The following is a 144,179-nucleotide window of genomic DNA, read 5'->3' as shown; positions in this document are numbered from 1 at the left end:
AAACACGCAACAGTTTAAATTAAAATATATGCATTTTAAAACAATTGACATTTAATATTCGTTGTTTCAAATTCACAATTTTAAAATAATCTTGATAAGCCTGATGGAAGAGACCGGTCTTCAATGCTATTTTAAATCCAGACAGCATATATATATATATCCAGACAGCAATATATTATATTATATTATATTCAAGTCATTGCACAGTCCTCGGGCGGCTGAAGAAAAAAGTCATCTGGTTGACAGTTGCCAACCTAGTCCTAGTCCTGGAGTAAAAGTCCACCAGAAGACCTGAGTATACAAGTCGGTTTACATGGGAGAAGGCAACTCTATAGGTAACCTTGGACTACTAGCTTCTTGTGCTAGATTCTGGACCAGCTAAGGCTTTGCCACTGCGTCTCTTTTCATTTTTCTATCAAGAACATCCAGGAAAGAGTGCGACTTGAACCTTGGTCTCCGGAGTCAGAGTCCGACACTCAAACCACTATGCCATGCTGACTCTCAGAAGAGTTCTAGATGCAACATTTTAAATGTCTCCCTCTCTGTAATGCTAGAAATTTGAAGACTGAAGGAAAATTTCAGCAGGGAGTAGAATTATTATTTGGTGATAAGTCCTTATCTCCCCATCTTCCATAGTTTACATCCCTTGTTCATGCTGGCTGGAGGACGCTGGGAGTCACAGTCCAGGAAAGTAACTTTTCCAAGCGTTATCCAAAGACAGAAACGGCTGGAGAAGGGATCCCTCAACAAAGCCCTTAACCGAGGCGCATTTTGATATGAGAGCAGGTTGCTCTTCAGCTCTCTTGTTCCTATACTACTGAGGCCTTTTATAGGTCAAACCCAGCACTTTGAATTCTGTCTGGGAGCCACTGCGGATCTGTAAAAGTGCAAAGGGCTCTGGCCTTTAAAACTGACCCTTTATGTTTGAGTGCATCGGATGCTTTCATCCAGTGCTCCTTTACGGCAACATCTGCTTCCTCCATAAAATCCCATCACAGAACCTCTTCTTCAGCTGGGGAGTTTTTGGGCTCATCCGTGAAGATGATTCCCTTTGACAAGGCGCTTGTTTTAATGCGAGCAAATGTCGGGTCTCATTGTTCCCCTGCCTTTGAGTCAGCTGCCCGGGACTGAGTTGCGGATCCCCTGGCGTCTGCTTTCTCCTGATTAAAACCCAAGCAGATCATGATTCACAATTGGGCTGACATGAGTTTGGGATGCAGCCGTAATGGGGCAAGGGCGGGGGGATCAAAGGACCTAAAGAGTGATTTCGGTGATGTACTTAATATTCATAAAATGGTTCTTGCTATAGCGCCTTGCCTAAGAAAGTCCTGTGAAATTCATGAGGTTGCCATAAGTTGACGGGGGGCTTGAAGGCACATACACACAACTAAGATCTCTTATTTAACTTCCTGAGCTTCTTCTGCTGCAGATTAGAGGTGCCATGTTGATGACACAGGGCTCTAAATCTATAGGGCAGTACAGTCACACTCTCTCAGCCTCAGAGGATGGCAATGGCAAACCCCCTCTGAAGAAACATGCCAAGAAAACCCCGACTATAGGTTTACCTTAGGGTCACTATAAGTTGGAAATGACTTGAAGGCACACAATACAGAGGGAGAGAGTGTGTGTCATAGGACCTAAATACCCTAAAGGCACAAGATCCTGTCTGATCTTGGAAGCTAAGAAGAGCTAGTTCAAATCCATGCATAAAAATTCACTGGGTGACATTGGGCAAGTCACACTGTCTCAGCCTGACAGGGAGGCAATGACAGCCCCATTCCCAAATGTTGCCAAGAAAACTTCACAAAAAGTTTGCCTTGGGGTCACCATAACCTAGAAACAACGTGAAGGCCCACAACAACAACATGAGAGTTAAGACTATGACAACACCCTGGAGACACTCTAGGGATATGCCTGGGATTTATGTGCCTCCTTCCCAACTGATTCATGTCTGCGTTGTAAAAATTCCACCCAACAATAGGCACAGTGTGCTACAGAGATATTTGGAAGAGCGTTCAGAATAGGTGTTTCATCCGCTGCAGGATGCAAATCTAACTTGGTAATTATTTAACATATCCTCCTTATTTTGTTGTCTTGCTTATTCCAGCAACGTGCTCCTTTAAGATCATCTTCTCTGGCAACCAGAACAAAATGAAAGACCGGCACTGAGTAACCAAAAGCACAACAAACAGCCGTTCCTTCTCACACAAACATAATGGCCTCTTGCATTATGCAGAAGAAGGCATTAAGCCAATGCCTGCAGCGATGGAATTAAACAGCGGAAGGTGTTGTGAAGGTTTCTCCTTAGCAGTTTCTAAGGACATGCTCAGAAACATCCCGCATGGTTTCTTTTTTAATATGCTTTTTAGACCGGCAAGAGAAGAATTTGGATTGTATCCCAGTGTCAACAGTCTGAGTGCATGGGTTGCCTGCAGAAGGTCCGATGTTCAGTCTACAGCTAATAGACTCTCAAGGCATGAAGAATAGCAATGTTCTTTCACTGCTTGAGTTTCTGCTAGTTTTGGAGAAAACAGCTGTTGATTAGATGGTTTAATAAGCTGATTCAGTAAAGAGAGTTTCACGCCATGTACAAGCACACTCAGTTATCACAACCATACATAGAAATGGGAAATACAATGGCATGGACAACCCCAACTGTGGCATTTAGTGATATATCTTTACATTTCAGGATCTTGTCTAGTTCTTGCATGGTTGCCCTTCCAAGTCCTAGACTTGTTCTGATTTCTTGGCTGCAGTCTTCCCTCTGATTGATCTGAAACATGGAAAATATTGGACTATTTCAATCTCTACATCGACTACTTTAAAATGTTGTAGATCGTCTGTGTCAGATGTTCAGCTGTAAACCTGCCTTTGCACTTTCTGCCTTGACCATCTTCAATAGTCTTTCCACGTCTGTGATATTTTCTGCTGGCATTAGAGTGTCATCTGTATATCTTAGGCTGCTGATGTTCCTTTCTTTAATTTTCACATCTCCATCTTCTGAATCCAATCCTGCTTTTCATATGAAAAGGCCAGTATTGATACACAATCTTATCTTTTTTCCAGAGTCACCAATAGGATCACATAACCCATCATCCAGTACTAACATACATATGTCCAAATAACGCAATTGAGCATGGCATCTATTAAGCATACCAGGACCATGTCTAGACTGTTACATTCTTGTTCTGTGTTGGTCTCATGTTGTGATGTATTGAACTCTCCTAAGAAATTTATCTGGGCTGTGATCCTACGTCAGGTCTGCAAAACATAAATATCCACATGCAGAGTTATGTATTGCAATGCAAACCCTTGTGCTAAATGGCAACATTGTGTAATTGAACCAAGACACCAAACATGTTGTGTGCATCTGAGCACAATTACAATGCACACTCATGTGCGAAAGCACCACATGTGCAATTCTGTTTCTGCAGCCTTGTTACAAAGCTGAGCTGAATGTGGTTGTTCTTTATTTGGACAAAACCCCCAAAACATGTCTAATGATGTCTGTAGGGGAAATCACATGCGGAAAACACCAATAGGATCCCAGTCTTTGAAATCCAATTCTTCTTCCATTGAAACTCTTTAGATCTCCCCATCTCCATGAAGCAAGAGCTTCCAACCTTACCTTGAAAATGTAACTTTAGGCCAAATTGGGTGTAGCTATTTTTTGCAGAAAGTCCCATCAGACTTGGTAGAAGTTGTTGTGTGCCTTCAAGTTGTTTCTGATTTAGGGCTAGCCTAACACAAACCTACCATGGAGTTTTCTTGGCAAGACTTGAGGCTTGCCATTGCCTTCCTCTGAGGCTGAAAGAATGTGTCTCATACTGGTTTGCATGGCCAAGCAGGGCTTTGAACCCTGATCTCCAAAGTCATAGTCCAATGCTCAAATCACTACACCATGCTGGCTCTTAATGGGGTTTACATCTGGATAAACATGCCTAGGATCAAGCTGGATCTCCCTGTTGGTCTGTTTGGCCAGAGCTGGTTATTTATTTGGCTGTTTCTGCCATGAATAATTCAGCCAATTTATAAATACAGGCCCCTTAGGATTGTGTAATTATCTGGAAATGTCAGGGACAGGGAAGGCGCAGCAGGCCAGGGCAAAGCCAAAAGATCAAGGCCAAGCCTGAACAAGGGGAAGCGCTGTTCTCAAAATGAGGAAGGTATGGTTTGAACATTTAATTGAGAGCCATGGCTCATTTGTCAATTTGTATGCTGCTCATGGACCCAGGGACAAATGCAGGAAACATATGAAGGTGCTTGGCTTGTGTCATCTCTTTTAGCACGGCTGGTGTAGCCACCGCCTTTTCTTCATGCCGCTTAATAACCAACTTTCCATTTTATTTGCAATAGGAATGAGAAAGGGGAAGGGAAGGCTTGAAACTTACCGTCGTCTCGTCTCCTTCCTATATGGGTGATTCTTAAACGTAGCAATTAACTAAAATGCAAAGATATCAGATCTTTAAAAATAAATAAATAAATAAGTTCTACTCTAACATTTTGTGTTCCTCTTCCTATAAGGAAAGGAAAAAGTGAAGGAGGGGGGATGTAATCTAGTAGCATCTTAATCATCTTTAAGACTACATATGTACTAACATTTCACAGATGAAAATCGGAGCACGTGGAGCCAAGTAACATCAGAGGGTGGTCAAAATGGCAAAGGTTATAAATGAGGAAAAGTGCATAAGGCAAGAGAGGTGGTGGCAGTTTGCTTTTGCATGAACCTACTGGGAAGAGCAAGGTTCTCCTCTCCCCCCCCTCTGCTGAGTTAACTGAGTAGGAACTACTTTTACACTCCTCCCATCCCAGGGCCATACAGTGTGTGTGTGTGTGTGTGTGTGTGTGTGTGTGTGTGTGTGTGTGTGTACACCCCACACTCTTCCATGCCAGCATTCTCTGATGCCAGCCACAGATGCCAGTGAAACTCTCCTAGAACATGTCCACATAGCCCTAAAAACACACAAAAAACTACTTTTACACTAAGTGCCATGGTTTCATCTAAGTGCCATGGGTTTGTATTTTGGGGAGGCACTAGAGCTCTCTGGCTAAGAAACCTCCCCTAAACTGCAAATCTCAGGATTTCATGCAATGAAACCATGGAAATGAAGTGAAATGTAGTGTGACTAGACTAACTGTGGAGGGCACTGTTTTAGTTTCTCCAGGAAGGGAGTTCCAGAATCTGAGACCAGCCACCAAGAATGCCCTGTCACACATTTCCACCAGATGTGCCTGTGGACATGGAAGCACGTTTGATATCAATGTGTACGTATTTGGCCCTTTCTACTTCCCAAGCACCATGTTTCATTTGTGTCACTTTTGTTTGACTTGTGGGTTTTAAACTGTGCTTTGTTCCGCAGCTCCCAGGCTGCTTTCAGGCCTCCCCTGGGTCCCTATCTGAACAGGAGTGCCAAAGAGGGAGGTGGATAGGCAGCGGGAGCTTCAGTTTAAATTGGTTGTACTTTTATTGATTCATTCCAGTCATTGAATGCATCGGCTGAGACTTTTCTCTCTCTCTGTTTCAGTCTTTGTCGCTGTCTCTCGACCTTCCCTAAGGAAATGGTTTGTCTGCCCAGCCTAGAATGGAGATGGAAATACTTGTGTGTCTATTTTTATTGTGCTCATCTTCCCCTCCTCTCCCCAAAAGGGAGACACCTTTGCAGACTGAACTCTGAATAGTCTCCAGGTATCTGTGTAGGTTGTTAAATCTAGATGACGAAGAAATAGAAAGAGTGAAAGATTTCCCATACCTTGGATCCGTCATTGACTAGAATGGAGACTGCAGTCAAGACATCAGACGAGTTCTAGGAATGGGAAGGGCAACTATGAAAGAACTAGCCAAAATCTTAAAGAGCATAGATATAAAATTAAACCGTAACATAAGGATGGCCCAAGTCGTTGTATTCCCCATCACCATGTACAGATGTGAGAGTTGGACAGTGAAGAAAGCAGACAGAAAATGCACTTATTCAAGATGTGGTGCTGGAGAATAATGCTGAGGATACCATGGATGGCCAAGAAAATAGACACATGATCCTTGAACAAATAAAGCCTGAGCTCTTTCTGGAAGCCAAGATGACCAAACTGAGGCTGTCATACAGTGGGCCCTTGGTATCTGCTAGGTTTTGGTTCCTGGATAGCAAAATCGATGGATACTCAAGTCCAATTAAATACAACGGCATAGTAAAAGGATGTCCCTTATATAAAATGGCAAAATCATGGTTTACTTTTAAAAATATTTTCAAACCATGGGTGCTTGAAACCATGGATAAAAAACCTATGGCTATGGAGGGTCGACTATACTTTGGCCATATCATGCAAAGATGTGACTCACTGGGAATGTTAGGAAAGATGGAGGTGGTAGATAGAGAGGAAGGCCAAACATTAGATGCATACATTCAGTCAAAGAGGCCATGGATCTGAGCTTACAAGACCTGAGCAGAGCAGTTGAGGATGGGGTGCTTGCAGGTATCTCATTCATGGGGTCGCCATCAGGGACGTAGCCAGGATTTTAGGAGGGGGGGGGTCCAGACTAAATGCCACCATTATAACAGGGCTTGGGTGTGGCAGCGCAACAGCGTGCACCATTCATTGTATCTAATGGAAGGGGGTCCGGACATCCCTGTCGCCATGAGTCAAAGTTGACTCGAAGGCAGTTAACAACAACAGAGGGGTTTTGCTTGTTCTGCAAGAGAGGCAATGTGTTTCTCGATGACTTGTTGAAGATGTGAATCGACTGCCTTTTTATGACTTGGTGCAGCTTGAACCAAGGAGATGAAATTGCAGCTGGACAGGTGAGGAGGTTGCAGGACGCTCCTTGTCTGAGAACTTTCTGAGATCATAAGAAGCAGCCTCAAGACGCCGGGGACCAAACAGAAGTGGGCCAACCTATTGTCCTCAAAGCATGATTGTTCATTCCCACAGGGAAGAAAATAAAAGCTGGAAGTAGAGGAAGGTCTCTAAATCTGCAGCTCATCTCTCTTTTTAAAAAACCTTAGCCCAAAATAAATTTAGAGCATGGTCGTCTATCTAGATTACCCTTGGTAGTATGACAGGAGGCAGGGGAAGCTCTGAGCCCTTCTCCTCTCACTTAAAGGACACTTACAAGGACAAAGTTTTAGGAAATTAATTGGAGTGCCCAAGGAGAAGCCATTTATCATAGCCACAGACAGTGAGGAGGAAAAGACTATTATGGATGCATTTGTACAGTTACAATTAGGGCTGGATAAAAAAAGAGGAGTCTTTTTCTTCCCATGATCTTTTGGGGAGAGGGCAAAAAGTGCCCCCATTTCAGCGCTTGGAGAGAGATGTGTCAGGAGAGGTGACAAAAGTGCTGGCCCATTATGGAGGAAGCATTGCCGTCACTCTAAATTGTCTTTGTGATGCCAACAGAGCCACATTTTATAGCATCGTGGCATTATAATCTTTATATAATCCCCAGTTGGCTGGATCTAATTTATTTTTAATACCATTGTTGTGGCAGCCGGCTGGACAATGAAGAGAGAATGAAAAGGCAAGGAAGAATGGGAGCGAGCGATGAAGAAAATTCACCAGCCCCCTGAAAATGCCCCTTCGATCAACTAGAGATGAAAACCTGGCACACCTTTATCTAATGTCAAATACAGTGGGCTTAGGGACACAGAACCCCTGTGAAAATAGAAAAACCACAAATTAAAAAAACAAAACACTATTCTTTTTAACCTAAGAGAACCCCTCTCTAGGAATCTCTAGCCCTCCAGCAGAACTATAGGGTCAACATCCACCAGACGCTGGAGGACCTACAAATGTCTAGAGAAGTCTTCTCTCTAGGAATGTCTAGGTCCTCCAGAGCAACATCTGGTGAAAGTTGACCATAGAGTTGCATTGGATGAACTAGAGATTCCTAGAGAGAACAGCATAATCAAATTTGCAAATAGTCAGATCTGCAAAAGTCAAAGCCGCAAATGTGGAGGGCATAAAAAACAGAATATCAAGTTGCTTATTAATATGGATGCTCTATAAAGGGCAGCAGGAAAAGCAGCTCCATGTTTCAGGTCCCAGATCATGGGATCATGACTCTGTAGATCAAGAGTGATCAACTGCATAGGGCCAATTCCACCGACTTCACCCCACAAAGTGAACCCAAAAGTCTATCTACTTTCCTATTTCTGATGGATTTGTTGCAACAGTAAATGTAACTTTTACTTTTTAACCTTACTAGAGCATCATTCATAGTTCTATATTCTTGCACCAGAATCTTATGTTGCATTGGGCCATGCTGCGTTGTGTTTAATATAAATACCAATATTTCCTAGACATGGAGCAGGAGGTAGAACAAGCTGGGTGGTGTAAATGGCATTTTCATATTTCAAGTGTGAGAAAGCAAACACAGGAACACCACTGAAGCCCAGATGGAGAGCAAAGCACATTGCCATTTCTCTACCTTTCTGCATGCAAGTGAAGCAGTTTTCAAATGGAATGACCCAAAACAACCGACAAGTGTGAGAAACACCTTGAAGGCACACAACCACAACAAACATGGCAGTCAGGTACAATGCAATTCACGCTGGGAATACCTATATACCCTTTTATTATGATGATGGAAGATTTTGTTGGTGAGAATAATAGCAGTATATTCTTTCCTAAACTTGATTGAACGAACCCAAAAGTTTGGTGCGGAATCATGCAACAAAAGGAACAAGATATGCCCATTTCTAGGTTATGCAACCTGCCCATCAAAGCCATTGCATGGTGTTCAGGGCATGCTTTTTATGAAACTCTGGGTGCGATGGAATGAAAAAGGTCTTAACGCATGGGCTGGCTTATGCCTGGCATTTAACTTCCAAGGTAATGAACCTTTGAAATGTTATTGCTGCAGTGCGATATGATTAGTGCAGTAGCGTTGTGTGCAATGGGAAGGAGAGCACAATTTGCTCTGTCACCAGGAGTCCTGGGAGACCTATCAGAAGAGAGCAAAGGACACTATTCAACACAATTTAATTCTCAGCTTCTTACCAACATAGAGAGGATCATAATTTCTTCATCCCCAATATCTAGCTATGTACCAAGGGATGGAGTGTGCCCCACTCTATGTATCTGGATTCCAAGTCCCATTATCCCCAACCAGTAATACTCATTGCCAGGGGTGATAGGAGCCATACTCTAACAAGGTGAAGAGGATCACCATTTCTCCAGCCTTGGTGGTGTCCCTTCAAGTCATTTCAGACTTAGGGCAACCCTATCATGAGGTTTTCTTGGCAGGATTTGTTCAGAGCAGGTTTGCCATTGCCATCCTCTGAGGCTGAGAGAGTGTGACCTGCCCAAAGTCACCAAATGGGTTTCATGGGCAAGTCAAGTCACCGAGTGGGTTTCGTTTTTGACTTATGGTGACCCTAAGACAAACCTATCATAGGATTTTCCTGGCACGTTTCTTCAGAGGAGGTTTGCCATTGCTATCCTCTGAGGCTGAGAGATGGTGACTTGCCCAGAGTTTCCAATGGGTTTGTAAAGAATCCGCCAGGATCATCTCCTTTCAGTGTTTCCTACTGAACACTCTTTAGATGAAACACAATGTCTGCCTATGAGAGAAGAAAAGTGCTTTTGGGTCTGAATAGCTAATGCTAATTATCAAAATGAAGAGGTAGGCATAATTACAGCTGATCTATTGCAAACGGTTTCCTTATCAAACAAAGACCATTTCCAGACCTGCCGCATGATGGGATTTTTGCATTGGTTAATTAACGTTCAGATCTGCCTATTAGAATAGGGATAGCCAATGCTCCGACTTGAGGTCCCAGTGCAAGTGGGCATTCGTCAAGTGAGCGCCTCTGGAATTATTAATCCAGCCACTTGCTAAAAATGGATGCTTTGGATCCTTTGCTAGGCTAGACTGAGAATGAAGAAGATAACAAGAGATCATGGCTTGATTCTGTGCAGCTGTCATTGCTACATGCAGACAAATTACCCAGGACCAGGTTTATTGTTAAACGTTGAAAATGAGATGCTAGAAGATAGGTCCCTGCATCTTGGTGTGTGGGGTATTGCCTGTCTATAAACACATTTGTATTTTAGCTGATTTTACATAGGTGTACCGGCATACTTGTAAGTTTGTTTTTACTGGTTAATACTAATATATTTTTGAGATACGTTGGCCGAAGACCATAAATAAAACCTTTGGCACCACTACACAATGGAGGTAGTCACATTTGGGGGGGTTGAAGTAGCATTCCATGTACAATACTGTTGCACACGGATGCACAACTGCTTCATAACTCTGTGGGCATAATGTTACATCTGCCTGTGTTTTCATTTTCATTCCAGTCCCTATAAGGGGTACCAGATACCTCTTTATATCAAGTACAGCCACTGGCGTAACCTGGAGTTATGTAATGCCCCATCTGGCCTCTGTCCAGCATTATATAACAATCCATATCCTGGAAGCTGCTTAAAGTCTGCACAATAGTATAGACAGATCTGCAGAATGTAAGCAAACCACAGAGATCTGGCTGCTTTAATGTTGGCATTAGGTTACCTTTTTAAAGCACTCGGATTTTTAAGTGGGGGGAAACTGCAGATTGCATACGGTCGATTATGTCCATTGGAACATGCTACCTTGTAAAGGGGCCTAAATACCCCTAAAGGGACCAGATGGAAGCTAAGCAGGGTCAGCCTTGGTAGTGCTTGGATGGGAGACCGCCAATGAATACCAAGTGCTGTAGGCTATATTTTAAAGGAAGAAACTGGCTAAACCACCTCTGAGTATTCCTCGCCTGAGAAAACCCTATGAAGTCCATGGGGCTGTCATAAATCAACAGGCAACTTGAAGGCACATGCACATATACAATGGATTGTGGCCATAGCTTTGGGTTTTGCCCCAACCCTTCAGGAACACTGTAAATAAACTTAAGCAATTTACCTTTCTTCCTTCTTTCCTTCCCATACTTAAATTTCATTAAAGCTGGCACTGCGTTACAACTTATTGCTTTATATTCTGCAGAGGTTTTGGCTAGGTTGGTAAAGACTGCAGTTTTCTTTTTTCTCTTTTGGCTTGATGCCTCTTCTTGAAAGTTACATGCAGGGGATAAAAATGAATTCTTTCCCTCAACACTCTTGTAGGACCAGAAAAACAAAATTTTAAGTATTCCTCATCACCAGCGGTTTGCAAAAATCGCATCGTAATATTGGCACAGAATACACACCGGTTCTAGTTCAATTGTAATAAAGGAACACTTTTGAGAAAGCTATTGGAGATCACATATGATGACCTGGGAACCTGCTAGGGATAGAAATAATATGCAAAAATATTCAAAGTATGGCTGTTTTGAACCTAAAAGCAGCATTTTATGTTCAGGAAACCACATTATTTTGTGCATTAAATAATACCTCTGCAGAGAAATATCACTTTCTGTGCAGAAAAAATGCTGGGTTTTTTGAGCAATGCAAAACAACTGCACATGAAATTTTGCGCAGAATAAGTCCTGAATTGGGACTAGGTTTTGAAGAACCGTGTGGTTTTCGAATCCTTTCTCCCAGCGGGAAGGAAATTGCTAAGATTACCTTGTGAAGAAGAAACTTCGTGAAGAATTAGAACCTGCTGACTTCCACGGAGCAAATGAGCTTTGAGCCACTTGGTTGGAGAAGGCGCTCCCCTGCAATTCATTTACATGCTAATGCTTCTCGTTGTTGCAATTTTCGTCTCTGTTTTGCCCACCCCGCTGTGCGGAAAGCTGCCACCTTCCTGGTTCTCTTCTCATGCCCGCTGCATCCTTTACAGATAGGTGGTCTGCAACAAACACCATATGGATGCTAATGTCCCACAGCTGCCCCCAGAATGGAGGAAGCCATGGGTGAAGGAAGTCTGTGTGCTTAGTCAATGCGCCGTGTCACAAGCGGCACTGAAATAAGCTTTATCTTCAGGAGGTCCATGTGGATTGAGCACATATTAAGTCTTTAAAAGTTTAAGAAGTCTGAAGGAGTGTCAAAAAGCCATACTATGGAAAAGTGCTAACACCTGGAGAGGGACACAGAGTCCTCTTGAGAAACTGTGAAGGACTGATGTAGCAGATGAACAGAAGAAGAACCATGTTGGATCACAACAATGGTCTATCTCAGTGATGGCGAACCTATGGCACGCGTGCCAGAGGTGGCAGTCAGAGCCCTCTCTGTGGGCACACATGCTGTCGCCCTAGCACAAAGTTTGCCAGAGTTTCTTACTAGAAAGTCAGAGGGACGTGGCATTTTGCAATAAATAAGTGGGGTCTGGGTTGCAGTTTGGGCACTTGGTCTATAAAAGGTTCACCATCACTGGTCTCTCTAGTTTAGGGTTGTGTCCCTACAATGACCAACCAGATCATTTCGGCCAGTCAGATGATTCTGAGAAGCCCACAAACAGAATATGATGGCAACCATACCCTCCCACTCATGTTCTCCTGGAAGCAGTGTTATTGAGAAGCATTTTTTGCATGAATAAAACCTGCATTTGTTTTTCTTTGCAGGATAGATCCTTCACAGCCCTTCTGGATTATTCTCCTTTGGGAAGCCTTCAAACTGATGCTTTCTTTAGAGTTGGAGATAAGGCCCCGTCAGAAAGAAAGCCGACAGTAGTAGCAAAATCCAGGAGGAAATTCTCCAGATTATGTTCTATTCCAGGATGAATTAAGCCAGAAGATGCCATCCGAAAGAGAGCACAGCGGCACATCTTTTTATCCCCCTCCCCTTTGCTCCTATTATACTCAGAAGATTGTTTGGTTTATCAGTTGTTTGGAAAAAGAAATACTGCTCTACAAGGTTGGAGAAGGGAATGGAGAAGGGGCTTCGTAGAGGTAGGTGGAACACGCAAGCAGACAGCAAACATCCAGGAGAGTCTCAGCAAAAGGAATAGAAATCAGAAACTGGAACAGATCCCCGAAGGCTGTGAAGCAGTGAGGAAAATGGCAAACACAGGGCCAAGTCAATAAACTGCGGAACAAGCTCTTTTATGGCGGGTTGATGGAAGTTTGGGGAAATAAACTTTGAAGGTGGGTCAGCTAGCGGTTAGACAAACTTAAGATTGTCTCAAGAGGTGAAAAAGACTCAGCTTCCAAGCTTCCATCTTTGAAACTCCCTGGTTGCAACAGCTCCATCGGCTGCAATAGCTGAGGGTTTGTCTCTGGGCACAATTCAAAGTGAAGGGCCATCTCTCCAGATGACATTGTGTTTTGACGTCTTCTAAGGAGACTATTCCATCCTTCCTTGGGATGGGGATTCTGGGCGTAACTTTTCCAGGCTATAGTTGGTAGGGGCAGAGTAATGGTGAAGCAGGATAACAGTGTAAAAAAGCAAACGATGTGTGTATGCATGCGTGGAAACTTTAATAGAAACAAAATCCAAAACTTGGTTTTGGGATTCAGAGAATGCACGTCGAAGGCCATTTATCCTACAGGGAAGATTGTTCTGAGTTTATGCAATCAGTATCTTCATTTTGTCCACTTAGTCTTCCTTTGGATGGGGATGATTTATTCATGAAGGCAAGGATGGAGGCTCCCACCCAGCCAGCCCTGAACCTCTCCTTAGCTTTCTTATGAAAATAACGGCTTCTATTTATAACCCTCTGAGGAGAAGGGGAAAAAAGCGGCATGATTTATCAAAATTATAAGCTGAGTGTATAAAATATTCCCTAATTGTAACCAGTGGAATCAGATGGGTTGTTTATCTTCAAAGCAAGAGATTTTCAATGCGCTGGAAGTCCATCATCATCGCCATTCTTCAGAGCTAAGTAGGGTCAGCCCGCTCTTGGGCTTTCCAGCTGCATATTTTCTTCCCATTTCAAATCCAGCTCTTCTCCATCTGGGTTCCAGCAGCATGGGAAGCATACTGTGCATGTTGACTAGCAACCACAGGGAAAGAAAATGATGGAGGAGCATGTCAGGAGGCAATGTTTATGCATCCACAGCAAGGAACCTCCAGCCCTGGGGCACTTGTCTGTCTTGAGATTCCTTCTGCCTCTCAGATGTTTCCAAGACTTCCATGTGCTCCTTGGCATGACAACATCATTTGATGGTTTCCAAGCTTTTCTTTCTTTTTTTTTTTTTTGCATGTTTTCCTTCCCTTTCAAAAAGGCTGAAATGCCTCTCTCCGAAGGCTAAATGATTGGCTGCAAGAAATTTAAACTAAGATAGGCTCAGATTTTTGGCCACATCCTTTTTGGCCTTTGGCTGCACCTGCTACTGGGAATTTGGAGAACTTCTCTGAACTTGAGAGAGATCCTCATGCTTAGTCAACACCAGTGATTCCTAGACTTTGGTCCTCCAAAGTTGTTTTGGACTTCAGCTCCCAGAAGCTCCAGCCAGTTTGGCCATCAGCCAGGAATTCTGGGAGCTGATGTTCAAAACATCGGTAGTGCCAAAGTCAACAGCAATGCATGGCACTGGTTCATTGGTATCTCTGGCACAACTCTCTCCCAGTTTGACGTGAAAATGCCAGGGACTAGAATATGGCTCCTTCTAGATTATATCAGGTGTTCTCCCATCCGAGGAGAGCTTCCAAACACTAGCAAGCTCCCCAAATTTGAACATAGAGCTCTTGAGAAGAGCTTTTCTGCTTGCACAGCCCTAAAGGATATAAATTACCAAGGCTCTTGCTGCATTCTTGAGAGATGAAAACAAATTGTAACGAGTTTCAACTTCAAACCCTTCTGTTTGGCTTCATGCATGCAGTTTTGAGTGGATCTGTCAAGTGCACACTTATCCATTGCATTTGGTTCAACCATGGAGGCCTTTTTCCACTGAGTAAAGTGTGTCTGTGAGCATTTTAGAAATGTGGGCAGTATTTGGATGGGGAGTGTGTGCATGTATGTGTGTGTGTGTGTGTGTGTGTGTGGAGGGGAGGTTGAAATATGTTGCTGAATACATTTTCCCCTCTCATTTGTATCACGTATTACAATCCTGGAAATGTACACATTTTTAATTGCAGGTGGCATCTGTTTCCATCTTCACCTGGGAATGTGAATCAAGTTACTGCATTTAAAAAAACAACTTGTCAGAATGAATTTCTCACATACCCTTTCTCTGGCCTCTATTTTGGGAAATGGGGAGGGATGCCAGAATATCCTTCTTCCCAGATCTGGCAATTCCTGCCTGTATTTGGGTAGATCAGAGTTAGACTTTGGAAAAGTTACTGTTTTGAACTGAAACTCAAAATGTAACTTACTGTCTGTTGTTTTTGCTTTCCAACTCTGCTGATGCAGTGTCTTAACATAATAATTATAAGTGGGAGCAAGCAACCAATTCTTTGCTTGTGGTTTGTGCGAACCCCTTGATCATAGCTTGGCAAAGGCCTAAGGCATTGCAAGTGCCCTTGTGCCACCCAGCTCTTAAGCTTCCACCCACGTTTCTCCTAAAGATGCCATGGCAAGCCATGGCTCTCCTTCCCCGTTCTTCCTTACAAAAATGCCATTTTCTGCATTATGCTTTAATTGGAGGCCTGGAGGCAAAATGCAATTAAATTGCTGCCTCCGTGAATGGGGCTCATAATATTTTTAAGCGTTTCACCTTCGCCTGAAGTCTAGTTTGGAAGCAGTGATAGTTTCATGTTTCACAGCTTACGGGCAGAAAAAGAAAGAAAGAAAGAAAGAAAGAAAGAAAGAAAGAAAGAAAGAAAAGAGAAACAACACTCTGCCTATGCAAAACAAAAACCAGAAAAAGACTTGGGACCAGATCCCAGAAGTATAATTGCCCTGATTGAGTTTGGAGCTGGCAAGACACTGTGATTCAATCAAAAAATGTGAAATTGACCCAGTAATTCAAGGAGAAACAGTTTTGTGAAATGCTTCCCCTCCACTTTGTTTCACTGATTTCATTTGCTGATGCTGCAGCGTGTTCGTTTGGGAGTATGTCACCCTAATGGGACTTATCTCTAATTAGGTATGCATAGGATTTCACTGTTAAGCTCTTAATTCCTCCCCAACTTGCCCCCTGCAGGGATATAGCGGGGGAGGGATGAAGTCCAAAATAACAATTCTGGCCCCCAGAAAAATTTTCCATCAGTCCCCAAATTAGTATTGCAGTAACTTAAAACGTTTAATTGAGCATTTAGAAATCCTGTTTAGGCATCGTGGGACAGACAGAGTGACCAAAGGAATGTGAACACAGCAAATGTCAGCATTTTGTATGATGCTCAATGGATGCATCTACCTTGAAATAATGCAGCGTGGCACCACTTTAAGTGCTGTAGCTCCATCCTGGGATTTGCAGTTTCACAAGGTATTTTGCCTTCTCTGCCAAAGTGCATTGGTGCCTCACCAAACTGCAAATCCCAGGATTCTGTAGGATGGCGCCATGGCAGTTAAAATGATATCAAACAGCATTATTTGTACAGAGTAGGTGCGCCCAGTGCCTTACTCTGAGCAGTGCTAGAAATCTGAGATCAATGTGTGCCTCCAAAAGCCATGCCGAACTTTGTCAGGGCTGGATCTTAGCACAAGTCTATCAAATAAATACACACACTGAGATTTCTGACATGTTTGCTGACTTCTAGAGCAATAGCTCACTCATCCACAAAACACTGGAACGTCTTTTTGTCCTTTCCCTAACAAAACAACATCAAAGCCCATGTTGCTTTTGAAGAAGCCCTCCCTTTATTTTTACTCTGAGAACATAAGGCTGTATTTTGCCACTCCATAATGAAGGCACTTACGCACAATGCTCTTGTGCTGTTAGTTGCACTCCAGAAGTCTATTAACTAACCAGATCAATGTGGGGGGAAAAACCCAAATAAGATAATCTGAGCAACATTGAAAGAGATTTCTCAGCAAAGGCCACCTAAGCTGCAGTCAAGGAATTGTGCTTTAAAACTAAATAGCGATGCAATGATCTAACGAATGCAGTTTGGCCTTTTAGAACGATGCTTTTCATGTCATTGTAATTGGGTGAATATAAGGTTGGGTCTATTGGGGTTTTACTTCCTTTGCATGTAATTTCTACATCCAGCAAGAGCAGAGCTTGGAACAGTTACTGTCTGGGCTACAAATCCCCAAATCCCTCTCTAAATAAGTCTGGGATTTAGAGTCCAAGAAAGTAACTTTCTCTGAGTAATAGGGTTTCCAGGTTTCAGGATGTGACCTGAATTTCAGAGATTGATCTTTGCAGGATCACCAGGAGGGCAAAGAATTAGACTTGAACATGGAAAACCTAGATGCCAAGGGGGTCAAACATGTGCCTTTGGCAGCAGCTCACAGATAAAAATTGAGCAGGTAAAGCACCGACTGACTAGGAGAAAAGCTTCACCTAGTTTATTTTCTGAACATCAGACAACAGGATCACTGGCTCCTATGCAGTAGGAAATATGCTTTTATTAGGGAATGTGAGAGATAGTAGTGAAATCTCTATCGGAGAGAAAGCAGTTCCAAGCAGAAGGTGAATAAGGACAGTCCCACCAGGTCTAGCAGAGAAATAAAGCAACTGGACATCTACTCCAAGGTTGCTACCTCTAACATATGTGGCTTTCTTGCAAAGCATTTCTTCCTGAATTTTGCCAGTTTTCTGTACTTCTTTCATGAGGTTCCAAAGTACTGGGCATTTCTTTTTGTTCACAGAAGGAAAGGAGAAAAGAGGAGGGCTGCAGCTGTGCAAAAGCAACCTGCTGCAGCCTCTCATCACTTGTGTGATCTTCCCCATTAACCAATTTTGCTGCCTTGATCACACTCTTTGCTTGGCCCCATGCATTCCAGTTTTCATCTGCAAAATGTTGGAACGCATGGTATTCATGTTGATCGGTGAGGTTTATGCCCAGGTAAGTGACACTGAGAAAACGGAAGCCTTAATGAACTGATCCTCGGCAATTCCCCCTCCTGCTGATGTTTTTATTGTCCTGCTTCCCCAGACCTCCAGCATAACCTTTCCAGAATTGCCGGATAATGGGCCTGAGCCCTGTCTCTTTCCCTCCAGCACCTGAGTTATTGCACAAATATCATTAGTTTAATTTACTGCGGGAGGTAATTCGGGGAAAAGGAGCTTTGCCTGCTTGGCAGGATAAATCGTCTCGGCAAACCACCCTGACATCTAATGATGCTCTGAGGCATTTGCTCTAATCTGGCCCAAGGTGAAACCAGCCCTTGCAAACCTGTAGCTAAAAAAGAAGGAGAGGGAAGAAATTGGACAGCCTGGAAGCGGATAGTTATTTCTGGGCCCAAGTGTGGAGGATAAACAAGAGTCTGTAGCTAAGCCAAGAAAGCCAGGCATTGCTTCTGTATAGTAAAGCAGACGATGTGGCAAAGAGGCACCCTTTATTCGTTTCATTAGACCTTGGTTTGTATAGCCTCCAACTATCCCAGTCTGGCAGGGACAGTCCCAATTAATCTTCTGTCATTCCACGTCTCCAGTTGCTTTTAAACTGTCCCAGTTTCTCCCTCTTCCTCCCACCTTCCCCTTTGTCCTTGGCAGACTTCAGTTGCTACAAACTGAGTTGAAAATGCAAAAGTAGTTTGCACTATTACCCTCAGCAGAGGAAAAAGAAGAAAAGGAGGTGGGATCTTGCTCCTTCCAATAGACTCTGGCAAAAGCAAACAGCTGCAGCCTCCCCTAGCTTTTGACTTCTTCTTCATTAATAAAGTTTGCTTTCTTGACCACACTGTGATGTCGGTTTTCATGTGTGAAATGTTGGAGGGTGGGGTATTGATCTTGATCCATCCTGCTGAATTTTGTAAGATGTACTCCCAGGTATGGGACTGTAAGGACTGCAGAAGAGAAAGGATCTTGCCCTTCCCATTTGGCCCAGGCAAAAGAAAACTGCTGCATCCTCTCTTAGCTTCTATGTTCTTGCTCCTAAATAGCTCTGGCCATCTTGACCATAGTCTGATGTTGCTTTTCATCAGTGAAATGTGAGAGGGTACGTCATATGATGTTTAAAGGTGAGACTTAGTTCGCTTCTCAATCCACCGTACCGTATGATGTACATAGGATCATAGAGTTGGAAGAGACCTCAAGGGCCATCCAGTTCAACTCTATTCTGCCATGCAGGAAGACACAATCAAAGCACTCCTGCCAGATGGCCATCTAGACTCTGTTTAAAAACCTCCAAAGAAGGAGACTGCACCACTCTTCAAGGGAGTGTATTCCATGGTTGAAGTTCTCTTAGTGTCAGGAAGCTCCTCCTAATGTTGAAGTGGAATCTCTTTTCCTGTAGCTTGCATCCATTGCTCCGTGTCCTATTCTTTGGAGAAGCAGAAAACAAGTTTGCTCCATCCTCAGTATGACATCCCTTCAAATATTTAACCAGGGCTATCATATCACCTCTTAACCTTCTCTTCTCTAGGCTAAACATTTCCAGCTCTGTCTTCATGAGTATGGTTTCCAAACCTTTCAGCATTTTGGCCACCTTCTGCTGGACATACTCCACCTTGTCCACCTTTTTCAATTGTGAATTCAGAACTGGATGCGTAACTATGCAATTATGCTTATGTAAATCACCAACAGGATTCCAGTCAATGTCTCCAGGCTTTTGGCATTTGCTGATATGTACAGTCTCTTCTCCTGATGGGAAATCGCAGAGTTTCTTGCCTGCAGTTTGCAACAGGCACTGCTTTGAAACAGTCTTCTCATGGGGTCTTCAATCTGCCACAAATTATTAGCCGGTGACAAGGGTTACCTCCATGCCAAGGAAAGTTTCACCGTGTGCCAAAAACAGCAACTGTTAAAAGACACAACAAAAGACCAGGCCATTTTTAATTGGGCCAGTTGGCAACTATAAGCAGCTAGTGATGCTTTTCAGAGTGCAGAGATAAACCTCATGGCTACAAACCAAGCTGCTCTAAAAAGCAAAGCTGCAGAGGACAGCCGAAAAGTTAGCAACTTTCCCCACAAATGCCAAGACAGAAAACCCGACCTTCATATTTTATTGTCATGAGATTGTGTTGCTTGGATAGCTGGAAAGCGGTGTTCAGCTGCCCAAGGCTGCTAGAATAGTCTTGTTCAAATATGATGTTGCTCACTCAAAATAATTTGTGCCATTCTAAAACAAAGATGGAAAGGCTAGGTTCCATTGTGGCTTGGTTTCTGCTTCCGAAATTGGAAGGGCTGGCAACTCTGGAGAGCCAAGGTGCGGATGTGCAAGCCATGGGCCGAGGGCAGCCCCTGAGTCCTACCTCTGTTGAAAAGGACCCTTGGAAGCAAGAGAAACCTGCAATGGGAAACTGGAACTATTGAAGGGTAGCTGCTCCTTGTGACATTTCCCCCAAGTGCACCCAAAGATGAGTCCAAAAAGACAGGGAGCTGCATGGCTCCATATCAACAAGCCAGTTCTTGCACTTTCCATCTCCATCATGAGCAGGTCTTTTTTAGATGTGATGTACCCCAATTGCTCATTAAAGACCAAGCCACCCTTGAATGCTGCGAATTAAAACAGGTATAATTCATAACAATACATTCCTGCTGGGAGCATATGCAGCCTCTTTAAATGCACAGATTCCTTAAAAGTTCCCTTGTTGCTGGCAAAGGCCCCCTCTCCATTTCACTCCTTCCTCCAGACCAATTTGTTCTGGCTCCTTTGTTAACCTCCTTCTCAAATGTTCTTGTCATTTAGTTTGATTGGAGGTTTTTAAATACCTGCATGACTATCTATAACAAGAAGGTAGGTATTGATTGGGTAATAAAAAACAATCCCATTTACTGCCCTATAATTGAATTAATGTATTTTCCATAAGTGAAATGTCAGGCGCACAAATCCATTTTATAACCACTGTCAGGCCAAGGCATCACAGCCAGGCACCACACCGAGTGAAATGCCAATGCCCTCCTTTCCACTCCCTTTGCCATATCTGCCCCAGTCAAGACTCTGGCCAAGATTTCACATCAGGGTTGCAGACTGTAATTTTGCACAGGTGAAGTTGAGCATTCATAGTGCTACACTACCCATGTGTTGAATGGTAATGCTGTGCAACTGAGGGAAGACCTCAAATGCTCAACCAATCAGCATCCATGCTCAATGTGCAACTGTGTGCAAATGGCACTGCTTGTGCAACTCTGCTTCCTTGATCTGAATGCAGATGGCCTATTAGATGTTGTCATGGCAGCTAAAGTGGAACCATAGTGCTACAGGCCACAGGGATGTGCAGAAGCACAGCCAGTTCTACCATATATTCAATTCCCTGAGGACAAAGGTCTTCTGGAGGGGTCCCCTCTGTCTCCCACTTATACAAAGTGGGAGGAGATGGAACATGGGTTTCTCTGCTATGGCATCCTATTTGCAGAATGTCCACTGCTAGGAAACCCAGCTAGTGCTGATTTCATTATGCCAACAAGCAAAAGCATGGCCTTGTGACCTAATAGCTCTTAGGTCCAAATGGACAGGGAAGTTCTAAAGTTGTCCTCAATCATCTCTGATATGTGTGTCTTTTCATTGCATCCTTTCTTTCAAGGACCCAAAGGATCTTGTTCCACAGAAGAAGCTAGAAGAAGAGCAAAGTCGAGTGAATGTATCTCTCAGACTAGTGTGCCTGGCTGCATAATTCATTTCCCCCAAAGGCGGTCGATGCGGATGCCTCTTGCCTGGAAATGCCACTGGTTGTTTTCCCAATGTTTATTATTTAGCGAGTGCGAGAGAAATGCACCCTGGTGGATCTTTTTAATGAAGGCAAAAGCCACTGTGCATCATTCTTAAGTTGTTGTAAATATTCCTTAACAACACATTTAATTAAATGAGACCCTAGTGTTTTGCATTAAAATCACACCAAGAAATTATTAAAAAACATATATCGAGGGCTTTTCTGTAATGTGCTGTGACTCCCACTAAACCTCTGAGAGCATCAGCTGGAGAATTCTGGGAATCAAGTGACTGTGGCTCATCACAGCAATGAGAGAAATGTGGAATTAATGGGTGGTAACAATCACACTTGCCCTCCCTGGTTTGTGACCCTTCAGTCAAATGGGACTAAAAGAAGATTGTAAGTGATCTATGAAGCTTTAGTTTAGATACATTTTTAGCAACCCAAAATCCATTTGTGGTGGGGTGGCAAAGAGAGAGGGGAAGAGAGGCTAGCATCCTTTCAGGGACATAGGAAGGTAATTAATTATATTGAAATTGCACATTTCTGAATACTATACCACCCACACAATAACCCAGCTCCTCTCAGTGTAGCAAGGAGATGTACATTGGCAATCATCCCCAAAGCAGTTGCCCACCCCAGTGTAGAAGGACACACTACCCACCATGTTTTGATAACTGAATGCAATATTGGCATGATTACAGATTTCAAAGGCTGCAAAATTAGGCCATTTCTGTATTTTTAAAAGGTTCCAGCTCAAAGTTGATGAGCAATTATGCAACTAAATCAAAGCAATTAGCTGTTTGACATTATTAGCGAAGTCTCTAGAAGGTGACAGTCTTTTCCAAATCTCTTGTCAGTGCAGCTGCGTTTTCTCATAGTCTTGTTGCAATCGAAATGGCCTGGAGAATGATAACTGCGACCAGCACTTGCTTCAGTTTCCTCCTCTGAGATGGTGGCTGCCCACATGTTATGGTCAATTGCTGAAAAGCTCTCCCCATTGGGCATGCTGGTTCTTGACTACTGGAGAAGGCTGGATTCCCCCCACTCCTTGGGTAAAAAGAGATTTAGCGAGACACCCAACATCTGCCTTTGGCTTTGACAACATTGCAGTGCCAGCACCATTAAGATGCAAATTAAAGCTTCACGCAATTGATTAAAAACATATTAGACAAAAGCTATTGGCAAAAATCTATGGCCTTGTTACAAAGCTTGATTAGGAAGCAGCAGCCTGTGCAAAAGGAGTACAACTACCATGCTTGCTATTCTAGTTCTTCTGCTGGATGATGTGCCAAAGCGTATCTGGGGCAATGACACCCTGCCACCTGAATACCAAGGGTCTATGGGTCAAACTAGATGTAGATGTCCCTACAATTATGTTCCCACAATGAGATTTCCTCAGACACATCTGCCTCGATAGTAAGGCTTACAAATTCAGTCCATGTTTACCTATAAATGACTAACCACAAAACAATGCATGCCAAATATAAGCTGCGTAGGTAAGGCCAATCATGCGTTATGACAAACAAACATCTTTCACCACTTAGGAGAACACCTTTTCAAAACAAAAGAGCTGTCAAACTAGGAAAAGCAGGGATCCTTCTAGAAACCAAATACATATATTGCATGTATTAAACCTATATATGTGAATTTGGCTTGCCTCTTTCATCAGCAGACTGGATGTGGGTCTACAGGGCCAGGTTCAGGTGGTCTTCTGGGGTTCCATGCTTGCAGTGTGAGGACTGCTGGTCTCAGGTCTAATCTGCACTGCAGAAATAATGCAGTTTGACACCACTTTAACCACCATGGGTCAATGCGATGAAATTCTGGGATTTGTAGTTTTGTGAGATATTTAGCCTTATGTGTCAGGGAGCTCTGGTGCCTCACTAAATTACAAATCCCAGGATTCTATACGATGGAGCCATGCAGTTAAAGTGGTGCCAAACTACATTGTTTCTACAGTGTAGATGCACCCAGGGAGAATTGCAAACAACACTGTTGCCCTTCCTAAGTGACACTGCCAAGATAACACTGGACGGTACCAAGAAAGGCTTTCCCCGTGAATTCATACCAATCCTTTGTGGATTTTTGTTCGCTGTCCTATGCGTCTGACTCATTTGGATCCTACAAAGCAACCGTCATCCCACCTTCTCCTAGGGAAATCTGATAGGACTAGTAAGAGATGGCCTAGAAGAGGGGATTTTGCTGCCAGGACCCCTGAGTGTGATCAGCCAATTCACGCTGGGCCCAGACCATTACCAGGGATCGCCAGGAGGGGAGATCAAACTTGATTTCCACATTCATCATTTGAATTTTATGGAATGTGCTTTTTAAAAGGTCAGAAGTTGCTCATTAAGCGGATGGAGCAGGAAAGTGACAGAGATGAACTGCTTAAAATAGTCACTGAAGAGAAATTAATCATTGAAGGGGAGCAACTTCATAACGGAGCACAGAGCAGAGTTACTTTCATCTACTCCGGCCGCGGAGTTCTCTCGTCTTCCTCGCGGCAATATGTTGGTGGCTAATAAGAGAGGTTGTTATTTTCTGCCAATTTGTGCAGTGGCAACAGCTTCTCCATGGAAGTTCGCAGCCTTGTTTACCTGCCAGGCATCCCAAATGAGGAGGCAGACTTCAGGGTGGCCACCGGTTCTGTATCAGAGAGAAGGTTCTCCGCTTGAAGTAGCTGCCCAATCCAGATTGGGTTTAAAGATCAAGAGCCCTAAGAAGGGAGAAAAAAAGATCTGGAAGTCATCTATTAACAGTTGTCACCTGGATAGCAGGATCTATGGCCACTCAGGTCAGGGACAGCTTTACCATAAGGCCAGGTGGCATGGCATCCTCAAGAAGCAGATGTTGACTGTCATGGAAGGGTAATGAATGTTATTTCTTTTAGGAATAATGTGCCGGTTGAGTCTCCCTTATCCAAAATGCTCAGGACAAGAAGTGTTTGGGATTTTGGATCCCCCCTCCCCCGATTTTGGAATAGTTGCATATATATAATGAAATATCTTGGAGATGGCCTGAAGTTAATTTTATACACAATATTTTTAATAATTTTGTGTACAAAACAAAGTGTATGTACATTCAGTCATCAGAAAGCAAAGCTGTCACTCTCTGTTATCCATGTGGACAATTCTGGATTTTGGAGTATTTTGGATCTTTGGAATTCTGGATAAGGAAAACTCAATCTGTATTATTTTGTATTCTTTGCCAGGGATGAGAGGAGAGGCTTATGGGACATTTTGTGCTTCTGCACCAGGTTTGGTTAGCACTGGATATTCAGCAGAAACAAGAGACCCATCTCAAGATGCTCAAAAGATGGTTGACCAAGACCCTGCATGGTCAGATGTAGCTATGGAGATGCAACCATGTCTCATAGCTGTGTCTCCCAGTGCTACCCTATAAAAACCTGGGCTGACGTTCCCATAAGTGGGCTTCCCAAGATGCTCAAAACATGGTTGGCCAAGACCCTGCATGGTGAGATGTAGCTAGGGAGATGCACCATGTCTCACAGCTGTGAGGCTGTCATTTGGTAGGGGACTTACATTTTCATAAGTGGACTTATGTGTGTGGGAAATAGAATTGAGTCACTTCTTAAGGTCCATATTCACCTAGGAGCTGCCACGATGTTAGCACATATGGGCATCTATTGTGTAACTGAATTGCTTCTGCTCTCCCTCCCTTCGCTGTCAGTAATGACAGCGCCTGTAATGTGTTACTTTTCCAAAAAGTAATACACCAGCTGGTAATGTACTTTCCTCCCCCTTTGTAATGAGTACCGTTATTCCTAAAGGCTACTTTGGGAGGGCACTTTGGTGGCTTTGGGGCCATTTTCTTAATTTTAAGTGTACTTTTTAATATTAATGGCAAAACAACTCGTTTCAAACAAGCTTCCAACAGGCAAATGTGTCTCCCTCCCCAGGGCAAAGCAACAAGCAATGAGAGTAACAAATTACTTTGAGACACCGGCTGAGAGAAAGGGGTATAAATTGCGCTTGTCTTATGTGTGAGAGAGGGGAAGCGTGATTCCCCTCCGCTCCCTGTGTCTGAGATGATGAAATATTTTTCTGTCGGTCTCAAGAGAGTCTTTACGTTTACAGGAACCATCTTGTGCAAGTTGCATAAATCGCCCAGCGAGACAAACTAAGACAACGACTGCCGTGTTGCCTGGACTTTTTAAAACATTAGAAGCATCACATAGATTATTGGAATCTTTTTAATCCACCATTTGGTCCTTCTGCGCTTGTTGAGTGTCAGGAAACCCCAATGGAAGAATCCTAGGTGGGTGAAATCTCAATTTTCAGGCTTATTCTGCATTTAGATCTGGTGGTGTTTTAAAGTGGACAGGCCATCCCCTCCCGTCACCACTGACTTGGTTGGAGAGGACTCATGCTCGCTTTTACCATAGGAGTAAATCAATAGGGAGTAAAGAGACTATAGTAGAAAAGGGTCCCTCCCAAAGATCACTCCAAAGGCTTGTGGTGTGGTGTTTAGTTGTTGCTTCACCAGCCAGCTGTGGATGTTTCGGCTCACTGAACTTGTTGCTGCTAATGGTTGCGGTGGATTGATCCATTAGGACTACGGAGCTGGAAAGGAAGTGGGCCAAGCGAAAGACGGAAAGCACAATCTGTTCCCTGGTACATTCTTGCATGCGAAGTTCTATGTTTCTCCATGACTCAGCCAGTTTAATGCACCATGGTCTATTTCCCACTTGGACCCTGCTCTGTAAAGGCGTTAAGCTCTGAATACAGAAAATTGTTCATGTATTTAAATACAAAATGAGAGCAAACTTATCCATACTGGGTTACATCGTGTCCTCTCCAAACATCGAGGCAGCCGGCGTACACAGCGCCTCTCTTCATTTTTAGCCTCACAAGGTAATGTTATGGTTTGCCAATATTATACATTGGCTACTATGGGGTCATTCACACGTTGTTGTACTTTGTATGACTATGTGAATAATCTCACTCACAGGTTTGTTGTTTACACCATGGAACCGCGTCTCTGCACATCTCTCTGAATTTGGTTGCTCACAGTCAGCACTCGAATAAAGATGGAGTCAACGATGCAAAGGTATTCAAAGCACATTCAAGGCATGCAGAGTTTTATCCTGCTTTATCCTGGGTCTGTTCATATTGGTCATACACATAGCTGTGAATGCAAATCTAAACAATTCAGAAATCCCCCCAACATCGATTATCCTGGTTTAAGTGGAGGTTTGGGCAGTTGTCGTCCCCCCCCCCCCCCAATTTAATTGGATGCATCCCAGATGCATGTGAACAACAAACATTCAAGCCAGGTTCTACCTAGATTATTTTCACCATTTGAATAACCCCTTAGTTGTGTTTGCATAACTATGACATATTTCTTGGCTTGACGTCCCTCTTTGCCCATCTTAAGAGCTAGCAGTTCATCAAATAAAGAAAATCAATTAAATTTCCAATCAGGGTTCAAGGATGGCCATCTGTCGGGGATGCTTTGATTTGGATTTCCTGCATGGCAGGGGGTTGGACTGGATGGCCCTTGCGGTCTCTTCCAACTCTATGATTCTATGATTCTATGACGATTGGGGTTATTAAACTGCACTGATTTTGTGGTTTTCCAAAATTACAGAAGCATTGTCAGTTAGCCACATAAGAAGACACCTTGTTATACTCTGAGACCATTCTGCTGTAGCATATAGGAGATCCATGTCACAATATATGACACTTGTCATAACACAGTTATTGCAATATATATATATAAATACACACACATATATATATCAAGCAAGCCATGTATAATTCTCTCTCCCACTGAAAAGTAAGACACATTTACTGGCAAGTATTTCCTGTGTCACTTGTCAGAGGTGTCATATCAACTGAAAAAACAAAACAACACATCACAACCCTATGCACTACTCCTTAAGCAAACATTCGATTATTGATTTTGGTTCCGAAATACTTTCTGCTCTGCCGGTTGCTCTTGTCATCCACAGTCGCACATGTTGCCCATTTCGGAAGCTGCCAGTAATTTTGGATTCATTTTGTTTGAACATCCTTGGCTTGCAAGCGCTGGGCAGCATTTACCCTGCAGAACTGGTGCAGCTTGACACGGCTGCCATGGCTCAGTGCTATGGAATTCTGGGACTTGTAGTTCTGTGAGCTATTTAGCCTCCTCCACAATAAACTACTAATTGCAGAATCCCATAGGATTGCCACACTAAGTTAAAGCGGCATCTAACAGCATTAATTTTGCAATGTGGCAATAGGCTTAAATAGAAGTAAATGCTATGATAAACACACTTCAGGTGTTGCAACCAGAGTTTGGAGGAAAGATTCTCTTCTGGTTAAAAATAGATCTCCGTTTGATGAGTTTTGTGGCACTCTTTTCTGTCGCTCCTTTAATCCCTGCTGTCTGATACATGGCATGTCACTGTTTTTCCTACTTCACATTAAACTGGAAACCCTTGGAGATAATAAAGTGCATTCTCTTGCAACTGTGTAGGCTTTGCGAAGCCAATTGGTTTGAATACATTTTCCGGGCAACATTCATCATTTAAACTGCACAAATGATTGTCTTTTAAAAAACAAAAGAAGCCCTCTGCCACCGTCTGAATATCTTTCATGAGCAGGGCCTGTTGTGGTCTTGGTTTTGCTGCCTAGATTGAAAACAAATAAAAGGTAAGATGAATTGCACCTCCGCTATTGTACCATGGGGCAGTGGTTTGAATATGGGACTACAATTCTGGAGAACGGGATTCGATTCCCAGTTTGGCTACGAAACCAACTGGTTTACCTTGGGCAAGTCACTCTCTCTCAGCCTCAGCGAAAGGCAATGGCAAACCTCCTCTGAACAAATCTTGCTGAGAAAACCCCATGATAGGTACACCTTAGGGTCACCATGAGACAGAAATAACTTCAAGTCACACAACAACAACAACAACAACAACAACAACATTGTACCCTACTGCTGTTACTCTCTGCCACCATTCCTCTTCATGCCAGTTGAGAAGACTAATGGCTGGAATCCTATATGGAAGTTACGTCTTTGCAAGTGGACTTACATATGTGGAATTATAATTCGGGCAGTTTTATAATACATTGCATGTAACCTGGGGTTATTCCTAGAACCCAAGACTCAACAGGACTCACAGTAGTGGAGAAATGGCTTGGCCAGAGAGGTCCGTTGCAAGCTTGATGGACTGTAGCCAATAATGTGATCCTCACCAAGTGTTATTATGCAAGCTGGAAGGTTTAATTTACCTTCCTCTTGCATCATTTAACCCATGAAGAAGCGGTAAAGCAATGATCGAGGATGGATGTACCCTCTATAAAAAGAATGTATCACTAGAAATGTGCATACAGGAGAACGATTATCTTTATAAATGTTCATACACTATAAATGCAAATGTTCATGCAATACAGGATAGCCATCTCATTCCTGAGCCGCCTCCTGTTCTGTGCAGCAGAGCAAAGAGTATGCTTGCTAGGACATATACCAAAGATTCATCAGGATGGGGGAAATTTGTCTGTTTCATTGCACCCCACATTTGATTTATGAAAACCTTCCATCCCAAATTTGGATGCATACGTAAGTCAGTTTGTCAAAAATCAAATTGGATGGCAACTCATTTCCCAATGGAGAATGTTGTATGTTGATGCTGTGCCTGGTTGAAACAAGGCAGCTGGATCTCAAACGCTGCAGATGTAGAACTTGGAAAAATTACTTTTTTGATTACAATTCCTAGAAACCGTAGTCTAATCCCCCCCCCCCCAACTTCTATGCAGCAGATCATTTATTTGGGATTCTCAGAGTCGAGATTCAATATATGGATCTGACCACTAGATTCAAGCCAAAGGAATAAACTATGGGTAAAATACTATGACTTACTCTGGGTCACGCAGTTGATCCCATAAATGCTCTCTGGTCTGGCTGAGTCATTGCTCAGACCCATGAGCTGAACCTATTGCTCTTTGCAATTGATATTGGCCAGAACCTCCAGGCATAAGTTGTGCATATGTCCAAATTACATATAGAAGGGACAGCTATACTCATTCACTGTTTCTCATACAGTACTTTGCATTACAATGGTATTTATTACATAGTGCTAGCATTCTCTAACTTTCCTGGCAGACATAGTACACCCCTATATCCGTGGGGATACATTTCTGGACTTACTATGGAAACGCGAAACTGCATATAAGAGCAAACTATACTGAAATGAATGACTCCTGATGGAAGTTGACCATATAGTCACACTGGAGGACCTAGAAATTCTTGGAGAGAATGGCTCTGCAGGCATTTCTAGGTCCTTCAATGTGACTCTATGGTCAACCTCTGCCAGTAGCATGCCATAGAATCATGCTTAAGGCCCTAGAGAATGCCTAGTGAGAACTTATTTTTTCAGATGTGGGTAAGGGAAACCATGGGTACCAGTCCCACAGATATGGATGTTGCACTGTATTTACCCTACGTTCAGATGGTATAGGATCGGAGCTATGATGTGCTTTTGTGTGAATGGTTGAGAACTGAAATCCGCACCCAGCAAGGCTGGGATCTAATGCCTTTAGTCCTCCAGAATAGGGATGCTGGTAGCAGCCGTGATCTTGGCAGCAAGCACTGGTTTAAAATTTTATGTCATTTCCCTCTAGATGCCAGAGGCTCTTAAAAAGGTCTTAAAACCATGTGTTCAGGACACTTTTAAATAACTTACAGCGTCTGTTTAAAGACCCTGTTTCAAACCTGGCACTCTGTCCTCTAGATGAAGGAGCCTCAACTTTTTAACGCTCTCAGCCTTTAAGGAACAACCATTCCCAGACTGTTTAGAGGCCTTTTCCAGTGTTTGACATCTGCAAGGCGCTGGGAAAAGCTAAAACTGTCCACGGAGAACCGTGCAAATATGTATTGATCTCAGCCCTGCATTCATTTTTGTTTTAATCCTCAAGTTTTCTTTCTCTGTCCTGAACGTGAAGACATTTGTGGATTTCGATAAGGAGAAGTCGTCTTTCATGCATCAGTTTCATAGCCATCTTCCCACCCGATGCAGATAACAAAAACCATGTGGGAAGCCTGGTGAAGATATCATGTTTATTTCTTGCTGAAGACTGGTTACTTACATCACAATCATGGATAATTTAATAGGATCTTATACTCTCTGAAGAAATCTAAGAATAAATATGAAAAAAAAGAAAGAAAGAAAAATATTTTATTCCAATGGTCTCCGAAGACGGCTGATATATCTCACTTTTCTCTCTCTCTCTCTCTCTTAAAGATACTCTTCGATTTCATGACGAATATATAGACTCTCTCTCCAAAGGGTAAAAAAATCCATCTGAATCTTGTTACTCACCACAAAATCAAAAATAAAAGGATCCATTCATTGTCCAAAGCAAAGGTTAGCTATACATTAATGACGCCACGCAGGGAGTGCTCAGTGTCCAAGAAAGCATCCGAGTCATAGGCAAAGGGCTCTCCTTTGTCGAAGAAATAGTAGTGGTTCAGTTTTGCTGCCTCCGGCATTAACCTTCTACTGGTTCTTCAGGCTGGAAAACAAAATTCGGAGAGAAGGAGCAACTTTTTATGCAGCTGCAACAGAAACTGGAAAGCAAATAACTCTGAGGATTTGGTACTGGTACAAAGTATTGGTTATTACCTTTAAAGCCTGACTTTGGGTCCGTGTTACCTATGGGATTGTCTTCTCCTATATAACCTGCCCCATACACTTAGGTCCTCTGGGGGACATTTAATTCAACTGGCCAGGACTATACTTTCAACTAAATAAAATTCATCATCATCATCATCATCATCATCATCATCATCATCATCATCATCATCTCATGCTTCAGAGTAAGAACCAATGAATCAATTTATTTTGATTCCTCCCACCACCACCACACACACATTCAGATCTTATTTGTCTATTAACTAAAATGCCATGCACCCTACCTTGCACTTATGGATTTGTAACCTATTGTTATTGGACTATATTCACCTATGGTCTGCATTCATGACCACGGCAGTATTGTGTGTTGTTTGCCTTCAAGTAATTTCCAGCTTATGGCAACCCTAAGGCAAACCTGAGAACCAGCATGATGTAGTGGTTAGAGCATTGGGCTACCACTCTGGAGACCAGGGTTCGATTCCCTGCTCAACCATAAAACCCAATGGGTGACCCTGGGCAATTCACACTCTCTCAGCCTCAGGGGAAGGCAATGGCAAACCTCTTCGGAACAAATCTTGCCAAGAGAACCTTATAATAGCTTCACTTTAGGGTTGGCATAAGTGAGAAACAACTTGAAGGCATGCAAGAACAATAAGATGAACCTATCACAGGGTTTTCTTGGCTCAGAGGGGAGGTTGCCATTGCCATCCTCTGAGGCTGAGAGAGTGTGACTTGGCCAAGGTTACCCAGTGGGTTTCCATGGCCAAGCTGGGATTTGAACTCTGGTCTCAAATGGTCAAACCACTACACCATTTTGGCTCACACGGCGGTATTACCACGATCATAAATCACCTCACCTTAAAATCCAGGGAATGAATCCATGCAACATGGAGGGGAGGTCTGTATTCTGGGTGTATGGGGCGCTTCAGATTGAAGTGAACTGTGAATTGAACCCATAGAATCATAGAATCATAGAGTTGGAAGAGACCTCAAGGGCCATCCAGTCCAACCCCATTCTGCCATGCAGGAAACCTCAATCAAAGCATCCCTGACAAATGGCCATCCAGCCTCTGCTTAGAAACCTCCAAGGAGGGAGAACTGAACCGAACTGAACTGTGGATCCCCAACACCCAAACTAAACGCACCACCCTTTAAGCTGCAATCCTCTATTCTATAATGCCTAACAGTAAGAGAACAAATGTCTTCTTCTGGTGTATAGGAAGGGGGAAAAATTCAAGCAGTCACTCAAACAATGAAAAATGGCCCCAGTCTACAATCAATCCGATGGCGTTCAAAGGGAAATCAAAGCACTTAAGCAGATCAAGATAACTATTTCCCCCTTACACCAAAGAAGAAGAAGAAAGGAAAGATTGGAATTTGAAATCTCATAATGATAGATATATTACACCCTCCTTTTTCAGAAGCCGGGTAATTATTCAGACACTTTGGAGCAGCACAGAAGTAATGATAAATTAAAATGCCTTTAAATCCCAACTAGCTTTTATAATTATTCATCTGCCGGAATTATTATGGTGTTACAGACTTCTGGTTCATATATTACTCACTTCCCCGCACGAAGAAGAAAGCGCACAGCATAAACTCGTGGCTATTAATAAATGTCACAGCAATTCAAATTGTCTCCCCCCCAAAAAACCCGCCACATCTTTTGGTTTTAATTTGAGACATATGTGCTTTATAGCGCCGGTGCTTAACCAAATTTCCTGGCGTTTAATAGAAAACTAACCAGGGAGAGAGAAAGTGGAACGTCTCCCCGGAATGGATTTTGATTATTCTGTAGATTTCTGCTTTTAAAAGGGAATGAAGATGAACACAGCGGAGGAAATCGTTGCCCAAAAGGAGCCCAATAAAAAGGTTTGGTTTTAGTGGCTCTTGTAAAGCCGTCCTTTGGAATGGGAGAGACCTTTCTGCGTCTGGATGGTACGTTTTCAAAAGTGCAGGAGAAGCCAAGGACCAAAACCCTGAAGTCCCATTAGATACAATGGCGTAGTAAAATAGCAAATTAGAATCATAGAGTTGGAAGAGACTGCAAGGGCCATCCATTCCAACCCCATTCTGCCATGCAGGAACTCCCAATCAAAGCATCCCCGACAGATGGCCATCCTGCCTCTGTTTAAGGGTATATATAACTCCCTAATACACAATGACAAAATCAAGGTTTGCTTTTTGGAATTACATTTTGTTTCAAGCTGCAGATGATGGAATCTATGGATGCACAATCTGTGGATACAGAGGGCTGACTTTGCTGGGATAATATCTTTACCAGTGCAACTAAAACACAACCCAACTGACATCCTGTTGGTTAATCCCACCTAGAGCAGATCCATTCAATGAATTGTGGAATGGCGAGTCAATGATGTTTATCACACTATACTCTTAACGAGCCATGATTCCAGTGTGACTCCTCTAGCTGCCTCCTGTTGCATTCTGGGATTGGCAGTTTTAAGGAGGGGTATTTAGAATTCTCAGGCACAGAAGTTCTCTGCCTAAGAATTCTAAATACCCCTCCTTAAAATTGCCAATCCCAGAATGCAGCAGGAGGCAGCTAGAGGAGTCACACTGGAATCATGGCTCGTTAAGAGTATAGTGTGATAAACCTCAATGTGTAGACGAATAAAAGGGGTTCAATGAGTCTATTCTAGTGAGGACTAAAAGTGGATTTAGGGCAAAGACTTAAATCCCTTTGGATTTAATGCCAGGTTATGTTCCTTTTTTGGAACCTCGATTTATCCAAAGAGTCAAAGCAAAGTCCATCATTTTGTCCTCAAAGCCTGGCCTCGACTTATACATGAGGTTGACTTATAGGCGAGTCTGAATGTAAGTGATAAAACCACGTCAATATTTTTCTCCTCCTTTTTTAGACGGCATAAGAGCAGAATTTGGTCTTCCTAGCAGGAAGTCAAAGAAGACTACTTTAGAAACTGGCACCATGCTTTGGAAACTGTTCAGTCTTGGGGTCTCTTTGGGACTGGGTCCTTTTGGATCACGAAATGGATGTTTCAGCCAGCTGGCCAGGCTGCTGAGCTTCCTTTTACCGCTTTCCCTACCGGTTGCAAGCTCTCTGAGGCTCCGTCTGGCTCCTGGCCCAGTCTTCAGGAGGTTGATGGCAACTATTCCAGCTTTCCTCCATTCTAGTACCTTCTGTCCTCCGCTGGGATGAAAAAATCTGTTACAAGTCCTTTTTTCCACGCAGCCGTTTTCTGAAATCTGAAGTTCTCTCTAGCTTAGATGGGGAATGTGTGAATTTTGTGATGCCCTTTGGAAACAAACAGATGCAAAATTTCCTCCCTCTGCACTGGCTCAATTCAGTACCCACAGCTATTGCTAGCAGAGAAATGAGGACCATGATAGGTCTAGCTGCCATATCTGTGTTGAATAATGAGGAGAAGAAGTGGCAACCCAACATGGTTTCAAACTCAAGGATTCAAAAGCCACCTTTGCAAGAGTTAGGCACTATAAACCCTGGGCTGTCTATCTTGGTTTCTCCTACCTTTATTTTTCCCTCCATCTTGCTCTAAGAGCAGCACTTTCCTGGTTTAAAAGATTGCAAGGGGTCTTGCACTATTTAACCTTAAAAAGAGCTTAAGAGGAAGAGCTTAAGAGCAAACGTCTTTGGAATCAACCTTGCCAAGAAAACCCTATGATAGGGTTGTCATCAATCAGAATTGACTTGAACGCACACAACAACAGCTGCACAACCCCAACCACAACCTCAGGTCCACACATCTCAACCCAACTAGGTGCTGTAATGTTGCTTTCGAATCCCAAGCATAACCAGAGTGAACCTTTATGATGGAAATGCAGTCATAAGGGGAAAGTGACATTTCCTCCGGCGTGATAGATATAATATTTTGATTAGCTCAGATCTTGGGATGACAAAGCAGCTTATGTTAACAAATACCAGCTCCAATTAGGCATCTGTGCTCACAGGCTAAATAAAACCAAGAGTTACTATGCGGCGTGTCACACCAGCCCCCATTAAGTCACCCAGGCGTCAGCGGAAGGAAAAAATCGCAATGTTTTTGTTGGGCGTCTGGGTAAGGAGAAGAGCCCTACTTTCTCAGTCAACACTTGGGAGGGTTGCTCTATTTCAGGATTGCATGGGAATTAAGCACCGCAAAGAGGAAGGATTGAGAGGTGGAAATAAAAAACTATACTATACAATGATAAAACAGATTACACTTGTCCCTCCATATTTGCTAGGGTTAGGGGCACAAAAACCCAGTGAATATGGCAAGACCGCAAATAACAAGAACACCATGTTTTTACCTGAGAGGACACCTCTCTAAGAATCTCTAGGTCCTCCAAGGCAATTCTGTGGCCAACGTCCAACAGATACTGACCATAGGACTGCGCTGGAGGAGCTACAAAGGCCTAGTAGAGCGTTCTCTCTAGGAATCTCTAGGTCCTCCAAGGCAACTCTGTGGTCAATGTCTGACAGATACTGACCATAAGACTGCGCTGGAGGAGCTACAAAGGCCTAGTAGGCTGACCTCTCTAGGAATCTCTAGGTCTTTCGGTGCAACTTTTAGTTAAAATTGACCATAAAGTTGCACTGGAGAGACCTAGATATTCCTAGAAAGAACATATTAATCAAATCCGTGGATAATGAAATCCGCAAATATCAAAGCCATAAATATGTAGGGATGAGTGTATTTAGATAGAATTAAAAATACAATGTAAGTAAAGCAGAGGGTAAAGCAAAATAAAGCAAGGTAGAAGGCAGCAGGAATAGAGGAAGATTAGATTACAGATGGATAGACTTGAATCAGGGAAGTCATGGCCCTGAATCTGCAAGACCTGAGAAGGGCTGTCAGTGACAGAAGTGACTTGGAAGTCTCTCATTCATAGGGTTGACATAAGTCAAAGTGGACTTTATGGCAGTTAATGACAGCAAAAGCAAAGTGACATATACAGTACATGTCATGAAAGCACACAGGGTGATAAAACAATATGAAAGTAAAAGCCAAAGTTTTAGAAAACAAGGACATTTTCAGCTGGGATTAAGTGGGATTTGACACAGTGTACCTGACAGACTTCCACCTTCCAAAGTCTGGTAGCCTTGTCAGTTGGGGGATTCTGAGATTTGTTACCCCAAAAAGGAACATTTGCAAGCTCTAACAGGGACTGTGAATCAACTACATGGAGTATGGTTCAGTGGCACAGTGTTCTCCTCAAATCGTTTCCTTCTCCTTTTTACAAAATGCATCCGTGAAAGCTCCTATCTGGAGCAGAGGAGCAATTCAGGGGAGGATTTATTTCTTATGGGAGTTTTTCCGTCTAAAAATTGCCCAACGCCCCAGCTGCTTTTGAATACCGAAGGAGGTGGGGAGGACAGGTTGTGATGAAAAATTACCGGAGGGATTGTTATTAAGAAGCCTACACACACCTGTTTTCTGCTGCAAATCCCCTCCCCTCTTTTCTTAGGAAAAAATATGAAGAAGAAATCTGGTTAAAAGCTATGGCTGCAGTCCTCTATGACTCAGTGGAGCATAATAAATCCATGTGCAGACCTACAATCTGGTGACTTATAGAAAATTATTATCATCATTATTATTTGAGTCTGAGGTTCTCTTTCCTCTTGGCCATTCCATGGCAGAATCCCAGAAACACCTGGATACATCCCTGCAGCCAGATGCAAAATGATGGCATCATTAGACATTATTTCGGAGCAGTAAATATGTCAACACCCAGGTTGGCATCACATTCAGTAGTTACAAGACTGTAAACCAAATTTACAATCTTATTATTCTTGGAGAGTCACGTTTACAGTAAGTAATGACTGAACGTGACCCTCCAAAACCTACCTTTCCCATCGGGCAATGCCCCAAATGAAGGGGTTCCAAGGTGCCGTAGGTGAGGGCACTTGGAAATGATGCCTGGCATTTGACATCATCTCCTTACTAAGTAAACTTAAGGGTTTGTCTACACCAAGGGAAAATGCTTCATCGAGACATGGTAACCCATTTTTCGGGCACCTTTTTGGCAATGATGTTTCCAACCCTGCCTCCTGCAGCCTACAAGGCTGCGACCACCAAAAGCAGGTCCTCTGCCACCCTTCCTTATCACAACCTAGCTGGCTGGCAAGAGAAGGGGTGGAAATGGTATCTGCACATGCCCTGATTTCCAGGTGAATGGACCCTTTTTTCTCTTTGGGGCTGCTGCCTGGTAAAGTTGGGGGGTCCATTATTGTCATGGCAATAATGCCACCATTGCGAATATGTAGGAACCATGAATACAGATCCATTACAGATGTGTACCTCCATTTTATGCATCTGTAAATCTGATCCTGAATTCTGACTAATGGCTGCAATGTTCTCCTGGTCATGAAGCACATTTAGACAAGCAGTTGTGGCATGACTCCAAGGAATCTCTCCAGCTGCCTGTTTTCAAGATCAGGAGAGTGCTGCTGACATTATGTTCAGCACTTGATCTGTAGCACCTTGGCAGCCCTTTGCTTGGGGATGCTGCCAGTCTAAACTGGTAGGTTTCGGCAGGATGGCAGCATTTTCTGAGGTAGCTATGATAGTCGAACTCTGTTATCATAGTTACAATGCACAATCTCAGCTTTTGTCTGGAAATGAAATCCATAGTACAGATCAAGGGTGCATCTGAAACTAGGAAGAATCAACACACATGTTTGTCTGAACTAATGATGTCTCCAAAATTGGGACTGGGCCCAGGGCTCTGTCAATTTTGGAGTGCCACCAAAAGGAAAGAGGTAAGTTGTTAGATGGCTTCCTCCACCTGTTTTGAAGCTGGAGCACCACGGAACTCTTGCCATCCACTTACCACTGATCTCCATGGAAACTAGGCTGATTGTGAGTCCTGCGATCAGCACAAACAGCACACTCAACAAACTGTGGGGCATCTCAATGCCCCATGTGTCAGGTTTTTGTTTTTTTTTTGCGGGGAGGGAGCTCTTTGTTTTTGTATGGGGAGAGAAGACCATGTTCCTTCCAGGAAGAGCCACTTACACAATGCCTCAATCATTTGGGCTTGTATCCCAAGTCCCTAATTAAAGTTGTTATCTTTGTCCTCCATGCCAGATGTTTCGGAGGGTCTGGACACATTTTAATGCAAAAGCCGATAGATGCCCCAGTTGCTCACAACAAGCCTGCTATTCTGAGAGAGCATCTCCAAGTATAGCAACCAATCCATAGATAGAATGAGACAAGTTTGAGGAAAGCTCTTCTTCTAGAGATTAGGTCCTGGCACGCCTGAAATAAAGCATATCCAGCTTTCAATCAATCAATCAATCAATCAATAAAGCTAAAAGCCCTGCTTGACCTGCAGAGATTCAGCATAGTCTCCAAACTGGAGCCAGAATGTTCTCCAGGGTCTCTTTCATGCCACAGTTATAGTGTTATGATACCACTTTAACTGCCATGACAACATCCTATGGAAGCCTGGGATTTGCAGTGTTGTCACCATGGTTGAGCGTTGGACCAGGATGCCGAAGACCAGGGTTTGGGTCCCTCATCATCCATGGAAACCCATTGAGTGACTTCAGGCAAACCACACTCTCCCAGCTTGAGAGGAAGGCAATGGAAAACCTCCTCTGGATAAATGTTGCCAAGAAAACCCTGTGAGAGGGTTGTCTTGGGATCGCCGTAAGTCAGAAACAACGAGATGGTACTCCATTTCCAGGCACAAATCAGACTGCTGGTTTTGACCTATCAAGTCCTATACAGCTCAGGTCCAGGTTATTTGAAGGACCATATGCTCCCTTATGAAGTGGCCTGTGTTTTGAGATCTGTTGGGACGGCCTTTCTCTCTGTCTCACAAATACATTTGATGAGAAGATGGAAGAGACAGGGCCTTCTCAATGGTTGCTCCAGGCTCTGGAACTCTCTTCCCAGAGAAGTAGACTGGCACCCTCCCTACTCTCTTTTCATAAACAGCTGAATGCTTTTCTCTTTCCACAGGCCTTCCAGAACTGATTGTCTATTTTCTAATTTTGGACTAAGTTTGTTCCAACAGCAACAAACAACAATAGTAATAGTAGTTGCATAAGTGGTAGTAGTAACAGTGTGTTTTCTTGCATTTCTAACTCCATGACGCTTCCAAAGTTGGTCACGACGGAGGCGTGATTTAGTTTAAGCAAAAAATCCAGCATGCCTTCAATCCTTGTTACTTTGTGAGATCCCTCTGGGAAATCATCCTGGCTAATGTTGATCCATGTAATTCACTTCTGTTAATGAGAGCGAAGGTCTCCAAAAGCGACGGGCGGCTTCGTTTTCCAGCCCAAAGCGTGACCTGCATTTTGCTGCCACGAAGCCAAAGAACAGCCAACCTCTCGCAGCCCTTTTAAGCCCTTGTCTAGTTGGTCGGCTGCCAATTCAATTCGAGATATCAAATTTATTTTGATAATGTTAATGAGAAAATAAATTGAACACATATTAGACGTCCCTTTAGAGGTGCTGTGGACCAAGGCTTTCGTCCGCCGGTTGGAAACGGAAAGCGAAAGGACATGAAGCAAAAGCTCAGAAGCCAAAATACTGCCAGATCTGGCACAACTTGGCTCACAGCAAAGATCACAGCTTCGAATATCTCCAGGGAAACAAGTTAGATAGGATCAGCTCCTGGGCATACAGAAACTGTTGGTGTTTCTCTAAGGACATGAGTCCTTTAAATGAGTCAGATCATTGGTTCATCTGGTCCAGTATCTGGCTGGCCAGGTTCACAAAGGCTGCATCCTCACTGCATAAATAAACCAGTTTGACACCACTTTAACTGCCATAGCTAAGTGCTATGGAATCATGGGAATTGTAGTTTGAGAAGGCTAAATGTCTCACAAAACTACAGTTCCCAGAAATTCATAGCACCAGCCACATTCCCACCAAGCTGACTGGTGAGCATTTATACACAGCGATCAAGCCTTAAACCCCAGATGTCAGGAGTCTGTCTGCAGGGAAGGTGGCTGGCATGATGCCATCCTTCATCCTCTCTATCTGGCCAGCAAACCAAACACTTTTGTTAAAAAAAGCCCACAACAGCAAATATATAACATCAGTCAATGCAACTGCAAAAACACAATTATACAACAGATCTAAATATATGCAAAGCACTGAAGGGTAGAAAGGTGTAAACATGAAATATGAAGCAAACAAGGTAAGGAGGAGGAATCAATGTATTACATAAACAAATGCTGAACCAAACACGGAAAACAAAGACAGTAGAGCATCAAAAATCACATCTATATCTATATCTATATATATGACTTCTAAATGATGTCCTGTTTCAATGTGTCTTCTTCGGTAAATGTCTGGTTACTAACTGTAGGAAAAATTTGCAAGCTGCTTTGAAACATTAAACCCAACAAGTCATAATTGGAAATGATTAGACCTTAAAGATCTTGAAAAACTTTGTCGCCAGTCAATCAGTCTGGAAGATAAAATCATTCAGCGTTTCAGTGGATTTGTATTCGATTACTCCTTACATTGTTTACAACGTATTTCATGCACACCATTGTATAAGCCATTGTATTCCCTATTACCATGTACAAATGCAAATGCTGGACGGTAAAGAAAAGAGATAAGAAGAAAATGACTCCATTTGAGATAATGTGGGGCTGGAGAAGAGTACAGAGGATACTGCGGACAGCCAAAAAGGCAAACAAATGGGTCCTCGAACAGCAGATCAAGCCAGAAATCTCTCTAGAAGCCAAGAGGATCAAATTGAGGTTGTCATACTTTGGCCCCATCAGGCACAACTCATTAGAAAAGACCATAATGCTGGGAAAGGTGGAGGGAAGTAGAAAGAGAGGAAGACCACATGCTTGATGGATGGACTCTATTAATGAGATGTTGGACATGAATTTACAGGACCTGAGCAAAGCAGTGGAAAATAGAGAGCCTTGGAGATGTCTCAGCTTCATGAATCAGGATTGGCTGAACACACCTAACAGCAACAAAATCCCTTTGCATCTATCCATGTTTTGCAGAGAAAGAGAGAAAGAGGTTCTCAGTTTGTTTGTTTGTTTCAGTGAAGTTCTCATCCTGCGACGGCTGGCTTGCCGTTTGCATGGAAACCTGATATCTCATGAGAGCTTCTCCTATCCCAAAACTTGAAGCAACTTTATACAGGCCAGCCTTAAGCGCCCCAAACTTGGCAACCTTGTTTGTTTAATATTGGGATGGGACCCAAGGACAGACTTTTCAAAATCCATTGAACAGATGAGCCATTTTCTTTGAGTTTGGGGGAAAACGTGAGATAGTTAATGTTCCTCCTCCTCTTCTGCCTTTGGTAATTTTTGCAGCAAATGCATTCCAGACATGCATATCTCAATCCACAGAATCTCTGATTTCTCAGCTCCAAAGAAAACAACTCCAAGAATAAACCTAGAGAGGAAGTGAGAACGATCAAAGCAATTGCTTGCTGAAAACTGGCTGGGCGAGTGTCTCTAATTGTCATTTCTAATTAAATTTGTGAACATTCTTGCTGATGAATTTGATAATATCAGGTTTCCTTTTTCTCCACTTTATTAGTGTCTCAGGAGGCACTAAGCAAATGTAAATCATGATGAATAAGTGATGAGAGATTACATTGAGAAGCAATGATAAGAATGTTAATTTGAAAGAAAACAAGCCAACAGATGGGAGACAACTCTCCTTGCGATGGGGAGAGATGGAGCCGTCCACTTCCAGTTTGCACAACTTTCCCACAGCTTCATACCTCTCTTTCATCCCTTTTCCACACCAATCTGCAAAATGGTGTGGGTTCCCCCAACCCCAATCCACACAAAAATGCGTATTTAAAATAGGCTTTTAAACACATGTTTTGGAACAGACTTTCTCATAAAAAGTACACACTTCTCATGTAAGATCTGTCTTTCGAAAAACATTCCGGTACAATTTTTTTTGAGCCAAGTGCTGCAGCTTAAATTATGCAAAGGTATGAAATATGAATTAGTTATGTTGCCATGCAGTTGTGGTGGGATCATAGTGCTATAATTGTGCAGTGCGAAAGGAGCTTCTGGACAATTCATTTTGATAGTTTTTTGGGGGGGTTTCAGGCGATGTGGCCATGTTCAAGAAGAGCTTATGACATTTCACCAGCATCTGTGGCTGGCATCTTCAAAGAAATTCTTTCTCTGAAGATGCCAAGCACAGATGCTGGAGAAACGTCATAAGCTCTTCTCGGACATGGCCACATGGCCCACAAAAAAACTATGGATGCCAGCCATGAAAGCCTTCGACTTCACAATTCATTCTGAAATGGAAACCAAATGAGATCTGGAGATACCTCTCTCCCTTGTGAAGATATACCTAGTCAGTAGGATGTGTCAATGGGAATCATGGAAGAGCGGGACCAGAGCATCACAAAAAATCCAGCAGCCCATCATGACTCTTCTCTAGAACTGAAAAGACTTGAGTAAGGAATGGGGACTACCACTCCCAGATTTCCTCCAATTGGAGATTTGGGGAGTTGCAGTCCAAAAGAGAGGCAGTGTGGTGTAGTGGTTTGAGCGTTGGCCCACAACCCTGGAGACCAGGGTTCACTTCCCAGTTCAACCCTGAAACCCACTGGGTGACCTTGCGCAAGTCACACACTCTCAGCCTCAGAGGAAGGCAATGGCAAACCTCCTCTGAGACAATCTTGCCAAGAAAACCCCATGATAGGGTTGCCTTAGGGTCGCCATAAGTCAGAAATGACTCAAAGGCACACAACAACAACAAAGATGTGTATGCACCATCGCCGTTCATTAACTGAGCCGGCATGTGATCAGGTCTTGCTTTACAGTCATGATATCTGACATTTCTTATCATCTCCTCTGTCCGCATGCGCTTCTCGCATTCCAATTTAAGTCAGGTTAACTTTTAATACATCTCTTTGGAGCAAAGGTGTACTTTCCCTTCGTAAAGCAGAGCAGCCCAGAGGAGTAGGAAAAGGTCTAGAGAAAAATCATTTGCATGATCTGAAAAAGCAAAGCAATGAAAAATTCAGTGGAAAAGTTTTGGTCAAGGCCTTTCATATTCATAGACACTGGAGGGACGTGCGGAGGAAATTACAAAGAGAAATACAGAACATTACCAAGCCAGAAAAGGAGATGATCTCGGTATGAAAGCAAAAGGGGGAAGGTAGGAACAAGAAACCAGACATATTCCTGCAAGAAACCTGGAGGAGATGTAAACCTTAAATTAGAGGAATGGTAATGGACTCTGACTCAGTTGGATTCAAGACATCTTTTGCACATTTGCTCTTCCAGAAAGGTTTCTTAATCAGAATTTGGTGGAGGTGGAATCCTGTAGGAGTGTTCCTGAGGACTGTTTTCGAATTGTTTTGGGTGGTGGGTGGGAACTGCTCAAACACTGAAAGAACAGTCTCATATATATATATATATATATATATATATATATACACACGCCCCTTCGGATCTGCGCAATTGCAAGAGAGCAACAGCGAGATGATGGCACTGCAAGGGCAGAACTGCACAATCACACCATCACAACACTGCAGCATCGCAAAATTTCACATACAGAAGAGTGTTGGAAAAAATAAAACATTACAGAAAAACTCTATTGGAGATTTCATAATCTCATACACACACACACACACACACACACACACACACACACACAGAATTGTAGTGATGTGAGTGTTGGACTCTGACCATGGCGATCAGTTTCAATTCCCCACTCAGCCATGGAAACCCACTGGTCACACAGTCTCAGCCCCAGAAAAAACCCATGATAGGTTCGCCTTAGAGTCACCATAAGTCGGATATGACTTGAAGGCACACAACTACTATACAGTGCGCCAGTGCCATATGCGAGCACGCCATATGACTTGTCCTAGGTCTCTTTTACATTACACAATGATATCAGTGTGGTACCACTTTGCTTTGTCATGTTCCATCCTATGGAATCCTGGGATGCATAGTTTGATGAGGTCTTCAGCAGATACTTTTAATGACCACCCCAAACTACAAATCCCAGGATCCCAGAGGATGCAGCTGTATCAGTAAAGAGGAATTATAGTTCTACAAATGTATAGTGCAAAAGAGACTCTAATTTCCAGAGTAAACATGGTGGAAAGGGATTAAAAAGATGGTGTTGTTCTGACCTGGGCTGCAGAAATAATACAGTTTGATATCACTTTTATCTACCATGTCTCAGTGCTATGGAATTCTGGGATCTGTAGTTTGGTGAGATATTTAGAACAAACTACAAATCCTAGAGTTCCATGGGATGGAGCCATGATAAAGTAGTGTCAGACTGGATTATTTCTGCAGTGCAGACGCAGCCCTACTCAGTCTTATTTACTCATCAATGCAAAAGTGCCAACAAGATGGGGAAGAAATAGACTCACTTGGTCTGATGTTTGGAGCCCTTCAGATGTGCATGATACTGTTCTATTGAGTTTAGAGTGACGCTGCAGATGTTACAAGTATAGCTCCGCTTCAGACCTGGGAACAGAATGCAACAGAATTAGCTGCACAAGTTCTTATCACAATGACATGGGCACAACGGTTTGCCAAGGGGCTCAAGGGAGGTTCTCACAACAGCTAGCCAGATCACTTTGGTGGAAAGCAGGGCAAAACTGCAGTCCGTAATCGCAAGAGCATTTTCTACTTGTGCCTCTCAGCAATCCTTTCACATCACACGAACTGCAGAGCTATATTCCACTTCAACTGCATGCTGCATCCTATGGGATCCTAGGATTTCTAGTTTGGTGAAGCACTAGAGCTCCCTGGCTGAGAATTTTAACCAACCCTCCTTAAATGGCAGAGATTAGGGTCCCATAAGATGGAACCTGGGCCATTAAAGCAGTATCATACTGCTCTAGTTATGTAATGTGAAAGGGACATGAGAGGTCTCTCCAAGAATAAGATATGATATAAGATATGATAAGACACTGATAGCTTACTCTCCAAGAAATTAGAGACATAGTACTTTTAGTCTGGAAAATCAGTATGCAAAGGGAACTTGTAGTGCCTTTGAGACTAACTGTGCAAAACTAGTTGTAGCATAAACTTTCATAGATCTGGCCTTCCTGCTGAAAGGAGTGTGTTCAAATGAGCGCAGGAAAAGGATTTATATTATGGATGCCCATATTTGCAATATTTGTCTTCATATATAGGGATCATTTCCTTGGTATTCTTCCAGCTATGGGAGAAAACGAAGGCTTATATACAGTTATTTGCACTTTGTGAAGCTTCTTGGTAAAACATTCCATGCCGAAATATACATGGTTTACCAGAACCAACCAACCAACCGACCCAACAAACCATGCTCTTTGTCCAGAAAATGTGATTTCTGTGCAGGAAACACTGTGTTTCTATGCAAGCTGTTTCTTGCACACAAAATGCATGCACCTTTGTTTTGTGCATAGAGCATATTTTCAGCACAAGCCCCATAGATTTTGCACAGGAAAAACAATGTAGGTTTTGCGCAAAATAATCCTCCAAGCACCAAACAAACTTGGTTGCCATTATGCTCTTAGCAGATGTTTCTCAAGCACCAAGAAGTCTATTATTCTGCCAGAAAGAAAAATGGGACCGCTTCTATCCCTAGAGACTATGGCTTCCATTAAAACGTAGGCCAAGGATTGAATTGTTTTCCCCACTTCAGCCTCACCTCCCTCTTTATACTTGGTTGCACAGGGATTTAGGCAATGGGCAATGTTGCTATCGATGGGAAAGTTAAGCATATTGCATATATGTTTGCGTTGGTATCAATGGGATGTTCAAATGCTTGATTTCAGCTGGATGGTGCCCAAGACATACAATATTGTATTCTGTTTCTCCATTGCTTCAACAGATGGCTCTTCAGCCATTATCAGTTAAACATATGTTAACAGTAAATGCTTGAAATATGATGACGATCTCAGACAAATTCTGCAAATCTCTAAAAGCTGGGGGTGGGAATACGGTTAATTGTTGATTATCACCTAGATGTGATTGTTTGCACTCAGTGGCGGATATCTGCAAAGTGGGGAAAACAAGTATCTGTTCAAGATGTTGACAAAATTCATCTTCTTTACTCCATTCCCCTGGGAATTTCAGCATCCACATAGTTTGGGTCAATCCCTCCCTACTAGTAGGAGCATGGTTGCCTTCATTAGGTTGAAGTTGCAGACTGGTATGTTTTTGCCAGGTGCACAAAGTGGTTTGGCATCACTTTCACTGCCATGGCTCCTTGCTATGGGATTCTGGGACTGCATTCTGCTGTGGCCCTGGAGCTCTCTGCCAAAGAAGGCTAAATGTCTCACACAATGACCGTTCCCAGAATTCCATAGCCTGGAGCCATGGCAGTGAAAGTGGTGCCAAACCACTTTGTATGCCTGGCAAAAATGTACCAGTCTGCAACGTCAATCTTCAATTTCTGCAGTGCGGATGCAGTCAGAGTTACATGGTTTCTCCCTCTTATGTTGCTTTTGAAATGTAACTTCATCACACTACAAAGAAAAGTAATTAATGTAACTACTTGTTACCTATAATTAATTAAATCTGCATTCTATCCCTTACTCCTTCTACATTCCTTCCCTCCCTCCATTTTCTTTCCCTCCATCCCTCTCTCCCTCCCTCCTTCTTTCCTTCCTTCCTTCCTTCCTTCCTTCCTTCCTTCCTTCTTTTCTTTCTCTCTCTCTCTATGACATATTACTCTGAATTAATGAGGAACAGTAGCATAGTGAGCGGAACCCCTGCTTTGCATGCAGAAGTTCATCTATTTCATTTCATTTCCCTGCTTCCTTTCTCCTGGCATGAAAGCTTATAGATGATAAAAGGGGGGAGAAAAAGGAAAGGGGAAAGAAAAAGCTAAAAACCTGGTAATAAAAAAGTTAAAACACAATTAAACAATCATGACATTAAAACACTATTAAATTTTTGAAGGATGAAGTCATTTGAAGGCAAACAATAAAGTTAAAAATAGAGCACATCCCTCCCACCTCCGATAAATAAATGACTCCCCGAAACCAATTCATCACAAAATGCCTGCTTGGAAAGAGAGAGAAAAAGTCTTTGCCTGCCAGCAAAAGGAAAACAAGGGGGTTTTGCAGGTGGTGAAAATAATCTGTGTTGAATCTTTGTTGCTCAGGTGCATTTCGAATGCATCTGATGAAGTTTGGTGGGGTTTGCCGAAACATAATCAAAACTAATTGGGATAATCAATATCGGGGGCTTTTAGTTTGTATCATTGGCACTGTGAATAACTGATGTGAATAGAACCGGGATAAACTGGCATAAAACTCTGCATGCATTGAACGTGCTTTGGATACATCTGCAACGTCAACTCCATCTTTATTTGAGCACTTGCACATGTGAAGACCCAAACCGGCAGAGACGCACATGGGACTCTATCACACGGAGGAGGCAAGCATCATTAAAACGTGATTAAAAAGTGGTAATAGTGCAATCGTGGGAAGATTATCACACTCCCGTGCACTTCTCCTGTTCGTGTCCCATGCGTAAACTGTAATGGAAGTGTCATTGGGTAATAACAGGAGCTATTCTCTGAATAAACTTTGTCAAGAAAACACTTCAAGTGTCAACTTGAAGGCAACAATGTAGGATTCTCAGCAAGAGAGCGCTCATGTCTCACACCACACTAGAAATCCCAGGATCCCATAGGATAGTGTCATAGGAGTTAAAGTATCTGAGACTGCATCCGCACCACAGAAATAATCCAGTTTGACACCACTGTAACCATCATGGCTCAGTATTATGGAATTGTGGGGACTTTACTTTATTGTGGCATTAAAGCTCTGGTGCCACAACAAACTACGGCTTTCAGAATCCCATAGCATTGAGCCATGGCAGTTGAAGTGGTGTCAAACTGGATTACTTCTGCAGTGCGGATGCAGCTAAATTGCTATAAATTGTGTAGTGAGTGATCTTTAAATAGAGGGAGGGATATAACATTTTAAATAAGTAAGTAATAAGTCGGAATCAAGGAAACACACACACACACACACACACACATCATGGCACAACTATCTGGAAAAGGGATTTTACTGAACCCAGTTTTTCAGGATGCAAAATCCCAATTGTCTTTCTGCCCATGCAAGGACTCAACCCACAATTTTTAGACCTGCAGATGAGTCAAACAGGGATTCGTGTCTGAAGCCAAAGAGGAGCTGAGCAGGACTAATTGCTCCTCTTGTTCAAACATAAGCTTCCATTCTTTTCTGTACATTGCCTCCTGGAGTGCAGCTGTTCATCAACCTGAACAAATGGATGCCTTCAACTGCATTGAATCTCCAGACAAAGAGTAAGGATTCGGGAAGGCATTCCTTTCACTTTGCTTCTGATAAGAATTTACTGGAAACAACTAACTTTCTTACAGCCGACCTTCTACTCTGCATCCATGGATTCAACCATCCATGAACTGAAAGCATATAGTCAGCCCTCTGTATCCACAGATTCTTTATCAAGCATCAGTGTCTTGAAAATATTCAAAAAGTATACAGATTCCAAAAAGCCAACTTGATTTTGCCATTTTATATAAGGGACACCGTTTAACTATGTCACTGCATATAATGGGACTTGGGCATCCACAGATTTTGGTATCCATGGGGAGTCATGGAACCGATCCCTAGCAGATACCAAGGGCCCCTATAAGTCCTGAAAAGCAAAGCTTGATTTTGCCATTTTATTTAAGGGACACCATTTCACGATGCCATTGTATTTAATGGGACTTGAGCATCCATGAACGTTGGTCTCCATGGGGTGGTCCCAGAACCAACCCCCAGTGGATACCAAGGGCCCACTATAAGTGCCCAAAAGCAAACCTTGATTTTGCCATTTTATATAAGGGGTGCCTTTTGTTTTGACTACTGTACATGGGAGTTCAAAGCCAGACATTTTCATTATTATCTTTATCATTATCTTTATCATCATCACATAGCCTTTTATATTGGGAAAATGGATTAAATGCACACAAGTGGTTAAACCACTGAAATTAAAAGTAACTAGTTATTTCAGCTTTGAGTCTTCTTGTTTTCTTGACTGCGCAGTATCTAGTACACTAAATTTTCTTTAATACCTTTAGAGGGTATTTTTAGAAAGCACTGACAAAAACACAGTGTTATTGTTAGAAGTGTCTTTGGATGTGCTGATTATTTCTGACACTGTTTCTATCTGACTTTCATTCTACTCTTTTTCCTTCTTCTTTTTTTCTTTCTTTCTCGTAACCAAATGATCTGGGACAGAAAATGGAGCACTCACTCAGCTCACAGAAACTTTCATTTTGGAAATTAGACCACTTCCGACAGACGAATAACAACACTTGGTCCTTATATAACATTGTTTTGCTGGAGGCCTTCCAAAACACTGAATGCATGGATCGCGGAGAGATTTTGTGGCCCACTAAAGCTCCAAGTGCTGGATCCGAAAATGGACATCTGATCCTAGTCTCACCATAGAGGTGAAAAGGTTCCCAAGGGCCATATAGTCCATCCCTTTGCCCATGTAGGATGCTACTGCCAAACCACTCCAAGAGGTGACCATTTCACCTGTCCAAAAATGAAAGAGTCAAGGGAGAGAGCATCATATCCCTTGGATGGCTGGTCAATGGGGCACTGAATCCATTCCAAGTTTTGCCTAGCTTGAAAGGAATAATCCAAGGTCCTGAATCATAGGATCATAGAGTTCGAAGAGACCCCAAGGGCCATCCAGTCCAACTCCATTCTGCCATCACAATCAAAGTCCTTCCAGCAAATGGCCATCCCACCTCTGTTTGAAAACCTCCAAAGGAGGAGACTCCGCCGCTCTCCAAAGCAAAATATTTCTTCTCAGGATGTTCTTCCTATTGTTGAGGTTGAATCTCTTTCCTTGGAGCTTGCATCCATTGCTCCATCTCCTAGTCTCTGGAGCTGCAAAAAACAAGCTTGCTCCATCCTCAATGGGACATCTCTTCAAATATTTAAACATGGCTATCATGTCACCTCTTCATCTCCTCTTCTCCAGGCTAAACAGACCCAGCTTTCTAAGCCGTTCCTCAACAGGCATTATGGTTTCCAGATCTTTCACCATATTGGTCACCCTTTGGATTGCTCCTTGAAAAGGCCACCATTAATATCTGGAATGGATCCACTGCGCCACTGAAATGGAAGCCACCATCTTCCTCTGGTATGTGTCCGCACACTGTCCCATTCGAGGAACTAAAATTTCTCTGTTTTATCGTGCCTTGCAAATGCAGACTAAAACTTTACCTGAATGATTCATAAGAAGCCACTGGAATCAATGAAAGCCCATTTTAATGAGTGGGACTGAAAATTCGGAGAACATTGGTTTGTTTTTACTTCTTGTCGCGGTGCATTCCTTTCCTCTGGAATGAAATCAGATTACTGAAAGTGGCCTTCCCATCTATACGCAACCTCTTGCTCCGCTTCCTTTATTAAATTTTACATGACTTTGCCCCTTCTCTCACATCCCATGCGCAAAGGGCAGCATTATTGTTTTGGCATCATGTTGCTTTTTTAGAAAGAAAAATATTGTACAAATGAATTACAAGGCAAGTGATTCATCAAACAAAGATCCTCTAATCAGTAAACAGCCCCACAAAACGTTAAATGCCAACTTTTGAATATTCAGCGGGCATCTTGCTGAAGCAATGTCCTTGAAAATGGAAGGACAGGTACAAAATGCATCCCCTAAATCCTGCCTCTGAATAAATCATGGAAACACACCCATAAGCCCCACAGATGCCTGTTTTTTAAACAGATTAATCGATTCCTATTTCTTGGAAGGGGGGTTAGTGGATTAATCTCCTGTTTCTGTATTTTTTGTGTTTGTTTGTCGTTATTGTGTGCCTTCAAGTCATTTTGGACTTAGGGCGACGTTATCATGGGTTTTTTTCTTGGCAAGACTTGGTCAGAGGAGGTTTGCCATTGCCTTCCCAGAGGCATACCCAAGACTTGCCCAAGGATACCCAGTGGGTTTTATGGCTGAGCCGCAATTCGAACACTGATCTCCAGAGTCCTATTTCAACACTCAAATCACTGTTATTCCCCCTCCCCAGATCCCATGAAGATCTTCCCTTCAGAAGTAAACTAATGGTGTTAAAGTAATTTCTCACTTTGAGTGCTTGCTTTTATGTTTTGTTATGAATTACAGGTTTAGATCCAAGTAAAATCCAAGGAGATTATTTCCCCCCAGAAGCACCACCGTTATAAAATCTGATATAACCACGGACATTTACATTTTAAGAACGTGTTTATGCCTTTAATTATTTCCACTCTATTTTTAAGGCCATGGCCCTTGCAGCAAAATAAGATGCATAAAGTTATATTAACACGATCCAGTCATATTATGCTGGACAGTTTATGAGAGCCACCTGTAAGGGATGATAAAACTATGACTGGCATCTCATATCGCAGACTATGATGAGTAATGTTGAGATCACAGAGCTATGGCATTGAAAGGATGTACAACCTGTGACCTTTGTGTAACAACCATGCCAGACAAGTGTTACAATGCACAATGGGGCACGATGCAAGGCACAGGTTGAGTCTCCTTTCTCTGGGATTCCAAAATGTTCCAAGATGCAGAATTGTCCCCGTGAGTGGCTGAGATAGTGACACTTTTACTTTCTGGCGGTTCAGAAGAAGAGCAGGAAGAGTAGACACCAGCCTTGCTTCCATAGATGTGCAGAGTTTGCAATGTGAAGCCACTGCTGTGTACCAAAGGCTGGGAGATCTGTCCTCTGTGAGCGAGCTGTATCGGCTCACACCACAAATTGCTAATATGGGATTTGGTGAGTTCTGTAAACATAGATAAAGGAAACCCCTATCCAACAGGTTAGGAACATCTTTAGGAACCACAACACTCTCAGGAACCAGAATTGGTCAAAAAGCAGAACCCATGTAGGGACATCACAGTGACTTGCTTAAGATTGCCTGCATGTGCCCACATGCAAAGTCTTTCAGTTGGCTTGATGCCGTTTCCCCACCTCTCAGCTTGCTTTGCAAGCAGTGTGCGCATGAGCAATGGTGCAATGGCATGCAGACTGAACATTCCTTACCTGAAATGCTTGGTACCAGAAGTCTTTTAGATTACAGAGTTTTTCGGAGCTTGGAATATTTGCATATTCCAAGCAAGCCTCCATGGGCAACAAGAATTTCCAGAAAAGCAGACTCCTCTCATCGGATTAATGGAACTTGTCTTTAATTTGCAATGGTGAGTCATCAGATAACAGGGCATATAATAGGGCACATAACAGGGCTATATGTTCTTCTAAGACAGGTCTTTGGGGCCCAGAAATATGGGGACTTCCTGTACAAAAATGAGATGCCTGGCACCACACGGGCGCAGAAAAGAAAAACATATCACCCATGTTCAGCACCTGAAAACACTGACAGATTGTATTATTTTCAATTAGGAGAACAACAACCCAGGAAAGAGATGAAAAATGTTTTCTTTCACAGTCTAGATGGGATTTACTGAACGTGGAGCTATTTTTTCCCCGGCTTGACGAAAGGCTGGCCATGGCTGGCTTTCTAATTATTTTTTTCACTGGTTTGCTGTTGTTGTTGTTGTTGTTGTTTTCTCATTTGTCAGCAAATGAGCCACCTTTGCAGAAAGCCAAGGGTTGCTTGCTAATAAAATTGTGGCGAGGGACTCCTCGGGGTTCTCTTTTAATCTGCTCCCAGATTGGAAATAGATGAAAGAAGCCAGGAAACAGTGGGGAATAGGGCACGAAATATGTGGAGGGGACAGGTAGCAGGTTCATTAGCGCATTATTTATTTCATCTAATTATGACATCAGAGAGTGGTCTAGAAGAGACACTTGTTCCCTTTCTCACTGCTCCCAGGCTGTCTATTTTATCGTTTTACATGTGCCTTGCACATCAATGGTGCTACATAATTAACAACAACAACAGCAAGATCAGCTAAAAATGACAAACTGCCACCCTCCCTTCTTAGGAAATAAGACGACAAGGGAAAGGAATTGTAAGGAAATGGTGGAGGATGGGGACCAATTGGGCAATGCCAGGACAAAGTGACCAGATGCAAAGAGTTTCATATGACTTTTTCACATGGAGGAATGTATCACCATCCCGAAAGAAGAGGAAAATGGGGGCAATCTGAAAATGCAACAAATTACGTAGTCGTTTATCACACAGAGAGATGAACACAGCGTCCATCCGAAAGAGAAAGCAGTGCGAAAGCGAATGAATTCATCACATGAGAACGTACCCATTGGCTTCTTGATTTCAAATTAGCGTGTTTGCACATGCACAGGGAGAACAGGATCCCATGGCCGACAGTAATCCCTATAGTCTCTGTCATATTGGGAGAGAAATATGCCAGTCTCATGCATCAAGTAGGCTTTAATGCACTGGCCTAATGCGCTCCCTTTCAAATAAACAGGTCTTTAAACTCTTTAACTTTAACAGAATCATGTTCCTTGTCTTCAAGAGACAGTGAAAGGTTTTGGTTTTTTAAAACCTATCATTATTTAAAGGTTTCTTAGATGACCTAGAGGCCTTTGGGGCTTGTGTATATTCTAAGAATCTGGGAATTGCATTGAAAAATCCCCCCTGGGCATCTCTGAGGAACAACTACTCCAAACGCGAATGCAAAACTGTTCCTATGTTGAAGGTTTCTACAGCTAACATGATGTCTCTAGTCATCTCTCTGTAGATGTTAAAAGTAAGGATTTCTGTCCCGCTGCATTTAATCATTTATCAGGACCTTTCGTGTTCAGGCTGTGGTTGCATTTTTCCTACTTACAGTATTTCTCTCTTCCATAGAAGAAGAAGAAGGGAGGATTAAATCAAAGGCACTGAAGGAGCAGAACTGAAATTTAGGGTTCTGCTTCAGCAAACAATCTTTGTCATGAAAAAGAGGATTTCTAGGGAACGGAGGGGTTTTCTGAAAGAACGTCAAACTACATTTTATGATGTTTGCTTGCAATAGGAATGTAAAACATTCCCCCCAAGTTTCTAGTCCTGGGAGAGAAAAGGTATTTTGACACATTGAGATAACTCACTGAGAAAATGTCCAACAACGATGTCATTGGCTGGAATTCACTACCGCATTTATGGATGTGTGACCTAAAGTAACTGATTCGTATTTATGTTCTCTATGTATTCACAATCATGCCACCATTGGCTGAGTAACACCCTCTCAGCCCCAGAAACGTTTGCCATAGGGTCGCCATAAGTCAGAAATGGCTTGAAGGCACATGACGACAACAAAATGATCAGGATATTAATCTTTCTAATGTTGTGGAGCTGAAAACGGTTTCATACGGGAAGATTATTTTGACCCAAACATCACTTGATTGCTATTGTCGGTTTATTTTTAATGCCAATATGTATTAATGTGTATTATGTGAAGCCATATACAGGCTTATTTTATTTTATTTGTTTTATTTTTAACCAATTGTATGCAAAGCGCTGTGTAAATTTACAGTGCTCTATAAATAATGCTTAATATTAATAATAATGATAAAAATTGTGCCACTGCCTCTTGTGCCAATTAATTTTCATGCCACCATGGCTAGAATCGGTGTGCCAAGGGGGTCCTCTTTTGGAAATGCTCCAGAGTCCCAACCATCTTCGACCAGCCTTTGAGAGATGCCTTCATCCTTATCCATATTTCTGGTCTCTTCTCCACTTCGCCTCCTGTTTTGTTCCAGGGAGCATGCTTGCAAAGTCTGAAACTGTCTGCTCAAATTCCTGATGCCAACTTTCCCTACCAGTTTCTCACCAGCCGTCCCCTGGCAAAACTGTCTCTGCAATGCATCACAGCCTCACATGCTGCCAACGAACAGCGGGAGTGTAATGAGTTCAAGAGGCTTCTGTTTCTTTTTCTTGCACATGCGCCGAACTGCCTGGTTCCTCAGTTTCTTGATAGTCTCTGCCATACACTTTATTCCTTGATCACGGATGTATTTGATTGCCCATCCCCTGCCACATAAGTGGCATCCCAGGCCATGTGGGGTTTTTTATAACATCGGCACAGGATTTATATTATAATATTCTATAATGTTCCAGTATTTTTATCCCCCTCCCTTCCAGTCTCACAAGAAGAGTGGTTAGATCTTCCAATTAGTTGGCTCTTCTGTTTATAGAGGAGGTACCCATCAAGCCACGGATGAAGAATGAAGGAGAAAGCTCAGCAAAATGCCCTGCGATGGAAAGGCCACTCCGTTAAAAGAACCTATCCCTCAAATGTTTAGTGTGATCAATAAATAGGAGCTTGAGCCCCTGTATCCAGCTATTAGTCACAAATAAGGTCCCCCCCCCAAAAAAAATGGCAGGACCCTTGGCAGCTAAACTGCTATTAGCTTGCAAGGCAACATCATCACAATGGGATTTTGCTGGATCAAAAAGGATAAAATGGTGGATTTCAAGGGGCAAAAGTGAGACTGTCCAGTCCCACCCTAAACACAGCAATATCTGCCCACCAAAGTTGCCCTGGTCTCTTCTGGATCTCTGGCACCTGAGGTTCTTCTCAGTAATGGTTGAAGCGTTCCATCTCCTCCAGGTTTAGCTTGGACTTTATCTAATCCTATCTGCCGATATATTTGGTACTTTGAATAGCTCCTCTAAACTTCAGAGTACAATACAGAATGGATTTTTTGCCCCACTATCTGGAAGCCATAAGCTGCCACTGATTGACATCCCACACAACGAAATGATAGGAAGGGACCCAGCATTAAATAAATGTCTGAAAGGGATAAAAAGACTTCTTCAACCATTCCAGAGAGCCACCTTAGCATAATGGGTTGAGCGTTGGAGTAAGACTCTAGAGACCAGGGATTGAATCTCCGTTCAGCCAAGGAAACCCATTGGGTGACCTTGGGGGAGTCACACTCTCTCAGCCTCAAAGGGGAAAACCCTCTGAACAAACCTTGCCCAGAAAACCTCATGTAAGGTTCACCTTAGGGTTGCCGTTTTCCTCACTTCTGGTCACCATTTTGAGAGGCGCTGCAGAAGATGATAAAGCTATTAGGGTTTGCTCTAGAAGAGTGTGGCCTGTTGCAAGGAGCTGGGGGAAAATATCCCCCCCCCCCACCTTGTCTACCCCAAACTAGAGTCTGCAAAGCTGTATCTCAAGCTTGAGGTGTACATCCTTCCTTTGCATCACCCTCAAAAGCAGAGTTTCTCAACTTGAAACTCTTTTGGAAGGTCATTTTGGCTTGAAATGTGTGACCTCATAAGTGGCACTTGGCGTAATGAACCAGTTTTCATGGGGACCGAAAGAATATCAAAATGAGGTTGTTGTGCTGCTCATAAATCTATCTGTCTCTCTTGGCAAGATCAGGGGCTCCTGAGCCCTCAGTTTTAAAATGAGGGCAACAATGCCAGAAATGTGATGCCGAAATAAAGGTGGTATTTTGTTTCTTCCAAAAGGAGGAGGAAAGAATAATCACTGCCTCGCCGCTCAGGACTGTTTGCACACTACGCGTGACGACTGCTAAAGATGGAAATAAATTTTTGTCGTATTTAACAATGTTGACACAAGGTGCATGTTTGCACCTCCCAAGACTTGTTGCAAGAAAACGCGTGCCTCACCTCGAGCGTTCCTACATTTGCAATGTTTATAGGGCATCTCTGAGAAAACAAGCGCGCACAAAACAATACACATAACTTACACTGCTAGTGGCTCCATTGCGGATAATTGGAAAGATGTGCACACAAACATGGTTTAATATGAAGGCTGCATAAATTGGGAAATGGGGTCGAAAATATCGCTTGGATTTCAATGCAGGTAGAAAACACGTCGGTCTGAATCCTGTTGCCAGTGCCATCTATCTGAGACCCACTGAATCAATTAGATTTCAATGTATTGATTCAGTAGTTTTACTCTAGTTGGGACTAACTGATAGGAGTCAGGCCAATATCCACCAACCAGATTTAAATTACAGAACACAGATGAAAGATGTCAGTCAATATCAGAACATGCATAGGCAAGAAAAGATACTTTGGATTTCATACCCTCCAACATTTCACAGATGAATACTAGGACCTGTCCTACCAAACTGTTGATAGACTAAGGTCCTTTGGAAGACTTGCTGGTGTTTGCAGGATGATTCCAATGAGCAGCCACAAAAGGCAAATGCAGAGAAGGAGGTTGGTTGCCAAGCGCTTCAGCCACTATATTTGCACATCATGTTGTTGTTGTTGTTGTCATTGTTTGCACATAATACCTTTCAACATTTCACAGATGAAAACTGGATTATATGTGGGTAAATAACACAGGAGCACTGTCAAGGTGGGAAAAGTTATTAATTTGGAAGATCACACAATCTAGGAGAGGTTGCAGCAGTTTGCTTTTGCCTGAGCCTATTGGGAACAGCAAGACTCCATCCCTTTCTCTCCTCTCCTCTCAGGTTGCCTCTCCATTATAGAAATCAGAAATAATAATGGCAGGGGATTAATTGGGACAGTCCTTGTCAAATCTTGACAATGCAGAACCATGGCCATACATTTATTTTATTTTCTGCCCACCTCCCAAATTAATAACTAAGATATTCATTCAAACTTCCACTTCTCTTTTAGAGTCTAATGGTGAGTGTTCCCAGGGTCATATAGGCTAAGGATGTTCACATTCTTTCTTCTATAGTTATTAATGTAGGTAATGCGCACTTGAAAAATAAATACGCCGTACGGTTCACCTATTTAATTCAAGGACTGAGTCCTCCCCGCATCCCCTTCTCATCCTGGTATTTCTCCCTCCCTTGGCTTTTGCCAGATCCAAATGCAAAAAGAGCAGCAAATAAAGTGAAAAGGAATGATGGAAATGTGTATTATTAGTTAATAACTGCAAAGTCGTTTGACTCATTAGTGCCAGGTGTTCTAAAAAGCCTTCTTCTAATTTCATTTAAGTAAAAAAAAAACAGAAAGCTTCAGCTTCTTAAAGGCTGTTTAATATGGAAGGGAGTATTAACTAATCCCTTTCTTGTAAATTTGATCTCAACGTGATGATTCACGATGTCCTATTTAAGAGCCTCTTTTTACTTCACTCATTTAGAGTAGTTTAGAAATGTAAGAAGCGTTTTAAAGGCACAAGACTCTGGAGATAGATCTCCATTTGTGCATAAAACCCACTTGGTGATGCTGGGGAAGTCACAGTCTCTCAGCCTAAGAGGATGGCAATGGCAACCCCCCTCTGAAGAAACGTGCCAAGAAAACCCTATGATAAGGTTGCCTTAGGGTCGCTGTAAGTCAAAAATGACAAAGTCTTGCCCTGGGATTTCTCTTCTTGCCCCGAGGCCCCCAAAAGTATGGCCAGGACTTCCGACTCATGGCTGAGTCCTGTGATCTGGGGACTGTAATGGCACAGTTTACTCCAAGGTTTCAAAGCCGAGGACTCTGCCCTTGTTTCCCTTCCTTGGCAGTGTTTGGAGGAAAGGATAGCCAGGGCTCTGCCTGTCAGTTCAGCTCAGCCTTAAAACACAGCCTTGCAAAGTTGTGACTCTGAGGAGACAGCATTCAGCATGACACTAATGATGTTTCAAAATTAAAAATGTATTGGGAGAGTGTCTTCAATTTTGCATGACAGTGATTCAGGCTTCGGGAAGTGGGAGAGCTCTTCCGTCCACAGGGCAGGATTTGGGCAACAGGTCTTAAGTTTCCTGGCGTGTATCTACACTATAGAAATAATGTGGTTCGACACCACTTTAAGCACTGTAGCTCCATCCTCTCGACTCCTTTGATCTGTAGTTTTACATGGTTTTTAGCCTTCTCTGCCAAAGAGTGCTGGTGCCTCACAAAACTGCAAATCCCTGGATTTGGTAGGATGGAGCCCTGGCAGTTAAAGTGGTGTCAGACTGTGTTATTTCTACAGTGTAGATGCACCCCTGGTTTCATAAAATGCCGTCTACCTTTTTCCAAGCTGTGGCACAGAACCATCACAAAGCATGCCATGCCAGGACTTTGAAATGACAAGTTATGGGTAGCGTAATGAGGATCTGATGAAACCACATTAAGAAATGGGAATGAAGTCACTCTAATGATATAAAGAAAGAACATTGTCAAATTCCTTCTGAATGCTCCCTGAATGCTAGATGTATTAAAGGCAGAGGAGCTTCCTCCAGTTTTCATTCTGGCAACCCTGACTTGGGAAATGCGAGCCAGCAGGTTCTTGCTGCATCTTGCTTTGGTGCCAGAGTCAGACACTGGTGCCTGTCAACTGCGGCTACATTGATCTCTCTGTACCCATGTCATTAATGCTACCTTTTATAAGCTGAGCATCATTGATTTTCCTCTGCTGAGGATCTGGAGCGCTGCCCCTTTGGCTCAGAAGCTGAGAGCGGAGGCGATGTCAAGTCCTCCACCAGTGAAGCTGATTTGTTGTCCTTTGCCTTTCCTTATAAGCCCTGGAGTGGCTGTAAATATTGGAGTGAGGGCATGTACCATGACAGCCTGTCATCATTGCCATGTCCACAAGGAAAAGGAAAAGGCGGAGGCGGCAGGGATGAACCATATCAGCAAAACAGGCCTAGCCTTCTTCATTTCCAACATCAGCAGGTCTTCCGGAAAGTTAAGTGCATTCAATTGCTGCTGCTGCTGCTTCTGATGATGGTGATCATATTTATTCATTTCCAAATAATTTTATTCCTATCCTGCCTTTTCCCCAAATTTGGACTCAAAGCAGATTTCAACAGTTAAAATCGATTCAAAACCATTCAAGTTAAAACACCATTAGACAATCAGAAAAATTAAAACCAGGTTAAAGCAAACATAATTTAACACACACACACACAGACACACACCACAACAATTACTAATATCCAGTGTATCGTGTAAGATGGGCCTTATATCATTCCTCTTTTACAACCAAACCACCTCAAAATACTTTGCATCTGGCAATAGAGAGGTCACTCTTTGCTTGTCTGAGGCTGTGTCCGCACTGGAGAAATAATCCATCTTGATGCCGCTTTAATGGCCTGGTTCAGTGCTATGGAATTCAGGGAACTGTAGTTTTGTGAGACACCTATCTAAGAATTTCTAGGTCCTCCAATGTAATTCTAGTGCAATTCAACCAGAAGTTGATCCTAGAATCACACTGGAGGACCTAGAAATACCCAAGAAGTGTTTTCTCTAGTAATCGCAACGTCTTCCATTACGACTCTATGGTCAAAGTCCAACAGAGTTGCTCTGGAAGACCTAGAGATTCCTAGACAGAACATATTACTAAAATCCGTTAATAATCAAATTTGCAAAAGTCAAAGCTGCAAATGTGGAGGACTGACTATAAGATTGTTTTTATCTTCATCCGAAAGAGAAGGAAGCGGGGGATTGTTTTAATGAAAGATATTCTGAGTTTTCAGGGTTTTACAAAAACACATTTGCAAGTAGTCAAAATTAATAATGATGGTTATTAAAAGAGTTATAAAAACAGTTGCAGGCTGCCTGACAGCGCAAGACCCAAGGCAATTTAGGGCGCGAATTAAAACAGACTACAACTAAGGCTTGTATGCTGACATGAAAGAACAATAAAAGAACCATTAAATCATGTTTCGCATTAAAACCAAACTCTGAATTATGACATTTTTTGGAGCACCGAAAACATAATATATCTTTTTAAGTGTAACAGGCATCATGAAATCCTTTCCCAGCAATTGTTTAATGGCCAAACTCTCTTCTCAATAAAAAGGATTTTGCTTACCAGAAGGAGGATAGGAGCTTGCCATCCTCTTTTCCTGTAGAAGCGAATGGCAAAGCAAGGAAATGCAGCTGAGATTGGGAGAAATGCGATAAAATCAAGACTGAGAGGTTTTCATGGGAGCTTTTGAATGGGCCATTGAGAAGCGGACCTCTATGCTCAGAATGGCTATCATCACCATTAACAGATGCTCTTCTGTGTGCACCTGTACTACACAACTACACACCCGCTACTACGTGGATGTTAGGTGGAAGGGATAGGAAGAACTTTCTTCTCCTTGCGGAAATGTTGAAAGTGGCTCAGTTTCTATAGACATTCCTGCAGCGAGGAGAAATGACTTTAAATGACTAGCGCTCCCCTTTGGGAATGGATAATTTAAACAAACACATCCCTAGCGGATGGCTTTTTGAAAAGCATCATTTTATGCCGTGTCTAATTTCCATTCCTGCCTCGTATAAAAGACAATCATTATTTAGCGGTGAGAAAAACTTTGAAGTTTGGAAGTTTTAAAAACTTTTGCTAACGTTAAAATAGGTCAAATCCACGTGCTCTTTTTCTTTTAAAGCCCCTTCTCCATCCAGCGTTTCTGGCTTTCATCTGCCCAAGACTTATCATTAAGATTCTTTCGCTGTTGGCAACGGAGGGAAAGGGGTTAGAGCAAGATTTTCATTTTTATTGCCTTGAAATGATATAAAACGCTTTAAATATTCAAATTGCCATCCACCTGGGTTTTATCCTCCATTTTACAGAGATGATTATTAATAGTAAAGTTAATCTCTCGGTACGTGAACATGAAGGTGGCCTGCCATGATGAGCGAGAGATTGTTTCATGCTTCTGACCCAGTTAGAAGGAGTTTGCTCCATCTGTGGATACATGAAGATTAAAGTGCGCTGCATCTGATGATCCAGTTTTGCTGCAACAAAGAAACAGCCTTCGCACCCAGCAAACTGTATGCTATACAGATGAACAAATTTATCTGGAATCTCTATCCTCCAACCGTCCCAGATTGGAAGAGACGATCCCAAACAATCCTCCCTTGACCCACTTTTCCAGCTGTTTTTAAAATGTTCCTCTCTTCTCTCACTTTCCTCCTTTGTCCTCAGCTTACTTCAATTGCTGCAAACTGAATTCAATGTGCAAAAAGTAATGTGCACTCAATTCAGGTTGCATCTACATTGCAGAAATAATGCAGTTTGGAACCACTTTAACTGCCATGGCCCCATCCTCCAGAATCCTGGGATTTGTAGTTTTATGAGGTAGAAGCACTCTTTGGCAGAGAAGGCTAAAGACCTTGTAAAAAGTCAAATCTCAGGATACCATAGGATGGAGCCATCCCACTTTTTAAGATGCCTTTAAAACATCCCAGTTTCTCTCTCTTCCTCCCACCTTCCCTGTTGTCCTCATCTTCTTTGAGTTGCTGCAAACTGAGCTCCAAATGCAAAAGTAGTTTGCACTCAGTAAACTCAATGGGAGGAGAGGGAACTCAATGGTGGAGTCTTGCCCTTCCCAAGAGGCTGAGGCAAAAGTAAACTAGTGCTGCCTCTCCTAGCTTTTGTGTTCTTCCTCTTTAACAAGTTTTTGCCACCATGATGGTTGCTTGGCCACACATGCCCCAGTTTTCACCTGTGGAATATTTGTCATTCAAGTCTGGCGCACTCCGGGAATATTAAACTCATGTCCTAATTAACTGAATGCACCAGTACATAATCTCTGAATTTTCTGTTTCCATGTTTGTGCCGGCTATGCAAAGGCCTTTGGCCAAAAGCAATAACTCCATTAAATATTTGAGAAATTAAGCTCCCATCCTAATTAAGTGAGTTCCCCACGAACCATGTCAAAGGACTGCCAATATTTATCGCTCAGCTTTAGCCCTTGCAGAGACCACCCGCTTGAAGAAGATCAATGCTGAACCATCATTGCCCAGTAATGATAGGTACAACAAACAAGATCTATGAAGTTCAAGGTGTTGGAAGTAATTCACACTATGCCTGGTGCAGTTTAACCTTTGCTGTCTTCCTGCAGGAAGCATTCACTCAGCTTTCTGTTTCAAAGGCAAAAGGATAGCACTAAGTGATCCCAAACAGCCAGAACATGCACGGCTAGGATTTTGATATTTGGAGACACATAAGCATCATGCTTTGAGCCAAGTCTCATTTGAACTCAGCTGTGGGTACACAACAGATCACCAAGTGGGTTTCCATGGCAGAATTAAAGCAGTTTGACACCACTTTAACTAGGAATCCTAGGATCTGTAGTTTGGTAAGGCACCAGAGCTCTCTGACCAAGCAAGCTGAATACCTCACCAAACTACAAATCCCAGTTCGGTGGGGTAGAATCATGGCGGTTAAAGTGGGGTCAAACTGCTTTGATTCTTCAGTGTGGCTACCCCTTGGAAATTGCACTATGTTTCAGAGAAGAACAATGTGGATCAACCCTGCCTTTTCTGCACTGTTTTGCACGTCATTTGCAAGCAAAACAAACAACAAAGGAGAAAAAAGGGAAATATGCTTCCACTAAGACTGGTTAATTTCAACTTCCCTGCCTTCCTCGCACATCATCCATATTGTTGGTTAAAGGGAGAAACTGGGGCACTTCTGAGATGGGAATGAAAGGCATTTGACTTATAGATAGGGGAGAACTTACAAAGTTGAGCTGCCAAGGGTATACCCCTCCTATTCTTCCTCCCCTCTTTTATCCGTCTTCTTTTTCACTTTAAAAGCCAAGCTGCAATGCAGGGCACTTTGAAAATTTCACTGCAAATGCTCTGGGACAATGAAAGATGCTCATGCTGCATCGTTTCTGGAAATGTCAAAACAACACCACTTGGGAGGCAAATTTTGAAGCCTAAAAGGGGGCAAGAAAGGGGGCAAGCATTGGCAGCCTGGAAATCTCACATGCACACACCCTAAAAGTTTGCATTTTCCTGACTTTCAGAGAAATTCTCTTTCTATGATCCCAAACTCTCCAGTGTGCAATTATTGATTATTTTCAGATGCACGAATGTCCTTTAGGGATGCAAACAAACCTCAGCTTAGCAGTGAGTAGCAATGAACTATCTAAGTTTAACTACTGAGTAAATATGTTTTGGATTCCACCACACATTTTACTGCAAATAAATTTTAATGCATTCTCTTGCTTGTAGTAAAAAAAAATCACAGAGATTCTCGCTTGTACATTAATGGGTGAACTGGGTTTTAGAGATGCTCCAATTAGAGGAGTTGAAAACATCAGCTGGAAACAGCTGGGGACTTGTGCCATTGTAAGTCGACTTACATCTACGGGAATTAGAAATGTGTAGTTGTATGATGTCTATGGCCCAGTACAGACCGCCGGTTTGTGGCAGCCTGGGGCCAATTTTAGGGTCCTGGAGCACGCAGCATCTGCACGCTCCAGAACCCGAACATGTGTGGGCGGCACCATCTATACATGGCGCTGTCCATACAGGGCATGTGTACATGATGCAAGCATGGCCCTGCGTCTGCACCTTTGGTGCCATGCTTGTGTCATGGACGTGTCACAGTGTGCCAATGGTGCACTGATGACGTCGTCCCCATGCACCAAAAAGAACCCGTTTTTTCCAGTTTCTTTTTGGTTTGGAGGGATGCCGAGCCGTTTGGCTGCTGTGGTGTCCCTCCGGAGGAAAACTGGGTGCCTCAATACCTCCCCTTTGGGGCGGACTGGAGATCCCCATTATTTAGTAGAGGGCTTCTGTTACAATACTGCGTTGCAGACCCCCAAAGTGCCTGAAGTGCATTGGTGCCTGATCACAATAGAACTGGTGCACAATGGGGCCCAGGTGCATCAGTCCCACTGAGCATTGCATCAATCCTGATAGCACTTTACATTTCTGTACCGCTTCATAGTGAACTAAGAACTCTCTAAACGGTTTACAATCTGTAAACCAATTTGAAGTCAAAGGCTTTCATGGCCAGCATCCATCGTTTTTTTGTGGCCATGTTCTATAAGAGTTTATTCCTGATGTTTCGCCAGCATCTGCGGCTGGCATCTTCAGAGAACCAGTTGTAAACCAGTTGCCTCCAACAAGCTGGGTACTCATTTTACTGACCTATGAAAGGATGGAAGGCTAAGTCAACCTGGAGCCCTGTGGGATCGAACTCACAACGTTGTGGCTGCAGTACTGGCATTTAACCACTTTGCCATCAGGGCTCAATCCTGATGCCCATTGGCACGAATGCCTATCTGGCACACTGGGGATTATATTTCATTGATATAACCCTAGCATTTGCTGTCAGTCTGCATGTTCCTTTTTTGCTCAATCCGTAAATAAAGAGATGCTAGAAATGCACCAGAAGCTGCCAGGACCCCTCTCATTGCAAGGAAGCTGATGCCTGGAACTTTTCTATATTCCACCTGGGGACGGATGGGGCAATGTGCGAAATGGTATCATTAGGTAATTAAACTGACAAAATCCCAAAACGTTCGCATTGTGAAGAGATGGCAATCTCTGAAGGGCAATCTCCTTATCAAATCTGAAGAGGAGATTTCATACAAAATGAAACAGAACGGGGGCCCTGTAAACACCGTTCAAGTACAGCAACCCATTAGGGAAAACCGGAGCAAGGCAAAATAGAAAATTCTCTTGTATTGCTCAGGGATAGAAAGTTGCAAAGCTTTGAAGCTTGTCAGCAGGTAGAAAAGGCTGTCAGTGGGTAGAAATTAGGGTGTTGTTGCTGCGCTTTAGATCTTCTGGCTATTGGAGCACGAGATTATGAAGAAATTGACTTGGCAGCTCTGAAAACCTTTGGGAAAGCCTCAAAAGAGATATTTGCGCTGGACTGTAATCGGAAAGACATGGTTGTGCATTGCTGAACCACCTGGAAACCTTCTCGTGAGCCAGTAATGCATTTGATTTTCTCTGCTGTGGGCTGCAACCATGTGCTTCTTGTTATCTCCGATGTCAAATGAGCATGGGAAGGGATGTGCTTAAAGAGGACTTCCACGGACTAATTTGCAGTTTTCTTTCCTCAAAATAACATAGGCTGGGATCCTGAGAGGCAGTTGCAGTGTCATAGGCTAGACATATGACCTTGCACCTGCTTTGCTTTCAGGTTTGCAACCACAGCACTATTGCCATCACTGCAGTTGCCCCTGAAACCCACCTTCAAAGCCAGTCAGTGCTCCTGATCCACAGAGGTCTCTGGTGCTGGTGAGTGGGGCATTGCAGGACTATGTAACCAGCATCCTTCCACCAGCAAGCAATAGTGCAAGCATCAGAAGCAAGGAACCACAAGAGGTCCTGTCACAACTCTTTGTTGCACCATCACTTGCTGTCAGGAGGGGGCTGGTTGTGTTGTTCTGCAATGTGCAGAATAGGTTGTGGTCCCCACCACATACAATTTAACAGCAAAAATATCATTTTCTCACAATCAGAAGTGGAACTCGCACCGCTTGCTCTTTTCCCCCTGTTTTTCTAAATGTTCAGCACTCTTATATTTCGCCTATCCCTTTTATCAACAGAAATAACTATGTGTGAGCTGCTTCCCTTATTTGGGGTTTATGGGTGCATAAAATTAGCCCACATTCACAGAAATGTTCAGCATGCACCAAAAATATATATATTCCTTTTGCTCGGTGCTGTTTTGGGTTTTTTGCATCGCCTTTCCCCATCGTCCTTGGCTTCAAATGCTGACACACAGCTGCTTCATCTTTCTGAATACTGGGGTGACTCATGCCTGTTGAGTTGATGATATCATAGCTCTATTTCTCCTACAATGATGTCACCAATGCTTTCGAGGGCAAAGAACTGCAAAGTAGCCACAGCTGAGTGGACTGAAGTACTATTTGGTCCTGTGGTGGTGGCTAGATACAACAGATTTCGTATGGGACTTCTAGGTGTGGCATAGTGGTTTGAGCACTGGACTATGACTCTGGAGACCAGAGCTGGAATCCTGGCTCAGCCATGGAGACCCACTGGGTTACTTTGGGCAAGTCACAATCTCTCAGTCTCAGAGGATGGCAATGGCAAACTCCCTTGCCAAGAAAACCCTATGATAGGGTAACCTTAGGGTCACCACAAGTCAGAAATGACTTGTGGCAAACAATACACAACACACACTGATTATGTTTGGTAGAAGCGCACTGTGGGTTGCTTTGTTTAGATTTTGGTAGATTCGTGACTCCTAACTCAGCAGTTTCTGGCATCGGTTTACCCCCTTTTGACCTTGGATTGGATGACACCTATTTTATCTCTTGCTCTTGATGACATTTACTCTCGATAGTAAACCCGGCTCCCTTTTACTGTGGCTCATGGTAGTTGAGTTTCATTGCACTTGCAGTGAAAACAGGATAGCTATGCCTTTGACAGCCTGTTGCTGAACCCTGAGAACTGTCCTGCCCTTGGCCCTCTTGGAGAGCCCAACACCCATCAAATAAACGCTGGTCTTTGCAAAGCTGCAATGATGAAAATTTCATGATGAGACCCTGAAGGAAACCCAGAATCTCGTGTCAGGCAGCTGAAGCTGGATGTCAAACTCATTGTAAAATGACAAGGGGAATCGCTTGAAATTCCAGGAGACTTCCAGGCAGAAGAGATGACTGGTAATGTCCAGACCTCTTGCGCACCCAAACAGTGATGTTAAAACAAACAAGCATCGCCTGGAATCGCTTCAAAAGAAAGCCTGAGTCCAGGATGAAGGAGACAACCTTAAATAGAACTGAAGGGAATATCATGAGACAGAGCAGCACATGCAAGGAAATCCTTCCCAGATTGCATTTGAGAGATGCTCAGGCAGAAGACTAGCAGTATATTTAGAAATGCAGACATTCCTAGTGATAGTTCTTACTAGGGATGTAAAGAATACTTGCCACTATTTTAGTTCTCAGTGAGGAAGGGTGTCTTGGCAGATAAAAACACCCCATCAAGCATAGAGGATTGAGGCACGTAACATGTGGGCATAGTGCCATGACAGATAAAGCAGTGTCAAACGGTATTAATTCTGCAGTGTGGAAATAGCCTGAGTGTGGAGCCGCTGGGCAAGCACCTTGGAGATTATGTGTGCATCCCAGAAAATTAAGGCAAGGTAAGGTTCCTATCTAGCTTACCTAGCCCATAAGTGGGCAGTCAGAGAAGTATAAATGTGCCCCCCCCCCCCCGTAGCATTTAAATGGAAATGTACATCACTTGGAGGCTTCTGGCAGCCCAATGCTCATCCATTAAAAAAAAAATTGAGTATCCTGGAAGCCCCACAGAGGAGGCTTTTGGGGAGTCACACGTGGTCCACAGGCCTCATGATTCCTCCTTGTGGTCTTCACCGAGGGGCAGCAGCTCTCCTTGGTTCCAGACAGGGATTATTCCACTAGGCAAGTCCAGGAGTTATATTTGAGACCTTCTGTGTGTAAAGTATGTGCTCTAATACAGTTTTCCCTCTGTATCCAATGATACCTTATCCATGGATCAGGGACGTAGCCAGGATTTTAGGAAGGGGGGGTCCAGACTAAGTGCCACCATTATAATGGGGCTTGGGTGCAGTGGCGCAGCAGCACACACCATTCATTTTTCTAATGGAAGGGGGGGTCCAGACCCCAAGATCCCCCCCTTGGCTACGTCCCTGCATGGATTCAAGTATCCATGGCATGAAAGTATTCAAAAAATGTATACATTTCCAAAAAAAATCAAACCTTGGTTTTGCCATTTTATATAAGGCTTCCCATATTTTCTTCCATTTCACTATGCCATTGTATTTAATGGGACTTGAGCATGCACAGATTTTTGGTGTCCATGGAGGGTCCTGGAAGCAAACCGCAGTGAGTACCAAGGGTTCGCGGTACTGAGTTTAGGTCCTCCCATGTTGAGCCATGCTGAAGCCTCTACTGATGCAAAGGAGAGAAGCCATGGAGCCTCAAAAGTGCAGTTAGCGGTGTTTTGCACTAGAGGGCACTGGAGAGTAAGGCCCACCAGGCTATCTATTCTGCTGGAATGAGCCGTAAAACCAAATTCAACCCCAAGGCAGATAGCTTAGCAAATAAAGTGAACCTCCTATTTCTCTCTCACGTGGAATATTTCAGCGAGGGCCTCTGTAGCTAAATTTGCAGCCTTGGGGCAGATGAGAGGAGAATCCCTCCATCTCTGTGTTGTTAGTATATTCTCTCCAACACTTGCGGCGTGCAGTCATTCCCAAGGGAACGATGCCGCCCAAGTTGAGAAGGATTCAATAATGTGTGATCTATCTGCAAACTCAACCTGCGTTTTGCAGCGTTCAAGGGTGGGAGCGGAGGACACGCGCAGCAACCTATATATGCCATTGCTCCAGGAAAGCCTTCCATTTCCAACTCCCTTTGGTGAAGCATAAATGGATAAAATGCTCTCCATTTGATGGGTTTCCAGCTAATCGTACTTGACTGCAGGAAGTGGAAGGCATTAAAAAAGAAAAAGGGAAAATGCTCCGACTGCGGCCTCCCCGAATGTTTGCGAAGGCATGCTTTCCCCAACCCTAGAGATGTTTGTGATGCTGAGATATTGCAGCAACAACAGAGATTTTGCTCTAGGATATATGGCTATTCCGGTACTTTTTTGAGACAGGAAAAAAAAACCAACCTCAGGATTAATAAGATTAACAGGAAAATGAAAATATGGAGAATTATTCCCCTTTTAAAATATTAATTGAAAATAAACTAATAAGTATTATTCGTTACACAAGCAAAATACTTCGCAGCTACTTGTTACCTTGCTTCAGAAATGTGACTTCAGTACCTTCTTGCTAACTCTGCAATAGAAATAGTTAGAGGCAACTGTACTAACAGTTGGTCCTCTGCTTTTGCACTTTGACTTTTGCGGTTTGGATTATTCATGGTTTTGGTTAATATGTTCTCTCTAGGAATCTCTAAGCCCTCCAGTGCAATTCTGTTGGAAGCTGACCATAGAGTTGAACTGGAGAACCTAGACATTCCTAGAGAAAGCACTTCTCTAGGCATTTGCAGGTCCTCCAACATGATTCTATGATCAACTTATGGTAGATGTTGACCATAGAGTTGTACTGGAGGACCTGGAGGTTCCTAAAGAGGTGTTCTCTCAGGTAAAAAGAATAGTGCTTTACTAATATTGTTGTTGTTATTATTATTATTATTATTATTATTATTATTACTACTATTATTATTATTTCTGGCCATCTTGGGTAGAGGATTTTTGGGGTTGGTAGTCCAAGAAAGAAACTTTTTCCAAGTGGTGCATCTGACCTCAAGAGAAAAGGAATGATCCCATAACCCCAAATGCCATTGAGCTGGGTCACTTAGTACATGGGACAGAAACCACTAGAAGTACATGGAGTACCACCATCTTTATCAGAGAAAGATTATGATTTAAATGATCTATTTATTAAATTCCTATCCTACTTTTCTGCCAACGTAGTCATCCAAGAGGCAAGCGATAACATTCGAGTAAAACAAATGCGACTATAAGACAGATAGCCAGATTCAACACACAACTGATGCACAACAGTAAAAAGAAATAATAGCGCCCAAATAGGTGAAATCTCACCATCAGCAACCCAAACTGAATAGCAAGAAGACATGGGAAACTAAGGCCTGTTACAGACTGCCAAAATAAAGCTGCTTCGGGTCTCTTTGGAGGTATGCTATTTAAATGATGCATGGGTCCTAAGAGTCCGGAGGTCGCGCCAAAGCCACACTCCATTCCTAAGCACTGGAGTGCAGCTTTGGTGCAGCTTCCGGATTCTTAGGATGCATGCATCATTTAAACAGCATACCTCCAAAGAGACCCGAAGCAGCTTTATTTTGGCAGTCTGTAACAGGCCTAAGTCTCATGTCGGACCTGCCATACAAGTATTTAAAAGAAAGACCCTTATCTTAAAAACAGGGAACCCAAATTCAGAAAGAACAGGGTTAAACATGTGGGAATTTGAAGCCAGACTTTGAAGAGGTAATCTCTTAAAGCCCTGGGCTTGGATGGACAAATCTGCCAGCGTTGGTTTCTTACACGCTCAGCATTATTAAAGTTCTTTCCATCTTGAATATAAAGGAATCTGTGAATTTTTGCAAATCCTTATCAAACATGAAGCTAATTGTTCAGCCATCTCCCATGGCGGGAACAAGAGAAGCAAGGGAATGGACTCGCAAAATGAATGGAAATGATGCCTACAGCCAGTGTTTAAAACAAAACAAAACCAAAACCCAATAATCATGAATGCCAAAGGAATACAATTTATAAGGTAAAACATACACAGAGCACCACCTAAAATAAGTCTACAAACTGTGATAACCAAAAAAAAAGGTCAACATGCTTAGCACACTACCAAAAGAAATTAATACAACCAGAGAAGTCGGTTTAGAATAAATAAAGTCTGGAACAGTTTGCAAAAATATACGCCATAATCTGCAGATTCTTAAGGAATGGCAAACCAGATTGACTACTATAAGAGTACACCCTCCAGCTGCTTGCAAATCTGTAATAGTCTTTATTATTCGTTGGCAACAAATCTGTGACTTCTTAAAGAGAGGAACAATTTCTAGGAGCTGGCAAACAGCCTTGGGGAGCTGGCAATGCAGTAGCCGGCCATTTTGTTGCTGGGAATAAGAGACCTCCAATGTTGGGCTGGGACCAAGCTCCGGTCACCCCTCTCATATTGGATATCGATTTAATATTAAAAAGGACACTGAAGTGAGTGTCAGGTGGATGACCTGTAAAGGCAACCCTATGGCAGGAACATGGCCATAAATCAGGATGGGTCCAGCAAAGGAGGAAGCAAGACACTGATCCCAAGGAGATCACTCAAGACATCCATATAAATTCCTTATGTCTCTGGAGGTGATGAGAGTAGTCTGGCCAAAAGTGATGGATGTGCATATATTTCATAGTCTATGTCACCATAGTCTGACATTTCCAATCATTCTTATCTCCCTGGAAATCCATTTGGGCTTGAGGTCATCCTTTCATCCCGAAGAACACTGCTCCGGGACATGATTTTGACTATTTATATCACCGCCTGGACACTAGCAAGTTGGTCTAGTTTGTAAACAGGCAGACACTCTGTCAGGTTTGATTGGGCATCTCAATATCATAGAATCATAGAATCGTAGAGTTGGAAGAGACCACAAGGGCCATCCAGTCCAACCCCATTCTGCCATGCAGGAAATCCAAATCAAAGCATCCCCGACAGATGGCCATCCAGCCTCCATTTGAAGACCTCTAAGGAGGGAGACTCCACTACACTCCGAGGAAGGAATGTGTTCCACTGTTAAACAGCCCTTACTCTCAGGAAGTTCCTCCTAATGTTGAGGTGGAATCTCTTTTCCTGTTGCTTGCATCCATTGCTCTGGGTCCTAGTCTCTGGAGCAGCAGAAAACAAGCTTGCTCCCTCCTCAATATGACATCCCTTCAAATATTTAAACAGAGCTATCATATCACCTCTTAACCTTCTTTTCAGCCATCTCAGCGGCTATTGAGTTTTCTCCATTCCAGTTTCCCATAGGCTTCAAAAATTGGTAAGGTATCACCATTAGCAAAGCCTCTTCTATTCACCTTTCCACACCTTTGCTTTGTTATTTTTGTGTGCGTGCGTGAGTGTGTGCATATGTGTGTGTTGCTTATTCCCCTAAATAAACTACAAACTCTATTTGGAATTGCCTCTGGAGTTTCTGTGTGATTTAGAACTCTTATACATAGGGCTGCCATCTCAAGGCTGTCCGTTGCCCAAGCCAAAACATGATTCAGCTAATAAAATTCCCCTGAAAATATTAAATTGTGGGTGCCTTCCTGGGACCCCAGAATTTTGAGTAACACCAAGACACCCTGTTTTTCACAGCCCTGCTCAGATCTCACTCATGGCAGATAAAACAGTGTCAAACTACTTTAAGTCTGCAGTGTGGATACATCTTAGGCCAGTGGTCCTCCAGATGTTTTGGACTCCAGTTCCAAGAATTCTTCCCTCTTGACCAAGCTGGCTATGGCTTCTGGGAACTGAAGTCCAAAACAACTGGAGGACCAAAATTTGGGAGCCACTGTCCTAGGCCTAAGTGTTCTCTCATTCCCCAGCGATACAACAGGATGCCTGTATTCATTACATTAAAGCACCAAGCAATGGCTTCCATCAGTGATGACTTTAACGTACCAATGTCTCCTACCTCTTAACTCTCCTAGGTCCAGCGTCTTCCCTAGTTGCTCTAGTAAATCAGCCCGGGCTGCGTTCTTTTTGTGTTTTTTGCCGTCATAGTGTTGTTGTGCCATCATTGGATTGTTAAACCATGCTGCACAGAGCTGGCAGTACCTGTCGGAGTCTCTTCTCTGATGGGGAGGAGACACCATGGGAGAGCTGTCCACGTGGGGCTGCTTTAGGGAACTCAGGTTGGTCTCTGTAAAAGGAAAGAATGAAGTGGAAGCATGGCCAGACACCAATATGGTTATTCCTATTACAACATGGAATGCTGAGGCTTCCAAGAGGCAAAAAGTGTTGCACATGCAATGAGCAGTTGACCCTTGAAGGAACAGAAACTGAATCATACTATCCAACAGTTAAAATCTGGGTCTCATGTAGCCAGACAACATCAGAGTGCAGTTAAGATGGCAAAAGTTATTAATGAGGAAACACATATAAGCTAGGAGACACTGCAGCAGCTGACTTTTGCTTAAGTCTGCAGGGAAGGGCAGGATATTTTAAGTTAAACTGTTTACTGTGTATGTCACAGCTTCTCAATGGATATTCTCTGCAGGGTTGCAGCTGCATGGGAGAATATTAGGGTATTGCTGTTGTTGTGTGCCTTCAAGTCGTTTCCAACTTATGGCGACCCTAAGGCAACCCAGTCCCCAAATTTCTAGCATTCTCAAGAGTGGGGCACTGAAAACCCTTCACCCCTAGAAGTCTTCCATTTGCTGTGTTTGCATTCCCTTGGTCCCTTTGCCTTCCCCTTTTCTTTGGAGACATAAACTGTATTTCTCCACAATGAGCTGCAGTTTGAATTGCGGTCAGAAATTTGTGGACTGCAAGAAAATTTCATGGGGAGGGGAAGGTCAGAATATTTATCAGGGCTTAGCCAAACCCTGGCTTCCGGCAAATGAAGATTCAATTTCAAATAAATGCATATATATATATATATATATATATATATATATATATATATTCCTCCGCAGCTTGAATCTGATAATCTGAAACCTCATTCCATTTGAGCGTTAATGAGACGGCATCTAGAGGGAACTTCAAGGTGATGGAGCCTTAATTATACGATTCCCCCAAACCTCAATGCAAGGGAGAGGGAACCACAAGATATAGATCATGCATAGTTATGCAACCTCAAAGGTTTCTCCAGGGAAATGGACCCTTTCCTTCCACTGGAACTATGTATAACTTGTCACTTCCTTCTTTCTCTCTGAGTTTAGGGAGAATCTTTGAAAGTACCTAGTGTTTCGGATAGTAAGTTTTCCCCACCCAATTATTGTGGTTTCTGAAGTCCCATTTTGCAATGCAGCGCAGAAGAAAGACGATCTTTTCTGTTAGTGAGACCAAAGCACATTAGGAAAATTAGCTCCTTGGAGCATTCAGCAGCGAAATGATGGAAGGTTTTCTTCTCTAAAGCACCATTGACTCTTCCATTCCAGTGACCTTCATCCCTTTGTACTCAACTTGTCCAGAAACCAAGGGCTTTCTCTACTCATTGTAATAACTGTTGTTGCTATGGCAGATGTTTTCAAAATGAGAAAGAAAAAGGAAAGGCTTGTAAAACAATGTCACAAGTGCCTTGAATTTCTGAATCCTGGGTCATGGACACAACCAGGAACAAAGCTGAAATAACAACAGCCTGTGTCCTTTCTCTTTGCTATACAGGGATGGAGAAGATACTCCGAAATATTCAAAACAGTGTCAAAAATGCCTCTCTAATCCAGAAATCCTGGCAAAAAGAATCCTGGACCGATGAGAATATTCGCAGTTTGAGATGTATTCTGCACAAAATTCATCCATGGTTGTTTTGCATCGTGTATTTGGTGAAGAAGGGCATCCCTTTACCCAGCTTGAAACATCCAGGCTGATTTGTGCAGGGTTCCTCCACCCCAAAAGGGTGTTTCATGCTTCATCGGCTCCTTCTTCACCCTTGTGCACCCAGCCCCAGGCTTTCTCCCTCTTAGACAGGCTGCCGAATGCAAGTGGTCACTGCAGACAGCCATTCGAGAGGAACAAAAAGGGACCTGGTGCCAAGCAATATATATTTTCTGACAGTTTAAAGAAAACAAATGGCCCCCATTCTCCCCTTTTCCCCTCCAGCGCCTCATGGATTATTTGTAGAAACTGCAGAAGGAGCCTTTGGGTGTCTGGCACCTCGTAAATAAACAATTATTGTTACGCATCTGTAAAAACAGCCGGAGTTTTATCGTCAGGCAGCACATTGGACATGTTGGTTTGCAATGCCTGGGGCTATAAAGCGGAAGATTTCACTCTGCTGTCCAGGCCCTTCCTTGTTATTTGGTTTGCCGTTGCCCTGAAGGAGAGTGGGACAGCATAGTTTGACGTAGCTGAGAGCAACTTCAGAACGTATATTGCATTGCACTAGAAAGGTAACTTACTTTTGATGGAAACAGATTTTTTTTTACCTCTTAATTCATTGTTGTTATTTGCTATGTCTTAAGGTGGATCTATGAATGAAAGCTCTCCAAAATGCCCTGTTATCAAGAGTTAAGTTAAGATCTTGCAAATTCAAGGCTGTGCCTTTCTTGATGAAGTTTATCTTCCCGTGATGTGGTTTTCCTCTTTTCCTTTGTTGTTGTGTGCCTTCAAGTCCTTTCCAACTTATGGCAACCATAAGGCAAACCTATCATGGGTTTTCTTGGCAAGTTTCTTCAGAAGGGGCTTGCCATTGCCATCCTCCAAGGCTGAGAAAATATGACTTGCCCAATGTCACCCAGTGGGATTTCCATGGCCAACTATCTTGGTTTGGAAGGGACCATTCCCATTAGCTCTCTGACATCCCATTTTTCTGCTGCTTTAAAATGTCTCAGCTTCTCTCTTCTCTGAGCACTTTCTCCCTTTTATGCTCAGCTTACTTGAGTTGCAGTTCAAAGTGCAACAGTAGTTTCATTCTATTAACTCAGCAGGATGGAAAGGAGAAAAAGGAGGTGGCATCTTGCCCTTCCCAGTAGAAGCAGGCAAAAGCAAACTACTACAGACTCTGTAGAAGAGGATACTGCTTGTATCCTCTTCTTAATTAATAACTTTTTGTCATCTTGACTACACTCTGATGTTGCTTGGATGCATGCCAGTTTTCATCTCCAAAATGTTGGAGGATATGCATTGCTCCAATGCAACTCGACAGTCAAGTTGGCTGCCACTAGTAAGAAACAGAAGATCCTCTTTCCTGTAAGTTATGTCACTATTCTGTTGTGAATCACTTTGCAGAATCTCTTCTCCTGTTTTCAATTTATCACTATGGTGAAAAAGTCAGCCCTCTGCCTGTTTGCGGTTTGCAAAGATCTTTACAGTTAAGCAAACAATCAGAGGGCTAAATTATCTGCCACCGACATTTGACTTTTTAAATGTGAAAGTTAATGGGGTGTGCATTGCGGAAGCCGCAACGTAGTGTGACTGGCAGCAACAAGAACGTCAGGCAAAATTCAAGAGGCCAACCAACCAAAGAACACTTTGGTTAAAATAAACCAGGCCTCCCCCCATTTCCCCCTCCATTGCTGCTGCTAAGTTAAGAGCAAAATGATATTCCACTCCATGCGAGTGCCGGAAGGAAAAAAGAAATGTATTTGCTGCGTTGTCAATTAAAGGCAGTTCCAAAATCAGTTACATGTAGCCAGCGGGGACAGAAGCCATTTCCAACATACAAGCCAATATGCAGAAAATATGAAAAAGGAGAATTACTACTTAAGCGGCGGAACGGTTGAGTAAGCTTGGTGAATGGGCTGATGATCTACAACAGAATTTCCCAACCTGCTGCTTCTCTGGGATTATCTCAGGGATGGGCAGAGAGTGGATTTTGGGTGCATGCGAGAATCTCATCCTTCATATTCCAATTGCCATTGCTCTGGTCTTTGATGGAGAGAAAAGCAGTCAGGCATAATGGCTCCATCATGCCTGGGCCCCAGAGTCCTTCCTTTCTTTCCAATTCCTCCTCTGCAACCTCCGAGGGAAAAGAAAGCAACTAGGAACTGCTGAACCTAATTCCCAGCCCACCATCTCCTTTTCCTTGTGTGTCATGTCTCATTTAGATTATAAGCCTGTGGGCAGGGACCTGTCAAACTAAGTCATCGCAAGCCACCCTGGGAAACATTATGGTTGAAGGCTTGGGTTTAAATACTGAAAATGCATAAATAAATATGCCCCCTCCCATTTTCTTTTCAACTACAGAACACCCCCCCCCCAAAAAAAAAAAAACTAGATGCCACAATTCACAGGACAAACTGTTTCATACCAGATCTTCATATTGCACTGGGGCAGCTTAATATAAATACCAATATTTCCTACAAGTCCTAGGTTTGGGACCGATCAGTGGCAATAAAAGAAACCCATGGCACTATCCCAAAACAAAAAGCCTGACACAGCAAAGATAGCAACGGGGTTTTACTTTTGTTTGGGACGTTTCCTCCGCTGTACGTTTTCGTACTCCCAAATCAGCCAAGGCAAGACGGACTGTAGCTCTGGGCTTTCCTGCTTCTCCTCAGTACCGATCTCAAGCAGAAACCTGCCCCAAAACCAAATCACTCTGTTGCATTTTTTTTCAAGAGATGCGTTGATATCTCTGGACCTACCTGTGGTCTTTAAAGATGGCTGCTCCCCAAGCAACAGTTTTAATCTTTTGGCGTGAATTTTCCCTTGATAGTGTGACTCAGCCACGACGGCCGACGTAAAGGACATATTGCAGAGCGTACAGCATTTGTTCTTATCCACCGGGTCGTCGTCGCTGCCCTGAAGGAGGAGAAAGAAGAACCAAGGAGGATAGCTAAGAGACAAGCCAGAAAGCTGTACCCTAAGAACAGTGATATCAGATCTTCAGGCCAGACTTCAAGGGACTCCAGGGTTAAGGGATCTATTTTAGCTGAAATCACCTGGATAGCTGTTGCTTTCCATGTCCATGCTCATCATTGTTGTGGTTAACTGCCATCAAGTTGACTTCGACTTATGGAGACCCTATGAATGAAGCTGCATCCACACTACATAATTAATGCAGTTTGACATGGCTTTAAGTGCTACTGCTTCATGCGAGAGACTTCTCTCTGAGAGAGCTGTAGTGCCACAATAACATACAAATCTCAGACTTCCATAGCATGGAGCCATGGCAGTTAAAGCGGTATCAAACTGCATTATTTCTGCAGCGTGGATGCAGCCTGAAATATCTCTATCTCACTCTGTCATTAACTGCCCTGCTCATGCCTTGCAAACTCAGGGCTGTGGCTTCTTAGATTGGTTTTATTCATGGGACCTTCCTTTTTTACCTACTGCCTTCTAACTTAGCAAGCATTATCATCTTTTCTAAGGAGTCTTCTCTTCTTATGATATGTCCAAAGTACAACAGCCTCAGTTTAGTCATCTTGACGTTGGGTAGAGTTCAGGCTTGATTTGCTCTAGGATCCATTTATTGCATCATTGCTACCACACTTTACATAAACTAGAACTTGGGGAGGTTATTAAAGAAAGTGGCCATGCAGGCTGGGGGATTCTGGGAGTAGAATGCCACACAATAACTTTCCCATGAGCCAGCACTAGGTAATGGTTTGAAGGTTGGACTAGGACTCTGGAGACCAGGGTTTGATTCCCAGCTCAGCAAGTCACAGTCTCTCAGCCTCAGAGGATGGCAATGACAAAACTCCTCTGAACAACTCTTGCCAACAAAACCTCATGATAGGTTCATCGTAAGTCAGAAGACACTTGAAGGTGCACAACAACAACAACTTTCCTATGCTCTATTCAAAGGCCTCAGGTTTCTGAAAGGGTTTCATAAACTTGTGAAGAACTATTGCACCTGGAGACTGTTTGTGGTGATCTTACGAAAAATGGAAATAGATAACTAATACGTATGCTCTATTATCCTAGATTTCATCCCCTATAGTCCATTTCTCACATGAGATGGACAAGACCAAACAGGTTGTAAATGAAACATCTGTACCTCTGACAAGTAACTAATAAATTTAATCAGTCATTAGCAGAATCCTTCTGAACCCTCTAATGCATGTATAAATGGCTTTTTAGTGCTCCCAGAAATTTCCGCGAGGCCAGAATTGACTGCCAAAGCCAATAAAAATACTCACATATCTCTCCATTACGGTGCTGGGATGTGTGGGGACTCAAAGCCCAGGTGGCAATTCACACCTTGTGTCATAAATTAGGACAATATTGAATATGCAGTTGTGGGAAACTCACACATTTGTCAAGATCCTCCTCTCCCCAGGTACCAGGGTGCGAATCTTTTTCACCAACTGATGGAGGATTAAAGTCAGTGGGTCCAGCCTGTCATTTCTGTAGGCCAGAACAAAGTGGTGCTTCATCCATTGCATATACAGAAGTGGACATATGAGTGGACTGGGGGCTGGACTTTCCCTGAACGATAGCAATGGCAAAGAGGGGAAGGAGGCTCTTCAACACATCTGAAGGCAGCCGGTGAGCTTAGAAGGTGTAAGGCATGCTTCGTAGAACAAGATAGCTCTGTCCTTCAAGGGAAGGAAGTAACTGAAGGTCTCAAGAGGAACAGCTAGAGGACCTAACACTGTTGTTCCTGCCTGTGGTTCTGGAGACAGTTGCATCCACCTGCAAAATAGCCCTGAAAACAACTCAGGGTCGATCTGAACCAACAAAAGATGTGGAAGGTACTGGGAGAGATTGTCCACTTGGATGCAGGGATGGGAACATCAGTGATGGAACCTTCAAGGAACATTAGCAATGGAAGGCCATTGTTAATGTTCCTTGAAGGTTCCATCACTGATGTTTCCATCTCTGCATCCAAGTAGGGCTGATGATGGTTTAACAGGGAGCAGCATAATCTCCCATACCTTTTCAGCAAGTGGAATGAAGTTCCCCCACTCTATTCTGAGTCACAGGAGAACCAAAGGAGAACCTTGCAACGGGTGAGAAGGTGCCGTTTCTCCCTGGGGTTCTCAGAAAATGCCCTGGGATGAAGGGAACATCATCCAGTTCTTCAAAGCAAAACTACAGCTACAAATACTGCAAACCTTAGCAATATATGCCCTGTCCAGATCGACCCTGAATTTTTGGTGTTGAGCTTCAGTTCTTAACTAAAGACCCCAATGTCATATGGGGGCTTCTTTGTTACATAAAGTTCTTTGTTAACTAAAGATGCCAACATCTTGGTTTAGCATATTTCTGTTATTTCAATCTTCTTGTTCCATAAACATGGCCTAATCTGGAACAGTCATGAATTTCTACTGAAACCCTGAAGAGAACCCTTCAAGCAAAGAGAATGGCCTCTTGGCCAGATTAAAATACCAATAAATATCATTCATTGCCATAAATGTGAAGCAAACACACACACCACACTTCCAGCCAAAAGTGCATGCAGCCATATTAGCCTTCCGTTGCAGTGTAGCTCACACTTTTGGAGGACAAACACACCAAGAAGACTTGATCCGTGTGCCATGAATATTTACCAAGCCTAACAAAAAAGATTTGTGACTTTTTTAAGCCTTATGCTGTAAAATGTAAAATAGAAAGGTGTAGAATCACTGGGGAGGGAAGGAGAGAAACCCAAGGGTTGGGGGAAATACTTTTGTTGAACCTCACATCTGAGGACCCTCCACCCAGAATAACATGGCCACAGTGTGTGTGTGTGTGTGTGTGTGTGTGTGTGTGTAATCTTGGAAGTTGTATACCAGAAAAGTAATGTTTCCAAGCTCTGTTGCTAGGGCTGATGCAGCGTCCAAACCAGGACTGGTCCTACCTTTCGGCAGATATGAGGGATCCACCTCCCCTGTTTGGAAACCCACCGACTGATTCCTATGAATTGCTTGAAGAAATCACAAAGCCACCCCACCCCCGGACTAATTTCAAAGCCAAATTAATTAACGTTCCATTTATAATCATTAGCTCTCTACACTCAAGCTTTTTTAACCTAAATTACTCTTCCACCCCTACTGTGTTACTTCCTCTGATGTATTGACTGTAAAATAAATCATATCCATCTCCTTTTTCCCTCTCTCTCCCTCCCCAGCGCTAAGTAGGGCAACGTCTTTTAATCTCTGCTCCTCATCAGATAGAATCTCTGCTCTTTGTGCGTTTTTAGAAGTGTTCGCACATCAGCTGTGAAATTTCGGCATTAAGCAGCCCTGCTTCTTATGCCGGGCTCAGCTACCTTCAGTCATCACCAAAGCGGCCGCCTTCGAAGGAGGCCATGAATTTCAAGTGCACATCTGGCACGTCTTGATCGGTCTCCCAACAATTTTCTTGTAGTACCTTTATGAGCAGATAATAGGGTTGACAGCAGATTGCAGAGGCAATAGCTACAGGCCACGGGGATCAATCTCACGTCGGCAATGATGAACCGCCAAAGCCAAGGGTTTCCACGGAAGTAGCTCATTCTCTCTAATAGCAAAATCAGGTGCTGAGTGCCGACAAGATTGGGGACAAAATGGAGCCACCGAGAAACAAGGATGGGGAGACCTGGGGAGTTGTAGCAGTACACACACACACGCAAATAGAACAGGGTCGACTCTTAAAAACACCACCAACAACAGCCCCCTGAGATGGTTGCTGTTGTTGGGTGCTTTCAGGTTGTTTCCAACTTATGGCAACCTCATCACAGGGTTTTCTTGGCAGGTTTCTTCGGAGGAGGTTTGCCACTGCCATCCTCTGAGGCTGAGAGAATATGGCTTGCTCAAAGCCATCCAATGGGTTTACACGGCCAAGCTGGGATTCGAATCCTGGCCTCCAGAGTCAGCGTCCAGTATTCAAACCAGTATACCGTGCTGGCTCAATAGCCATGTAAAGTTGATGAGAAACATCCGAAATGAATTATATTTACAAGTTTCAAATGATTAACCAAGGTATGAACAAAGGCAATGGCTTCGTGGCACACTACATATATTAATACTAGAGTCTTCACTACTGTAACAAAAGGAATCTTCCTATGGATGAGTCTGATCCCAAGGAAACTGACTTTTGATAAGCAGACTTATTGCCTTTGAACATCTGCACAAAATTCACACATGGCAGTTTTGTGCAGCAAACAGTATTTGCTGCACAGAGGACAGCATTTTTGGTGTGGAAAATAATATTTCAGTGCAAAAATATTAATTCATGAGCAGAAAATGCTGCTTTCTGTACAAATCAACTATACGCGAATGTTACGCAGACTAAATCCCCAATTACAGCATTTTCTGTACAAAGAACAGCACTTTCTGCACACGAATTAATATTTCTGTATTGAAATATGATTTTCCATATCAAAGATGCTGTTTCCTGAACAGAATATGTAACCTTTGGTGCAAAACAACCACGTGCGAATTTTGCGCCGAATAAGTCCCAAACTGTGAAAAGTCCTTTCAGTATAAAATTCTTCTAGACAGGGTTTTTCAACACTCAAAAAACATGCTTCCCAACCATTTGGACTGTGGGAGAAAGAGAGAGAAATGGGGACATTTTAAAAGAAGCTGAAAATTTGGGGTGACAGAAGATTAACGGGAACTGTCCCTGCCGAATCAGGAAAGTTGAGAGGTATGGATATGTTGTTTCCAGCATTTAAGGTAACTTGTAGTTGTATGCCCTTGAAGGTGGAATTTATGTGAAGCTACCAAGAAGTCTTTTTCGAGGAACTCTCCCCTTCTTCACATTTTCTAGCCTCTTGTGTTTTATGATCTGCCTGGTACAATTTAAAAAAGCAACAACCACCAACATGTGCAAATGATGCACTTGCTAATACCTCAGGCTGAAGCCCCAAATAGCAAAATCAATGAAAGGAACACATTCAGGTGAGAAAAAGGGAACTGTTATGGCACAATTGTGAGAAAAGTGTCCCTAAGGGAGGAAAGGAGGGAGAATATTAAAGAGAGAGAAAGCTGGGACCTGGATTGCTCTCTCTCTGTTTCTCCATGCTGTATATACTGGAATGATAGCAGCACAAAGTTGTAGGGCAAATCTTGTTGTTATGGGAAACAAATCCCCAAGGAATGTGTGGGGTGCTGCATTTGGAACAATGATGTAAACTAGAGTAAATGGACTTAGACTCAAGTTGCCTTCATGACTTGACTTGGACTCAACTCGGCAATAAATGGTGCACTGACTCAACTCGACATGCAATTTGTATATTTCTAGCGACAGATTTGTTGGTGTCATTCACTTGGAGCAGAAGGCAAGGCCTGTCCCCAGAGCATGGGGTGCATTTCTCAAAAGGAAACAGAAGCCATCAATGATCCTGAGTCCGAAGGTTCCTTCTAAAGCTTTTGGAAAGCTTGAGAAGGTTCCTCTGATACATAACAGCAACAGATTGCCAAGCAGACCTCAACTCCCAACTCAAGCCCATTGCTTAATATGTTTTCTGTTCCCATCCAAGAAAAGCACCTTGCTTCCTTTTTGTGTGTGTGTTAAAGTTGGCTCCCAGAATTGAGACTCAACTTGAGACTTGACTTAAAAGTATCTTGCAAGAACATGAGACTCAACTTGAGATCTGAAGGTAGAGGCTTCAGATTTGACTTGCGACTAAAAGACTTCAATGCACCGCTGCTGTTATAGCTGAAGCTCAGGAAAAAGAAAATGTTTTCTTTAGCCCTTGAGTCTTGGACAGATTGATAGCCCTACATCCTTCTGGGATGGTCCCATGCCCTCCTTTAAAGAGGACACTGTTAGAGGACAGTGGGGACCATCCATTGAGCAGATAGTTTTGGACTACATCTCCCAGGTCGTTGTTAATTTTGCCTACTTGCAAATTAATTTCTCCATCCATTATGGTTGAAACATGCCTAAATATTAATGAAACACAATGTGTATACATAGGTGCCTTCCATGTGCTCAGTACAGCTTCCTCCTGCAAGCAGCCTTTATTATTCCAGGGAGGACTTGATGACAATTTGTGTTTTGATGTTTCTTTGTGCTTGATCATTTAGTACCCTTTTGGTTAATAAGTCCTTAGGGAGCCAAACAGGAGTCTTGGTGGTTCAATTTTGCCAATAGATCTGGATCCTATGAATCTGGCATTCCTCCTGATTTCATCATAAAGAATGCATTCAGTATGGCTGCCATGTACTTGCAATCAAATATTCTATATGTCTCTCCCATGCCTATTTTCCACAGAAATAACCCTATTGACCAATAAACCTGGGAACTATAGACTAATAAGGCTGCTGTCCTCCAGACTAGCTCTTTTTCTAATAATGCTAACAGAACTCCATGGCACTGACTCCAAGGAAAAAGGTGCAGAGAGAATGGCATTCCTAAGCCCAAGGGCTGGGCTGCTTTCTTGCTGGGTCCAGCATATGCGACTCTGATGGCCTATGAGATGTGGCAGTGGGTACTTCATTAATGGCATAACATGTCTGTGCAAAAAAGGTCCAGCAGCCTCCCAGCTATTTTTAGCAAACAAGTTGCCACCGGCTTTAATTAGCTTGCCTGGCAGCACTATTTTCTGCGGCTTGGTTTACCAGGAACATATATTTATAAGAGTTGCTAAATACACCCCCCTCTCTTTCCCCCAAACTGAGATGCCCTTTTTGAAAATATCCTCGTTTCTATTACCCTTTCAGTGCCAACAATCACATCCCACATTCTTTGCTCTAAAAACAAATCCTTGGTAGCACTGCATACCTTTCACACATGGCCAAGGCATCTGCTGAAACTATACAGTTCTGCTAAATCTCCATCCGCATGGCATTACACTTTGGATCTGCCCCAAGTATGTTTGCTTGGAAGGAAGCTCTACCAATATAAACGCAGGCACACCTCAGTTAGCAAAGCCTCCGATGGCGAAGCTCCTTTTTTACAAAGGCTATTTACAACCATCCAGGCCCCTTTTCCTCTTCAATTTTTTTTAGCAACATCAGTATTGGGAGGAAAGGGAAGAAGGACTTGAGAAACACAGATGGATTGCAGCAACATGTCCGCAGTAAAGAATGCAATAAAAATTAAGCTAGGAAAGGCAAATCTTCTACTCAAATCCTGCTGCTGTCTGTCTACAACAGGCAAGGAGAACAGCAGATGTCTCCAGAATTTTGTAGCATGCATGTATGAATCACAAAGCAGAGAGAATGGAAAAACCTGCCTCACCAGATACACCTGGAATGTTTTTTAAATACAGCCGCCCCTTCTTTCTGGCGGACTTGAGGTCCATGCTTTTCAATATTCAGAGAGGCGGCCTCCGTTATTTCCAATGGGGCACACCCCCATAGCGCACATCCCATGTGCACGCGTGGGCATGCACCCCAAGCCTATGGGGCTTGAATATTGGTGAGTCTTCTTGGGGGGGGGGGGTCCGGGACAGATCCCCCCAAAAACGGAGGGCCAACTGTACTTCTTTCTCAGTGTGTCTTGATGACAATTTGTGAGCAACTGTGGTTTATACTAAGTGCATAAAGCTCAGTGCCCTCACCAAGAGTCTTTCCCTAGGTCTCACGTTTTGGCCTGGGACAGTCCTAACCTGGCAACCCTATTTAGGTCCATCTGAGTTATGAAAAAATTCACACCTCAGCAGGTTTTTCTCTCAGTCAGTAAGATGGCGCAGAAGAGGAATTCTTCCAACTTGAAATGCGTTTCTAGGAAAAAAAAGAAGAGCGATCCAGAGCTACAGGAGTCTTAAAACACTTGCTAGCAAAGAGATTCCCTTTTCATGTACTGTTTTTCTTCCCTTTCCTCTTGTTCTTGAGACATCAAACTCGACTCTGCTCTGTGGCCCTAGGGAACCATTTCAAAGTTATTGCGGAGTTGAAGCGTGGCACGGAATGGGCAAGCTTCGCAGGCTGACATCCACCGTGGCGCTCAAATAGAGCCACCCATGAAGGGCTTGTTTGAAAACCTGACACTTAAAGGATGTTTGCACTCTGGGATTCTCTCACTCGCATGGCCTCATAACAAGCGCACTCCGGGTGTTGTTTCTCCCGTGCTTCCCTCACATTGTTTCACTTCAACCTACTTTTTGCAGAGAGATGTGTGATGGGAAGCAAAATGAAACTCCTCCTGGCAAACCAAATTTACATCCTGCTCCAAATTCAGACTGTCTCTCGCCCACCCATGAAAAACTCTCAACTGATTCTCTGTCTTTGTTTGGAAGTTATGTTGCAGATTATGATGTCTGGATGTTATGTTGCAGATAGGATCTTCCTATTTAAACAAGCCTTAATTCATCAGGTAAGGGCAGAGACTCCATGAAAAGTGGAGACTCTGGGCCAGGGCCCAAGATCTGGCAGCCCCTCTTAAAACTCAAGAAAATGTTGCATGGAAGAGTTTTTCTTCACAGGCCAGGAAGCTTTTGCATGGAGCAGGATTCAGCTCAGCAGCCTGGCAAGTGGAGCTTTGCTTTACTCTGAACTTCACTTTGTGGCCTGGCAAGCTGTTGCATGGAACTGTGGTCTTCATTGCAGCAGGAAAAGATGTGGCACCAAACCAAGACCAAATAACCCAATAAGAGCTTGATTTACAAGGAGAGGAGAGGCTATGCTAACTAGGGCAGGATACAGACCGCCAACTTGGGGTGGGCTGCAGCCGCCCTTTTGCGCCACATATTGGGGCCAGGGCAGCCACAGTGGCAGCCCAAAGGCCCCAATACAGTGCTTTTCGGGACTGGGGAGGAGCAGCAAAAAGGGGTATCCTTAGGGCTTCATGCTCCAGGATACCCCGGGAGCCGCAGCCAGGGGGAAAAGGGGCTGCGGAAACGTTTTGGAGCTCCTTTCAGTGTCACTGAAAGGGTACCACAAGCACCCTGCAGCGGCGCCAGGACGTGGACGTGGCACGGCCGTCACGTCAAAATGGCGGTGCCCATGTAGACAAAAAGCCCTGCCATTTTGACATCTTGGCGACGTACTAGGGTTAGGGAGCATCTAAAAAGGATGCTCCCGGGTAACCCTAGTACATCGCCAGAGATGCTCATTTTCATTCTTCCTAATCTTTCACAAGAAATGTGAAAACTCCCAGCTCCTGAGCCTTCCATGTTGCCACCCTCCGTCTGACTGCGGCTCAGATGTGAAACTTTTGTCCAACAAGCATCCCAGATAAATGCCCAAATTGTCCAGCAGTCTCCTTTTCCATTGGGCAACAAATGCTTCAAGTCTTTTGACTTGCTGGGGCAATACATAAGATAGCATAAGATGCATAAGGGAGCCAACAAAATGGATATGAAATGCACTCGGAAGCTCATTGTTTCTCAATTATGCCTGGGCCATAGCAGGCCAGATAAAGATGCAATGGCCTAAAGGCAATCTCAGCCCTGTAAAGCTTGTGATTGATTCAACAGTCATTTCCCAGAATGTATTTGCCTTGGCATATCTACTAGCGATGAATAAAACCATCATTCATGCGGTTGCATTAAGCATGAGGGGATCTCCTCCAGGGATGTGCTTCTGGAGTCTGTTCTTTGTGAATTCCATAGGAACTGACCTGGTCCACCTTTCTAAGGCTAACATGTGGATTTGAACTTAATGTTATCCGCCGGTTTTCACACTTTCTGAACAAACCAGCTCAGTTCTTTGGTTCAAAAAGAAATGCATCAAAGTGCATTTCAAAATACACATTTTTGCTTCAAATGCAGAAAGACTTGTTTTGAGAGCAAATTGTGGTGTATACTGTTGTTGTTGTTTTTAAAAAACATTAGTTTACTTCTAACACTAACACAAAATACTGACACAAATATAAATGCACCAGCATATGACAAATATATGATATCCAAAGGAAATCCTCTGAAAAACAGAATCATTTTTTCAGTATAGTACTAATATATGTTTCCTTCTTTTCCAATGAATCATCCTAAATTTTCATTTTCTAAAATGGAAAATATCAAGGAACCCACATCAAATCTTTACGGTGTTTATACTGAATCCAAGGTGGGTCTCAGAATATAAGGTGCACTGCTGACAAAAGCAATGAGCAGCTGCCATCTCTTAATAAACATACCTGTCCTAGTTTCCCTTCTAACAACCTGTCACTTAGCTGTTAATTCTTCATTTAATGCCAAATTGCACAAACTCCTCCACCATGTAGGAAGATCCACTTCCTGCATCCCTGAGCTTTAACCATTCTTGACACCAATAATAAAATGTCTGTTGTTGCTGTTAGCTTTATTTATTCGCTTGCCTTTTCCCTAACACTGGGACTCATGAGCTTTCTGAATATTCCAATTTAGCAGAAAAAGACCCGATTACTCCTCTGTCATCCCAGTTTTTAAACTGTTTTCAAAAAGTCCCAGTTTCTCTCTCTTCCACCCACTTTCCCTCTTTGTCCTCAGATTATTTCGATTGCTGCAAACTGAGTTCAAAGTCCAAATTCACTTTGCACTCATTTAACTCAATGGGAGGGAGGGAGAGGGAGACATCTTGGCTCAGGCAAAAGCAAACTGTTGCAGCCTCTCCTTGCATGTGTCGCCTTCTTCAGTAATAATTTTAGCCATCTTGACCACAGTATGATGTTGATTTGCCACATATGTTCTGGTGTCTGAAATGTTGGGAAATATAGACTCAAGGTGGCTAAAGAATAATCTACTGTGGACCCATTTGCTGGGGTTAGGGGCAGAGGACTCCCATGAATATCGAAAAACCTCAGATAAAAAACACTACTTTATTAACTTGAGAACACCTCTCTAGGAATCTCTAGGTCCTCCAGCACAACTCTATGGTCAATATCTGCCAGAGGTTGACCACAGAGATTCCTAGAGAGAACATATTAAATTAAATCCTCAAATAATCAAACCCACAAAAGTCAAAGCTGCAAATGTGGAGGGCCAACTGTACAACTTGTATAAAGGCAAATATTTGCATGGGGGGTTAAATAAAAAGGATTAGACATCCCTTGTCATCCCTTCCAGATCCAATATTCTATGGTTCTTCGATTCAATTAATGCAAACTACTTTTGCACTTGGGGCTCAGATTCCAGCAACTGGTGTAAACCCAGGGCAAAAGTGGGACGAGGAGAAACTGGGACTTTTTAAAAACAGCTGAAAAAGTGGGATGACAGAGGATTTATTAGGACTGTCCCAGACAGATTGGGACAGTTGGAAAGTATGGTCAGAATCTGGGTTAAAGAATCGAAATGCCAGTCTCAGTCAACAGAAGCAGCCCACAACCTGAAAAACCTGCCACTTGCAATTTGCTGGCTCAGCATATGGGGCAAGACACACAGATCCTGCCCTTCCTGAAAATACCCCCATTTTGTCCAAACAAACCCAACACTTGATGCATGAGAAGTATGTTTAGCACAGCATCAATTCATTAAAGTTTCATTCTGTTACAATTTTCTCCCGCAACGCCACAACCGTCTGTCTTTCTCGGATTTCATATTCATGTCTAGACGCACGGTTAATTCACAGAGCCTCTTTTTTAAAGGAGCGTTTGGAAACTTCAAAGGCAATCTTGTACAGCCGGCAGAATGAACTGGAGCAGCGAAGACAGGCTCAGAATGAGTTGCTGAGAGGTGTGCGGGAGGTAGGGGCGCATGAAAGGCTATGGGGCTGCAAGCACTCTCCTTCAACATGCCCCTCCGGCAGTCGGAGGGTGTGTGGGAAGAATAAAAAGATGGCAAGGAACGCACAGCCGCATGGCTTCATTTCCAGCGTTTTACCAGGAGTTTAAAAGGATCGGAGGTGCTGCAAAGGAAGCAAGAACTACAAACGGGCTTCCATTTTTACCTTTCTCTGAAGAGCTACATTGGAAGTGAAAAGTCTCATTACAGAATCCTAGGCTGCTGCCACACTGCAGGTTGACACGGCTTTGACTGCCACGGCTCCATGCTATGGAATTGTGGGATTTCTACTTTGTTGTGGCACCAGGCCTCTCCGACAGAAAAGGCTAGACATCTCACACAACCACAAATCCCCAAATTCCGTAGCATTGAGCCATGGCATTAAAGCGGGGTTGAACTGCATCAATTCTGCAGTGCAGATGCAGCTATACAGTAGGAAGGGACTGCCTGGGCCATCCAGGTCAAGTTCAGTTGCCAGTTCAAGATCATCCCCTGAGATTTCTGGGCCAAAAGACATTAGGAAAAGGCTCCACTGACATCATTAGGCATTAAAACCCAACCCCTGTTGCTCACAGCCTGTCATTCAAACATGCAAACAGATTCACACAAAGAACATGTGATCCTGTTTGGAAATTAAGAGAGGAAATCCTAGCTAAAGGGGCTGTTCCAGTTCCAGGTGAATGGCAACCACTTGTTCTCACTTACACAGAGAGATCAGATAAGGAATATTTAATTTAATCTAGTTGATTCTAGCCAGATGGTGAGTATAGAGCAGAGCAGAAGGTGAGACCTGGCACTTTGATGCTACTGGATTTGCTATATGGCCAGCATGACTACCTCTGGATGTTTTCTGGATGCATCCTTAGTGATTTGTGTCTCTGCACCAGTTATTTACTGCCCTGTCGGCCCTCTTCTCAGCCAAATGTATCAGCTGGCATTTTATGACTGCATGGAGATCACACCCTGCCAGAGGTTTTGGCTTTGTGCTCTAATTTCTGCACATTGCTAGGGACAGTTGCATAAAATAAATCCAGTCACATAAAGCTTAGGAATCCATAGTGCTGGTTTTAAATCATTGTCATTGTCGTCGTCATCATCCTGTAGCCTGGATGCTGTATATCAAATGAAGAAATCGGGGATCGGGAAAAGCTCCTGTGTCTTAGGGGAGCATCAAATATTCTTGAAAAATCACTTCACTCCTTTTTGCGGTAAACAAAACCATCCATTTCTCACAAGGATGACTAAAAAAGAAGAAGCAGAGAACTCTAGAAATCTGTGATTGCTAATTTGAGAACATGGGAAAAGTACAATTTGCAGCTTTCTCCAATGACTTTTAGTGGATCTGTTAAGAGCACATTTGAAAAAGAAAGGTTAACGTTAGTTCCAGATTTGTTTCCCGCGCCCGCTATAGAAATGAAATGCTAGCTAAGTCATAATGGATGAGCTCCAGGCCCTTGACTTTTAAATAAGCTGGAGGGTCTTTCCACGTTTTCACTTACAACTCTGAAAGAAACCTTTGTGTCTTCCTACAGCTCTCAGTTCTAGATCATAAAATGTTGGTCTGTTATAATTTATGAGCCCAAAGAAGTTTCTGGGTTGCCATTCCCATCCGCCAAATCACTTTTCTCTGACTCTGAATATGACATGCCCAAGGTCACCCAATGGGTTTCTATGTCGGATGGTTTCAATCGATCCAAGCCTTGGCCTCCCAGGATCCTACTCCAACTTTTAAACCACTACACCACACTGTCTGCCCCTGGTGTGTGTAGTGCATTTGCATTGCACAGTGGGTTGTCAACCATGTGCCTTGACCAGCAATGTGCATACGCTGTCCTATATTGCTTTGCAGTCTAGGGGTCGCATAATGTAACTCTGCAGGCGGATATTTAGACTTTGCTGAAGCAATGTGGGATCTTGGCCGTCGTGTCAGAATTTCCGTTTTTTACGATGAGATGACAGATACTATTACAGTAATAAATACAGTTTCACAACCACTAGACAAATATTAGCAAATGCAACCACATTCTGGTAAAGGTCAACTAGCATATAAGTCTGAATTGGATGATGTCTAAGCAAAGCAGGTACAACAGGAACGCTTAACAGGTTTCCATGTCATCGGAAAGATGAATTATTTCAGCTCTCAAACAGGAATCCTGCATGCTGGCAGCAGTCGGGAAGTCCTACAACCCCAAAGCGCAAACATAAGATGCATGGCAACAAAACTCACATTTTCTGACCGCAGCTTCTTTGCAGGACAGCCTCCGTCTATCGGATGGAGCATGTAGTAAAGCCGGACTTTGCTTGCATGTTTCCGACTCTGCAAAGGAAAACCAAGAAAGGTTTGTTTTGGCAAGTTAAACTTTCCCAGAAAAAAAATGGGAAAACCATTTTTGGCTTTCTCCCATCTCTTTCAATGCAAATGTTTGCACATTTTTAAAGATGTGGGATGGAACAGACTCAGGATAAGTGAATGCATACAGAGATGACATGGACTGGAAACAGATTGATTCATCCTTCACAGCTTTTGAGATTTCACAGACTTCCAAGCCTACTTCTGCAACCATAAGACCTAGGAATTTAGAAAAGGGGGAAAAAACCTGACATTCACTTTCTAAATTAATCTATGTTTGGTGTTAAATATACAGCAAGCAGCTAAGCTGTGCATTCTTACTTTGTGACTCTGAAGTAAATGCTTGAAAGAGACTGGTCTGATTGCACAGAAGTAAAAGAAATGTATCCTTCCTTCAAACTGTTCTCTGTGCTGAATTGCAACCAATGGGTTTTATTTCTTTTCTTTTCATCTGTCCATGACAGATGATTTAGGTTTCCCTTAATCTCTGAGCCTGCCTCCTCTCCATCAGTACTCAGCACAAGGTGAAAGAATCTCAGGGCAAGAGAATTGCCTTGAAAAGTGTGTGCGTTAAACATCAACCATTTGTTGCACAGAGTACCTACCCTCCAAATTTCACAGATGAAAGCTGAGATATGCATAGCAAAGCTACGTTCGGGTACGGTCAAAAGCATGTGGCCGGGTAACAAAAGGTGAATGTTATTAGTGCAGAAAAACACACAAAAAGACTGTTTTAAGAACAGAACCCGTAGAATTTATGTATGGCATTTAAGAAAGGCAAGACCCCTCTCCTCTCCTCTCCTTCCTGTTGAATTATTTGAGTGCAAATTACATCAGCACTTTGAGCTCCATTTGCAGCAATTGAAGTCAACCAAGGACAAAAGGGAAAGGGAGAGGAAGAAAGAGAAACCAGGACATTTCAAAAGCAACCCAGAAAGTGGGACAGCAGAGGGTTAACAAGGATTGGCCTTGGAAATCCAAGACAGTTGGAGGGCATGACAGTATGCCATTCAAACAAACAAACAAACAAACAAGGGTCTGACAAATGAGGAAGATCCTGACATGGACAAACGCTTTCCAAGGTAGCACTCTCTCCCTGAGATCCCTTGGTCTTGTCCTGGGAAAAGAAAGGATGGCCCTGAGGCTTGGAAAACTTATACCCAAACCATGCTTGCAGAATCACATGTACATACATCCAACAATGTTGCTTGGCTCACGCGGAGATGAAATTCAGCAAACTAGAAGAGCCAACGTTGCAAACCGCAGCAAAATGCAGAGGCCGAGCCCTAGGAAATTGCTTGACCATGTCTGTCTGCTGTTTTCAGTGGCCAGGAAGGCCACTTGTTTGACCAAGCCTGGAGCTCTGCGCAAGCCCCGTGTGGCTTCAGCCCGCACACTGCAGCGGCAGGCTCCAAACAAAGTTGATGGATAGAAATGTAATGACTGAAAAACCAGCGGGAGTATTGGAGGGTGAAAGGGCTGCAAATACCTGAGTTCAATCAAATCTCTGCCTGCAGTCTGGGAATGAAAAATGGTGTGCGCATCAGGCATGGAGGAGAACATTGTGCCAGCAGCATCAGGAATCCCAGGCGCAAAGCAAAAGGCGGAGGCGAACTTGACTGAAGAACCCCAATCCCCTTCTTAATAAATGAATCCCTTCTTCAGAAACCATACCAAGCAGAAGGCTAGCATGAATTAGTTCTGAGACCCACTGATCTCAGGAAGACATAGTTCAGCAGAAGGAGTGGGGACTCCTCTTGAACTGTGGTTGATATGCAATGCATCGAGTTGAATGAAAGCACCCTGTGACCTCACTATGAATTTCTTCACCTTCCTTAAACAAGGAATATTCAAAGGTGGCTTGCTGTTGCCTTCTTCTGAAATACAGACAGCCTTCCACATTTGCAGCTTTGACTTTTGCGGTTTTGATTATTTGCAGATTTGATTAATATGTTCTCTCTAGGAATTGATAGGTCCTCCAGAGAAACTCTGTGGCATATTGAAGGACCTAAAGATTCCTATAGAAAGAAGATGACATAAGCTTGGAGGGGGTGCAGCAGTTTGCTTGGCAGTGTCTTGTTCGCATACTAATCATGCCTGACCCTGCTTAGCTTCCAAGATCATTTGGGATCTTGCACCTTCTGTATATTTGATCCCAACATTTTCCATGCCGGCCTGGGGAATTGTGGAAGCTGCCACCCCAAAAAGTCACATTCCCCAGCAAGATCTCTTCAGGGGAAAAATATTTGGAAAGAAAAGATTTGGAGGTGCGAGGAAGCCAAAACACAGCTAATGTGTTGACGGTCCATTTCATGCTATTCCGTGCATTCTTTTCTTTTCCTTTCTTTTTCCTTTTTTGCATTTTCAAGCAAAGTCATTTAGTCTGATTCAAAGACAGGCGATTTTACGCTTCTGGGATAGACTGTGCCTCTTGTTAATTAAAACATGGCCCTCCGGGGGTTTCTTTTTCTCTTAGTCACGGCAAATCCTCACATTTATTTTGCAAGTCTGGCCAAAGCCTGGAGCTTTGAAAGAGCGGCGGATGGGGGCCGAGGGAGGAAAGGTGGCTGCTGTGGCTGAAACTTCACGTCTTATTTGTGCTACAAGGGAAACATCCTTAACCTTTTGGCTCTCCTAGTTGGAAAGGAGCAAGTGGCACACGTACAAGAAGTCTGTGCGTGGGTGTGCACACATCTATGTGTTGCCTCTGTAATGATCTTCTCCAGTGGCCCTGTCTGCATTGAACTGCTAAAGCACTATGGTTGCACTTTAACTAGCCTGGAACCTACTAACACTACACAATTATAGCCCTGCATTCCACTTCAACTGCCACGACTGCATTCTATGAAACCTTGGGATTTGTAGTTTGGTGAGGCACTAGAGCTCTCTGGCTGAAAATCCCAAATGCCTCTCCCTCAACTCCAAACCCCTGGATTCTACAGAATGGAAACATGGTCATTAAAGTGGAATCATACTGCTGTGACTGCATGGTGTGAAAGGGCCTGTTGTCCTTCTCTGCATCCTGAGATTTGTAGTTTCAGGAAGGGCAGTTACAATTTCCAGAAGAGAGCTCTAGTGCCCCACCAAAATGCAAACCACAGGATGCAATCCTGGCAATTAAAATGGAATCCAAGAGCTACACTCTTGCATTGTGAAAGGGCTTTTGGGGAGCTCCAGATGAAAGTCCCTGCCGAACCATGAAAATCTTTACATGACACTTAACCTGCCATTCACTTTCTCAGTTGCTTTCCCATCTGACCTACCTCACAGGGCTGTTGTGTAGATCAAATGGGAAAAGCGGCATGCCAGCTAGCTTGAGTTCACGGATGGAAAGTTGGAGGATATATGTAACTTGTTGCTGCTGTGTGCCTTCAAGTAATTTCCAACTCATGGAGACCCCATCATGGAGCTTTCTTGGCACATTTCTTCATAGGAGGTTAGGCATTGTCATTCTCTGAGGCTGAGAGAGTGTGACTTGCCCAGGGTCACCCAGTAGATTTACATGGCCGAGCCTTGTCTCTGGAGTCATAGTCCAGTGCTCAAACCACTACACCACAATGACTTTCACATATATATGTAAATAATGCATAACAATTAGAACAATTCAAGTACATATTAGTTGTTGTTGGGAGGAATATATATCATATATGGATTTTATAAGAACCACCACGGATCTAAAGCAACTAAGAGGCAAGCCTACATCTTTCTCAGCCACGCCAGTTATAATCAGACCCTTTTTATTCACTGACAAATACTGCAATTCTGCACATGCTTCCTCAGAAATTAAGTCCCCCGGCGTCCTTTGGGACTCATTGCCAGGTAAGTGTCCATAAGATCCCAACTTAAATCCTGATTAATCTACCCATTCAACCCTGCAGACCAGTTTAATAGTCGTGTGAAGGAGGAAGAGGCTTCTGCAGGTACAATCGCTCTGTCACCGCGCGACAGGCAAGAGAAAATTGCTCCTTGAAAAATTTCCCCTTCGACACAATTGTGAAAGGTATTAGCAGCCCTGTTCCCTGCTTCATCTCATCCTCCGGCTTGTCATCCGTCCCTGATTTATTCGCACAGTGGGAAATTCTGCAAAAGTGGGGATATTCTTATGCACAAGAATCCAAGCACATTTTAGAGATTCCTAGCGGAGGTAAATCATCTCCATGTTCCATTGCAGAGCGCAGACTGTCTAATCTCTGTTGCGTCGCACAGTCACAGGAGACCCGGAATATACAAATTCACTGCTGTGAACACAACTAGCCTAAGCCCAGCATGTTGTTGTTGTCGTCGTTGTGTGCCTTCATGTTGTGTGTCATCCGACTTAGGATGACCCCAAGGCGAATGGATCACAGAGTTTCTCTGAGACTCAAATCCTGTTTTCTGTGCAAAGCTAACATGTGCGAATTTTGCATATAATAAATCTCACGCTGTGAAAATTCTCATGATTTCTTGAGACACGAGAAACTAGGATTTTGACCATGTTTAGAAAATATTATTAAATATTAAAATCACACAGGAACGAATGAAGTTAAAGACTCTAAACGCTTAAAACCCCAGCCGCCTTTTGGAGCTGGGAAATTGCCCTCTACAGAAGGACAAGCGTTCAGATTCAGGTTTGGATTCCTCTCCAACTGTTTTTTGAGTGGATGGTTTTTGCTGCTAACTTTAATGCCTCCTTTTCTTCTTCTCCTTCCCTCCCTCCCTCCTTTAATCGTTCCATTCATTTGCATCGTATTAGTTTCATCGGCGTCTTGGAGAACGTGCTCAGATGCCTTACCTGACTAATTAATCTCAAAATAGGTATTTGTTCCTCTTTAAATAGCATCCAGTCGTCGGTTCTTTTCCGAAAGAGGCTGTTTCGCCTCCAGGTTCCTGCTCCCCCCACTAGGCAATCACCAATATTTCATATTAAATGCATTCATTGAAATTGCCTTTTCAAATGAAACTGCACAATCTGGGGACATCTAGGGAATAACAGCTGAGTCTTTTATCTGTGTCAAATAATAACCGAAGCCATTTGTTCTATAACTGGGGATTATGATATTACAGCAGTGTTTCCCAAAACTCCTGATTGCTAAAGAACACCCTCTTTTCTACTAGCTTAAAATGAGAGGCACAATTCTTGCTTTAAGTCTGAGCAGACAGTCCCTGTTCCTTTTTTGTCTTCAATGGTGTCACCAAGGAATGGGAGAAGGCAAGGGACCCACTCAGCAGGAGAAGAAGAAAACCTGTTTATTTGTACATCTTCCAGTACATATTGTACAGTGGACCCTTGCCTTATGCAAGGGGTCCATTCGGGACCCCCTGCATAAGGCGAATTCCGCCTATGCGCAAGCCCCGTTCATTTGAATGGGGCTCGTGGGTGCGCGGCCCATTCATCTGTGCATGATTAGGTTATTCATACGTATCTATATGCAGTATATTGTACTTAGTGTGCTATATTAACATTATACATATGTGTGTGTGTGTTTGTGTATGTCATTACTTGTATTACTATGTTTTGAGGTATTATTTTGGGCTATTATTATTATGCTTTATTTATATAGCGTTGTAGATTTACACAGCGCTGTACATACAAACAATAAAACAGATAAGAGTAAAGAGTAAAATTCAATAAACATATTGATTGACAGGAAGAAAAGCTTGTCCCCCATCCCCAAAAAAATTAGCTAAGCACCTGCAATTTTAAACAGTATAAACTAATTTAAAAGACATAGCAATACAGATAAAGCCTTTAATCTCCAAACGTTTATTGAAATAAAGGCGCGGGACGGATGGTCCCAAAGTGCCATGCCACTTCTAAAGTTAGGGACCGCGCACCAACTGCACGGTGCCTAACCCTAGCATGGAGCGGTGGCAGACTAATGGCAGCATCCCGCGTATACGGATGCTGCCATTTTGACATAAGCAATGCGCAGCATATACATGTAGTTGCATGTCGCATACATCATTGTGGATGAGAAATGGGACCAGTCCCAAAGCTGGCCGCCCTACCTCCAAACTTTACCGCACTTCTAGATGGAGAAGAGGCTCTGTCTGGGGGATCTGGAATTTTCCCCATGAAGGTTACTGGATAGGAAGAACCAGTGTTGATTTTAATTAAACTTGTCAGGCTTTGACTGCCTTGACCTGCTGGCTTCCCCAGGCTGAGGAGGAGAGACAGATAAAACAGCTTTGTTCAAACCAGGAGGTCACTTTGGCTTAGCCCTCTGTTTGCGCTTTCAGAAACTAAAACAAAAAAAGTCATCTCTGGGCTTTATTTTGTATTCCCTTGCCCTTTCCTACCCTGCGACGGAGAAGGAAGAGAAAACAGTGCTCCACTTTGCAAGCATTCACAAGCAAAGAAACCCACTGTTGAATCATAGAAGGGAGTTTCGATTGCTGTGTTTTCAGTTGCAACATGTTATTCTGCATCTATTTTGGATATAGGCAGAACGAGTCGGGATTCGGGAAGGCAACACCTCCCCGGTTATTTCTGTGTTAGAGAATAAAGAGGATTTTTCTTGGATGTTACAGCCTCAGTGACTTATTATGAGAATAAAGGCATCTTGCCTCAAGAATTCACATATTTGCAAGGTTTGCAGACTGCTTCTGAGAAACGAAATGCTCACAAAACAACGGACACGTTCTACAATGCAAATGGCTGAAATGGCATAATTGGAGGGGAAAAAAGCTAGAACCAACACACTTTTGTTAATGGGGAAACGTTGCATAAATTGGTCAAAATGTGCAAATTAAAAGCCCACATTGAGAAGGAAAATGTGTTAAATTGACATGAATTTCAGGGTAGGGAAAACATGCCTAACAATTTGAAATGGCACATGGATCGAGGAGAAAATCATGGCAAGATTGAGAGAAACTCAACAAAATGCTATGAAACAGAGGGTGTATCCATACTGCAGAAATAAAGCAGTCTGACACCACTTTAACCTTTCTGGAAAAGTCTGTTTCTCCACTAAAAGCAATCCATAGGGGAATATCATTCTACTCCTCCCGTCTTGGAAAGCTAGCAGTGCATCGTAAAGTCGAAGGCTTTCATGGCCGGCATCCATAGTTTTTTGTGGGTTTTTCAGGCTATGTGGACATGTTCTAGTAGAGTTTCTTTCTGATGTTTCGCCAGCATCTGTGGCTGGCATCTTCAGAGAGAGTGCATCCTTGGCTATTATACCATTCCTTGCTCTCCTGTCAGACCTTTTGGATGCCCAAGAGACCTCACCTTAAGGCAACAACCAAAGGGGACATAAATGAACAGTCAAGACGTCATGTCCAACTTATAGCGACTCCATCATGGAGTTTTCTCAGCAAGATTTGTTCAGAGGAGGCTTGCCATTGCCATCCCCTGAGGCTGAGAGAGTGTGACTTGCCCAAGGTCACCCAGTGGGTTTCATGGCTGAGCTGGGAATCAAACCCTGCTCTCCAGAGTTGTAGTTCAACACACAAACTGCACACCTTTCCCCCTTTGCCTTGAGAAACTAGCAGGACATCTTTGATGGCCGCTGGCCCTTTACCAATCCCCACCATCCTCTCAGACCACTTTGCATTCCTAGCAACCTATAGTTTCCAAACTAAAGGAATTGTGTTCACCCTAAAGATCAAGGGCATAGAAAAGGAAGGTTGAGATGAAATGAAGGCATAACAGCAATGATGCTCAACCATCGGAGGCACATACCTACCTCTGCTATAGCTCCTCTTTACGGCTGCATCTCTATCTACCTTCCCACCATCTGGTGGGGACATTTTGCTCTTCCTTTATAAATGTGGCCTCCGATCGTTTTTAGTGTCGACAGAGCAGCACTATTTGTGATGGAGGAGCGGCACTTGCTTTCCTCAGCAACTTCCACATTTGCTGAGCGCCAGCTGCAACACTTCACCATAGGACCCAGTCCTTCATCAGCACCTCGGTGGCATTTGAAAGCTCAGCAGACCATCATTCCTCCTCTCCTCCAAGTTCTTTTTATTAGACTTAGAGAGTTTCTGCCTGGGAAGCAAGCAACACCAAACCTTCATGCCTTTCTTCCTTCTTTAAAAAATTGCAGATTTAGCATTAAAGGGGGATTTGAAGTGCGACGGATAAATTACAATGTAGGTGACACACTGCTGGAAGTAGCAAATATGTGGATGCGTATGTGCCTACAAGTAGCCCATTGACGTCACTGCTTTATTCAAAGACCAGATCTCCGTAACTTGAGAGGTGCGCTTGGTGAATGCATGAGAGGCCTTCTCTGCTCTTTGTCCGCCAACAGATTTAAACACCCTCCCTAAAGGAGAGAGGGGCTATAAATCCCAACAAACTATAAATCCCAGGAGTCCATAGAATAGAGCCATGGCAGTTAGTGCAGCGTCAAACTGCATTATTTCTACAGTGCAGATAAAGCCTTAGTTGGAGAGAAAGTAGATGCAGAGCGATCCCTGGAACCACAAATACCAAGAAGGAGAACAGTGGGTTCTTGGTATCCCCTGCGGTTTGGTTCCAGGATTCCACATGGGATGCTCAAATCCCACTAAATACGACGGCAAAGACAAATGGTGTCCCATATCTAAAATGGCAAAAATCAAGATTTGCTTCTCAGAATTTGTATTTTTAGAAAATATTTTCAAGCTGTGGATGCTTGAATCCATGGATAAGAAGTCTATGGATAAGTAGAAATGACTGTATTTCCTGATATAGAAGGTAGCTAATTCTCAAATAGGAGGAAGCTAAATATACAGTAGAGAGCCTCTAGAAAGCAAGTAATGAATTAACACTTGGGGTTTTTTATCAAGCTGCTGCTCTGCTAGCTGAGCTTGCACACAGCCCTTTCTTTTTGCCTAGACTAAGCCCCCCAAAACTGGAGAATTCATACTCTCACCTCCTGCCTGGAGATGAAAAAAGTGGAGACTTGGGGCCAGGTCCTGAGATTTAGCAACCTGACGTGTAAACCTCTAGAACTGGATTAGTGCTGTCCTGTTTCCGCAGGCGTATGAGGAAACTGATAAAATGCCCAGCTGGAGGTGTTGTGAACAGAGGCTGCATTAAATCAAAAGCCCACACCGTGCGATTCAAAAATCTGTTTGCGAAGAAGCATTAAGAGGAACCTGGGAAGCCTACCGAGGCTCCCTGGTGACTGTCTGGCTTTCTCCGGTATTAACAGATTTATCTGCTTAATCGTGGTCACTCTCAGATTGAGTACAAGATAAAATAGCTGCAGAAATCTCAGGAGTAATTCCATTTTTCTTAACCGTCCCGGACTGCAGGAGTTGCAATGCATCCCTCGGTGCATTTTTTCAGTTAGCTAAGAGTAGGATTTTTCAAAAAACAAAAACTAGAAGGAACTATTTTCTTTCTCCATTCCTGGTGCGGTGAAAATGGAAACCTGAAGCCCTTTCACACTCGAAAAATTACAAGATTTATGATCCCATGTTAATTGCCACCGATACATCAAATTCTGGTATTCACAATTTGGGAACGGGGATTGAGAACTCGCACGCAGGCTGCTGCCACACTGCAAAATGAATGTAGTTTGACACCACTTTACCTGTCTTGGCTCCATGCTATGGAATCCTGGGACTTGTAGTTTGTTGTGGCACCAGAGATCTCTGACAGAGTTGCACTGGAGGACCTAGAGATTCCTAGAGAGGTGTTCTCTCAGATAGCAAATGTGGAGGGCTCACTGTGTTTCATAGAAGAAAACCAGAACACGTGTGTCCAAGCAACATCAGAACATGATCAAGTAGCAAGCATTACTGATGAGGAAAAACAGACAAGCTAAGAGAGGTTACAGCAGTTTGCTTTTGCGTTAGCCTCCTGGGAAGGGCAAGACTCTGTCTGCTCTGTTCCTCTCCTCTCGCTGTGTCCATTAAGTACATACTACGTATGTACTCTGAACTCAGTTTGCAACATTGGAAGCAAGCAGAGGACCAAGGGGCAATGCGGGAGGAGGAGAGAAAAATTGGGACATTTTTAAAGCAGCTGAAAAAAGTGGGAAGACAGAGGGTTTAACGGACCCTTTCATATGGGGCTAAGACAGCAGTCTACCTTTCCTGAATTCAGTGCTAATTCGGAGGCAGCCTGGTCCTATCAGACAGAAATTGCTGCCAAATCGCCACCTGGGTCCATCCCGGATTCAGCCCAGGTCCTATAACCACTTTGGCAGCCCCTTTCCAAAAAACAGAAGCTTCCAACTTCCCAAAATGGCCGCCAAAGTGACTTAGACGACCTGGTCTGCATCCGGGACAAAATTGGGCAGCGATTCAGCAGCAATTTCTGTGGGATAGGACCAGGCTGCCTCTCGAATTAGCACTGAATTTGGGAAAGTTAAGCCACTGTTTCAACCCTGTGCGATAAGGTCCCTCCATGCCACGCTGGAACCATTGGAGGGTATGACTTTCAGCTTAGTGTTAGTAAAAATGGAGTTGAACAGCATCTTTGCCTCGCAGGGACAAGCCTTCTCTTCCAATCCTGCGTGCCCATTCTGCCATCCCTAGATTGCTGCAGATAGCGGGACGGTTATCTAATAAGTCATATACTCTTCTCTCCATAATAGTATTGCGGCGTCCAGGATGGTTTTCATGGATTCCCACATCTTGATCCTTAATCGAATAAGGCTTCGGCAGGAAATGGCATGACTCATCTGTTTAGACAGGAGAGGTTTTACACACAAGTCTGTCTATAAATGGACAACCCCATGTGGCAGAAGATTAACTCTAGGCTCTCCAGACATTGATCAAGCTGTCAATACTGTTTCCCAAAGATCTCATTCCGACAGGGCAAGGATAGGCAGCTAAGACCCAGGCACCGGTGCCAAAGGGCAAGAGGCTCCGCTTGTTTCAATTCATCCAGGCAGCTGTCATGTTTTAATTGACTTCCTTGTCCCATCTCACAGGATTCTGGTCAGCCAAATGACGGCGGGTCCCAAAAATAGCATTTTCCAAGTACATCTTTTGAGTCTTTTCGTGAAAAACAAAATTGTCACAATTCCCTCATCTTTAGGTTTGTGACTTTTTTGAGCATCTTGCAAGCCCTGGAAGCAATGAACACTAAGGGAGCATCTTAAGAAGAACAGCTTAAAGAGCACATGTGCGCATGAATAATTTGGCTCAAGGCGGAATCTGAAGGCAAGTACAGCCGGGCTAATTTGGCTTCAGGCTTTTGCAAGCAGAAACTGGAGATGTTGAAGATATTTTCTAGAGCTCTACAGATTTTAGAGTTGGAAGGACCCTCAGCAGTCATCTGTTCCAACCCATTGTGCCAGAATTGATCCTTACACCATATCTGTCCAGCTTCCATGTCCATGTGGGAAATCAAACCCTGATCTCCATAGTCATAATCCAACATTCAAGCCACTCCACCACATTGGTTCTCCATCTTTACACAAGATTAAATATTGACAGCCAAGGCTGGCACCAGAGAGCGACATGGCAGAGCATTTTCCAGGGTCCCAAGACCATTTGAGGGCTTACTGTTGTAACTACCATTTCTAGTATGCAAAGATCGGATGCAACATAAGAGACTGTTGAGTTGGCACAACCTGCTTCCTCTAAGTTAGATAAAATGGAGGATGCTATCCTTTGGGGGGGCCATCAGTGTCCTCAAGCCAGATCTGATGCCTGTTATTTGTTTGACCAGGGTCCCTTTCACACTACACAATTATAGCACTATGATTCCACTTTAACTTCCATGGTTCCATCCTAGAGAATCCAGAGACATGCAGTTCAGTAAAATTGTCCATAGCTTGGCTCAAGGGTTAACCAGAGCAGAGACTGCAATCAAGAAACCAGAAGACTAGGACTGGGAAGGCTAGGAAAGAACTAGACAAGATGCTAAAGTAAGTGTGTGTGTGTGTGTGTGTGTGTGTGTGTGTGTGTGTGTGTGTCAGGATTGTCCAAACCATTGTATTCCTTATCACCATGTATGGATGTGAGAGCTGGACAGGGAAGAAAGCAGATAGGAAGAGCATCAACTCATCTGAGATGTGTTGCTGGAGAAGAGTGCTGAAGGTATCACAGACAGCACTGTGGGTCCTGGAACAGATCGAGCCTGAATTCTCCCTAGAGGATTAAATGTAAGCTGTTGTACTTTGGCCACATCATGAGAAGGCATGAAACATTAGATAGGACAATGATGCTGGGAAAGATGGAGGGCAATAGAAAGAGAGGAAGACCGCATACTAGATGGATAGATTCAATCAATGACATTGTGGACCTGATCCTGCAGGACCTCAAGAAAGTATCTGAGGACAGGAGGGCTTAGAGGTGTCCCACTTATGGAGTTGCCATGAGATGAATTCAGTTCAAAGGCAGTTAACAACAACAATGTGATATTCTCAGCCTCAGGGCTCTAGCATACAAACCCCAGATGCAGCCATGACAATTAAAGTGGAATCACAGTGCTATAACTGCTTAGTGTAAAAAACCCCTGTGACTTCAGCCAGGATTCCCGGGTGCGGCATAAGTGTCATTGGTACAGTGGTTTGAGTGATGGATATGACTCTGGAGCCTAGGGTTCAATTCCCAGCTCAGGCACGAAACCCACTGAGTGACATGCTCTCAGCCTCAAGGGAAGGCAAACCTCCTCTGAACAAGTCTTGCCAAGAAAACCCCACAGGGTTGCCATAAGTCGGAAACAATTTGAAGGCACACAACAGCAAGGGCAAACTCCTGCACACCGCAATTGCACATTAAAAAAAAAACAACCAACTGTGCACATGACAAGTCAGAACATCAGTCGATGCTTCAAAGAAACTATGCACACTTCATCTTCAATGCACTCACTGTGCAATTGTGTTGCCACTTGTAGTTGAAGAAGGAGAGGGAAACCAAGTAAAGATGGTAGGAAGGGGAAGGGAAAGAATAGGCAAAGCATTCTCTTTCAAATGAGGGCAAGGCTAAAGAGCTTCAAATTCACCTGCGTTATCTAGAAAGGCGTCTGAGAAGGGAAGCAGGGAAGCCTCCTGCATGACGGTATTTTGCAGTTTTCCATATGGATGAGAGATGAGGTGCAACAGTCATCTCTCAAAGACAAAGACGAGGAAGGAGGGGCCGGCTGCCACAACCAGAGATGTCGCGAAAGGGCAGAGTTTTGCTGCATGTCAGGTTAGAAGCAAAGATGTCCTGGAAAGAGTCCAATTCTTTTGTCACGTTTGTCTCCCTGCTTTTGCCCTTGGAAAAAAGAAAGAAACACAACTCGCATTTGAGGAGGACTGTCATTCCACTATCGCGGCAGCGCATCGCATCAAAGCATTCCCACCATGACAAAGTGGTTCGAGATTTCAGTTCAGTTCAGTTCTGAGAAGAATTTAGCAATGTTAAAATTTTATTTTTTAAAAACATTGCATATCTAGGATTTGAAAGAACTTGAGGTCAAAGTGGGGGGGAAAAACAAATGCAAGAGAAATCAAAACTGACAGACTGCATCCGTCCAGACTCAGGGCTTGGACTGCTTAGCTCATAAAAGTCTTGGCTTGAATCTCTTTATATTCATTCAACAGCAAATATTTGGAGTTGCCACCTCTTTTTTCCTGCAAGGCTCCTAATCTTTAGCACCTATATAGCAGGCAGGTACAATATGGAATTTGCTATGATATCTGAAAAAGTGGGCTGCAGTCTACAAAAGCTCATGCTAGAAATTTCTCCTTTACCTGAGTCTGGACTGCAGAAATGATGCAGTTTGACACTGCTTTAACACTCATGGCTCAATGCTATGGGATCCTGGGATTTGTGGTTTTGTGAGATATTTATCCTTTCCTGTCAGAGCTCTGGTGCCACAACAAACTACAAATCCCTGGGTTCCATCGCATGGAGCCAGGACAGTTAAAGCAGTGTCAAACTGCATTATTTCTACAGTACAGATTCAGCCTTGGTCTCAAAGGTGTTACTGGATTCCTTTACCGCCAGCATCTGTGGCTGGTGAAACGTCAGAAACACACTCTTCTAGAACATGGCCACATAGCCCGAAAAGCCCACAAAAAACTATGGATGCCAGCCATGAAAGCCTTCGACTTCACATAAAATAGATAATTCGACTTGGCCTAAAATTATCAGCTAGAGTGGCATGGATGCGCCGGAACAATTTACTTAACCCCACATACAAAATGAATTAGCTTATGCAGAGTATCAGCACTCATCTTTCTTATATTAAAAATATGGTTTATTCAGACAGCTTGAAAAGTCCCAGCCTTGTGAGCCTGAGAACTGTAGCTCTACTAAAAGAAATTAATAAAAAGGATGGGGGATGGCTACTATGGAAAAGCGCTTGGGTTTACTATGCACATCATGCCTCACGCACATTCCTAAGCTTCCCAGATGTTTGACTGCAAGCAAGGTTCCTGGGCCTGTCTCTGCCGCCAAATGTTTCATTCCACCTCCAGATGCAACCTGTGCTCCTGACAAATGGCTCACAAAGCAAGGGGTGGGAATAAAAGGAAAGAGCTCCCTTTAATAAAAGGAAGGCGCTCCCTTGGCTTTTCTGGGAGTCATTTGCATTAGCAATGGGACCCTTCCAAGCTTTGAGAGGGTAAGTCCAGGTGGGGAGGAAGGAGAAGCATCCTTCCACACTGTCGACCGACTCACATTTTTAATAGACATTATATATATAATGCTAAAAACAGGCCTCCGTCTCTTCCAACTGTAAGTGCACCACTTGCATCTTGCCAGTTCAAGTGTGGTTTTTATCCGCCATGCATTTTTTATTTCCATCCATTTGAATTTTCAACACCGGCCAAATCATAAGAGGATGGAGGGGAAGAAAATCACAGCACATTCTCTTGGGGGGAAAGGCATGAATTTGAGTGGACGGATTCATGAAAGGGGAAGATATCGTCTAGGAAGCAGAATATTCTTTTAACTCTCGAACATGTTTGATTCGGGCGCCCATGGTGTTCCGATGCTCACTATGCATTTCCGAGACTCGCCACCTGTTAGGCAGCCTGTGAGATTAGCTGCCTGCTGTGGCCAAGATGTTAAAAATGTGCTCATCCTCTTATTCAGATATATAAAAGGCTTTTAAAATCAGTCGGAGATTTGTAGTCTATCATGAAGGCTGGACTAATACACAAAGAGTCAGTGTAAAGTCATGGGCTGAGTGTTAGGCTAGGGCTCTGGGAAACCCGGGTTTGAAACCTTACTCAGGAGGGATGTAGTTCATCAGCAACTACATACATCCTCAAAAGAAACAATGAGCATTTGCTTCCTGCTGCGAGAGCAGCTTTGAAAATTGTGCAGGTTTTCAAAGACCATTCACTGTTTAAGACTTTGTGCAAAATGTGGATATGTGTGAAGTTTGTGCAGAATAAGTCCCCCACCACAATATGTTTTGCAAAGGAAGCGACATCTTTGCAGAGAAAATCATGTTTCAGCATAGAAATATATTTTGTGTGCATGCTGAAAATGCTATTTTCTGTGCGCAAAAGCTGTGGGTAAATTTTGGGCACAACAGGGTCCAAACCATTCCAAAGATTCTCGTCAGTCCAGGATGATCACCAGGGTTTCCAAACACTGGGGAAACACCTTTCTGGACCGTTTTTGGACCACTCAGAAATATGGATGGTGGAATCCATGGATAGTGGAATCTGTGGAGCTGAGGGCCGACTGTATTTTGTTTTAATGTTGACTTTATTATATATCTTTAACTGTAATGTAACCATTTTAATTTGCCAGCTGCCTCGTGTCCCAATTTGGGGGAAAGGTAGGGCAAAAATAAAGAGTAGGAGGAGAAAGAGGTGGCATAACACTTGATAAATTCATCTCAAAATGAATATAAACGCCCTTCAAAAGTAACTGAAAAGTACCCAGAAAACACAACTCGTTGCCACCAAAAAACCAACAATGACACCACCTCCACTCCTTGCAATATTTTTGCAATGTAACTTGGTTACTATCCCCAAAAGGACAGCTGATCCATCTATGTTGCTTGTAATTCATTCATCCCAAACCCTGTCTAACCCCTCACCTTGCACACACAAAATGAAGATATTTCAAACAAAGCATTTGGTTTGGGGAGGGAGGGGGACAATTGACTTACTCTTGACAAAGCATACAAATTGGTAATTTTCCATACCGTTCGGTGGCAGGAGATGTCATATATTTGAATAGGAAAGCTGATGATGAGATTATAGCATTCTGAACCGAACTCCCACCCAAATGCAATTCTCTTTCACCTGCCTTCGAGGTCTGCGTCGGGAACAACCTGAGCGAGAGTTAGCAGCCAACGTGACGGCAGCATTACCCTGGAATTTGCTGGAAGGTCAGAGAACAGCAGATCCAGCAATAAAATTACCCAAAGATGAAAATTGCTCTCTTTTTTTGTCTGTTTGTTGACGGTTCCATTTTGCATTAATTGGGTCCAGCTATTACAAAGTCAAGCCGCTGGGTCAGTTTCTTTCTGGGTTATTTCTTTGTTTTAACAGATTGCATGAATAGCAATTAGGAAGGCCCCCATTTTATTGTCTCTGCCGCTATTCAAGAAAAGGACAAAAATTACCAAAAAAGAAATCCTGCTTTTTCTAAGGATGTGAAAGGAGCCAGCCACATTTTTGTAACATTTCTAAAACAACAACAACACAGGTATACTAACCCAGCATGGTGTAGTGGTTTGAGCTACTACAACTCTGGAGACCTGGGTTCAAATCCCTGTTCACCCAAGCAAGCTCATCTCATTCACTTTCCACCCCAGAAAACCCAGTGACAGAGTTGCCATAAGTCAGAAACAACTAGAAGGCACACAGTAACAGAATACTAACTCATCCTGGTTCATTCCCAAATTGCAAACCTCACAAGTTATCGCCCTCCCCTAGACTTGGAAACGTTATCTGCTTTATTCCTTGTCTTGCCAATTCGTTTTTATTAGTTTTCTTGTATTTTTCTTTTCTTTTATAGATTGTTACGATCTGTTGGGGACAGTCCTGATTAATCCTCTTTCATTCCACTTGTTCAGCTGCTTTTCAAATATCCTGGTTTCTCTCTCCTCTCCTCCTTTGGTACTCAGCATATTTCAAGTGCTGCAGACTGAGCTCAAAGTGCAAAAGCAGCTTGCATTCAGTTAACTCAGTAAAGAGGAAAGGAGAGGGGGAGAGGAAGTCTTTCCCTTCGCAGCAGGATCAGGCAAAAGCAAACTGCTGCAGCCTCTCCTAGCTTGTCTCCTTTTCCCTCTTCATAATGCTTACCATCTTGATGTTGCTTGGTCACACTGGCCTGTTACAGACTGCCAAAATAAAGCTGCTTCGGGTCTCTTTGGAGGTATGCTGTTTAAATGATGCATACATCCTAAGAATCTGGAAGCTGCACCAAAGCTGCACTCCAATGCTTAGGAATGGAGTGTGGGCTTTGGCGCAACCTCCGGACTCTTAGGACCCATGCATCATTTAAACAGCATACCTCCAAAGAGACCTGAAGCAGCTTTATTTTGGCAGTCTGTAACAGGCCACTGTGTCCCCTTTTCATCTGTGAAATGCTGAAGAGTGTGTAAAACAACAGAGGGACATTGAGTTTGTAATAATCTACTTATGTTCAGGCATTGTGATAGACTAGCCAGGAGCAGGAGCATGTACATAAGCTGAGATTGCTAGAGCCTCAATTCCTAAGTCTGTCCTCTTTGCCAAGCAAACAACATACTGCTGCTTTCCACTCCATTCTCAGCAACAACCCATTCTCACAAAAAACAATATTTTAATAGGTTTGTACCATCTCACCGTCCCAGTAGTTTTGTGCAATTGGCAACCTAGATACTCAAAAACACCCAAGCGCCTTTTAATGTCCATTAGTGTCACCCATCATTGACCAGGCTCCTTTGCATCATGTGACACCATCATTCACAATGATCTAATGAACAGTTCTCAGTGCTTTCCTTTTGCCGTATTCTGAAGATCCCCCAGGAAATAGGTTGCTGAAATAGGGCAGGGAACGTGCGCACAGGGAGTGTGCATACACTGTTCAAGGCTCTTGCAGCATTATGCTCCCCCTCCAACTATACTCTGCCGGTCTTAACAGGCAAGTTGTTGGTATCATCATCCTCATCAATATCATCATCATAGCAGACATGACCAGATGGTTTTGGGCTATCCATGATTTTATAATAATTTATAAACCAAGGAGGTAATGTTAGATAATGTGCCATTTCCTACTTATAGCAATTTTATTCACATGTTTTGTCAGTCTGCTTGGAATTCCTTCTGGAGCATCTGTCTCGACTGGAATCACATCACCATCACTGTCATTACCACCAACATTATCGAAAAGGTTGGAACAAAATGCTCTTTAATACCTCATAACCAGTGTGGCGTAGTGGTTTGAGTGTTGGACTATGACTCTGGAGACCAGGGTTCAATACCCAACTCAACCATGAAACCCACCAGATGACCTTGGGCAAGTCACACTCTCTCAGATTCAGAGGAAGGTAATGGAAAACCGCCTCTGAAGAAACTTGCCAACAGACTCCCATGAAAGGTTTGCCTTAGCGTCACTATGGGCCCGAACAGACAGGCCAAAATAAAGCTGCTTCGGGTCACTTTGGAGGTATGATATTTAAATGACACATGCATCTTAAGAGGCCAGAAGCTGCGCCAAAGCTGCGATCCAGTCCTTAGCATGGAGTGTGGCTTTAGTGCTGCTTCCATCCTCTTAGGACGCATGCAGCATTTAAACAGCATACCTCCAAAGTGACCAGAAGCAGCTTTAGTTTGGCCTGTCTGTTTGGGACCTATAAGTCGGAAATGACTTGACAGGGCACAACAACAACAACAACAACAACAACAAAAACCTACGTCTTTCAGACCATACACAAATGCACAATCACCCTCCCCCCAAAAAAACCATTTTGAATCACATCTATGGACCTTCAATAGTGAGAACCAGCTGGAAACATTTACAAATTAAGACATGTAAACGAAGATGTTGCACTCGACCTTTTTTTTTAACATGAGCCAAACTTAATACGATGCAAGAACAGTTTCTTGGTTTGCTCCCTTTTTTATAAGAAACCGAAAAGCAATCTTGGATGCTACTGAGACAAGAAGTTCAGCCAAGGATGCTTAACCGCTTCATTTCTAGATGCTCTCTGCACTGAATCTCTCCCCTTTTCCTTCTGCCTCAAGGTCCCAAATCATTTCAGGCACTGAATTCCGTCCCTTGAATCCAGACTGGAAATGTATTGGCAGCCGAGGCAACTCAGTCACCGTAACACAATCCTGAAGGCCTTTGGGCCTCTAGGGTCTGTCTCTGACATTACGCGCCACGGTTCTCTCACCTCGTAATGCGCCACGCGCTGAGACTCCGATATTAGCTGAGCGCTGCAGACTTTGCAGTAACTTTCTGTGAACAGGTCTTGGTCAATATCCGAAGACTTCATCTGCTTAGAGGGAGACAAAACACAAGCAAATGATCTTTTTTAAAAATGCCATCATCGTGGCACATAATTGCAGCAAATATCAAACAGCGTTTCACAATGATCCATGAAAAGAGCTGAGCAAATAACTTTTTGTTGTTGTTATTTGTTCCCCCCAAGGAGAGACTTGGCGATAAAGTTGAAATTGGCATTACAATTGAATTAGACTGTATCGGACGAAAGCCCGGGCAATTATTCAGAATGTAGAATTGCAGACTCTCGGTATTTGAGTCATCAGCGTCTTTAGCAATCCCTACCAATCCTGGGAGGATTTGCAAGTAAGCAAAAAGGTATGGCCTGGAACTTTCTGCGGGGAGAGATGAAAACCTGATTAAATCTGAAAGTCATCGCGAGTGAAGCCACCTCCAATGATCAGGACTCACAAAAATCAATCATTATCTGTCCCCGGTTCCAAAGAAAGATGCCACGTGTACCTTTTGGTTTTGCAATTCGGAACATTAAAAACCAGAAAATGTATGAAATGTATCAAATGTATCGTAGTATTCCCCATCTTTACATACGGCTGTGAAGGCTGAACAGTGAAGAAAGCTGATAGGAACAAAACTGATTCGTTTAATATGTGGTGCTGGAGAGGAGTTCTATGGATAATGTGTTAAAAAGACAGTCCTAAACTATTTGAATAATGGAAGAATAAAGCCTGAATAATCCCTAGGAAGAAGGGATTGAACTGAGACTGCCATACTCTGGACATATCACTAGACGACAGGACTCACTGGAAAAGAGAATAATGCTGGGAAAGGTAGAAGATAGTAGGAAAAGAGAGAAACCTCATTGCAAGTGGATGGAACCCAAGGACACCTTGGCTATGAATTTGCAAGGCCTGATGACCATTGATGACAGAGTGACTTGGAGGTCTCTCATTCAAGGGATCACCATAAGTCAATGGCAGCTAACAATTATTATTATTATTATTATTATTATTATTATTATTATCTCATTTTTCCCCAGAGTAGGACTCTGAGTGGCTTACAAAACTATAATACAGGCACAGCTTTAAAATGACATCATACAATAAACATCACATCAATAAATTTAAAAGTGCTTAAAGGCATAAATATTGGGCCACACATGCCCCAATTTCCTCTGCAAAATGTTGGAGAGGGTGTGCTACTCATGTTGGGAGTGCCTCCTTTGCCATTTGTACATTTGGAGAGCATGCCGTACATCGTGACATGCCACCCCCTCCAACATTTCACAGATGGAAACCGGGAGATATGTGGCTGAGCAATGCCAAAGTGTGGTCAAGATGGCAAATGTTATTAATGAAGAAAGACAGGCAAGCTAAGAGAAGCTGCAGCAGTTGGCTTTTGCCTGGACCTAATGGAAAGGGCAAAATTCCACCCCTTTCTCTCGTCTTCCCCAAAGTAATGGAACGCAAACTACTTTTGCACTTTGAGTTTGCAGCACTGAAGCAAGCTGAGGATGAAGGAGGAAACTGAGAAAAGGAGGAAGAAACTAGGATATCGTAAAAGCAGTAAAATAGGATTAATTGGGAGAATTGGAGGGCATGGCACACAATGGACAGATGCTCCATTCAAGGAGGAGAATGAGCTGTTCCCATCCTCTATCAGCCTGTTTTCTCCTTTTTAGCATTATGACTTCCTTTCAACAAAATATAAGTATTTCCAGATTGCTAAGTCCCTTTCTGTATCTATTGTTAGATACCTAGATATAAATTGAATAAATTAAGGCCACCTGTTGAGTTCGCATTCAAGCAAGAGAGAAACCGGCTCGTGTGGTAGTTACTAGGGTTCTTTACGTATTTTCTGGCTCATTTGTTACATTATATAAGCCGCCATAAGGGCTCCTAGAATGGTTTGCAATAAAACCAAATTAAAACAATCAACCATTAAAGCAACTTCAAGCTAAAAAAAAGGCCTAAAAATAGGCAACTAGTCCAACGCCAAAGCAGCAACAGCATCATCCACATGGAGATCTAGGGTGCATACACTGTAGATGTAATGCAGTTTCACACTACTTTTAGAGCCATAACTCTGTCCTATGGGATTCTGGTATCCTGGAATCCTAGGTTAGGGTTGGGAATAATGGGTTGTTGAAACGCAAGACCCATTAGACCTTGCTGACATAGGCAACAGTGACAAATGTCGAGAGTTATGATCCAACATCTGGAGATCTCTATAATCCCTGCTCCTGGACTAGGAGGTCTCTCATCCCTAAACCTTTTGTTCAAAGGTAGAAGCTACTCTGCTCCAAGTTCCTTAATATGGGTTATTCTTTCATGACATTTGGCTTGAGTAACACCAAGATATCCTTTGCAGAGGATTCTTCCAACGGAGGCCATGGCATGCAATGAACTGGAATGGCACCAAGATATCATGGCAGGGGTCAGAGCACAAAATGGTGCCAAGCACAGTTGTGTTCCTATCTCTGCCAGCCTTTTTGCTGTGGTTGAGATTCCTTTAATTCCAGGATGGGAAAAGTGTGCCCCATGGCTGTGGGGTAGCCCCAAAGGTGAGGCTCCAAGGGGTAGAGTTAGGGGGGGTCCCAAACACGGCAAAATTGCTTCCCACATAGTAGACATTTGGGGAGCAGATTTAAAAACTTGTTAAAATTTAGGTGCCACAGGTCTGGTGCATCCTCCTAAGGAGAGGCAAAGGAGGCCTCTCCAACCTCTGGCAGTTGCCCACACTACTTTTATTTGCTGTACTTTATTATTTTAAGGTGAATTTAATATTTTATCTCAAGGCTTAAAGGGTCAAAGCACTTTTAATGCTTTTTAAAAGAAGGCTCCGATCACGTCGTCTGTTTTGAACACATGTTTACAGCATCTGGCTGGGTAGGCAACTAAATCTGGCAAAACAGCAAAGCTTCCGAGGGACCCACATCCAACTGAGAAGGAAGCAGAAGGCCCTGAAAACAAATAAGGGAAGAGTGTCATAGCTTGTTAACGTTGAAGGAGGAGTGGAGGAGTGGTTGACAGCAAGGAGCAGATGGGACCATGGGCAAAAGGCCCATTTTAGTCTCAACCAGGCCAGGGCCATTCAAATGGATGGACTGTGTCAACCACCACTTGGTTTCAATGGGTCTACTCTGGTTGGAATTAAAATTGGATTTAGCTGGGTAAACTGAAGTCCGAGTCAGTTGAGCTAGAAACAGGAGCTGGAAATGAACAGCTGGCAACAGAACAGAAAGAGATTTAGTTGAATTTGGCTGGAGAGAGTGAGATAAAGTCAGAATTACATATGGAGAAGCCAGCTAGAGGAATTAGTGGCCGGAGTGGTGTTAACCAGATCAAATTGTTAACTCGTTTTTCTTTATCATATAACCCCTGACTCTAAATATTGCTAAGGTTCTGAGCTCTGAAAAGTTGCTTCGTTGAACTACAGTACCCAGAATCCTGAGCCAGCATAGCTTTTGTTGGCTGGGGGATTTGGGGAGTTCCACTTCAAAACCATGTTTCCAAAGTGCTCTCCTTATTTTGGTGTAAAATAAAATTAAGGAGGTGTAGCTAGTGGACTAGGGTTCAAAACAACCTTAACAGATTAGATTGTTTGGCCAAAGCGACAAAACATATTTCATCAGGGGTAAGTGTCGCTAGATTTCGGCAGGGGGAAAATGAAATGCACAAATCATTTGTCGACCACAGGCTAAACATCAGTCAATAGAATGATGTGGCAGCCAAAAAAGCCAATGCAATGCTAGGTTGCATCAACAGGAGTACAGCAACCAGATCAAGGGAAATCATCATCATCATCATCATGGGAAATCACAATATCCCTGTATTCTGCATTAATCACTCCTAACCAACAACACTATTGTCCGCTTCTGGACATCACCGTTCACAAAGGATATAGACAAGCTGGAAGGTGCTCAGGGGAGAGTTACCAAGATTATCCAACATCTGAAAGTCAAGCCCTATAAGGAACAGCTTAAGGATCTGGGTATGTTCATCTTTACATATCTAAAGGGAAGCTTGTTTTCTGCTGCTCCAGAGATTAGAACATGAACCAATGGACTCAAATTACAAGAAGTGATTCCACTCTTGATGGCAAGATATGCTCCATTTTGGAACAGATTGCCTCAAAAGGTTGCAGACCATTCTTCTTTGGAAGTCTTCAAACAGAGGTCAGATGGACACCTCTGAGAAATGGTTTGGCCACTTATATTCCACGTGGCAGGACACTGGACTCAATAACCCTTGCAGACCTTTCCAGCTATGATTCTATTATCTAAGTTACTCAGATCAACTGAACAACATGCGTTTTAATCAGCCTTCATTTTCCTATAGTATGTGACATTTTTGCTCTGTGGATATACCATAAAAGAGACTTCACTTGCAGGCATGAAGTGATGGGAGGCAGAAATAAGACTATCGCTCCCAAATATGAATTATGCCCCCCAATAAAATTTCCATTCATTTCCCAAACTGTAACTTAAAATTTCAGCTAAGCCTTTACAAAATCCAACTGAGGCATCAAGAGAAAAGAACATTGTAGAATCCTACAAAACCCTAGCACTAAAGCGTCATGAACTTACTAAAACACTGAGCAAGTCCAAGGAAGGCTTTCTATGCATCTACATTTTTCATGCTGCAGAACTCGCCTTTGGGGCACCTACAGTGCGAAAACTCATTCTCAGCTTTGAGGTATGTGCTGACATTATACAGGTGTTCAGCGCTTCGTCGGAGAAAAGCAAATTTAGAAATCTTGGCTTTTGGAAGTAACACTGCTGAAGGAATGACAAGTGTACAAGGGTTTCCCCCCTTGCAATTCTGCAGAGAAATCATAGAACATTAGACTTCATTAACTGCTCAGATTATTAGAGTAGGATGAATTGCACAAAATGCACTTAACTCCTAGTCATTATAATTGAGTTTACATGACTAAATTTGCAAACATGTTGCAGTTTAAGGTTGTTTGCTTTGCAGGGGAGGAGCTTCATGGCATTCTTTCTAATTCAAATGCAATAGTGGGGGTTGTTTTTGACATTACCTATGAAAATTTATTTCCGCAGAAACCTCTTTTACATTGATCGTGCACAAACCCTTCTGCCTCGCATACATCTCTTTCTCTCTCTCCCTTTCATGAAAATCGTCTGGCTACAATCCTGCACCATTTGGTACCTTGTCTGATGCAAGGGAGGTCTGTGAACCTGGATGTCTCTTCAATGAAAATGGTCAGACGAGTGATGTCTCATTCCCTGGTGCTTTTTGCTTCAGGAGGTACTGGATGAAGCAGATGCTGGAATGCCCTTTTCAATTCCCATTTCATCTCTGTGTCTCTCTCACATACACACACACACACAGGTATGCAACCTTACCAGGAAGGAGATCTAGCAAAAGAAATACTATTTGCCTGTGAGAGTGGACATAGCTACAAGGGAGGGACAAGACAAGGACATTGTCATCCTCCAAATCATCATCTTCCTCATTATCATTATCATCATAATCACCATTACAGTAACATCATTGGTATCTGCAGAGGTTTAGTTCCATGGATACCAAAATCCATGGAGGCTCAAGTCCCACAAAATATAACAGCATAGTGAAATGGTGTCCCTTACACCAAATAGCAAAATCAAAGTTTGCATTTTGGAATATATATCTTTTTGGAATGTTTTCAAACCAAGGATGGTTGAATCTGTGGATAAATAATCCGTGGATAGGGAGGACCAACTGTATTTATATCCCAGTTTCTCCCAGTAATGGGACACAAGGTGGCCTTAGGTATGACATTTAACACAGGTAATTGTAGTAATCTGATAAAGTTTTTGAACGGTGACTATGGCCCCATATAGACAGGCCAAAATAAAGCTGCTTCGAATCACTTTGGAGGTATGCTGTTTAAATGATGCATGCGTACCAAGAGTCTGGAAGCTGCTCCAAAGCTGCACTCCAGTACTTAGGACTAGATCATGGTTTTGGCATGGCTTCTGGACTCTTAGTATGCATGCATTATTTAAACAGCATACCTCCAAAGTGACTCAAAGCAGCTTTATTTTGGCCTGTCTGTATGGGGCCTATATTTGTCACTTTTGAGCAATGATAAAGGGAAGAGTCACCCTTCTAAAAACTCTAACAACAGCATCCAATTACTTTTGGCACGTCCTTCGAAAAGAGTTGTTTCAAAAAACAACTTTCCCACTTCTGAATATTCCTTCCCTTGGGTTTGCATGCTTATGAATCCTGGCTGGAAGTTTTACTTAATTAAAGTATGTAAGAGGTGGGTGTGCGCTTTAAAATTGAGAAATCCATATTCTGTGCTCAGAATATTGCAAGAGATCAGGGCAGTGGATCCACATATGCATAATTGATTTGGGGCCCAATTCCAATTTTCCAAAGGCCAGACTCGGTATCAAGTTAAGGAGCTGAACAGAGGTGAGCAAGGAAAGCGTCAGCCGAAGAGAGAGCTGAGAGCATAAGTTAATCAGCCTGACCTCAGAAATGTTGCTAATTGGCATATATTACAGGGGCATGTACATGTATAATAAGTAATTATGTTAATGTTACCCTTGCAATGGCATTATGTAAAGATAGCACTGCAATGCCTACAGATACAGAGTTCAGAATACGGCCCATTAAACTTGATGGGACTTACTTCCAAAAAGAAAAGGCTTATTAAAAATATTAGGCTGAAAATAAGAGTGACCAGTGATCAGATGAAAAAATCTGTTCCTTTAGAGAGTGTGTACTCTGGGATGAGAAAAATGAGGACCAATGAATAGCTGTATGTAGTGAGGTTGCTTTTAGAGATGCAAATGTTGCATAGGATAAGTCTTGAATTGCAGAGAGTCTTTTTAGGCCAGGATTCTTCTCAATGGGTTTTCCCAGCCCACCAAAAACAAGTTATTATTTGACAATTTGCAAATATTTTTTCAATAAATAAATAACAACAACAGCAACAAAAGAAAGCATGGTCTTCTGCAATGAAAAGAATTTTTAGCACACAAAAACCAAGTCCCAAACTGCGAATACATTCCAATAAGTAAGCAGTTTCCAAGGACTTACTCATCGCAAGAAGAAATTAGCTAAAGTTACTTGTTTCTTCCTCCAAAAATTAAACCAGCCAAGATTTACATCCCTAAAAAGAAGACATTTGGTACTAACAACCAGATGTCTTCACCATTCTCCATGTCTGTTACACAGCAATTTTCCAGGAGCAACATTTGACCAGAGGCAGGTATCTGAAAATGGATGCCATCCTTAGTCAATAGAGCTGCTCAGCTGTTTCCTTCTTTCTTCTAGGGCTCAGAGGAAGCCTTCCAAAAGAAAATAAGCAGAAGCTGGGTAGATCAGCTGGACAGAAACATGTTGCAAAACAAACCACAGCCTCTCTCCTCCTCCCAGCCTTGGCCAATAAAGTGATCCTCAGATGCAAGCTTCGCATTCTCAATACCAAAAGCCAGCCGGCCGTCTGTACCATCCACAGCTGATAAGGAATGCAAGAGCCAGAGAACAAAGCAGTGTGCTTGGCTCACCTTTTGTGAGCTTCGGCCTTCCAGGGAGATGGTGTATTAATGCACAGCCGCTCTTTGCCAGCTGGACTCCGACCATCCGGCTGCGTCCCAAGCACTTAAGAGCGCTGCAAGTCCTGAATATTTCAAGCATTCTTATTTTACTTTCTCCTTCTTTTGCTTTGCTTCCTCGGTTCTTTCCTCATCCCCATCACACACAATGGCTGTTTTGTCCACTTGTGTCGGTTCACAGAAGTCGGGTTATTATTTATTGACAAACGCACAAAATCCCTTACTGTCAAAGGCTGCGCGGCAGTCTGCCGGCAACGTTTCGCTTTTGTCCAAGCTGTAACTAACTTTGCTTGCCGACTCAGCAGCATCCCTGATGGTAAATGGGGCCTGAGCAGGAAAATAGGGTCTCGAAATACCTAGCATGGAACTGGTCTTTTCTCTCCCGATAAACCCCACATATCTATGGGAACTGTTTGTGAGAGTAAACAACCCAAAGTCTGGATTGGTTGCCTGCATTTGGAAAGTCTAAGTGCAGGAAAATCACTATTCTGGCATTCCACATAGAGCAAGAAAATCTTGGGTGTCAGCATCATGATTTAGCATCCTGAGAATATTAGTTTTCACACAGCTTCAGTCCAAACTATCTGAAAAACCATCTATCCTTACATGTGCCTCCCCAAGTCTTAATATCCTCTCTCAGAAGGATTTATTTCAGTGCCACATTTCCACAAGGCTGTGTAACTAGATCTCAGGGCCAGGCCATGAATCTCCAGTTTTGGTGGATCGTCTCCAGCTGGGAAATAAGGCTACAAATTCTCCAGTTGTTGGTGGGCTTAGCTGCAGGCAAGAGGAAAGCATTGGGTGCAGGTCTCCAACTCAGCTAGTAGAGAAGCAGTTTTCTGCAATTTCCAAGGCTTAGCTGATTTGTGGCTGCAACTTGCAAAGACTGGGTTGGGGGGCTGTATGTTTATAAAGGCAGGCTCTGTATGCTGGGCACCCCATGTTGACCTCAGAGCAAGTGACTCACAGCAGCAGTGGATGCAGCACAGTATATGCAGACTATGCAGACAGCTGTAGTGACACAGAAATGGAAAGATCTGGACTAATAGGTATATTTTTAAAATCCGTTTTAAGGCTGTTATACCTAGTTTCTGGTGCAGAATGTGTCGGACATCGTCCAGATGGCTCACATCAGTAGGGTTTGGGACATGCGACATTTGAACAGGAAGACACCAGAATAAGGAGGATGGAAGGGGACTTGTGGCCCATGCAGACTGGGTCTTAGTCCGCTTTCTTCTTCCCTTCCCAGCAAAAGATCAATCCTGGCTCTCCCAGCCAAATCAGAACAGTTGGAAGGGATGTCATCCCAGTCCGCACCTCAGCCACTTTGCTGTGAAACGCAGGCAGAACAAAAACCACACTGCTTCTTTCATCAAGAAGATCCCTCACTGTTTTCCCTGCTTTCAATCCCACCCAAGCGGGGGTCATGAAAGAGACTGGGATGCTGTCGCATTGCCCAGGTATGAGTCAAGGAGGCTCATGACACAGCTTCCGGGAACGGAGCGGAGATCAGAAAGAATGCACCCCAGCTGCAAGTGGTATTAAAGAAGACTGCCAGCCACCCACATCACAGCATGCTCAGCTTTTCATGTGCCAAGCAGCCAGATGTCTTCCAGGAACTCCCCCTGATTAAAGTTGAGCTCCCTTTCCCCAAAAAAGGGCAGATTCTTCTGCTGCTACCCTTTTATTCCTTCCAGATATCTCTTGGTTGTCAACTAGGAAGGGGCAACACAGCTGTGCTCTTTCTCAGATGGACAGATTTGGCCACTGAGCCTCTACTTGTTGATTCCGACTCTGTTGCTTTCCTTCGGTTGGCAGAAGGTTCTGTATTTGTGCTCAGAAAACAAATATTCCTACAATGCATTCTCCTAATTTTTAAACGTTCCAAAGATTTCCTGTGCAGAAAAACATTGTTTCCTCATCAGGAAACCTGTTTTCTCCAGAGAAAGCAGGTGTGGTTTTCTGCACAGCCTAATTCCTCTGCAACTGTTTGGGATGCTCGGATACCAGGAGAATATTGTGCAAAATCTCTCTGGTCTATCATTCTTCCCGACAGGACTTTCCAAATGCCAGGTAATCCATTTTTCAACCTGGGAAAGAATAACTGCAAATGCCCTTTCCAACCCTGTATCATAGGAACAGGTGGCACCTGGACAATAGGCACATGCTGTCAGTGAGCTGGCACACTGGTCACCTGGGAACAGTCCATGAAGACTCATTTTATTCCTGTTGAAAGTACAATAATTGTTCCGCTTTGTCTCTATGCATACAAATACAGATCTACAATTCTTATACAAAAGGGCATCCTCATTTATCCTTTTCTTTTGGTGATGCATGACTCTCTAACGCTGCCTAGCAGCTGATCTTTGTGATCTCAGAGGGAAGCGTTTCTGGCCGTCGCTGGAAATATCAAAGAATGGACCCAAGACCTTTTGCAAGTTCACACAGTAAACTGACACTTGGGCTGCATCAGGAATAAACTCTTCTAGAACATGGCGACATAGCCCAAAGACCCCACAAAAAACTATGGATGCCGCCCATGAAAGCCTTCGACTTCACAATGGCATGTACATTTAGACAAGGAACAGGCCTCCATTTTGAGGATGCAATTTCACTGCTGTCTCTCCGGGGGGTTTTGGATTCCTTTGATCTTCCTCAATCTGAGACTTAGGCTACCCCTTATTGGTATGCCTCCATGACATTCATCTTTGGGAGCTCCAGCTCACTCTCCAATGTGGATTCCTCCAACATATTACAACATGGTAGAGAATGCACATCTGACATAATAGAACAGATGCTCCCGATGACTGATCCTTGATCTTTCAAAATGTTTCTTTGGGGGAGAAAACATACACACACACACACAGACAATCCAAGCAACTCTCTTTTAACACCTGCAGTGGCAAACACATATGGCCACATTTGGGTGTTTTGATCTCTCTTCCCCCAACAAAGATGTCAAAACCAAGGCTAGCTTGGACCATATGCCGAAACTCGAAATGGCAGAGGAGAACATTATGCTACAGTTTTATCCTAAGATTAGAGTAAGGACTCTTTAGCCCTCCAGATGTTTTTGACTACAGCTCCCACAGTCCTTGAACCAAGAGCCAAAGGTTTTCTGTTGCTGGTCTTTGGCTAGGGTTATATGATTGGAGCAATAGCTAGAACTCAGATTCAAAAGGCAAAGCCAAAGGCTGCAGTCCCTGGCACATTTATTTCTGAGTAACCATAAGGCTGCAAGCATTCCTCCTAAAGAACATTACTGAGAGTATTCAATAATTGTTATGGTTAGTACTAACTATAAGAAATATTTATGGTCAGACCATCCATAGTAAAGTACCTTGCTCTCAAAGGCAATGAGAAAGAAACAAGTGATTGCAGAGTAAAAGGAATACCAAAGAAGCAGGAAAAAGCATACCATTAGCTCATGGTCACAGCATAAACACACACACAAACTACCACAAATACATGTCACTTTACTCCTACTATACTGTTGTTGTGTGCCCCTGAAGACGACAATGACAAACCCTCCCTGTACACATCTTGCCAAGACAACCCCATGATAGCTTCCTATTAGGGTCTCCATAAGTTGGAAATGACTTGAAGGCACACCACAACAACCACGACAACAAATTATCTAAAAATCCAAAGGACAACATTAATGGTGGGTTGTTCTTTGCTCCAAGGGAAGTTTGCAGGGAGCATGGAAGTCCTGCAAGAATTTCTTTTGGAGTATGGATTTTAATGTCTGGAGAACTTTAGTGGATGACATGCTTGGCCTTTTCATGAAAAATCCATCATGAGTGTTCTGCTTTTGGTAACCTTAGCATCCGCTTTAAGGAGCAACATCTCACATTTGCGTGACATTTCTAAAATATGAATGAATGTAGGCAGTCCGCATGGAATTAAAATCCTTGACATGTTCTTGGTGTGAATTAGTTCTTGGGTGTAGTGGTTTGAGTCTTCCTGGGCTGCATCCACACTGCAGAAACAATGCAGTGTGACACCGCTTAAACCGCCTTGGCTCAATGGCAGGAACAAAATGGTCACAGATCCAAACATGGTTTATTAACTGGGGACTCTTTGAGGGATCTGATGAGATGTAGTTCTCAATGTGCAAAGGATTGCATTTCAGTCAATTCAGCAGTTAATAAAATCACAGGGAGAGAGAATCTGCAGTTCTTGAGATGCTAGCCGATTACATCTCCCATTATCCCTGACCAGGGAGGCTGATGGGATCTGGAATCCAAGGACATCTGTGGGGTCACAGACTCCCCACGGACGCAACCCTATCAAGTCACAAATGTTTTCCTCTCTTCCACTTCCTTTTCCAGTTTACAAGGCTGTTATCCCATAATGTGTCTGTTGCTATAGGAACTGGGGTTGTGCACAAACAGCAGCGTACATAATTTGTATTTTATTTTATTTTGCAAGCCCATATTATTGGGCCTTTGTTGCTGGGCATCCAAAGACACCTTCATAGCTGAGGGCTTTTGCGGGGGAGCGTTCCACCTGGATTTTTCTAGCACACCATCACTTTGCAGACATTTATGCTTGCCTGTCCCAGGGATGTGCTCAACCTACTATAAAAGTTGTTTGGCAGGAAGGAATGCCCATTTCTGGGGAGGGAATAGACACTGTTTCAAGGGTATCTCCTATGTCTGCGAGATCTTGGGCTGGTCTAGCAGGAGGGTTGGTTTCATGGGCTGCGTCCACACTGCAGAAACAATGCATGTAGACACTGCTTTTACTGCTGTGGCTCAATTTAATAGGATTCTGAGAAGTGCAGTTTTGTGAGCTATTTTGCCTTCTCTCTGTCAGAGAGATCTGCTGCCACAACAAACTACAGCAGGCCCTTGTTGTCCTCTGGGATTTGGTTTCAGGACCTCTTCTGAATCCCAAAATCCATGGATACTCAACTTTCATTAAATGCAATGGCATAGTAAAGCGGTGTCCCATACATAAAATGGCAAAACCAAGGTTTGCCTTTTAGCATTTATATTTTTGGGAATGTTTTCAAACTGTGGATGGTTGAAGCGCCATGGATAAAATATCTGTGGATATGGAAGGACAACTGTACAGATCCCAGGATTCCATAGCACTGAGCCATGGCAGTTAAAGTAGCATCAAACCGGATTATTTCTGCACTGTGGATGCAGTCCTGGAGAAAGGGAGCCAAACTGTTTGTGATCCCTCTCTTGCTGTGTGTCTCCCCATCCCCAACATTGGGAAACAATCTGAGCCAAAGCCCTTCTTTGCTGTTTCAAGAGGATTTGTAGCCCTGAGTTCTTTGCATAATTGTTGCCTGCCAGATCCCATCAACATCAGCTTGGAAGCCAGAAGGCAGGACCATGCAAGGTGGACGATGAGCTAAGACACGGAGAGAAATCCTTTGGGAAACTGTGAACATGGAGGAGGCGGGCGTTCCCATTAACTGGGCCGCAGAGATAGCTTTCTTCCCAGAAAGCAAAGAATTAAATGATGTGACAAGGTTGCATTTTGATAGGGCTTAGCTTCACAGAAGTGAGAAGAGCACAATTGCCCAATGAGATGGCTTTGAGATCCTTCTCGGCAATTATAAAAAGCCTGAAGTGACCAAAAGGAAGAGAGCTCTAACACAGAGACACCCTGGGAAAGCTGCATGAGCCTGGACAAAAGAGTCCAAACTCCTCGCTACTACATTCATGGATGTGAAGGCCCAGTGCATGCCTGGGCATGATTGTGCACATGTGCAGACTCTACAGGCACTTGTATGAGTTCATGAATATGCATGTGGACAGGTGTACATCCACCACAAGTGTGCAAGAGTGTGTCCGTGAGTGCACTTGCATTGAGTATGTATGCAGATACATATGGATAAGTGTGAGCATGTGTTTACATATGTGCCTTGGCTTCCAGTTCATGACCCATTGCCCAATTCATGTTTTGGGGAGGAAAGGTTTGTTCACCCTTGCTCTACACACATGCACGCTTTCCTGACCATTGGGCCTTTCCAGTAATTACTATTACACACAGCACTGTGAGGTTTTTACAGCTAGAAAATAAAATCCATTCAGTTAAAGCCGGTTTGCCTTCGGGAAAATTTGCCCATGCTTGCATGCTGGTGGAGCATGGCGGGGCGGGGAGTCACAGCACCCAGTGGGTGGATCTATTTGGCGGGACTCCAGAGCTCTCAATCTTGCAACAGTCCAACCCATCCTCTGTGCTCTCTCTCTTTCTCTTTCTGAACCACCCCTTTTTATGTGGGCCACATGAAACTAGGGCTGCATGAAATTAGGTTGGAGGCTTCTGAATCCACCCCTTCCATTCTCAAGGGATGCGTACTACCCACACAGCTCACAAAAAGGGAATATTGCAAGGGAGGGGACTGGAGTGTCCCATCAATTGTCATTTGGTCCTGTGCGCAATTTAATTCTTCTCATCACTTTTGTTCAGAGCTGACATGGCAGCCCCCTTACCTTCCAAATGCAAACTCATAATCCCAAACTTGTGAATACTCCATGTTTGCAGGCTTGCAAAAGTCTCTCTGTTTGCAACCATTCAAAAGTCCTTCCCGCATCCGACCCATCTGCACAGATTGTGCCTTCCTGAGGCCTTCACTGCCATGCAATAAGCAAGACTTTCCAGCAAGGCTTTGGCCACCTTTCAGCTGTATTTGGCTGACACACTGAGCTCTGCTTTGCGGTTGTGTAGCTGCTGATCCTGGTTGCCGCTGCCTATCTCCACCTCGACACACAGACACACACACACACACACACCCATCCAGCCCTGACCCAGAACAACCAACACAATCAATAGGCCCTCATTGTGGCTTTCCAGTGACTGACTTAACTCTTTCCGCAACAAACAGAAAGCTGCAGAGGGGTTCAACACTCAAACCTCCCAAAAAAATCGGTTTCAAAAAAAGACTCACACTTGAAAATGAGACTATTTCCACATCCATCCCTTGTGAGCCTAACTTCTTCCCTCTTTATTCTTTAAAAAACTCAGCAGCCCACATTTTAATAAGGGATATGATGTGGATATCTCTTGTTTTCTCTGGCCTTTGAGTTTTCCCAGCCACAGGCTCCAACCCTTTTGTACTCGAGGGAATGTACACACGGAGAGCTCACCAAAAATCCAAAATCGCCAAAATAAATTTCATCCTGAGCAGGAAGAAAATTGAGAACCTGGATGCACTTATCAAACGCAATAAAATGGAATTCAATTCCCTTTGCAACACTCAAATTCAAAGAGGAAGGTACAGCTGTTCCCAAATATTCTGTTGTGTATCTGCCTGCCATATAATAATAATAATAATAATAATAATAATAATAATAATAATACATTTTATTTATAGACCGCTATTCCTCAATGATCATAGCGGTGTACAGTAAATATAACATTTCACAGATGAAAACTGAGACACGTGCAGCAAATTAACACCAGAGTGTCGTTAATTTGGCAAAAATTACAAAAATGCACAAGACAGGAGAGGCTGGATCAGTTTGCTTTTGCCTGAGACTACTGGGAAGAGTAAACCTCCACCACTTCTTCTCCTCTCTGCTGAGTTGCCTTTGCAAATTGGACTGCTGGACACTGCAGAATTAATGTGATTTGACATTGCTTTAACTGCCATGGCTCAATGCTATGGAATCCTAGGATTTGTAGTTTCTTGTGGCACCAGAGCTCACAGTCAGAGGTGGGTAAATATCTCACAAAGCTACAGATCCCAGAATTCCACAGCATTGAGCCATGGCAGTTAAAAATATGCCAACCTACATTAATTCTGCAGTGTGGATGCAGCCTTTGGGACAATTGAGTCTGCTGAAGACAAAGAAAAGGAGAGAGAAATTGGGACTTTTAAAAGCCACTGAAAAAGTGGGAAGGTAGAGGATTAACCAGAATATTCCCTGCTAAATTGGAATAGTAGGAGGGCATAAAGATCAGAAGTCTCCCATAAATAAAGGTGGCAACACTAATTCAGTGCAGGAAAGAAACCAGAGACATGTCTCAACATGGTCAGTTGGACACTTCTTTGGACTAAAATAAAATGTTTTTCGCCTATATTGCTCTCTCCCTGAATTTTCCAAGAGCCACTTTTCCTTCAAGCTCAGTTACTATATTCAAAATGTCCTTGAATATTACCTAACACTTTTTTCTCTGACCATCTGCTGACATTCAAAAAAATAACCATCATCAGCCTTCATTCTCATGTTTCTTCTTGTCCAGTAAATGGTGTGCGTTTCAGCTCCAGGAATTTCTACAGTTACAGTGCAAATAGATATGGGCCACAGGCAGCGTGCAAATGTAATAATGACTTCAAACGATGTAATATTCTGTGTTGCTTTATCGTGCATTTATGTGTTGCCTCTTCTTATGATTTTCTCAAGAAGGCCTTGAGAAGAATATAAGCTGAGATATGCTGGGCCTTTTTTTACCAGGAAAACCTCCATCTGTTGAGCATCTTGGGACATGACTCTGATTTCTTCTGCACATTTTATTCAGCGCACCCCAGTTTTTGCTCCCAATCCGAATTCAGTGCCAATGGAATTCAAAGCCAGATGCAAAAATAATGCAGTTTGATACCACTTTAACTTTTTTGGGCTATGTGACCATGTTCTAGAAAAGTTTATTCCTGATGTTTCACCAGCATCTGTGGCTGGCATCTTCAGATAATGACCCCATTATTATTATCATCATCATCATCATCATCATCATCATTATTATTATTATTATTATTATTATTGCAGAACAGGTAAGCGGAAGAGCCTTCCTCTCTCTATCAGGCAATGCAAGAAACCTTCAAGCGCCCAAAGAAATTGGATTTCACTCTCCGGAGCAGTTGAAAACGAACCATCATTAATGACGGTTAATGATGTTCTACCAAGCAACATTTAGTACTACTGCTAGTAAGCAATAAAACTGAAGGATGAACAATCAGAAAATGCACCGCTAACATTTTCCTCTCTATTTCAGCTGCCACTCCATGTTTTACAAAGATTTCTACATCCCTCATTTGTTTGAAAAAAACACACACACAAAACAAAGCAAAACACAGTTTGCCAACAATGATTTTTAAAGGAAAAGAAAAGAAATACATATACTCTGTATATAGTCTGAGCCTGGGTTTTTGCATTTTATAAAGCATGCTAGCTGAAGGATTCTAGAAGCCAAAGTCCAAAAACAGTAATGTTTTCCAAGCTGTGGTCCGTTCCAGGCTATGTGTGATAATCCGTGACACAAAATGTACTCCTTGGGGGACAAACCCAAACGCAAGCGATGGCAGAAGCTTTCTTAATCTTAAATGCTTCCTATGTCAGGTGTGCAGAAATGTGTGAATCTTAGCAATGGGCTTACGAAGAACAATCTCAAACAACACCCTCCTTCCTAGAGTACTATAGTTTGGATTTCATTTATAGTAGCTATTGATAAGTGACTGCGATTATTGCAAAGTGTGTGTGAACACGCTAATTCTTGCTCATTAGCACACGGTTTATACAATTATAAAGGTGGTGAATTGGCCGCAGGCTAAATGGAGCATGGCCTATTTTGGAATGATTCACAGATTCATAGAGCTGGAAGTGACGCCAGGGATGTCTAGTCCAACCACCTGACTTTGCAAGGCTCCATAGCTAAGGAATCCCTGTGGAAGTGGAATGAAAATTCACATGCATACACCAATCTATTCCCAGCCTTCAAACCGCAAAGCAAATCCAAAAAGGTCACAAATGCATTTGAACTCTCCCACCATTAGACAGCTGTTAACCTTTGGTCTTGATGCTAACAAGGACTCTAAAACCCATCAGCCTGGTGGCAGAGGCCCAACTCATTACAGAAGGGCAATCCCCTCATTTTCTCTCTCCGCCTTGCTATACCACTGGAGCCCTGACTTGTTACACATGTCAAGAGAAGAGTTACACAACTACTTTCACAACTACTGGAAATGCGGCACAAAAATCTCTCTCCAGTGTGGCCAATTGATTCTTGATACCTCCAGGAAAATCGAATACTGTCCCTTTTACCTTTACTTTGTTTTTGTGTTATTTCACATTTGCAGGAACGTCGTGTGAAAAACTTCCCGCTTTTGCGGGTTATTTTTCTAATTTAAATCTAGTTTAAATCCCATTTCTGAACGGGATTTTGCTAGTGTGATAAGGTCCACAGACATGCTGGGGGTTGTCCTCCAAATGCCCATTTTAAGCAGCCTTGCAGGAATTGCCAGCCTGGGTTTCACGTTATGTGTTGCTGTCATGGATTAAGGTCCCTTTGAAGTCCTGGCATTTGATACGGGCATCGCTTCTGGATTGGCTCCAGAGTGGTGCACCCTCTTTTGCTGTATGCTCTATAGACACATAACTGCAAGTGATTTTCACTTAAACAACTATTTGGGAACAGTGCTTCCCCTTAATACATACCCTGGGTGTGTGGCACTGCCTTTTTTAATGCACAGGTTTGGTTCCGGAAACAGCATAGCAATATTTGAAGATGGGCAACTGCATTCCGGTTTGCATAGTGTTTTGGGACATGTGCAAAATATCACTGAGTGCATAAAAGTTTACAAAATCCTGCCCCATGCTACCCATCAGACACATCTCCATAATCGAGTGTCTGCTACCAGAGCAGACACTATTCACAAAAGGGAACAAAAGCATCTATGGGGGAAGACATGAGAGTGTTGTTAACACCAGCAAATTAAACCAGCAATAAAATTAGAGAAGAATTAGGGATGGCTCCCCTGGGAGTATTTTCCCCAATTCAAGGTCATTCTGCGAATTAGATCTCTTTCAGCAACTTTATTTCCTTTTAATTAATAAACACATAAGTGAGAAGCAAGGCTCTGAGAGGCAGGCAGCCTCCCCACGCCCTTCGCACAAAGTCACAGGTGAGAGAGTTGGCGGCTCAGGTTGTGCTACCTTTCAGCAGGCGCTAGGAAAGGCTCCGTCTGCCAGGGATAAAACTTTCCAACTGTCAGCACAATGGACCAAAGCCGACACAGTGTGTCCTTTTGCGCCAAGGTGAGCGCAAGGAGGAGGTGCTTTGATGTGACATGTCACAGTCGCAAGCGGCAAAGCAAAGAGAGCTGGCAGGCGTGGATTACTACCTTCATGCATTTAGGATGAAACACTGGCTGCAATGCCACATTGTATGTTGCACTGCCTTTTTTGTTGCACAGGATTGGTTCTGAAAACAGCATAGCGCAATTTGAAGATGTGCTCTATTTTATTTAGGTGCCTGCTGGCCTGTTCTACATCTCTCCCAGCTCCCATAAGGTAGCTTTCAAGACACAGCGCATGCTTTCATGGCAGTTACTGGACAGTGGGGAGGAAGGGAGATGCCCGATTGGCATCGGAGGCATTGTGGCGTTTGCAGCCAGGTGATAAGAAATAAGGTTGCCTTCCCAGATCTCTAGCAGCTGCAAATCCAGGAGGGCAAAGTCTCTTTTCCTCAGCTGAGCATTTAGAAATACATTTTAGGCATCCCAAGGAAAAGAGACAGGAAAAGTTACAAACTCAATGCAAACACAGGAAACACAGGAGTTCTCCATCTCAGTCCCTGCAATTCAAGAAATTTGCAGATGGAAGGGAAATGTCATTGGGGATAGCATTTTGTATTGAGGGGGCAATGCCCTGATTCCCCCACCTCCTGAACCATAGCTGCATCCCTGCCAGTCAAGGCACGGCGCTTTCAACATTTCAATTGTGTGTGGCAGCTACTCAGTGTGTCAATGCTTAACGGGGTGATAACCTAAATTTATCTTCTTGAGAAGTACTATAAAGCTAACGTTCTGAAGGATCTGACGTATCTCACATCTTTGCCACGGGAAGGGAAAATATAGGACATACCCAGGGTGATGTGCATATGCACAAGGTTTATCCCAGGTTTTTATCTGTGGCTACAGAAACTGCCTTTTGGAACTACTGCCCAGTTCTCTGCTGCAGCTAAGCCTGTTACTGAACAAAATGATTATGATCTTATGTCAGGACTGTGGAATGCAGATCACCACATGCTGGGTTATGCCTTCAGTGTATTTCACAAACTAACATACAAGCAAATGCACAACTGGGTCCTTGGTTTGGTTCTAAGACACACACACCCCATGGATACCAAAATCCATGGATGCTCAAGTCTCATTACATACAATAATAGAGTAAAATATATCCTTTATATAAAATGGTAACATGAAGCTTTCCTTTTGGAAATGCACACGGATGCATGCACACACATACATAGAATATTTGCAAACCATGCATGGTTGAATCTGCGAATAAATAATTTGTGGATACGGAGATCTTAGTATACTCAACAAAATGCACAACTGAAGTAATACAACTTCTCGTTCCAGGTGGCAGATGGATGCACATTGCCTGAAAAGGCACATGTACATGTTTAAAAACATTGTATGTGTGCCTCTGTGACGTGAACTGAATGTGGCCATTCAACAAAAAGGCCCAATTGCTTCTGTATTTACCAGTCTGATAACCAGATACCAGATTCATTTACCATTTCATTTGCTATGTTTCATTTACACTTGTCCATCAAACTCCTCCAAAACTAATTGAGCACTTCAGGGTTTCAAATCCAGTGACTCCTTGCTAAGCCAGGACTATTTTATTTAGGCAAGGTTTATAAAATAGCAATGAGGCCGAGGCGTCTGGCTCCCCATTAAGGTCAGCACATAAAACAGAATCTAGAATATTTCTTCTTCTTAAACTCTGATTATCTACACTGAATATGAAATATTCTACAGGAAATTTCCTAAGAAAATACTCTGCATGCAAAAGGTCAGCCGACACGTAAGTCAGCGCATACTCATTATGTATTAAAAAACCTCCATAGGGTATTTCTTATTAAAGTAGAGACGGTGATCCAAATTCGGAGCAGCCTGGCAGGGAGAAGAGATGGAGGCTGTTCTGACTATTTTACAAGGCTGGCACTAAGGGAGGGAAAGCTCACATCCGGATTGTCAAAACCCAATGCAAAATGGCTCAGTGGAAATCCAATCACTTTTAGAAAAGAAAACGTGATCAGCATATCAGCAAAGTCATTAAGGTTGCCAGTGTCCCTTATTATAAAATACATCCCTTACTAAAGATCTGCAAAGCTTGTCACTTGCAGGGTTGGCAGTTGCCCCTTATTATATGGGATATCCTCTATTTGAGGTTTGGAAAGCTTTCCTGTTCATATGGGTTGAGCAAGATGCCCCCCAAATCTTGTATTTCGGGGTGCAGGTCCTTCATAAAGACAGCAAAATTTGTGTCATGCAGTTTATGCATGTGAACGACATCCTAATTTTATAAAGAAATAATACATGGTTTTGTTGTTGTTTTGTGCCTTCAAGTCACTTCCAACTTCTGGCAACCTAAGGTGAACCTATTCATGGGGTTTCCTTAGCAAGTTTCTTCAGAGGGAGTTTGCCATTGCCATCGTCTCAGGCTGAGAAAGTGTGACTTGCCAAAGGATGCACAGTGGCCATAAGGTTGTTATTATTGCTGCTGTTGTTGCTGAGTGCCTTCATTTCCAACTTATGGTGACCCTAAGACGAACCTATCATGGGGTTTTCTTGGCAATATTTGTGCATAGGTGGTTGTCATTGTCTTCCCCTGAGGCTGAGAGCATGTAACTTGCTGGAGGTCACCCAGTGGGTTTCGAACCCAGGTCTCCAGGGTCACAGTCCAACACTCAAACCACTATGTCACACTACCATAAGGATCCCTCAGAAATTTTTGCACAGATAGCGTCTGAAGGAAGGACCCAACTTGCAAACTGCTTCTGATTAAACCTGTCCCTATTCCATAGTGGAGTTTACTGTGTTACAGAGATCTGCCTCTCAAATGCAAGCCTGCATTGCTTCTCTCATTTGTCATGCTGTTACTCAGACCTGAATCTTTTAACTGTCTCTCTTCCAAATGTTGTGCTTCAGTCGGGTTTCAGCAACAGGGATGCTCTTTTTTGCGGTGATTAATCTGCAATGGCTCATTTGTATGCCCAGCGTTGTCATTTAATTCCATCATTTATCAACAAGTGATGAATTTGCACCCAGAAAAATGTCATGGAGGTGGTGAACTAACCAGATCCATCAGGAAGGATCTAAGGGATGGCATCACAGATGGGCAGCAAAAGTGACGTAAGGAAGCAAAAATTAAATGGAGAAGGTAACTAAGTGTGACACTGCAAAATGTATTACATGGCCATACTTTGGTAAGTTTGCAATAGGGAAACTTGGAATTTTAAGTGTAATATCTGTCCCAATTTGTCAGGGACAGTCCTGGTTAATCCTCCATTGTCCTGCTCCTTGCGTTGCTTTGAAAATGTCCCAATCTCTCTCTCCTCTTCCCACCTTCCCCCTTCCAACTCAGCTTTACTTCAATTGCTGCAAACTGAGATGCAAAATGCAAAAGTGGTTTGCACTCCAGTTAACCAGAGCTAGCTTGGTATAGTGCAGTGGTCCCCAAACTGTGCTATTTAAGGGTTTTTGGACTTCAGCTCCCAGAATCCCAGAATATTGGCCAACATGGCTGAGGCTTTGACTGGGAGATGAAATCCAAAATCTCTTAAAGGGCACAATTTGGGGATCACTGGTATAGTGGTTGGAGTGTTGGACTATAACTCTGGAGACCAAGGTTCAATTGCTTGCTTGGACACGAAACCCACTCTCAGCAACCTCCTCTGAACAAAATCTTGCAAAGAAAGCCCCATGATAGGTTTGGCTTAGAGTCACCATAAGTCAGCAATGACTTGAAGGCACGCAACAACAGGAACAAACTCAGTTAACTAAGCAGGAGGCAGAGGAGAAGAGAAGGTGGATTCTTGCCCTTCCCTGTTGGCTCAGACAAAAGCAAACTGCTGCAGCCTCTCCAAGCTTGTGTGCTCTTTTTCATAACTTTTGCCATCTTGACCACTCTGGTGTCGCTTGGCCACATGTGTCCTATTTTTCGCCTGTGAAATGTCGGCGGGTATGATGTAGGAAGACATTGAGCCACTGAAACGGTGGATTTTCCCCCTACGATGTTGCTCCGTACGAAGACAAAAGCGGACATAAAGGCCCAACCAACTGAGACATTCTCCATTAAGCCTGACATGGCCTTGAATGTGTTGCAGCTTTTAGCCACAGCTTTAAACTATGACATATCTCTCTCATGGGTACTGAATGGATAAGTGGGTTTCTTTTTTGCTTGGAGAGACTATACACAATTCTCTGACTTTTTATCCCAAACTCGCAGCTTTCCACATCCTCAGTGGTTCTGAAGATCTATTCAAATTGAATCCACAATATGCGGCAATAAAACTCCATTTGCATGCCATAATAAAAACCAGCCACTCCTCACTTTAGCTTCAAAAGTACAAAACAGGAAGGTCACCTTAAGACACGCACAAATAGGACTGTTGCTAGGGCTAAAAATCTAAATCAAAAGAAGACTCTAGAGCAATTCTATTCAGAAGTAAGTCGCTTTTATATTCACGCTTACTTCTATGTAAATATACGTGGGAACAGCCAGCAATGAATAATGGTATGAGCATTGGACTACACTCTGGAGACCAGGGTTCAAATCCTTGATCAGCCATGGAAATCAACTAGTTCATCTTGGGCAAGTCACAGTCTCTCAGCCTCAGAGAAAGGCAAAGACCAACCTCATCCGAATAAATTCTACCAAGAAACCCCTGCAATTGCCATGAAAACTCTATGCCTTAAGGTTGCCGCGACTTGAAAACACACAGCAACAAACCACACATGGGTTGCAGCCTTAAGAGTAGTAGTGGGTATCCGGCTCTCCAAGTGTGGTTGAACTACAGCTCCCAGCACCCTTAGTCAGCACAGGCAATAGTGAGGGATACTAGGAGTTGTAGTCCAACAACATCTGGACAGCCACATGATTTCCACCTCTGCTTAAGAGACAAGTCCCCTTGAACCCAATGGGATTTATTACTGACATGAAGAGGATTGTGCTGCAAGTCAATTTTCTACCTATTAGGAGCAGTAAAACCAAACCAGACTGAATAGTTTGGGTTTACCTACAGTCAGCCCTCCATATCCATGGATTCTGCATCCACAGATTCAACTAACCACTGTTAGAAAATATTCACACACACACACAATACCAAAAAGCCAACCTTGATTTTGCCATTTTATAGAAATTTGGGAGAGTCGCTCTGTGATGCTCAGCTGATCAATCTCTTTCAGGCCATCCTATCTGGCAAGATTGTTATGAATATGAAGCCGAAAAGAGGAGAACCATATTCACTATCATGAACTCACTATATACTCAGTAAATACTCACTGAGTATTTAAACTAGCAAATCTGCTCCAGTCTAATCTTCCACTTGGTTCCTCCTCTTAGTTTGAGAAGCCACCACCGGCTCTACAAGCTGAACTCTTGCAACGAAAATGGCAAAGCTCATCTCTAGAGCTACATCACCAGCTATACTTAGGGTGCATCTACACTGTAGAAATAATGCAGTTTGATGCCACTTTAAGTGCTGTAGACTTGAAGGCACCCCAATACCAACACCATCAGCTTCCATTCAATGGAATCCTGTAGTTTTACAAGGCTTCTCTGCTAAAGAGTGTTGGCACCTCACCAAACTTCGAATTCCAGGATTCTGTAGGATGGAGCCATGGCAGGTAAAGTGGCATCAAACAGCATTATTTCTACAGTGTAGATGCATCCTTAGTGCATGGCATTGTTTTTGGGAATGCCCAAATGAGGAGGAAAGAGTCATCTGTGAGATGGTGATCATCTCCGGAACTTAAAATACAGTTGCTTCCATCCAACATTTCCAACCAACACAATTCCCTGGCTCCATAACACTCCCACAACAACAACACTCCAGACCTCAAACAACACACCTAGGAGGTCCTGCAGGACCCAAGCTAATCGATTCTCCTCCCCCACATTTTGAATCACTTCTCCCTGGCATTTTAAGAGAGGCTTTCATTTCACAAGAACATTCCCCAAAGGCAAGGAAGGGAAACATCCAATGATGTATTTTTAAAAACAGATTTCTCTCTTTTTTTAAAAGAAAGGTTCCAAGTGTGCTGCTCTTTCTCCATGCAAGATTCATGCATAAACATTACTTATGCGCTTTTATCACCTTCATGTGTATTTATTCATTCTGCCTGTGCATCTTTGTTTTGTTCGGCAATCTCAAAGCACAACAGGTAAGCTTTAAAAAAAAGCCACAGTACCTTTGGATGTTTCCTTTTGCTGGGATTGAACAGTTCTGGACTCTGGTTTGTGAAAACATCCCTTAGCAGGTGAGGCATCTTGGCACAGACCTGCAGGAAAAAGGGTTTGCCAATAAGCCCAAATGAAAGTCCATAGGAGGACAATATCACACAGCAATTGCCCAATAAAATGTAGACTGTCTCCAAGGGAAAGGTTTCCAGAGGTCCAGAAGTGTTGTGAGGAACTCCAGTGGTCTTTTCTTAACTTCTCCAAACCTGCTGTCACTAAGCGATAGGGATGCGACTCTTCACTAAGACCTTGTGTTTATTGTTAATTGCATTCAAGCCTACCATGGTGATCCTGTGGATGAGACACCTCCATTCCCCTGCTGTCCTCCACTGCTCTGATCAAATCCTGCACATTCATGCCCATGACCTCCATGTTTCAGTCCGTCCGTCTAGCATGTGGCCTTCCTCTCTTCCTTCCATCCTCTACCTTTCCAAACATTATTGTTCTTTCCAATGATTCATGCCTTCTTATGATGTGTCCAGAGTATGACAGCCTCAGTATCATCATCTTGGCTTCTGGGGGGGGGGGGGGTGTTAGGTTTGATCCGTTCAAAGACCCATTTATTTATCCTCTTGGCTGTCCACAGTCTCCTCAGCACTCTTCTCCAGCACCACATCCCAAGCAAGGCTAATTTTCCTCTTATCTATTTTCTTCCCTGTCCAGCTCTCACATCCATACATGCAGGGAATAACTTTTTCTGTATAGAAAATAACATTTTTACAAAGAAATAGCGTCTCTGAAGATGCCAGCCACAGATGCTGGCGAAACGTCAGGAAGAAACTCTTCTAGAAAATGGCCACAAAATGCACAAAAGACTATGGATGCCGGCCAGGAAAGCCTTCGACTTCACAAAGAAATAGCACTTTCTGAACAGAGAATGCGGTTTCCTGGACAGAAAAAGCAGTTTTATGTGCAAAGCAACCACATGTGAATTTTGTGCAGAATAAATCCCAAACTGCGAAAATTCATGTCAGTCCAGGATTTGTCTCATCAGTTTCTTGACATTAAAAAAGACAGCAACACGTTTTCCAAACATTTCCCCAATATTTCCAAATGTTCTTTCCATCCTTGCTAAGTAAATGTTCAGCTGCAATAGTAATCCTGCACAATCCTATGCAATGTCACCACAGTGTCACCAAACCAAAGAGGATGCAGCCATATAGCAATCATGCTCTGCCACTGTGTTTCCTTAAATTTCATGTAGGCTGTCATGTTCATTCCCCCCCCCCAAAAAAAAACCAATTTTTCACTGAGTTTGTAAATTTAAAAAGAATTTAAACCAAGCTTTAATAAGAAAACACCATCAGCTTCCCTTTACCTTACATATATCTCTGAGTGCTTCAGCTATACAGCTGGATCCAGAAGGTGGATCCTGAAGTGGAGGTTTTGCCGCCATCAATGCCCACAGCCCAGTATCTGCCACCTTATGTCAGCCGCAAATCCAGAAACAAGTGCATAAAGAAGCCTCTGTCGACCGGATGCCCCTCGGTCCAGATGTGCCACTACTAGAGAGGTAAACCTACACATAGTCCACCTTCACTTGCAAGAACAAATTATTACTGTAATGTTCCCCCTATTGTGGGAGAACATGAGAAATTCTATGCGGTTTGTGATTGGCCTTTGCACTTCAGGAAAGGCACAAGGTTTCTGCGCAAAAAAAGCCCAGTGATTGGTTGGTTTTGGTTTTGGGTAAGGAAAATGTGCTTTCTGTGCATACAACAGAGGTGAGCTTTGCATGGAAAAAACATTCCCAAAGTGTGAAGGATCCTGGCAGCTCATCTGTTCTCACCAATGGGAACAAATAGTCAGGAAACTAATAGAAACGAAATGTTCTTTCCACCCACTACTACCACCCCGATCATCTCAGTTGACTGGGGATGATGGGAACTATAGCACACGCATCTAGAGGAAGTTGGCTTGAGGGGGGACTATGGACGAAGTGGTACCCAGGCCAGGGAGTGATCTTCAGCCTGGAGGAAGTTAGGAGCTAGCGTAGAGCACACCTATTCCTACACTGCAGCAACTCTTTCGGCACATGAGCAGGTGTGCTCCCAGTTCCTGCTGCAGTTCCTCCTTGACTTCCTTCACCCACACCCACACCCTTCATCCAGGAGAAAGAAAGGATGCAAAGATACCCATTTCGCCTTCCTCAGGCACCCATCTCCCCTTCCCCGCTCTTCCCTTTCTTCAGCAGATGAGTCATTTTGACTGCAACCCTCTCTCTCTCTTCTTTTTCTCCCCCTCCCCAAACCATCTCTCCCAATATTCTGTATCAAATCAAAAGCCTTCCCCACTTGGCAGCCATAGGAGAGCCTGCAGAAAATCAACCTTAAACATGTCCCTGGCAAACAAACAAAGACTTTTTAAAGGAGGAACCCCTTGGCTGCCATTCAAAGCCCGCTACTCTGTTCTGCCTCATCAAACGCTTTGCTCTTGGCCACCCCAGTAGGAGCACCAACTTATCCGAGGAAGGGCAGGAGGCACAGCATCGCTGCCAACCAGTCCAGGGGCATAGTTCTAGAGAGGAAAGCATCTTTCACTTGCAGAGCCTGTGTGCTGTGTTAATTGCTTTCCAGGGCTGCCTGTTGAGGCTTCTCGAAACACATGTTTGTGCAAGAATGCACACATGCGGTGGAGGGATGAGAAATGGACAGTTTTGGGTGTTTTTTTTTAAAATTTGAATCTGTTTGTGGCTTTTTCTCAGCAGAGGTAGAAACATCAGGGCCACTCCAGCCATTGCTGGACAAAGGTGACAAAAGAACAGGAGGACGTTTTTCAGGCATAAGCATCCGAGATGCGACGTGAGCGCCTTTTTTCGCTTTCTTTCAGAGAGCTGGCATTATCAGCCACAGGGTACCTTCTCATCCTCCTTTCATCTTCTCTGTCCAAACAGGTTTTTGTAATGCTCCCTGAAGCCTGCAAAATCTTTTTGATGAGTGAGGACAGGAGGAAGAAATGGGTATGTGGCAGGCAATAATATGTGCTTCCGTCACACCTTCTTCAAGTCTCTTTAAAGTCTCTCCTTTTTTCCATCCTAAAAGCGCATTTTATACTGGGGCTAGCTCTACAAGAGCATCCCTAGGTACAACATTATTGCCTGCCATGTGGTATTGCTCAGTATTCATTTTAAGGATCAGCAAGTCAATTTTGAGCACTAGAAAGACTGGCAAGCCAGTTCTGAGTAATGTTTCATGAAAGGTAGAACCTCAATAACACAGAAACCTTAGACCACTAACAGAAGGAAGGCATCACAGTTTCAGCAGATGGTTTACACACACAAGGTCCTGGATGCAAATCCTGGCTTTTTTGGTTAGAAGGATCAAATAGTAGGTGATGGGCACATACCTCTACCCAAGCCACTGGAGAGATGTCACCAGCCTGAATAGACAATTGTGGTTAACTGCTGTCAAGTCAACTATGAATTATGGTGATCCTATGAATGAGAGACCTCCATGTCACCATGTCATCAACAACTCAATGCTCAGATAATACTAGAAGTAAAAGATGCTGCCCATCTGGGATATAATTGTGAATTTGGCTTAGGTTTCAGGTATCCTGGGCAGGAGACTTTAATTTGGAGAGACATGTGCCACCTACCTCTGACACATGTTGGCAGCCTGTTTTATTCTAATAAAAAAGCCAAAGTGCCAATCCCAACAATTCCACCACAGACCAAATGCTTCCTTCCCTAGACAATTTTAATGCTTGTGGTTTAAAGCCACGGTGCCGCTTACAAAACTACTCTGGCTAGAAAGGGCATCCCACATTAAAGATGTTCGCCCATGTGCTCAAACTGCACAACACAGGCTTAGATGCACTTGAAGCTTGATGTGTGAAGCCATGTCCCAGTCCTAGCTTTTAATCCTGCAGAGACAAACTAGGCAATCTAAAACTGACGTTTCACCTTACCAAGAGCTGTAAATTCACAGAGATCAAGTTTCCAGCTCCATCTTTTTCCTTTTTTGGCAGGCTTTTCTCCTGCTCCTTTAACAGCCTTACAGCAGTTTGGTTGGCAAAGTATTTCCTAGCATGGGGTAAAGTAGCAAGCAAACATTTTCCCCACTGCGTTTCTGCACATCCAATCCCTTTGCACAGGAGCAAGGCTTGCAGAATTGTGGCAATCATACTCTGAGGAGCACCATAAGTTCCCAGTTTTATATCCCAAACTGACTGCATAGATCCAAGGGAAACATGAGCAGCAAACCAATTCTAAGGAACAGGACTCCTTGGTCCACTTCCGGGTTGTTTGAGTCATGTGCACTGGCTTGTAGTTCACACTCAGGAGAGGAGCACTCCTGCACATTAAACTTTGCATGCTCCAAAGGAAGACAAGCAGTCTGTTTTGCATCCAGGTCGAATGAGAACAGGATTTAGAAGCAGAGGGAAAATTGGTTGCAAGCCATAGAGGATCCATCTCCTTTAACTACTGCATAAAAGAAGCAGTGGAATACAAGAAGCTGAGTTTGCCCAAATTCACTCTCCTTCTGCCCAACTGTTGAAAGGACTATGACTCTAGAGACCAGGGTTTGAATCCAGCCCTGGTCTTTCTCATGGGTACTGAGCAGTCTCTGAATTTAAAGTTCTCTGACATGCTTTACAAATCAGAGAGCACTGTTGCTTCCCCCCATTACTCTGCAGATATCTGCAATGTTCTGTACAAACTTCAGGGGGGACTGATGCTGGGGTTTAGGTTTTGGAAATCTAAGGAATCAGGTAAGGTCCTTTCTCAAAGGCCTGGGTGCAAAGCCCTCCATCCTGTACACTGACTTAGGAATAAACTTCATTGGACACAGCTAGACTGTGTTCTGCACAACATGCATGGAGGCGGATTGTAAAAAAATGCTCACATCCCATGTCTAAATAGATTTGCCTCTTAAGGTTTGCCAGGGATGATCAGACTTGGCAAAGATGTGGACCTCGCTCTCTTCATCCACAGCGGTGTAAACACTCGAAGTTGCCATTGTTTTCAAAGGCACCTACGCAATCTGTCCTATGCCCCCACTACCCCCCCCCCCCAAAGTTAGCAAGGATTTCTTTTTTAAAATAAACCAACACAGCTGGCATCATTGTTTTTTTTAAAAGAAATAAATAAAAAGAGCCCAAAGCCACCCAAAGACTTTGCCCTCCCTCCTTCGGCACCTGACCGCACATACCCCAAACACCACATTTGGGAACGGCCCTGATCTTCCTAATAAAACTTTTCCCTGGGATGCCCAGTGCAACACAGAAGCAGATGGTAGGATAAAAAACCCAGATGGTGGTACCTTTTGCTTGGGAAAAATGCAACAGGGAGGCAGTCCAGGGAAGATGCTCTATAATGATGTTCGGTAGACACCAGTGCTCTGTTGGATGCTTGCTTCCCTCTCACTCTGTCTGCATCCAGATCTTTCAGCAGCCTGGACCAACTGGGCTGGAAATGCATTCAGTAATTATTTGCTGCTTCCCAGGCTCCACCTTCTAGGCCTTGCCATTGGTAGATTGATCCTGTGCTGCTCAGCAGCCGGTCCTGGCTCCAGCACAGCCTTCCCTTCACTCTTTCGCTGCTGCTGCTGTTGCTCTATTATCAAGAGCATCCAGGAAAGGGTCTAATTATGCACCCGCCACCAGACAGGCTTTCTGGATTTGGGATGTGCCAACCGGTGTCAAAGAGAACAAAGGAGGTGCGCCAACTGAGGCTGGCATGGGAGCAGGAGCATGATTTGGAGGAAGAGAGCCCAGGGAGTGCCGTCAGATGTGCTGGGTACCCAGCTTGAATTTGGCAACCCATATTCATTTCTATGCAAACAGAGAAGTTCTTGCTTTCCAGCACTTGGTCCTGGGATTTTTGTCATATGTTGTTGTTGTAAGTGTGCGTTTCGCAAAATAAGGACATGGAGGACTTATTAAGGACTATTCTGGAAATAGAGGGGGAGAGGTTAACCCTCCTCCCCAGCAATTTAAAGCCACGGTGGGGAAAGTATTTTTCTGGCTGGGGGATTTGTCTGTGATTTATTATGTATAGAGCAGCTATCAAACATTCTAAGCCTCGAGCTGTGGACAGCAATCTGAAATAAACCAGGAGCTGGCTGAGGGATTCTGGGTGTTGTAGTCCAAAAAAAGTAACTTTTCCAAGCTCTGTCCAGTTTGGCCCTCAACATTATCAGGAATAAACACTGATGCATATTCACTAAAATGAAGATTCGCCCAGACATTTAGCTTCTAGAGACCCCAAGAAAAGGGCTAACCCCCCCCCCCAAAAAAAAAAAAAAACGAGGCAAGGAGTTCATACTAGCAAGATTTTCACAATATCAACAGCAGGGTCAAAGTGGGACAACCATAGGTACCTTAGTGGTCATTTCATCTTACTTCTGCCCATGCAGGAATCCCACTGCTATCTCTCATAGGTGGTGATCTGGCCTCTGCTGAAAAATCTCTCGTGAAGGACCATCCATCATCCACAGTCCCAGGAGATCTTCATTGAATCGTTGTTGTGGCTGCCGTTGCATTCATTTACATCCTGCATTCTTCCCAATACACAGGCTCCAGGCAAGCTTACAAAATATTAAAACCAATGCAGACTTAAATGCATACAACAAATATTAAAGGTAAAGGTAGTCCCTTGACATGAATGCCTAGATCAGAAGGTTGGTAGTTTGAGACCTGGGTGCAGCATGATAGAGTGAGCTCCTGCCACTAGTCCCAGCTTCTGCCAACCTAGCAGTTCAAAAGCATGCAAATGCAAGTAGATACATAGGTATTACTTAAGTGGGAAAATAACAACGTTCAGTGCAGTCATGCCACAGGACCACCAGACGGCTCATCTCCATTTCTAAGCCGAAGAGCCAGTGTTGTCCGAGGACTGCTCTGGCGGTCCAGTGGCATGACTGCACTGAACGCTATTACTTTCCCACTTAAGTGATACCTATGTATCTACTTGCATGCTTTCAAACTGCTAGGTTGGCAGAAGCTGGGACTAGTGGCAGGAGCTCACTCCATCATGCTGCACCCAGGTCTCAAACTACCAACCTTCCGATCATCAGAACCAATAAGCCACCGCATCCCTACAACAAATATTAGTTCATATAAAACTATACTAAAATTCAGTCAAGCAAGCTATAGAATTAAAGCCATTTAAAAATCAATTTAAAAAGAGAAGATTAAAATCCACCTGAGAGCACACCGTTACAAACCCATTATAGACATTCCTAAAAGCGTGTTGGAACAGAAAAGTTTTCACTCGCTAGTAGCTGGGTTTTCACTTGCTAGTAGCTCCAGGCTGGGAGCAGTCACCAAGAAGGTCTTCTCCAGTGGGAACCAGGGGGGTTCAAATCTGATTTGAATCCACATTGGTTCCCACTGAGCTGAATCTATTTATTTCCAAATAAATCAACTCAGCCCAAAAAACACTCCATTTTACCTGCGTCTTTTTGACGCAGGTTAGATGGGTAAAAATCATGGCTCCTCTTTTTGAATCGTTCCAGTGATTCGAATTAAGTGGGAACCATGGTGGTTTAAACCCGATCTTTTTGAATCACGATCTGGTTTAAACCATAGTGGGAATAAGGTTGGCCTTTTGCAATGTGTTTTACAATGGGCTACCTTTGTACCAAGTTCAAAAATTTCAATTAGTTCAAAACATGGCAGCCAGTTTGATTGATGATACATCTAGGAGTGGGAATGGCACACCAATATTAAAATCGTTCCATTGGCTGCTAGTTAGTTTCTGGGCAAAATACAACGTATTGAATGTTACCTATAAAGCCCTACATCATTTGGGTCCAGATTAGCTCTGGGATTGCCTCCTCCTGTATAATCCATCCCATCCACTCAGGTCCTCTGTGGAACATTTACTCCAACCATCCAGAAATAGACTGGCATCTATCACCCCGAGGACCTGTCTGTCTGCCACCCCAAGACTGTGGGATGACCTGCCAGGAATGACCTGCCAGCTGAATTGTCTGAATTTAAAACAGTATTAAAGACCTAACTCTTCTGGCAGGCTGCCTGCTTGGTTTTAAACCATGAATTTTAAACTAGTATATTTTCAATTTTGTGTTGGATAATTAATGTATCCTATGTATGTGTTTTAATACGGTGCATTTAAATGCTTTTACAGTGCGGCCGTGTCATAAACGGGCACGCTATAAGCGGGTTTGAGCATATGCTCAAACGCGCGGAGAGCCGTGCATGAGCGCATGGGGCACAAGGGGCGGCACGTCTGGAATGGGGTGTGTGCCCATGGCACGTACACACCACCACACTGCCGCGCCACCGCCGCATGCACAAGCCCCATTCAAGTCAATGGGGCTTGAGTATATGCACTATTCGGCTTACACGGGGGGTCCGGAACGGATCCCCACATAAGCCAAGGGCACACTGTATGTGTTTTAATCTATGTTTGCATCTCGCTTCAAGCCTTGGGAGTGGTGGGTAGGAAATGAAGATTTATATTATTATTATTAGTAGTAGCAGTAGTGGTATACATTACATCATTCA

At 43.3% G+C, this 144,179-nt stretch overlaps 1 protein-coding gene across 9 annotated transcripts; it reads right to left on the bottom strand.

The window, feature by feature from the left end:
- Positions 1 to 26,817: 26,817 nt before the first annotated feature.
- On the bottom strand, positions 26,818 to 141,210 carry ZMAT4 (zinc finger matrin-type 4). Of its 9 annotated transcripts, XR_016282302.1 has the most exons (9): positions 135,986 to 136,021; positions 110,845 to 110,949; positions 91,512 to 91,601; positions 77,436 to 77,592; positions 72,821 to 73,048; positions 44,469 to 44,565; positions 30,825 to 31,017; positions 30,592 to 30,639; positions 26,818 to 28,133 (listed from the first exon to the last, which is right to left on the bottom strand). XR_016282302.1 is itself a non-coding variant. In XM_089537816.1 (7 exons), the coding sequence occupies exons 2-7, from the start codon at positions 110,944 to 110,946 to the stop codon at positions 31,002 to 31,004; spliced, it is 690 nt and encodes a 229-aa protein (XP_089393942.1). In that variant the 5' UTR covers positions 110,947 to 110,949; positions 140,969 to 141,210; the 3' UTR covers positions 30,441 to 31,001. The 9 variants fall into 9 exon arrangements, 5 of the variants coding, with proteins under 5 accessions (XP_089393944.1, XP_089393945.1, XP_089393942.1 ...); XR_016282300.1 differs by having other exon boundaries at positions 28,117 to 28,133; positions 30,592 to 31,017; XR_016282301.1 differs by lacking the exon at positions 26,818 to 28,133 and having other exon boundaries at positions 30,442 to 30,639.
- Positions 141,211 to 144,179: the final 2,969 nt, after the last annotated feature.

The sequence above is a fragment of the Sceloporus occidentalis genome, unplaced genomic scaffold (assembly GCF_023333645.1).
Source record: "Sceloporus occidentalis isolate IW3139 unplaced genomic scaffold, rSceOcc1.0.p SCAF_9, whole genome shotgun sequence".
Classification (NCBI taxonomy): domain Eukaryota; kingdom Metazoa; phylum Chordata; class Lepidosauria; order Squamata; family Phrynosomatidae; genus Sceloporus; species Sceloporus occidentalis.
Note: the sequence above shows the minus strand (reverse complement) of the source record. Positions and strands in the feature narration are given on the sequence as shown.

Excerpts from the sequence above, each read along its gene's own strand:
- ZMAT4 (XM_089537815.1), bottom strand. Across the intron at positions 91,602-110,844 it reads AGCGCGTGGCGCATTACGAG|AGTCGGAAACATGCAAGCAA; the intron begins GTGAGAGAACCG and ends TTTCCTTTGCAG. Across the intron at positions 44,566-72,820 it reads GGACCTAGGAGAGTTAAGAG|GTCTGAAGCGGAGCTATACT; the intron begins GTAGGAGACATT and ends TTCTGTTCCCAG.